Source organism: Rhamphochromis sp. 'chilingali', assembly GCF_963969265.1.
Source record: "Rhamphochromis sp. 'chilingali' genome assembly, chromosome: 1".
In the NCBI taxonomy this organism is placed as follows: domain Eukaryota; kingdom Metazoa; phylum Chordata; class Actinopteri; order Cichliformes; family Cichlidae; genus Rhamphochromis; species Rhamphochromis sp. 'chilingali'.
In genome coordinates this window covers 25,138,297-25,282,475 of record NC_137929.1, presented here as the reverse complement: position 1 = coordinate 25,282,475, position 144,179 = coordinate 25,138,297, and the positions used below count along the sequence as shown (strand labels likewise).

The 144,179-nt window shown below is 39.6% G+C and overlaps 6 protein-coding genes across 8 annotated transcripts; 3 read left to right on the top strand and 3 right to left on the bottom strand.

Annotated features, from left to right (window-relative positions):
- Positions 1 to 8,262: 8,262 nt before the first annotated feature.
- Positions 8,263 to 11,114, bottom strand: LOC308403149 (uncharacterized protein). Of its 2 annotated transcripts, none has more exons than XM_080892409.1 (7): positions 10,892 to 11,114; positions 10,244 to 10,278; positions 9,972 to 10,108; positions 9,771 to 9,818; positions 9,292 to 9,369; positions 9,097 to 9,150; positions 8,263 to 9,007 (listed from the first exon to the last, which is right to left on the bottom strand). In XM_080892409.1, the coding sequence occupies exons 3-7, from the start codon at positions 10,104 to 10,106 to the stop codon at positions 8,810 to 8,812; spliced, it is 513 nt and encodes a 170-aa protein (XP_080748535.1). In that variant the 5' UTR covers positions 10,107 to 10,108; positions 10,244 to 10,278; positions 10,892 to 11,114; the 3' UTR covers positions 8,263 to 8,809. The 2 variants fall into 2 exon arrangements, with proteins under 2 accessions (XP_080748535.1, XP_080748536.1); XM_080892410.1 differs by having other exon boundaries at positions 10,244 to 10,273.
- A 7,008-nt stretch (positions 11,115 to 18,122) lies between these two features.
- On the bottom strand, positions 18,123 to 21,147 carry LOC308407674 (uncharacterized protein; the record flags this gene model as incomplete). Its single annotated transcript, XM_080899472.1, has 4 exons — positions 21,096 to 21,147; positions 19,033 to 19,184; positions 18,553 to 18,606; positions 18,123 to 18,413 (listed from the first exon to the last, which is right to left on the bottom strand). The coding sequence occupies exons 2-4, from the start codon at positions 19,159 to 19,161 to the stop codon at positions 18,123 to 18,125; spliced, it is 474 nt and encodes a 157-aa protein (XP_080755598.1). The 5' UTR covers positions 19,162 to 19,184; positions 21,096 to 21,147.
- A 36,814-nt stretch (positions 21,148 to 57,961) lies between these two features.
- Positions 57,962 to 65,512, top strand: syt4 (synaptotagmin IV). Its single transcript, XM_080880543.1, has 5 exons — positions 57,962 to 58,258; positions 60,172 to 60,788; positions 60,886 to 61,209; positions 63,845 to 63,965; positions 64,387 to 65,512. Exons 1-5 carry the CDS (start codon positions 58,225 to 58,227, stop codon positions 64,704 to 64,706), a joined length of 1,416 nt encoding a protein of 471 aa, XP_080736669.1. The 5' UTR covers positions 57,962 to 58,224; the 3' UTR covers positions 64,707 to 65,512.
- Positions 65,513 to 76,680: 11,168 nt separating this feature from the next.
- LOC308395533 (uncharacterized protein) lies at positions 76,681 to 85,763 on the top strand. The gene is made up of 2 exons (XM_080880416.1): positions 76,681 to 77,369; positions 83,232 to 85,763. The coding sequence occupies exon 2, from the start codon at positions 83,584 to 83,586 to the stop codon at positions 85,156 to 85,158; it is 1,575 nt and encodes a 524-aa protein (XP_080736542.1). The 5' UTR covers positions 76,681 to 77,369; positions 83,232 to 83,583; the 3' UTR covers positions 85,159 to 85,763.
- Positions 85,764 to 98,502: 12,739 nt separating this feature from the next.
- Positions 98,503 to 120,994, top strand: LOC308410532 (urea transporter 2). Of its 2 annotated transcripts, none has more exons than XM_080903920.1 (8): positions 98,503 to 98,876; positions 100,195 to 100,384; positions 101,007 to 101,066; positions 104,331 to 104,520; positions 111,067 to 111,214; positions 118,216 to 118,347; positions 120,055 to 120,104; positions 120,483 to 120,994. In XM_080903920.1, exons 1-8 carry the CDS (start codon positions 98,750 to 98,752, stop codon positions 120,663 to 120,665), a joined length of 1,080 nt encoding a protein of 359 aa, XP_080760046.1. In that variant the 5' UTR covers positions 98,503 to 98,749; the 3' UTR covers positions 120,666 to 120,994. The 2 variants fall into 2 exon arrangements, with proteins under 2 accessions (XP_080760046.1, XP_080760045.1); XM_080903919.1 differs by having other exon boundaries at positions 100,938 to 101,066; positions 120,483 to 120,980.
- Positions 120,995 to 121,074: 80 nt separating this feature from the next.
- LOC308410525 (protein O-GlcNAcase) lies at positions 121,075 to 142,535 on the bottom strand. Its single transcript, XM_080903910.1, has 17 exons — positions 142,367 to 142,535; positions 139,412 to 139,463; positions 135,301 to 135,398; positions 134,696 to 134,826; positions 134,444 to 134,615; positions 134,225 to 134,323; positions 132,739 to 133,008; positions 131,769 to 131,855; positions 131,048 to 131,523; positions 130,766 to 130,940; positions 128,450 to 128,506; positions 128,041 to 128,126; positions 127,797 to 127,901; positions 127,462 to 127,553; positions 127,171 to 127,360; positions 125,325 to 125,484; positions 121,075 to 124,920 (listed from the first exon to the last, which is right to left on the bottom strand). The coding sequence occupies exons 1-17, from the start codon at positions 142,404 to 142,406 to the stop codon at positions 124,784 to 124,786; spliced, it is 2,427 nt and encodes an 808-aa protein (XP_080760036.1). The 5' UTR covers positions 142,407 to 142,535; the 3' UTR covers positions 121,075 to 124,783.
- Positions 142,536 to 144,179: the final 1,644 nt, after the last annotated feature.

Genomic DNA, 144,179 nt, shown 5'->3' with positions numbered 1-144,179 from the left:
TAACTGACAAGGCAGGGGAAACGTAAACAGAACACACTGACATAAGACAGAGCCCTTCAAAGTAAAACAGGAAACACATACACGTAATGACACAGACTCAGAGACGCGGACTAAACACAGAGACTTACTACACTAAGGGAATGCACAAGCAGGGAAGACATCAACCAGAGGGAACACCACTAAATGCTAGAAAATACAAAACTATCAAAAGTAAAAGTACATAACCAAAAACACTGGGTCACCGACCCAGGACCATGACAGTACCCCCCCTCCCCCCCTCAAGGGCTGGCTCCAGACAGCTCAACAAAATCATCCAGAAAAAACAGCAAACAACCTGACCAGGGCGGGCGGCGGGGGTCCAGGAAGGAGGGCTTGGGGCAAAACAAAAACAGGAGCACTAGATAGTCAAAACAAAAAACAAAACACGAGTCCAAAATCAGAAAGGGAAAAAAAAAAAACAAAACAAAAAAAACACACACACACACACACACCAGAACTCAAGAAAACAAAGTTCAAAACAGAACACCTCTGGGGGCCAGCCCGGGGGCCGACAACACAGGAGTCCGGACCGTTCACGGGGCCGACTGTGCGGACGGCAACGGCGGCGATGTGGAAACAGTTCAGGGGGCCGACCGTGCGGACGGCAATGGCGGCGATGAGCAGACAGTTCAGGGGGCCGACCGTGCGGACAGCAACGGCAGTGATGAGCAGGCAGTTCAGGGGGCCGACCGTGCGGACGGCAACGGCAGCGATGAGGAAGCAGTTCAGGGGGCCGACCATGCGGACGGCAACGGCGGCGATGTGGCAGTTCAAGGGGCCGACCGTGCGGACGGCAATGGCGGCGACTCAGGCGAAGTGGGTCTGGGGGCCGCCCTTGACGGCCATGGCGCCCGACCAATAGCCTGGAACGTGGCCAGTTAACTGCAGACCCAGAGGCAGAAGCTGGACCAGGCGAGGGTGAAGGCACGGAGGCTGGACCAGACGAAACTGAAGACACTGAGGCTGGACCAGACGAGACTGAAGACACTGAGGCTGGACCAGACGAGACTGAGGCTGCAGCTGGCGAGGATGATGAGGACGCTGCAGGCGAGGATGATGAGGACGCTGCAGGCGAGGATGATGAGGGCGCTGCAGGTGACGGCGCTCCAGCCGGAGACGGTGGCGCTGCAGGTGATGGCGCTCCAGCCGGAGGCGGTGGCACTGCAGGCGGCGGCGTGGAAGCCGGAGACGGTGGCGCCGGAGCGGTCCCTCGGACCCTCCAGCGGAGACAGGAGACGATGAGGGCACTGCAGGCGAGGATGATGAGGGCGCTGCAGGCGAGGATGATGAGGGCGCTCCAGCTGGAGACGGTGGCGCTACAGGCGACGGCGTGGAAGCCGGAGACGGTGGCGCCGGAGCGGTCCCTCGGACCCTCCAGCGGAGACAGGAGACGATGAGGGCACTGCAGGCGAGGATGATGAGGGCGCTGCAGGCGAGGATGATGAGGGCGCTCCAGCTGGAGACGGTGGCGCTACAGGCGACGGCGTGGAAGCCGGAGTCCCTCGGACCCTCCAGCGGAGACACGAGACGAAGGCCGGAGCAGTCCCATGGACCACCCAGCAGAAGCCATCACAAAGCCAGCAGGCATGGAGTCCACTAGCTGACATAAAGGCGACTGGCAATGCACTGAGCTCTGGCTCTGCCCAGGCAACGCTGACATGGTGCAGTTCTCAGGTGGCTGCTTAAACTTCAGGGGTCCAGAATCACCTGGGGACTGAGACCTAGCCTCTGGGGAAGCCCTGGAGTGGCAAACTGTGCCAATGGCGGCTAAACCATGAAAAACACCTTGAGTAGAAATAAGTCGTTCTCCCTGTATGGAGTGAATGAGTGAAACTGGCGATACTGGAAGCTGAACTACAGGCGACACTGGAGGTGCAGGGGCCTGGACTACAGGCGACACTGGAGGCGCAGGGGCCTGGACTACAGGCGACACTGGAGGCGCAGGGGCCTGGACTACAGGCGACACTGGAGGCGCAGGGGCCTGGACTACAGGCGACACTGGAGGTGCAGGGGCCTAAACTACAGCCGACACTGGAGGCGCAGGGGCCTGGACTACAGCCGACACTGGAGGCGCAGGGGCCTGGACTACAGCCGACACTGGAGGCGCTGGGGCCTGAACTACAGGCGACACTGGAGGCGCTGGGGCCTGAACTACAGGCGACACTGGAGGCACTGGAGCGTGAACTACAGGCGACACTGGAGGTGCTGGGGACTGAACTGAAAGTGACACTGGAGGCACTGGAGACTGAACTGAAAGTGACACTGGAGGCTCTGGAGACTGAACTGAAAGTGATACTGGAGGCTCTGGAGACTGAACTGAAAGTGACACTGGCGACTGAAATGAGGGTGACACTGGAGACTGAAATGAGGGTGACAGTGGAGACACTGGAGACTGAACTGAAAGTGGCACTGGAGACACTGGAGACTGAACTACAGGTGTCCCTGGGGGAACAGGAGACTGAGTGGAGAGCGATTGAGCTGCTGACACTGGTGACAGAGCTAAGAGTGGCTGCTGGGCAGCTAACTGAGCTGAGAGCGGCTGCAGGGCAGCTAACTGAGCTGAGAGCGGCTGCTGGGCAGCTAACTGAGCTGAGAGCGGCTGCAGGGCAGCTAACTGAGCTGAGAGCGGCTGCTGGGCAGCTAACTGAGTTGAGAGCGGCTGCTGGGCAGGCGATAAGCTGCCCCTGAATGAATAGTCACACAGTCCGAAAACGGAAAAGAGTCCTCACTCACCACAGCCGGCGAATTGGAAGTCCGAACGTCCGGCTGTGGGGTGCCGCACCGGTGGCGCGATCGACGTTTCCTCCCCGCAGACGGCTCCGACGGGCAAGATCACATCCGGTGAGTCGGGCAGCGAGGCAGGAGTGGCTGAGAGAAGGTGAGGTGTGTGCCGGAGAAAAGCCTCCATGGTCGGAGGAAGCGACTTCAGAAGCCATGGTAGGCAAGTAGCCGGCTTTCCACGGTGCGGCGAAGCTCCTCCGGAGGGTTCTCTAGCCAAAGCCCAAGGAGAATCTCCACATTATACGTAATGTTGTCCCGGAGCTCCTTGGACGGGTTTACTGCCGCTGGGTCCATGGTGGCTGGTTCGTACTGTCACGTCCGGTGTGGCAGGCATGTGGAATATATTAGGACCCAAAATGCGGCAGCTCAGGTGCAGGTGAGTATTTATTAAACAAAAGGAAATACAAACCACAATGGCACTGGGAACATAAAACTAGAACCTAAACTGGGTAAAACTAACAAAACAGAAACAAAGATGCAGGGAGGTCCGGGGAAATACATACGGAGAGTCGCAGGGAGACTGAGGGGAAACAACACAGACGAACCAGCAACGAGGACACGGTAACACACTATAAATACACACGCCAGGAATCAGGGGATGGGAAACAGGAGGGGAACACACCTGGAATACATGATAACTGACGAGGCAGGGGAAACGTAAACAGAACACACTGACATAAGACAGAGCCCTTCAAAGTAAAACAGGAAACACATACACGTAATGACACAGACTCAGAGACACGGACTAAACACAGAGACCTACTACACTAAGGGAATGCACAAGCAGGGAAGACACCAGCCAGAGGGAACACCACTAAACGCTAGAAAATACAAAACTATCAAAAGTAAAAGTACATAACCAAAAACACTGGGTCACCGACCCAGGACCATGACAGTATATGGAATTATGTAGCAAAGAACAATTCGATAAATAACTCTAAATATGCCTTATATTTTAAAATTCCTCAAAGTAGCCAGCCAAGTAGTTTTGTTGACAGCGCTGCAAACCCTTGACCTCCTCTCAATAGAGGTGGAAATCACAATACATCCCACGATACAATATTATCACAATACTTAACGCACGATACGATATTATTGCAATTTTTTAAAATATTTTGTTATATTCAGATTCTGTACATAAAGGTAAACTTTATCAATATTCATTTTATCTAATATCAAAGTCTCGCACTCAGTCTTTCTCTCATTTCAGTCAGTTTTATTGTTGACAAACTGAACGGTTTGTATTACAGTCTAGTCCAACTTAACTGAATGCAACCATCTGGTACAATTATAGCTATTCTGAACTATGCAATTTGTGAAAACTATGCAGCTCCTTCAGCAACTGAAGAATTTGAAAGTAAATTAAAACAAAATATAATTTTACATTAAATAAATTTTTTTTAAACATAATTAAAATAAAACATGTCTTAGATTAAAATAAGTAAACTGTCATGTTTATTGCTGGCAAAAAAAAGTTAAACACATTTGGACAGTGAAGGAGTGTCAGGATTCTTGCTCAGAAAAAGGATCAACATGCTCTGAAGTCAGAGCACAAAAACCTTTTTTGTAATAAAATATTGATTTCTGCTGTCCCTGTATCGATACATTATTAGAAAATACAAAATATCACGATACTACACAGTATCAATTTTTCCCCCACCCCTACCTCTCAATGCGCTGCTTGATGTAGGCACCTGAAATGTTTTTTGTGATACTCTTTGTTAGACTCGTAGAAATGATCAGGAAGGAAGGACGTGGATACGTGTTTAATTGTGAACAGCAGAACATAACAACCTTAAACTCTTTTTCCCTTACTTGCACATGTTTTGCTGTTATAGGTTGGTCAACCCTTGTCCTGGCCTCATTGCACTAGTTGCCTATGTCTTTTAGAGTTCATTTTAAAATTCTTATGTTTATTTTTAAATGTCTTCACAGACTTGCCCTCCCTTACCTCTCTGAGCTTCTTTATCCCTACACACCCAGTCGGTGTGTAGGGATGAATCCTGGAATCCTGGAAGTACCAAGATCCAGGAGGAAGCTCAGAGGTGACAGGGCCTTGTCTATTGTTGCTCCTAAATTATGGAATAACTTGCTCTTGCATGTTAGACAGGCCCCTTCACTGTCCACTTTTAAAACAAGTCTTTGTAAATTGTAAAAAGGTTGTAAATTATTTGAATCCTAGACAAAGCATATCTGTGAACTAGGGTGTAGATCTATTAGGTTATGTTGTTGTGGTTCTCGGGTTGGGGGATGTGTGTTCATACTGGAGGACAAGAAAAGTTCAAAGCCATCAGGTGCTCAGATTAGAAAAAAGAGAAAAGAAGAAGAAAAGAAATGAGCAAAAGATACTGGAAAGCAGATGTGTCATTGGATAATGGCAGGTCACGTGTCCTGAAACAATCAGAATCAGAATCCTTCATTAACCCCTAAGAAAATTATGTGGGTTACAGTTGCTCCAAGAAGAAATGGTAAAAATAGTAACAGTAACAGACTAAACTCCAAACAATACATTGTGTTACAGATTTTTCACATTTAAGAAATAGCACCAATATATATAGATCACTCAATTATAAATATCAAGGATTAACAGAGGTGATTATAAATATATATCAAGAACATTGACAAGAATATTACGGAGTAGAAAAGAGTGTGTGTAAAAAGGGTCTAACTATTGCAGTGTTTACAGTGTGTTAGATGGAGGAGTTGTAAGGGGAAATGGCCACAGGCAGGAATGATTTCCTGTGTCGTTCAGTGGTGCTTTTGGTAATCTCAGTCTCTCACTGAACGTGCTCCCGCGACTAGGCAGTCTGTCATGGAGTGGGTGGGAGGTATTTTCCATGATTTTCCTTATCTTGGACAACATCTGCCTCTCAGACACCACCCCAAGGAAGTCCAGCTCCACCCCCAACACATTACTGGCCTTGTGGATCAGTTTATTTAGTCTGTTGGCATCTGTGACCCTCAAACTGCTGCCACAGCATTCAACAGCATAGAGGATAGCACTGATCACAACAGAGAAACAACAAGATAACATTAATTAGTAGGGATAGTGAAAACGTCAGTTTACTTTTGTTAGCCACTTGGCTATGAGAATAAACAGTGGACACTGATGTAGCTTACTGAATCTTTTGGACTGTGTTCAGCACAATATTAATTAGTCATTGTCAGTTGTTGATTTGTCCTATTCTCATTGTCTGATGAATTATGATGGCTGTTTGTAAGCCGTTTGCATACTATGCATACTCTCTCTCTCTTCATATATATATCTATATATCTATGTGTGTGTGTTTATGTTTATCTGGTTAAATTCAGTATGGTTCCAACAACAGTTTTTACAGTACAATATATTTTATATGTATGTACAATGGGTGTGGGGTGGAGGGTACCGGGGGAACAGGGTGGGGGGGTGCCAGTGGGGGTGTTTGCCCAGGGCACCAAACAGGCTAAGACCGCCACTGTACACAGCTGACAGTCATATTTGACAGCTGTTAGAATTCTTATTATGGTAAGAACCAATCACATCAGTAAAAAGAATCATTACTTTAAGAACTGAAGGTCAGTCAGTCTGGAAAATTGCTAAAACTCTGAGTTAGTTCCCAAGTGCAGTCGCAAAAACTATCAAGCGCTATGACAGAACTGGCTGACATGAGGACCACCCAGGAAAGGAAGACCAAGAGTCACCTCTGCTGCTGAGGATACATTTATCATTCACCAGCCTCAGAAATCACAAGTTAACAGCAGCTCAGATTAGAGCCCAGATAAATGCCACACAGAGTTCCAGTAGCAGACACATCTCTACATCAACTGTTCAGAGGAATCAGGCCTTTGTGGTCAAATAGCTGCTAAGACACCACTACTAAGGAAAAGTAACAAGCAGAAGAGATTTGTTTGGGCCAAGAAACACAAGGAATGGACATTAGACCGGTGGAAATCTGTGCTTTAATCTAATGACTCCAAATTTGCGATTGTTGGTTCCACTCACTGTGTCTTTGTGCGATGCAGAAAAGGGGAATAGATGGTCTCTACATGCATGGTTCCCACCGTGAAGCATGGAGGAGGTGTGAAGGTGTGGTGGTGCTTTGCTGGTGACACTGTTGGAGATTTATTTAAAACTGAATGCAGACTGAACCTGCATGGCTACCACAGCATCCTGCAGCGACATGCCATCCTATCCAGTTTGCTTTTAGTTGGACCATCATTTATTTTTCAACAGGAACTGGGAACTTCTTCAAGACTGTGGGAAAACCATTTCAGGTGATGACCTCATGAAGCTCATAGAGACAATGCCAAGAGTGTGCAAAGCAGTAATCAAAGCAAAGGGATGCTATTTTGAATAATCTAAAATATAAAACATGTTTTGAGTCAAAACTATGAATAAACACATATGGAATTATGTAGTAAATAAAAAAAATTGTAATAATGCCTTAAGTGAGAATCTACAATGTAAACAGTCATGAAAATAAAGAAAAACCATTATATGAGAAGGTGTGTCTACAGTTTTGATTTGTAGTGCATATGTCTGACTACTCTTTCTGGACTTTAATTTCGCGTAATACCATCAATCCACAGACACTAGCCACTTTTATTGTTGGGACTCAGACCACTGGTGCTGGAATTCTTGACAGACAAGCCTCAGTCTGTGGAAATTCCCAGTGTCTTGTCCTCCATCATCATACTCAATATTAGCTCTCTGCATGGGTGTGTATTGAGCACACCATACTCACCACTCAAAACAATATTCACAAATGTTTAGATTGAGATTTTCATAAATATGTTTATGTATTATTCAAATTTCAACCTCTTTAATCAGTGATTACAACGGCTCAGTTCATCCATACATTAAACTTTCAATGACATAAAGCCAGAGACTTAGTCAGTACCTTCGTGTTGAACTAAATAACTTAATCCATTAATCATTCATATATTTCATGAATTATGTCATAATTATGAGATAATGACCACATTAAAAATGACCATGTTATGCTAAATTTATGGAAAAAAGGCCATTATAAACAATATAATTATATTTCTTGAATTGTAATTGTTTGATACTGATTGGACTTTCATGACAGAACTGTACCGTTCAAGTTTATAAGAACCAAGTAGCCACAACCGCTTTATTTCCCCATAAATGTCACATTTTGCGCAGTTACAAATCCTTTATTGACATAAATCACTAAGAATTTTTATTACCTAAATTAATATATGTTAATATGTAATGGTATACACTGTAGCAGTATTTTCCTAATCAGAAAAACGCTTCTAAGTAAATAAGTAAATTAAACATCAACAAACACACACACTCACACAATGTACTATTTGTGTTTATGTGTTTAATATACTTGTGTAATGTGATCAAAACATTTTTGTTTTGTTTTGATCACATTAGCTAATATGATCAAAATATTATATTATCAAAATATTATTATTACAACTTGCCAGTAGACCTGTTCATGTCTGTGATTGGTTATATGCTGCCAACACCAGATCATACATGTGGAAGCACAAGCTAGATTTGGAAACCTCAGGTTTAGCTTCAGAACAGAAAACTGATCATACACTACGAAGGTTCGCCGTTTTCTGATCTCTTTGTGAGTTAAACACAGCCTAAACAAGTGCAACACTGGAACCTAAATAACTGCAACAAACTGACAAGTTGTGCTGCCTACACAAGGATCCAGGTTTCAGTACTGCAGTCATTATTCCATCAAGACTGAAGAGCTCAACTGTGCTCTTGCTTCGGCCTCACACCAGGAGTGAAGCTTTTCACTTTATAATATCACTCAGGGAACATTATAGGACAAGATCTTACGCAGTTAAGAAGTATACAATTAGAGAAAGTCACAAAAACAATTCAGATTATGTCCTTTCACAAATACATGATATACGTTACATAGGTCAACAAATGAAAAGAGAAACAAGTTCAATTTATTGTTTCTCTTACAATTTTCTGAAGCTCATCATTTACTCCTGTCATTTACTCCTTTCTCTATTCTTGCAGCAAATCCAGCTTCTTGACTATGTAAGTTTTGGTTTTTTTTAACATGTGAAATGTAATGTCAACCATTTCCTGGAGTGGTGGAGAATCATATGATAATAGCATTGCTTCTACCAATTGAGGAAAAAGTTCCTTCATTTCTTCATTGAATTGTTTTGAGGCCATTGTCACTCTGTACTTGGATTCTTCCTAAAGGAGAAAAATAAAACTTTTCACATATAGTATTTCTACTCATATTATAGACTTTCTGGGAATAAACTTGAGACTGACTGACCCACCTTCAGTCTGTCTTCCTGTTCTATCGCTGTTTGAAGGGTTTCCTTGAATATTTCCTGAAAGGAAAGGAACAGAACATAGTGCATGTGTTACAGAATATAAACAACAGAAAAGGAACATAAATCAAACAGGAAGGTAATATTTATGTTACAATATATATATATTCAATATTAAGAAATTGGTAGATTTTAATTTACCAGTTTTTCCTTGTTATCCAGTGAACTTGCGAGATCAAATATTTTTGTGATTTCAGCTGTTCTATACACGCCATCTTCCTAATGGAAAGAAAAATAGTACAATTAAATTTACCCGACTATACTGAGTAGTGTAGTAAGTACAGAGAAATACCGTACTTGTATGACTTTTGCATAATCTGATATTACTGTGTTGTTGTCGTTGCAACATATATTTGTCCAGGACCAACATTGCAACTGACCAATGGCATTGTCTGAGCATTCAGTTAACAGTAGCCAAGAAGGTAATGGTAAGGGTAAAGGTAGGTAAAAATAAAAATTATCACAAGCAAAAAATAACCCCACAAATAACCTAAATTTGATGGCTTCATAATATGTTTATTAATAATTAATAAAGAAAATACTTTTAATAATGTTTTTTTTTCTGTCAACACACATAACAGACTTTTAAAGCCTTGTGAGAAACTTGCAAACTGACCCACCTTGTGTTTGTCAACTTCTTCGCTTACTCTTTTCAGTATTTGCTGAAACTTGAGAGAACAACAGTGGCTTTTATAACCCATTACAAAAAGGGAGCAATTCCAACATTTAATGAGCTCTTAATTACTGGAAGAATTTACATGTATGTGCAAATAATCCTGTAATTACTGCCACATCAAGAGATTGACAAAGGAGGAATTTACCACTTGGTCCTTGGCCCAGATTGCAATGAAAATAAGGCACAGAAGAGATAAGATGAACAGAATTATAAAGACAAACAAGCACTTGATGAATCTGAAGCAAGTTCGCCCTCTTGTTCTGGTAGCTGCTTCTGCCATCACTGTTAGAATTAAAAGAACCCATTAGGTTAAGACACCATGTCAATAACATTAATAAGAAACTGACACACACACATACGGCAACAAATTTTAATGTTACACTTTGCAAACATCATATTTTATGTTACTGATCTTACCTGTTTGGGAATGGACGACGATCTGATGTTCTGTGCTGGTAAATAATGAAAACACAATGAGGTGGCGTGTTTGAAAGGTTCCCTATACTCTGTTGTCCTTTCACTTTCTTTCATCTCACGTGCATTAGCTGCAGTTTTACTTTCATTTTGACTGAACTAACCTTTTTCTGGTCCACTTTATAGGAATAGAGACCCATTAGTTATTGGTCCCAGATTTTCAGCAGCTTGCAAACAATAAGTTTTATAACATTTTAGTTTTAGTAAATAATATATGTACATTAGTAGATAGTTTGTCTACTTAGATGATGAGTTTTTATAGTAGTAAAATTATTAATTTCTAAATCAAAAACAACAAAACAGCCTACAAAACAATAACTATTAAGATCATATAAAACTTTATGTATTATTACATATTTGTTCATGAATTTTGCTCATTCTATTTTCCAGGGTGTCACTGATGAGTTACAAGTCAAATAAGATCTGTTGTTTTGGTAGCTGCTTCTGCCATCACTGTTAGGATTAAAAGAATCTATTAGGTTAAGAAAACACCATGTCAATAACATAAATAAGAAACTGACACATACACACACTGGAACAAATTTTAATGTTACACTTTGCAAGCATCATATTTTATGTTACTGATCTTACCTGCTTTGCGACGATCTGATGTGTTGTACTAGTCAGAAGTGGTTAGTGGACCCAGACTCGGACCCCTCGGTACAGTAGATCAGTGCTATTGTTTACTGTGAAGAAATGAGTAAACAACAATCCACAGTGCAAATCTTGCTTCGTGGCACTCCCTTTTCCCGTGGTGTGTGGTAATGCGTCAGTGTACAATAAATTCCCCAAACTCCGTGAATCTCTCCTCCAGTCTCTCCGTCTCGCCCTTCCTCCTGAAGACAGCAAACACAAACACAGTTAGCTCAGCTCAGCTCGCTAGCAATTACCCAACAATACGCTTGTAGTGATGGGAATTCCAGCTCTTTTTAGAGAACCGGCTCTTTCGGCTCGCCTATCCAAAAAAAGAAAACCCTAACCTGGCTCTTTCGACTTTGTTGCTTTAATTTATTTATTATCAACAGCAATATAAAATTGTGCAGACAATGAATTACTAATGTAAAAAAAGTTTTTTATTTATTTATGTTTATTATATACTTTTACTCATTCACTCCACATAAAATGTATAAAATAAATTATAAAGTACAAAAAACACAAAATACACATAAAATACAAAAAACAACTATTTACATTTCTACTTTTAACTATTTTAACTAATTTAATTCAGCCTTTTCCTTTTAAACAAATTTCAAGGAAAACAACACAAAACACTTCAAACCACAACACAATAAAAATATAAATCAATATGCAAAACAAAAAAGAAGATGCACGTTCTCTGTCACATAGGCGTGGGATGATTTTTGGGAGAGTGTTTTCCTGCTTGTAATTGCATACATAGGATTCAGTGCATGAATAAACTTTCTGAATCCTTTAACACCCACAGCTGAAATAGTTTGAAATCAAGTGCAATCATCTTTGCCAGGTCTTCATCAATTGAGTTCTGTCTTGCTGGGGTCACAGACCTCTGCAAAAACTAATAAAGCTCTGGTTTGGTATAGGTGGTGGTGGTGATATAGCGCAAGATGCTGTAGATGCAGCAGCAGCAACAGTTGCAATAGGCATCTTTATTACTATCAAACTCAACTGACTGCGTTTTATCTTCCCAATGCACTGATGGGTGGACAGTTCTCAGGTGCCTGTGCAGGCTGTTTGTGGAGCCGGCTCTATATGATAACCTTTTCTTGCAGACTGTACATTCTGCCTATGTATTGTCAATAAAATTGAAATGGTTCCAGATTTTGCTTCTTTTCTTGGTGTCAATCATTTTCTTTACTATAACTTTCTAATGTGATGATGTTGTCTCTTGTTGTTGCCCCTGGCTCTCTTTCTCTCCCTCTCCCTCCTGCTCTGTTTCTGTGGTACTGCGAGTGGGCAAACATAAGGCTGTGTTTGCGACCCTCTGCTCAGCACAAACACAAGACTCACGTGCGGTGTGAAGCAAAAAAAAGTAAGAAAGAGAGAGGGTGAGAGAAAGAAAAAAAAAGAAACATGGAGCCGGCTCCCGTTGTTCACTTCAAAATCTGTCCCTAAGAGCCGTTTTGTTTGCGACAGACACATAACTATATGCTTGAGTCACTACCAGGCTTGGTGCGATACTCCAGCGCTGACCATCACTCAACCCTGGCTTAAGTAGTCTTATTAGAGTCTAATTAGAAACAGCTGAAGTGCCCGAATCAGCTGTCGGAGGGACAGCTCTCACGAGGAGGAGCTTCCGGGTCGGAGGTCACTCAGCAGAGTGTTGCTCAGAAAGAGCAACCTCTGCAAACCACAAGAGGAGACTGCTACACATGTGCGAAAGGCATCTACTTCCGCTCGAAGCATTTTACGATAGTTACGGGTCAGATTATCTGGTAAGACATTAACAGTATCTCTTAAAACGTTTGCAATAATGAAACATTTCAATATAATGTAGACAAAAAGGGGAAAAAAAAGATAGTTACGGATTAGGTCTACTCGTACTATCCGTACCGCGCATGTGCAGATGTTCTCTTCTTCTTCTGTTTTGTTTAATGGCAGTTAAACAAAACAGAAGACTCCCCAGTGTACGAGGATACCGCCACTTGCTGACTGAGCGAATTAGCCCTATTGTAAACTGAATTACAAATCGTGTTTGTATATGCGTGTTATATTTGATTAATGATAGTCGAGTGTGTTTATGCTTCTCTGTGTGGAAAGGATTGATTGGAATTGTGATGATGATGTCCACTATCCCTGTCAATTTTCAGTAAACACTTAATCTGGCTGATGAATCTTCACGTTATTTGGAGCTGTGTTTCTGATTTTTTCCAAAAGACAACATCATCACATTAGAAAGATATAGTAAAGAAAATGATTGACACCAAGAAAAGAAGCAAAATCTGGAACCATTTCAATTTTATTGACAATACATAGGCAGAATGTACAGTCTGCAAGAAAAGGTTATCATATAGAGCCGGCTCCACAAACAGCCTGCACAGGCACCTGAGAACTGTCCACCCATCAGTGCATTGGGAAGATAAAACGCAGTCAGTTGAGTGTGATAGTAATTCTGCTGCCCTCAGGTGAATGTATGGCTATTCACCCTATGCAGCGAGCTTAACATAAGAGGAGATGGTTCCAGGAACAACAAGACACATCGCTTTGTCTTTGTGTCTTTAACTGAAGACCGTTTTTTCCTCTTTTAATTTGTAAGACTGTGAACATACAGTAAAATAATACGTAAGCATAAGTATTGACATATTTTGTAACCAAAAACAAGTTAGCAACATAGCTTTTCTTATGCTTTACATTCACCATAAACATCTTTCCTTTATATGTTCAAATAACCTTTTAAGTAACATGAAAGTGACAAATCATACAGAAAATAAAGCTAGACATTGCTTACTTACAGATTATGGCTCAACAAACTCCCCAACGATGTAAACTGGGCTTAAAGTTGTGCAGCTTGTTTTCTGCTCCATGCATTTTCTCCAGTGTTGCCAACTCCTCAGTAAGGAAAATTGCTATTGGTTGTCCTAAAAGTCGCTAGAAGTCGCTAAATGACGTCATCGCCTAATTTGCATAATTGGTCATGCTAATCTAATTGTAACCTATGTTGTTGCAGAGAGAAATAACATCGTGGAAGAGACATAAAGTGAGTAAAAAACGTCCTAAATGCATTTAGAGTTTATTTAGAACTACAAATTAAATTTCTTTTAGCAATTATTGTTTTTTTTAATGTCACAATTCCAACCCTGCTCCTTTATCCGGGCTTGGACCGGCAAAAGTGACCCGAAATAGGCGCTCTGGTGGAGTTACTTTGTGTGTGTGTGTTTATAAGTAGTTTTAAACCTTGTGATCCACAAAACAGCATAAGAGTAAAAGAAGAACTGACTGCGTTACAGCACCCGCTGCTTGTTGAGAGTAAAAGCGATACGCGCTTTCACGTCTTTTTTTAAGGGGTCTGAAAACTCGCTAAATATAGCGACAAAGTCGCTGAGTTGGCAACACTGATTTTCTCACACTGCCTGCGTGAACTTTGCCTGCTGCTTACAACACATCACCAAAGGGGGTAGTGTAGTGCACACCAAATAACTAAAGAAGAAACCACAAACTGAAGGGGTAATACTGCCCACTATTGGGAAACCTGAGAAATGCGCCAGCCAAAGAAACCCAGTAAAGCAACAACAGAGGGGCAGAATAGTAATAAAGATGCCAGTGTGTCTACTACATCTCCAACTGTTGCTGCTGCTGCATCTACAGCATCATGCAGTATACTAGTGATGCGCGAATCATGAACAAATCTTTCAATACTCGAGAATCACTTTACTGACTCATGAATCATGATTCACAAGCCCAACTGACTCACTGACTCATCCCTGTTGCTGTTAGCAGCAATATACCTAGCTTATAATTAAAATTGTGGAGAAAAACACAACATCCAGTATCTTAACAAAAAAACTTCTGCTCTGAACTGGAAGAAAATACCCTGAGTAGAAGCTCACATCAAGACAATAGCTCCTTGGTTCACAGTAGCATCGCTCTGCTAACATGCTAACAGCACATTTGAGCTACTCACTCCCTCCGTTCTGTACTGAATCATAGAGCAAACGAATCACTCAATCACTCACTGGCCCTTTCGCAATTCTAAGTATGCAAGTACGTACTCGCGTTCTCGGCGAGAACGGACTTACCGAGAACACGAGCACGGACTCGCGATTTGTATAATTGGAACACCAACGTACTTGATGATGTCACAAGTCCGGAGTTTTTACTGCTGTCCCCTCTTAATTTAACTGTAAGAAATATGTTATGAAGCTTAACTTTAATCACAGCCAAACTGATTTACTCAGGAACAAATAAAACACTGAAATAAACCTAACATTAACATTTAGAAGTGACTTATAAATCATGTTTAACCTCAATAGCGAAATCTCTATTAATAAAAATAGTGTACTTGTATGTCTTAATAAAAACAAGCAGGTGAGATGTTAGAACACTTTTATTTTTATTTTAGTGGACACTCAATACAATAGACAGCTGCTGGGGTTTGGGGTTTGTTTAACCTGAGTAGTTGAAAACGATGTGCCGGGAGTCCGCTGTTCTCGTCGGCTCTAGTGATCCTCGCCCTCGCTATCTGCTGTGGAGCTGGTGGGTCACATACGTCTCCGAAAATGTCGGAGCACGTTTGGAAATATATGATATCTTGATAAATCGAGCAGATATTTGAAGCTTACACAGCTACATTCTCGCTTGAAAATAACTTAAAAGTTTATTTTGTGACCCAGAAACAGTAATATTTAAAAGTTTTTAGCCCCGCTTGTCCACCATTGCCATGTTTGAGTTTTGGACGAGTTTTGCTGCACCCCTTTTACTAGAACTTCCTTTAAAACTATGAATTATTTTTGGAGGTTTGAAAACTTGTAGTGAATACATTCATACAATTTAAATACAACTATCACAATATTTGAAAATATAAATAATGTAAATGTAAAATAAAATAATACAAAATAAAAACATTTACTTTATGTTGATATTCTGTTAGTTATGTCAACGACAGACAAAACTAATGACAGACATCTTGACCTGGCATAGGTTCAATTGTCCTGGTAAGGCATGAAAGTGAACTGCTCCCAAACAGAATATTTTTTCTGAAATCTCTACACCATAAATACATTCCTGTTTTTGTCTTTTCTATATGTCAGCTATGAAAATGGTCTATACATGAATAACTAAGTTTTGTCTTCTATATTAGATAATAGAAACTGGTATAAATTATAGGGTTTGTCTTCTTTTTAAGAAATTGTTAAGATATTCTGTACATGATTAGATAAATGCATCTATTCTGTGAATAAATGAAGGTTTCTTTAAATTGTCTTACACATCTTTGAAAGACTGAAATCCGCAACAGATTGCAAATCTAAATCTATGTTAGCTTAAGCAATCTGATCAGACCACTGAGGCTTGAGGGGAAAGCAAGAAGAAAGAAGAGAAAGAAATTAAAAGAATCAAAGAGAGTAAAAGGAGACAGAGTAGAAAGAAAAAAATAATGACATGTAAATAACAGGGTGAAGGGTTACAAATATGTAGAATTGCAATATTTTGTGTAGCAAAATTACATAAATTCAGTGACACTAGATATCAATATTTGATTAAATAACTTCAACTACCGTCAACTTCAACTACTCTGTGAAAACAACAAACAGACTCTTCTCATACACCACCATCCTGAGATAACAGATGAGAGATGATAGCAGACTGACTCAAACCTATGGCACACACAATGTGAGTGGTCCTCCAGTGCTGGCTCATCCTTACTCTCTTTTCTGTTCTGATCTTCATTCCCCCCCCCCCCCCGCGTGTGTGTTTGTTACAGTGGCAGAAATAGTTGAAATAGTTTCAACATGGAAAACAAGTGACATACAATAACTCAAAGCACAGGGTTTCACATGTGGTTTGGAAAAATAAACTTTTTAAAAAACTCTACTAGTATAAGTTAACTTTAGAATGCACTAAATGATAAATGCATTGTTTAGATATTTCAAAAGTGGACAAGCAATTTGGGTGGCACGGTGGTTAGCACTGTTGCTGCACAGCAAGAAGGTCCTGAGTTCAATTCCACCATCAGGCTCGGGTCTTTCTGTGTGGAATTTGCATGTTCTCCTTGTGTTTGTGTGGGATTACTCCAGCTTCCTCTCACTGTGCAAAGCTGTGAGGATAGGTTAATTGTTTAATCTAAATTGAAAGTGAGTGCAAATAGTTGTCTGTCTTTGTGTGTTCGACTGGTGACCTGTCCAGGGTGTACCCTGACTCTTGCCCTATGACAGCTGGGATAGGCTCCAGCAACCCTGAACAGGATAAGTGGAAGCGAATGGATGAATGGACAATTTGGATTATATGTTACATAATTTGTAAATAGATTACATGCATTTTAGTTGCTAGGGATATTACATAAAAGAAAAAGTTGTTTATTTTTGCGAGAGATACAGTGTCTCACAAATGTGACACAAGCCTTTGCATTTTTTTGAGTTTTTTTAGTCTGTTTCTTATTGCTGAATCATGAACTCTGACATGAGACGTGTGAAGTTTGTTTCTTTAGATCATGGCACGATGCGGTACTTTTTGGGATCTTTTAGCCTGCTTCACTTTATCAGAGTAGTACTGTTCAAATGATTTCTTGATTCAACTGGTCTGCCAGCAATCAGGCCTGAGTATGTTTAGTGAAACTAAACTAATTTAATCACAGTTAAATCACGATTTAACAAGACGGGCAATTACTTTTTCACACAGGACCAGGCTGGTTTGGATTACTTTTCTTCCTTAATTAAAGGAGTCATCATTTAAATCATTTGACCATTTATTCAAGTGGCATTTGTCTAATTTTTTTTTTTTTTTTGATGATCTGAAACAGCTACAGTTAAGTGTGACAAATATTCTAATGTGCTAAAACACTAGTAAATGAGGAAGGGGACAAACACTTTTTCACACCACTGTAGATATTTTGACAACAAACAATACTAAAAGTCGGTATATGTCTTTATTATGTGTCAATTTATATAAACATTGCTTCCACATCTGAAAACAAGACATGTCAGAAAAAGATAGGAGTACCACAGATGTACTCCCATAATATCCTCTGAACAGTTGTAGCTAATAGCAAAATCCTAGGTTACTTTATGTCAAACTGTAATGAAGGATGACAGAAAAAGTTAAACCATAGTTTTACAAAGTACTATATGACAGGGGAACTAAATAGATGCTATTAGAGAAAAGGAGAGAAAAAGAAAAAAGACTGACATTTAAGTTACAAATCAGCTTCCTGTTCCTCAAGAAATTCAATAAATTTCTTAGTTTTTCCCAGTTTCTTTTCACTTTCCTCAATTTTTTCGCTGAACTCCTCGTGCTTCCTGTTAACATAAGCTTCTGTTTGCTTCAAATAATTCTTAACGTTCTCCATAAATTTATCTAGTGGAGGAATATCTGCATCACGTGATGCTTGCATCGTTTTCTTCATCAGTGCGATCATCGGGTCCATAAAGCTCATGTATTCAGTCATCAGCTCTGTAGTGGAGGCCACCTCTTCCTCATGCTCAGCCTAATAGGACAACATTTAATCACTTTAATAACATTACACAAATTCAGTTTACTATTGCACATTATAATTTTTTTAATATGTACAGCTCTCTAATACACCACTACAATGTTTGGCAAGTATGTGAGAAACATGTACTGACCTTCAGTTTTTCTATTTGTTGTCGTGTTTTCTGATAGGTTTCTCTGAGTTGTTCCTGAAAATCCAAAGTGACCATTGAGATGGTTATTGTTCAATAGATGTATGGCTGAAGTTATAAAATAGTGCATAATGTAACAAATACTAATGATATTAGTGTTATTATGAAACACTGTTTTCTGTTACATTGCTGCTTTGGTGCACAAATGGCCTACACCATTTCTGTCTGAAATATAACAGTTTTGTGTTGTTGTTTTGCTTATTTTTGTACTGTTTCTTTTGTTATAATCAGATAGAAATGTCAAAAAGTCTGAATAACATATAAAGAAATGAAAAAAACCCAACACATTTCATAAGAAAACGTATTTGTGGTCACTCGCAAACTCTGTTGACTTGCAAATTACTTCAATAAAGTCACTGAAGATTAAGCAAAAACTAGTGGTCCTTAAGTGTAAAATTGCTGACTGAGCAATGTTGAATGTACCAGTTGGTCCTTGTCTATCAGGGCACTTGAAAGGCAAACCAGACACAGCAGGGTGAACATGAGAAACAGGCCTTTGGTGGTGCGGGAAACAGTCACTCCACTGCTTGAGGCTAAAGCTGCTGCTGCCATCACTGTTCTGTTTAAGTCTGTTTCTAAAAAGAAAATGTACAAGTGTTAGGAAAAAGAGGTGAATAATACGTTTCCAGACTGGAGAGCAGGGACGTGCAGAGAGGTTTAAAGGGGCGGGTGCTCAAAGTTAAAAAGGGGCACTTTGAACCAGGTTGAATAACAACAACACACATTCATCAAGAATCTAATATGGGAAGGGCAGGGCTGTGTTGATCTGAGACTGTAGACATTAAAAAGTCCATAGGAGAGATGGTAGCTGATTAAACAAGTGTCATGAGATAATAACAAAATGCAAAGATTGGTGACAGCGCTTGGAACCATAAGGCAACAAAAAACTGTGAGAAATAATTTAGGCTCTGCCTGTGAATCACTCTTTGCTTCTCTTCTTCCTTCCATCATTTCATATATCACTCTCCACTTGCTGTCTATCTGAGAACAAGGCACAACTTGTTATTGCAATAAACTATAATTTAATTATCCACACCTAACAACTCTTGCACTTAATCTATAATAAAATGATGACAGAAAAATGTTATAGCACTGCCTTTAGTAGCCTCACACAGCTCCTACTGTTTCCTCCTCATGTCCTTACCAGCCATGTCTGGACAATGTTATATCATGAGTAATAATTTAAAAAAATCTATATACATAAAACACACACATGCACACACAGTGACATTTTAGACCTTCTTCAGAATACTGTATATACTATGGGCATCACGGTGCTGATCCAGAATCCTTACATTATTATTTATTACTAGAGCTACAATAATAAAGCAATGAGGAGGGGGAAGTAATAAATATGAAATAATGTATTTATGATGATTCCATTTGTTTCACTATCCACTCTGTGCAGGGGCAAAGCTTATTACATTTTTAAACTGTAGAGATACAATCATTTTACTGCTGTAAAATCCAAATTTTGTCTTATTTAAAATATAAATCTAATATAATCTGCTTCTTAATGTATGTTCTTTAAAATACAGCGTGTGTTTTTTAATATATTATAATTATAATAATGCATAATTATGTGGACATGCATATTAGATCGTTTTTAGTGAAATATAATCCCTCCAGAAAGGCAGGAAAAGCCCGGAAACTTACTTTCAAACTAAATATGTTCCCTAAAACGGTGACAGAGCTACAGACCCATGACAGCCTTACACAGGTAGCCAGCAGCTATGACCAGCACTACTTGTGCAGTTAATAAAAGGACAGGTAATGTTTGTCGCGCTGTTGCACACACAGCACGCTCGTTTGTTTCAGTTCGTCAGTTGCAACAAGACAGCTTACCAACGTGTACGTAATAAGCCAATATTCCTGTGTGCTATACACTACAGTGTACGCTGTACACCTACTTACTGGTTGTGTCGCATCAGTCTGTGTCTCTGAGTTAACTTGTGTTTCTCCTACAGCTCCGGACCGCTAAAAATGCGCGTGCTCTTTGTGAGCTCGTTCCCGTCTCGTAACTAGCGCGTTCTGCCGTCAAGGGCGACCATTGGTTAAATGTGATCATGTGACTGATGCAAGCCAGATCCTTTTATTTAGCAAAACTGTGATTAATAGTTAAATATTATTGTTGAGGGGCACAGACAGGACTCCGCACGCACACACACATAAAAAAAAAAAAAAAAAAATTTTTTAAAAAGTTGCCTTATCAAAAGGGCACTTTGGGCACCCATCAGGAAAGGGGCGGGTGCTCAAGCCCCTCTAGCCCCCCCCCCTCTGCACGTCCCTGCTGGAGAGTTTTAAATTCTAGCTTCATTATTATTTTAAATCAAAAGATTTACAACATCAAGATGTGTAAAGAACACACAAATTACAAAGAAATGCTGAAACTACTGAACTGCAACACATTTTGTAAAATTTTCAAATCATTTTCTAAAAGTCTTAAAATAAACTATGAGATGATCAGTTTTAATTTTCAGACTTACCTGTAACGTGAAAAGAATCTGGTGAATGAATAAATGACCAGAGCTCCTTTGTCCTTTTAAATATACACTGCTGTTTCCACCTCCCATTTCCTCCATGTGTGTGGGTGTGTTAAGGTGTGTTCCAGTGTTGTTCGTATTATGTCAACTGAGGTGATAAAACTATTATTTTCGCTTGCGTTTTTATGTCAGGCTTTCACTTTTGTTTCACAGATATTTGCCTGTTTTACTTCACAGGAATTCTATGTGAAAATGCAAAACCCGAATGCTTAAAAAACACCCTAGCCCATTTACTGCTGCCACATCATCTGAAGAATCAACTTATTGTTGAAGCTGAGAAATTTATTTGACACATGATGGTGGTGAAATTGCTTTCAAAAAGTTTTTTGTTTTGTAAATGTAAGGAGTAGAACATACAGAGATTTATTTTAAAATGAGGGGAGTAAAAGTAAAAAGTTGCTAAAAAAATAACTACTCAATTACAGACAAAATATTTGTACTTTGTTACTTCCTACCTCTGCCTGTCAGTAATGAGTTATTTTAAACATACACATCACATAAGTTTTAATATAATACATATAAATAGAACTACACATACATACAAATAATTAAATAAAAAAATCAACAGCTTTTTTTGGTTTTTGTTGTAAATCACAGTATTTGTTGACTCGAATATTAGTGCAAAATCACTCAAGAAGGAAGGTAATACATTTTTAAAAAATGAAGAGGTGGCATCACAATATGCTTTAATAGATTACACTGGCACTCCAATACTGGCTCTCCTGTGTGTGTGCTTGGGTAATTTGTTTCTAGGTGTGTTGCACTGTGTTTTCTCGAAAGACTTCTTCCATATTTGCCTTTGAATCTCAGGGTTTCACATTTGGTTAACAAATAACTTTAAAAACCAATAACTAGGTGTGTGTGTAGGTGTGTGTGTCTCACAGTCAGTTTCCTAGTATGTGTGTGTAATGTTTGGGAAATAATTATTGTTCATCATTGTTTAATTCATATATCTACTAAATCATTGTGAGTGCCTCACTCACAGAAAAGGCAATCACTGGAGTTAAGTTATGTGAGTGTTTTGAAGTATATCTTATAATCAAACTCCCATTGAAAAATATTATAACACTTGAAATAAGTTACACACATGTTGGTATACCTCATATAATTCATCCCACGTTTAGGTTTGTTATGAGCATGTGTAATTAAAGCAGCATGTTTGTAAATACTTTGTAAGAAGCAGTGAAATGTCTGTCTGAATCCTTGAATTCAAAGTCAAGCGAGAGGACAACAAAGCCCTCAGAAAAATTTTAATAGAATAACAAAATCCCAGAGTTATGATAGAAGGAACATAGATGCAAGCACAGGGAACAAGGATGGTGGCAGTGAAGGACATAGTGCCCCCTAGGGGTGAACAACCTGCCAAGATCAAACACAGGCATGGGCAAAGTCATGGATGCAAGGATTAAATAATGTTAGACCAGGGGTAGGCAACTCCAGGCCTCGAGTACCGGTGTCCTGGAGGTTTTAGATGTGTCCATGAGCCATCACAGCTGATTTAAAGGGCTAAATGACTCCTCAGCATTTCTTGAAGTTCTCCAGAGGCCTGGTAATGAACTAATCATTTGATTCAGTTGTGTTAACCCAGGGTGCAATCTAAAACCTGCAGGACACCGGCACTCGAGGCCTGGAGTTGCCCACCCCTGTGTTAGACTGCTCCAGAGTAAAGGAGGGAAATGGCTCCTGTTGTTTAAGTAAGAGTTAGAATGAGTCCAGACAGTCTGAATGTGAGAGTTTGTCTTTTGTCTTTTGTTGAGTCTGTGTGCTATGACTTAACAAAGTGTGAGGCATTGTTCCTTTGGCTCCAAGTTTGACCTTGCTCTTTGCCCTTTTTGACTCCAATAGAATAAAAGTCAATAAACTAATTTTGAGATCTTTTGAAAGAGAATCAGGCCTTCCAGCCACACGTTTATGAGTACAGCAGAGTACACAAAAATACCCAAATGACACTAACAGAATTAAAAAAAAAAACTGTGAAAGAGTGCAGAAGGCACTACATTATAAAAGTAATGTTTAACAAACAAAGAAAAAAATGTTTATACCAATATTTAAATTGGTTATGTATATTCTAGCTAATCCACTTCAGTGGCTGACAACTGGTATTGAAAAACAAAGTTGTTGATTATATTAAGAGATGCAAAACACTTTCTGACACTCCTTTTTTGCTTATTAAAAAAGTTATAACTATGTTTTAAAGACTGAAAAAGAACAACAACAATGTTTTATTTACATTTTACACAGCATCTCAGCTTTTCTGGAATCGTTTTATCTCCCTTTTCGTTTCAAGATATTCCTTAGTCGCTGCTTTTGACCTGAGATTGTCTCAGACAGCCCCTGAGCAAAAGGTGTAGACACTGATGGGGCTACAGCTTGATCTGGCACTCCCCTGTGCTAACTGGAGAGAGAGCATAGCAGATACAATACAACTAAACAAGCGACCGGCAAACACACCAAAACGTAATCACTGTTCCTTCAATTTATATCCTGGACGAGCCCTCACATTGTTATGTCCCCACGAAGAGGTCCAGGGGTGTGAGTGTGGGGACCAGTAACAAATGGGTCCGGAAATAGAATGAATAGGAAAACAGATAGAGTTGTTCTATTCATTCAATCAAGTTGTAGAAATGTCTGACAGAGGACTAGTGGAAACAGCATGCACATGAGCTCAGTATTGAGTGTAATGGAAAAGGTTAAGAATACTTGTGTATATTTTACAGCATATTGTAGTTTTTTAAAAAAAAGCTTTGCAAGAATTTTAAGCAAACTTTTTCTCACTTTGTCATTATTAGGTATAACATATAGAATCCATTTTAGAATAAGACTTTAACATGACAAAATGTGGAAGTGAAAGTGAAGCGCCGTGAATGCACTGTATGTCCTCTATGTTCTGACGATCAAAAATGTTTCATCAGACCAAAATCTGCCATCACTACCATGGTGTGACAGTTACACATGGAAAGCATCTATATAGATGTTAACTGAGCAAGTCTGTACATGTACTGATTATCTCGTTGAATTACTGTTTTTCTGAAACAAAAAGTTGGTCGTGACGCTGAGAGAGCACAATCTATTTTCAAAATGATTGGACTGGTAAGTTTTCCCTTTGATTTACTTCAGACGGTAAAGTCTGCGCTTAGAAAGAAATCAAAGGAAAAAACAAGCACAAGAGTAACTACAAAAAGTGACCAGCAGGTGTCGTACTTTATCAGGCACCCTCTCAATTGTCTCAATATATATATATATATATTTAAATATGATGTTGACAGTAACAGCAAACATCAACTTCCTGGTATTGTGGTCGCCTTTAACATAACACAGATATTTAATTTTAACTGACTAATATTCACATCCATTTTTTAATACTGAATATTTTTTTCATGATTGGAACTAGATTAAGTGTTACATCTGCAGTAATTATCACTTAGATTTAATCACAAACTTGACTCTGGAAACAGACTCAGCTCTCAGGTATGCAAATATGTCCATCCAAACTTTCAAGCATTGGAAAGTTTATCAGTGTGGCATTTTATTTAAAATAAAACTCTGACTATTCATGCTTTACATCCTGGGTCTGAATTTGAATGTAAAACAAAAGTTAAAAAAACCATTTTGTTGTACGCATGTATAATTTCTAAGAGAGTGGCGCTGTGCAGGGTGATTCAGTAAAAGGACTGGATGTTACAATCCCTGATAATGCATTGCTTTAAATGGAGAAAGTCTTGAGGGACGACTGTTATGAGGAAAGGCAGCCCAGAAACTTTACCAGCGGGACACATCATTGTGTGCCTCAACTTCTCAGGGTGTTTCGGTCTTTTAACCAAGCTAATCTGCCATTTTTTTTTTACCTTCCTTGGTTAGGTTAAGGGATTAGAGATCTGATCTAGATTATCATATTATAATTTGGGACACATCGTCAGTAGTGGACCTTGGATTCATCGGGTGTTTCGGCCATTATCACTAGATACCCTCATTCAAGGAGGCCCTGCCAGGGTTGATCAGGCAGTGGGTGTCTCACTGTTTTATGTTCAATTGTTATTTCTCTACTACTTTCTTCTGTTTAGTTTTCTACAGTTTTTTTCTCATATCAATTCACTGCAACTGAGAAGTAATGCTAACCTCTTTAATATTTATGACAGGGAAAATTAAGGAAAATTATAATATTTTAGCTGAAAGTCTAAACTTTAGTCACATCTTGACTGTTTGGTTTCAAATCGTAAATACATGGAGGCAAAACAACAAAATGCAGACAAGCACAATACAAAACGTAAAGACCTCACTGTATAAAAAGTAGCTGCATGCATTCATTATATTTGTTATATCAGAGGCATTTCCAATTCACAGTCTACACATCGGGTGAATCCTCAGTTTGTTTGCCTTTTGTTTTGATTTTTGCTTTTTTTCTTGTTGTTGTTTGCTTGTTTTTAAGCTTTTGTGCTTGGGGAAATTAAATCTGCACATAATATAATCCAGATTCCAAAGCAGAGATTTCCTAACCTGGATTATTAAGCACTACTCAAGACTTGAAATAGTATTTAGGATGTAAAATGATGTGTAATATTTTAAGCACACACTTGATTTACAGTTGAAGAATCATTGGTCAAGGATGTCATAATGTAAAAAATGTGCCAAACATTAACTAAAAGAATTTAAATATGTATTATTTGAAGGAATATGTTTGATTTTACTTGGAAACAAAAAGAAAGGCCCACCACCCGCAGGAGGCGCCATAGGGGTCGGGTGCATTGTGTGCCGGGTGGCGGCCAGGAGCGGAGGCCCTGGCGGACTGACCCCCGGCTGCCAAGACTGGCAATAGGGACATGGAATGTCACCTCTCTGGTGGGGAAGGAGCCTGAGTTAGTGCGTGAGGTTGAGAGGTACCGGCTAGATATAGTCGGGCTCACCTCTACACATGGCTTGGGCTCTGGAACCAGTCTCCTGGAGAGGGGCTGGACTCTGTCTCAGTCTGGAGTTGCCCCTGGTGAGAGGCGGCGGGCTGGGGTGGGTATCCTAATATCCCCTTGGCTTGCTGCCGGTACGTTGGGGTTTTTCCCGGTGGACGAGAGGGTTTGTTCCCTGCGCCTTAGGGTCGGGGAATGGGTCCTGACTGTCATCTGCGCTTATGCGCCGAGTGGCAGTTCAGAGTACCCAGCCTTCTTAGAGTCCCTGGGGGGGGGGGTGCTGGAGGGTGGTCCACCTGGAGACTCTGTTGTCCTGCTGGGAGACTTCAATGCTCACGTGGGTAACGACAGCGAGACCTGGAGGGGCGTGATTGGGAGGAACGGCCTCCCTGATCTGAACCCGAGCGGTGCTCTGTTATTGGACTTCTGTGCTAATCACAGTTTGGCCATAACGAACACCCTGTTCGAACATAAGAGTGTCCATAAGTGCACGTGGCACCAGGACGCTCTAGGCCGTAGGTCGATGATCGATTTTGTAATCGTATCAGCAGACCTGCGACCATATGTTCTGGACACTCGGGTAAAGAGAGGGGCTGAGCTGTCAACTGATCACCACCTGGTGGTGAGTTGGATCAGGTGGCGGGGGAGGACGCTGGACAGACCTGGTGCACCTAAACGCGTAGTGAGGGTGTGCTGGGAACGTCTAGCAGAGGCCCCAGTCCGCGAGATCTTCAACGCACACCTCCGGCAGAGCTTCAACAGCATTCCGAGGGAGACTGGGGACATTGAGTCCGAATGGACCATGTTCAGCGTCTCCATTGCCGAAGCTGCTGCATTGAGCTGCGGCCGCAAGGTGGTTGGTGCCTGCCGTGGTGGTAATCCCCGAACCAAATGGTGGACACCAGAGGTGAAGGGAGCCACCAGGCTGAAGAAGGAGTCCTATCGGGCTTGGTTAGCCTGTGGGACTCCGGAGGCAGCCGACAGGTATCGACAGGCCAAGCGGAATGCGGCTCGGGCAGTGGCTGAAGCAAAAACTCGGGTGTGGGAGGAGTTCGGAGAGGCCATGGAAAAAGACTTTCGGACTGCCTCGAAGAGATTCTGGCAAACCGTCAGACGTCTCAGGAGGGGAAAGCGGTGCTCTACCTGCACTGTGTATAGTGCTGGCGGAGCGCTGCTGACGTCGACTGAGAAAATTGTCAGGCGGTGGAAGGAATACTTCGAGGACCTCCTTAATCCCACTGACACGTCTTCCGAGGAGGAAGCAGAGTCTGGGGATGAGGGGAATGACCCGCCAATTTCCGGGGGCGAGGTCACAGAGGCAGTTAAACAACTCCTTGATGGCAGAGCCCCTGGTGTTGATGAGGTCCGCCCTGAGTTCCTGAAGGCTCTGGACGTTGTAGGGCTGTCCTGGTTGACACGCCTCTGCAATGTTGCGTGGAGATCAGGGGCAGTACCTGTGGACTGGCAGACCGGGGTGGTGGTCCCCATCTTTAAGAAGGGGGACCGGAGGGTGTGTTCCAACTACAGGGGGATCACACTCCTCAGCCTCCCTGGGAAAGTCTATGCCAGGGTGCTGGAAAGGAGAGTTTGTCCGCTAGTCAAACCTCGGATACAGGAGGAACAATGCGGTTTTCGTCCTGGTCGTGGAACACTGGACCAGCTCTTTATCCTCTCCAGGATACTTGAGGGTGCATGGGAGTTTGCCCAACCAGTCTACATGTGTTTTGTGGACTTGGAGAAGGCATTCGACCGTGTCCCTCGGGGTGTCCTGTGGGAGGTGTATGGGGTGTCTGGCCCATTGCTACGGGCCATTCGATCCCTATACAACCACTGCAAGAGCTTGGTTCGCATTGCCGGCAATAAGTCGGACTCGTTCCCGGTGGGTGATGGGCTCCGCCAGGGCTGCCCTTTGTCTCCGGTTCTGTTCATAATTTTTATGGACAGGATTTCTAGGCGCAGCCAAGTGGCGGAGGGCTTTCGCTTTGGTGGCCTCAGAATCTCATCTCTGATTTTTGCAGATGATGTGGTTCTGTTGGCTTCATCGGGTGAGGGCCTCCAGCTCGCACTGGAACGGTTCGCAGCCGAGTGTGAAGCAGCGGGAATGAGGATCAGCACCTCCAAATCTGAGGCCATGGTTCTCAGCCGGAAAAGGGTGGAGTGCCCACTCCGGGTCGGGGATGAGTTCCTGCCCCAAGTGGAGGAGTTCAAGTATCTCGGGGTCTTGTTCGCGAGTGATGGGAGAAGGGAGCCGGAGATCGACAGACGGATTGGGGCTGCAGCTGCAGTAATGCAGACGCTGCACTGGTCCGTCGTGGTGAAGAGGGAGCTGAGTGTAAAAGCGAAGCTCTCAATTTACCGGTCGATCTACGTCCCTACCCTCACCTATGGCCACGAGCTGTGGGTAGTGACCGAAAGAACGACATCGCGGATACAAGCGGCAGAAATGAGCTTCCTCTGAAGGGTGGCTGGCCTCTCCCTTAGAGATAGGGTGAGAAGTTCGGCCATCCGGGAGGGGCTCAGAGTAGAGCCGCTGCTGCTCCACATCGAAAGGAGCCAGCTGAGGTGGTTCGGGCATCTGACAAGGATGCCCCCCGGGCGCCTCCTGGGTGGGGTGTTCCAGGCATGTCCCACCGGGAGGAGGCCCCGGGGCAGACCCAGGACACGCTGGAGAGATTATATCTCTCGGCTGGCCTGGGAACGCCTTGGTATTCCCCCGGATAAGCTGGAGGAGGTGGCTGGGGAGAGGGAGGTCTGGGCCTCTTTGCTTAGGCGGCTGCCCCCGCGACCCGGCCCCGGATAAAGCGGATGAAGATGGATGGATGGACAAAAAGAAAAACAAAAAAATTAAGAAAATTGAATTTCATGAAATGTAATTTCACAAAAACTGAATATGCACAACACAGATGTACAGGGATACAGATGGGAACAAAAAAAAAATCAGATTGTTGTTTGACAGTTTTATGAAGCTCATCATTCATTTCGCTGCACCCTCTAATCTTCCAGAAGAATCAGTTTCATGTCTAAGTGAGCTCTGAGATTCTTTAATAATCGCGTCCCAATTGCAATTATTTCCCGCAGTTCTGGAAAATCAGCTGATAATGTTTCCAGTAGTTCCAGTTTAGGAGTAAGGAGATCAACTTTTTCATCAAAAACTCCTGAGAGAGTTACCATGTAGGAGTAGTCTTCTGCCTGAAAAAAACAAAACAAAACATTTAGCACGAATTAAAACATGTTACATTCTCCTTTAGGTGCTGCTGTTTTCAATAGTTACATGAGTTACAGTTCAGTGTGTGGTGTAACACATTAAAGGTATGCTGATGTCAAATGCAGTGCTGTTTTTAATTTATAATTTAGAATCTACTCAAACTGCATATTTTCTCAGCAAACATGTGAGTAACACGGAGACTGACTGACTTACCTTCAGTCTCTCTTCTTCTTCTACTGCTGTCTGGAGGATTTTCCTGAATATTTTCTGAGGTTTAGCAGAAAGAAGCAGAGCATAGTGAGAATGCCAGCTGCTCAACAACACAATGGAATTAAAGGAAGCAACAAATAATAATGAAAGAAAATATTAATTTACCAGCTGGTTCTTGTTAGGAAGTGAATTTGTGAATTCAAATAGCTTTGTGATGGCTGCATTTTTATAGTTTTCTTCTGCCTAATGAAAAACAATAAAATAACATTTTTTGAAACATTTAAATTTATTACAGTATATTGTGTTGAAAAGACCGTAGTCATAATATTTGCATGACTGTCAATGTATCACAGATAGATATTTTAATCTGAAATATAGTTATTGATAGTTTATATATATATTTTTTTCTAACTGCCTACACATGACAAACTTTCAAAGTTAGCTTGTGAGCAACTTGGACCCACTTTGTGTCTGTTTCTTCTTTTGCACTCAGCATTTATATTGGAATACATAAAATAACAGCTGCTTAAGCTTCTATGAAAACCCCTTTTAAGTCCAGAAACACTTCAGCAGTTAACAATTATTTGCAGTGTTTATGTGCAAATAATCATTAAATTTACCAGTTTGTTCTTGGCCCAGCTTGCGATGCAAATGAAGCACAGTATCGAGTAGATCGCCAGTAACACGTAGAGAAACAAGCACGTGATGACACAGACTCGCCCTCTTGTTCTGGTAGCTGCTTCTGCCATCACTGTGAGAATTAACACAATATCACTAAGGACTGTGGCAGACAAATTCTAAATTTGCGCTGGTTAGATCTGGCCCAGTCTGTTCCACCGAGTGAGTCTACCTCTGGTTCATGTACACCACGGCGTGTCTCACTGAGTAACAGATTTGACAAATATCGCAATTAAATCTGCGTTATGTGCTAAATTAACGTTGTTTAGTTGAAAACTCATAGCAGACCAACTCCCCCTCATCCCTGTTTCATCACAGTCACCAAAGGAAGATTACAACTGACTGCACCCCATTTTTGAAGCAAGTGAATAATTGTAATGTAATCCTTGATTGTATTCAGTAAAAAAACATCCAAAGGTACAATGCTGAGCTTACCTGCCAGGTGAATGGAAGAAGACCTGCTGCACTGTACAGGTGACGAATGAAAACAATGAGATGACACGTTGCAAATGCTTTATGTACTCTGGTTATGAGCTGCCCTTTCACTTTTGTTTTCAAAACTTACCTTAGACTCCTTTGGTTTTAAAAATGCGTTTAGATTTAAACTCAGTAGTTCTGCTACTATGCAATAAACAGTAAATGTTGATAGGTAATTCCTCATATTTAATTTTCCAAAATGTAAACAAATACAGTGTAAATGACACATATGTTGTTGCCACAGTTCAGCTAGGTTTAACACAGTATCCTGAACTGTCCATCAAAGTGAGAAACACTCCAAAAGTCAAAAGTCAGTTGATTCAGAAGGATTCAACTTTGAGAGCAGAGAGTTGCCCACGACAGCAAAAACCTGCTGAAGCAAATGGTCGAGACCCTGCAGAGGCTGGGCAGCAGGATGATGTAGGCAAAGGTAACAGAACACCTCAGGGGGCTTGGCTGACAGTCGCTGGGAATATTGAGAATACAGAGCCCTTCAGGACACCAGGAGCAGTGAAGGTGAAGTCCCTCAGGGAGTACGAACAGAGACAGATTGGAGACTGGTGACAAAGTAGACCCGAGATGATTTGGCAGGTGATAAACAATGACAGAGGGGGGTGGAAATCCATAGGTGACAGTAGTCTTGGCTTGGATTTCACAAACAGTGTTGAACCCTCAGAATCTACTCTGCTGGATAGTGTAGTGGTAAGACCACACACCTTTGGAATGGAAGTCGCAAGTTCGATTTCCTCCCAGTATCCAGTAAGGGTCCTGGCTAGGCCCCCCATGCCAAAAAAACACCAAGCCCTGGAATGGCGCGGCTACATCTGCAGCCTTTGCGCAGCTCGGGCAAGACACATTTCACATTATGTTGTACTCTGTATGATTGTGTATGTGACCAATAAAGCTTGTTTCATTTCATTTCATTTCATTTGTTTCGTTCTACTCACAAGGCAAGAGAATCCCCAAGTTCAGGCTCTGTCAGCACAGCACTCTCAGGGGACATGGAAACTATCGGCTTGGGTCCTGTCAGTTGAGGCCGCAACACTGGATATGCAGTGACTTCAAACTGATCGCCAGCACCGGACTTCATATCAGATCACTGTCTGACACCTAACCCAGAAGCAGTCACATGAGTGATCCTGCCAACAAAGCCAAATGTTCTGGAAATCTACAACAAATAAGGACTGAGAGACTCTAATGGTGTCTTTCTATCTTATTTATTGAACATCTGCCACTGAACCACACAACCAAAGAGTGATGGTTAGTGTCTGGCAATGAGGACAGAAATATATCATTTAAGGAATACTTGTTTTTGAGTTTATTCCTTAACCTTAGGATTTTTCCCCAAGGCTGCTGTTTATCACTATGTACTAACAAAAGAATTTCATGCCTACATTAGTAGCACACCAAGCAGAAAAAGACTCCAACATAAAAGGAAATTACAAGTGGATAATTACACAACAGCGATTAACTGTATTAAATTGTCTTTTTCTTCTACACTTGTTTTTATAGGAAACAAACAACTCTTCATTTGCTGTAAGTACAAATACTACAGTACATTCCAAAAATGAAACTGAAATTGACAGACGCGTTTAGAACAACATGCAATGCTTTACTCTTTTGGGCGGACATATTTGAACAGTCACAGTATTGCCTCGGTGAATAGCCGGTCTGTCAAGTTTTGATCACAAGCCAAGGCTTTATGCAGCTCTCATAGTGATACTAATACTGGATAGATTAGTTCAGATACTGTCTGTATAAAGTGATACAATATGTACATTACCACCTCCGTCTAAAACCAAAATCAAATTTAAAAGAAAATGTGTGGTAATTAGGCTTTTTTGAATCAGATAGTGGAATGCATGACATGATCAGGAAGTATTAATCTAACATGTTTTTAGAGAGACACTGAAGCAAATCCCCAAGGCCATGTGGAGACTCCACACAGAAGACTCCTACCCAGGTTAGAACCCAAGACCCTCTTGCTGTGGGTTAACCACTGCTGCCAACAAATACAACTGTGTGTTTGTATGTTCTTTGACAATAGTTAGTGACCATACTGTATTATGAAGACCGTGTGGAGGTAAAGTATGGGGGCACATACGAAACAAACACTAATCCAATTTATGTGCTACAAAAAAGGGGTAAGAATTTTAAATGGATAGGGTTGCACTATTCATTAAACTATCTGCCTTAAAATGTTACCATTTAGATGATCTCAGCACTGCAATGAAAATGTACAAAGCACTAAATAATCTACTTTTAAGCTGCTTTCAGAAGTTGTTTGAACTGTGGGAAAAGGCATGCTTATCAAAAGTGAGTGTCAGGACTAATACTAATAAAATATGTATGTCTGACAAGGCCGTAAATTTCAGTAGTTGTGATGAAAAAGAATGAAAAAAAAAAGTTTAAACCAAAATAAAATGAAAGTATAATTATCAATGACTATAAAAATAGATGATATAAATGTAACTATATATAAAAAGTGTCCTGTCTTTTAATGACGTGAGTGTTATAAATAGTTTTTTGAATGAATGCAAACAGGCAAACTGCCCACCTGATCACTGTCAGTGTCCTCATACATGCCCGGCATCACTCTCACATTCTTCTCTGCCATTTCTGACTTCCTTGTGCAATATTACAGTTCCTCCCTATCATAAGCTTTCTCCATAATCACCAAAGACAGAGTTCAAGTCTTTCTGGCATTCTCTATACTTCTCCATCAACACTCCAAAAGCAAACATTGTATCTGCTGTGCTCTTCCTTGGCATGAAGCCATATTGTCATTTATCCAAATGCCATGGTTTTTTATATTCAGTAACTTTTTGTCAGCTGATATAGTTTTCTTAAAATCAAAAAGAAAAAACAAATTTCAGATTATTATGCAGGTGTGGAGCAATGTGACAGGCACCACTTTAAATAAACATTCAGGACTTCATAATCTGAAGGTTTTAAACAAGTCTCAGACGGCTCAGTCAGCTTATCCTCTCAGTTTGAGCTGCTTGCACCTGGCTGGAGATACAAATTGGAATAATGTGGGACTAAAGGCTTTAAGAATTCCTTCGCTACTGAATGATGTAAATGAGAGACGGTATAGATGTGTTGTTGTTGTTGTTGTTGTTGTTGTTGTTTTTCTTGTGTCTGTTTGATGTTAGGCATTGTGTGCTTGTTTGCGCTTGGCTGTAATTGCCAAGTTACCCTTGGGGAGAAAAAGCTTATCTTCACCTTAACCTTCCTACAAATATGTTCAAAGATGACTTGACATTAATCACTTCTACAATTTTAAATGCATCTCTTTTAACAGGCTATCTACCAAAGGCTGGTGGCTGTAATAAACCCCAAATTAAAAAGCCTAATATACAGTTTTACTCTCTGCAGCTTCTCTTCTCCTGTTATCCCCCAAACCCCCATCCCCTTAGAGACTGTGCCTGCTCTCAAACAGGTATAAAACAAACTACAAATCGGCAAAAAACAACTTGAACATAAGAAATCATAAAGAAAGAATAATAGAGTATCCATGTCTGCACCAAGGTGTAAAACTGTGTGATCATATGCTCCTCACATACAAGGTTTTGAATAATCAGATCAGGTTGCAGCAGAGAGCAGCGAGCACTGCAAAGTGTCAGCAAGAACTGTGAAAATGACAACACAGACATTGTGAATAAAATAATATAAAAAGCTGAAAATGAGCACTCTGAGCCTTGTGAGATCCTTCAGGGTTCCCGGTGCTATTTAGCAGATGCTCACTTTCATTACTTACCAGGACACCTGAAATTATGCCAAGTCAAAATGTGTGTCATTAGTTCTGTCTGTTGTTGACACAACTACCAGAGCATGAAGAGAATGTAAATGTTTTTATTCTGTATTATTTTGCATTGACATTGTTTTCAAACAGGTAAAACAAATATTTTCAGAGACTATTTTAGTGCAAATTAAAGGGATGCAGCACTTGTAAATAAATACTTATGTATTTACAGTTCAGTGTGCTGCTCCCCAAAGTTTTCAATCAATGTCTTTATTGTTCTCAGTTTCTTTTCCATGGATGCAATTTCCTCATCAAGCTCTTCATTTGTGCTGTCTAGTTCAGCTTTGGTTTCTTCCAAGGAAACCTTAAGGCCCTCCATATCTGTGTCAGGATCTGTTTTACCAAGCAGTGCGTCAAATTTCTTGATCACTGCTATCATTGGGTCCATGAGAGCCAGATATTCATCTACCAGCTCTGAAGCTTTCAGCATGTCTGACTTGCACTCCTAATAGGAAAAAGAAAATCTTCATGGCACAAGATCAATAAATACACAACAAAGTCATGCTTCAAAGTCATGCATGATGTTATTCTTAATGCACACAAGGGACAAACTCAGTATATTTTATATGCAGTGAGAAACTTTTACTGACCATCAGTTCATCCATTTCCTGTTGTGCTTCCTTGTAACTTTCCTTGAGCACTTCCTGGATCTTAGCAGGGAGCAGTGACATGTGGTTACAGTTTATAATGGCTGACAGAAACTTAGTTTCAGCAACAGACGTGATTGTGGTGACTCACAATCACATGCATTAGATAAAAATAAAAGATTGGACTTAAAGCAAACATCAGTTTACCAGTTGGTTCTTGTTTGTCAGTGATGCTGAAAGGCAAATCAGACACAGCAGGGTGGACATGAGGAACAGGCCTTTGGTGATACTGAAAACAGCCACCCCTCTGCTTCTGGCCAAAACTGTTACTGCCATCACTGTTTGGAGTAAATAACGTGAATTTTTTACACTGTAAGAAAACAAATAGAATAGTTACAAAAAAGAAACAACATTTGAAAATTCCAGGGAATATATATTCTAATTGAAAAATGTACAATGTTAGCAATACACAAAAAATGGTAATAGAAATACTCAGTCGAATCTGCAACCGTCTGATTAGTGAAAAGTTCTAGAATAAACTATGATGTTGTAAATATTAGTTTTCAGCTTACCTGTGATGCAAATACAAGCTGATAAATGAAATGAAGAGATGGGACTTTACACAGTGCTTTTATGCAGACCTGCAGCCACCTCCCTGATGGCGCACCTCTGATATGTGTTTACATTGAGCACTTTCTGTTGTTTCACTTTCACAGAAATCTTCATGACGTATTAAACTAATTGCATCATTGTGTTACAATACCACCAATACACAGTCTGGGTTTCCAATAAGTACAGTTTTCAGTCAGTAATTTGTAATATGGTTATTTCAAACTTTCTCTAACAGTAATAATAAACCTATTAACTATCTATGTATATAGGTGCCTTTAAAAAAGAGATGAAGTTAAGAGTATATATAAAAAGAGAAAGTCAGACTTTTTCAGACCTAATAATGTATTTTTTGTAATTTGACAATTTAGAGAACGTTACTGTTCATGCTGGTTTTAGTAGACCTAGGATAGAAATATATAGTAGTTTTATTCCTATCAGTGCCTGAAGAGCAGAATGTTTTTTTTCTTATCATCATGTAGATTAAGGTTTACACATGACCAATTTTGTGATTCAGACTGAGGCACAAATATTGTGAATGTGAGAGAATATTGCTTTAATCCAGCAGCAGACGATACCTTTATGTGATAATGCAGTAGCCTTATCACCTGGCAGTGAGGCATAAACAGACATATTTCAAAAGCCTGAGCCTTATGTTTCAGAGTGGTGAGGAATGAGTATATATTAAATTAATGATATGAGTGTATAAATTGGTTAGCCTTCATCATGTGACTAATTGACTGGTGTGCTACACTTATGATATATGATATATTTTATCAGTGAGTAAGCATTGGACAAATCGTTGATTATTAAACATGAGCTTTATTTGCAGACAGGGTTTATTCTTCCTATACATTATTATTAACTGTCAGCTTTACTGATACTACTTAAGACAACAAATTATAACAATGTTATAATAATGAGAGTGAAAAACTTCACACTGAATCTGCACATTATGGAAGAGAAGCTTTATGAATACAGTGGAATCAGCGAAAGAGACAGACAATATGCTACAGTTCATCTTTATGCCCCTCTAGTAATACTAACCACTTCATAATTCCACTTAGTTTCTCTTCATTGTCCTTGAGTTCTGCAGCTTTTAACTCAAGGTATTTGCCTTTGTACTTCTTGGTAGCATCCATGAGCTTCTTTAGGTCATCCATGAAATGCCGCAATGGCGTGAGCAGTTTAAACTCTTCCACTGTATTTCTCATTTTAAATAGGTGGTCTATTAAGCGCGTAGCATCATCATAGATTAGTGGAGTATAAATTCTATCTAGCTTGTTTTCAGCCTGACAAAAAAAACCCAAAGCAAAATCAATACATATATCCTTTTTATATCATTTATATATCAAAGATATAAAAAGATACATTGATGGATTTTATTTATAGTTATTTGTTTTTTTTTGGCTTTGCTAATTCCATAACATTAGAAAGATTTATATTAGCAGTGACAGACTCTCATCCATAACATGAACATTGACACTGACCTTCTTTCTCAGTACTTCTTCCTGTAGTTTCTCAACATTTTCTCTCAGTTCCTCCTGTATATTCAGAGGGAATGTCAACAAACATGTGAAGCATGTGATTATGCCAAAATGGAAACAAAAACAGTCATTTTGCTTGGGTGGTCTGTGACCCAATACAAAAACAATGCAATTTAAAAAAAACCAAAACTAATCAATAATTTTACCAGTTGATCCTCATCTATCAGTGAATTTGAAAGGTTAGCTGGATACAGCAGAGTGAAAATGATGAATAAGCCTTTGGTGACTGTGATCCCACTCACTTCTTTGCTTCTAGGCAAACCTGCTGCTGCCATCACTGTTCTGAAACAACAACAGAGAGCAAACTTACAAAGTAAACTTTTTCTTACTATGAGTCACGATATTAGAATACAATTTGACAACAAAATCTTTTCTTAATACAGCGTCACAGATCATACCTGGTATTGGAAGGAGAAGCGATGAATGACAAAATAATTGGATGATACACCACACATACGTTATATAAGACCTGGTGTTACCTCCTCTATGACACGGCTCACTTATGGGTGGGAAGGTCTGTGGGTGTATCCAGCTATATTTGTATTTACTTTTTTTGTGCATAATTATTTGTTCTTGTAATTTTATTAATTCAATATGAGTACAGTGAGCCAGTGAAACACAAACAAAATACTACAATAAGTTCTAAAAGTAAAAGAGAAAAAGCAGGTGGGTATCCTTTATGTTCACATACTTGAACTGTCACATTGTAACAACAAATATTGACACTGTCATAGTTAGCCACATGATGTTTTTTTTTCCGTTTGAACAGAGTTTAAATGATCAAACAGACAAAGTGTAGCTGCGTAAGGGCCACAGACGCCTACACAGAAACCTCCATAGATTTTGAAATTTTAAAGGTACAGTCAGTTTTTTTGTAAGTTATGAAAACAAAGTGTCTAATTAAGTTTTCAAAAAACAAACAAACTGGTGGATCCTTATAAACTTAAAATTAATCAATTAAAAGTACAGAAGAGCAGACATCGGGTTGTGGAAGCCGCTAATGTGCCCTGGCATCTTAAATATACTGGCTTTTTATGCATGTGGCTAGAGAACGACAACACAGGGCTGGCCCCTGGCATAAAGTGCCTTTGTGGTTGTTTAGGTTAGCCCTAGCATCGCTAACCAGAAGTTAGCCCCAGTAGTGGCTGGGCAAAATTGGAACAACTGCATCATAACGCTACATCTCAATATGGACTTTTGATTATCCTAACACTGAATAAATGGCTCCTAAAAGAATAACTAGGTGCTCAAAAGAAAAAGAAATAAAAAGAAAATCGGAGATGGAAAAAATAAAATAAATATAGGATAAAGGTAAGTATTATTTATTGACTCTACCGGAGTGAATTTGACGATTCTTATTTCAAATGGTCAACTTCTTATATCAAAGTCGTGTTTGAATATATGTAACAGTAAATAGCCACAGTACCTGACCTGCTGGCTCAACATAATAGATGAGATGATGACTCTGAAGCATTTCTTCTGAGAACATACTTATTTTATGACAGTTCGTTCGCCAACCCAAGTGGATTTGTAACGTGCGGTGGAGATGAAGCCAACTGCGGAGGTGTGCAGGTGGATGGCAAATGAGCAAAAGCTTCTAACTTTGCAAAAGTACTCATTTATTTAAAATATCAAAAATAAAAGTGCTACCTCTACTACACATTACTTTTGAGCACACTAGTCCGTGTACACACGGAAGAATCCATTACAGAGAGATGGTACGAAGAAGAGCAAAAAATCAGCTCAAGAGGACGAAGGCAAGGAAGACAGCAGGTCCGGATGGAATCTGCTCCAGACTGCTCAGGGACTGTGCAGACCAGCTCTGTCAGGTGGCCCTGTACATCTTCAACCTGAGCCTGAGCCTGGAGAGGGTTCCTGAACTGTGGAAGACTTCCTGTGTGGTTCCGGTGCCAAAAATCGCACACCACAGGGAGCCCAACCACTTCAAGCCTGTTGCCTTGACTTCTCATCTGATGAAGACCATGGAAAGGCTCATCCTGCACTACCTTCAGCCACTGGTGGGCTCAGTGATGGACCCCCTGCAGTTCGCCTACCGTTCTGTAGTCGGGGTGGATGACGCTGTCATCTACCTGTTACACCGATCCCTCTCTCACCTAGAGCAGGCGGGGAGCACTGTGAGGATCATGTTTTTTGAATTCTCCAGTGCTTTCAACACCATCCAACCTGCAGTACTGAGAAGGAAGCTGGAGGGAGCCGGAGTAGGCAAACAGCTGACTGCATGGACCATCGACTACCTTACCAACAGACCACAGTATGTGAGGCTCGATGACTGTGTGTCCTAGGTGGTAATCTGCAGCACGGGGGCACCACAGGGCACGGTTCTCTCACCTTTCCTGTTCAGCCTTTACACTTCAGACTTCTGTTATAATTCGGACGATTGCCATCTACAGAAGTTCTCAGATGATACAGCCATCATTGGATGCGTATCAGACGGCAATGATCAGGAATACAGGGGGGTCATCAGCGACTTTGTAGGCTGGTGTGAGACCAACGTACTCCAAATCAACGCCAGCAAGACAAAGGAGATGATCATAGACTTCAGGAGGAAGTCACCCCCTACAACACCGGTGAACATCCAAGGGAAAGACATTGAGATAGTGGACTCTTATAAGTACCTGGATGTTCACCTCAACAATAAACTGGACTGGACTACAAATACAGACATCCTGTATAAGAAGGGCCAGAGTCGACTCCACCTGCTGAGGACACTGAGGTCCTACGGAGTCTGCAGGACATTAATAAGGACATTCTATGACACTGTGGTAGCATCTGCCCTTTTCTATGCAGAAGCCTGCTGGGGGAGTGGATGCACGGACAGGGACAGGAGCAGGATGGACAAACTGGTGCGGAGGTCTAGCTCCGTGTTGGGATGTCCCCTGGAGTCTGTGGAGGTGATTGGCGAGAAGAGGATGTTAGTAAAGCTGACATCCATCATGAACAACCCACATCACCTACTGCATGAGTCTGTGAGTGGGCTGAGCAGCTCCTTTAGTCAGAAACTGAAACACCCTCGCTGCAGGAAGGAGCGCTTTCGCAGATCATTCATCCCAACAGCAGTTAGACTCTATAACTCCTCAATCACGATGTCATAAGTCACTGGACACTGTGAACATCCACGGTCACCACTTCATGCATAATGGACCTTCCATGTGTATGGACATGTGCAGGTATATATGTATGCATATGTATATTTAGTGTGTTCATGTGTGTGTGTACATGTCTATACACAGGAATAGTAGTGGTACAATAGTTATGTCAAGCTATATAGTTTATGTCTTGCATATTTCCAACCATATCCTTAATCACATACTGTGTATGCTACCATTGTATATAGTGTATTGTCTTACTTTTTTTTCATTGATTGTACTTATTTGTATTTTTGTATTTCCTTGTGATATCTGTACCTGCGCTGAGGTAACGCAAAAATTTCCCCGTCGTGGGATCAATAAAGTCTTATCTTATCTTATCTTATCTTAAATAAGGGGGTGACACACCAGTCATGAGACAGGAGGCGCCATTATGCAGCGATACACTGCATTACAACAGCAACTGTTACAAATTGTAGACAAAAATAATGACCAAATAACCTCGTAGTGTTTTCTTGTATATACGGCAAATCTTTTCACCTGACAAACAGCAACTAGAAAGTAATAAATTTATCATTAATTTTTGCTAATGTCTTTTTCATTAGAACAAGATATACTTGCTACTCATTTTTTATTCATATTGATTTTTCATTGCTATTTATTTGTTCTTTTCAATGTTATGTTATTTTTCATTTTCTTTACTGATATACCTTTTATACAAGTTGCTTTCTTTCTTCACCTAGCAGTGTGGTGGCTGTGCTGGAAGTGTTTGGGGGCTTCATATAAAATCTCAGTTAGGGCCATTGAAATCTTAGGGCCAGCCAGAAGGCAAAGGAGAAAAGAACTCATAAGCATTTGTGAGCTATGGGGACACTCAATGTAATTCTAGGCTAATCTAATTACTTGTAGCAATAGGAAATGAGCTGGTTGTCATACTGACACATGGATTTTGAAAAAACAAAAAAACAAAAACTAAAAGTTTGTCTTATGTGGTTATTATAGCTAGGATTATGCAGGGGTTAAGAAAAGAGAATTCAGCTGAATGATTGGAGAGTACAGTCTGCAATCTGATGACATCTAGTGGTGAGATTTTACACAATACAACAATCAATGAATTATACTTTTGTCTAATAAACTGTTATGATAACTGCTTTAAAGCCACTTCATATTTTAACAAAATCTTCACTGCTTTTTTTTTTTTCAAATTTAGTATATGTAGTGTAATAATTTAACTACCGTAGAATTGAATTCATAATAAGTTGGTTCACATTCTTTTGAACTTTCTCTTGTAATTTTATGTTTTGTTTTGTTGCCTTGATATGTCAATATATGAAATTTGTCATTTATCCAAATGCCAAGTTATTTATAATCAGAAACCTTCTGACTAGATTTGAGAAAAGCGGAAATGTGACAGTTGAATGGCGATAACAGTGACAGGAGAATAATGTAAACTTTAATAAGTCTGACCTGAATTCAGTGCCAGTTTTGGTCATTAAGCACAGCTTGGACCAAATCAAAGTAATGCTGCAGGTTTTACATGTTAAGTTGAAGAGAATCAGGAATGAAGTATTATTATATATTGTGTCACTTATATATAATTGTAAATAAGAATTAGTTAACAAAAAACACAGTGCTATCAATATAAATTGTTAAAATGAAGTAAAAAGGAGTTGGCCTAGAATCAAGTTTTCCACAGGTAATACATCCATCATATTTCAGATTTTATTTAAAGTGTATAACTGAATGAAAATGAATCACAGTTCAGGCAATAAATGATGTCCACCTCTTTCATGAAAACATAGTATATCTAAACAACATGTATTTATTTTGAAGATATTAAATAGAAACCGTTAGAGTTCATTTCGTTTCTCCTCTAGAAATTTGATGATGTTCTTTAGTTCTTCCAGTTTCTTTTCATTGTCCTTCATTCTTGCTTTATTGTGATCTTCCGCCCCATTAAACCAAACCCTGGATTTGTCAATGAAGCGACTAAATTTGTTCATCAGTTCCAGCAATGGTGGAAAATCCTCTGCCATTGATGATGTCTTTATTAGTTCATAAATAGAATAAAACTGCTCTATTTTTTCATCATATTCTCTTGAATTGGTTGCTTTACTGTACTCGTAGTCTGCCTAATGAAGAAAATAACGATGTTTAGTTTATATTCTGTTGTGGAATGTAGTTTCATGTCCACATTTGGCTGACAACATGTGATCAACATGAAACTGACAGACTAACCTTCATTCTGGCTGCTCTTTCTTCTAGTTTCCGAAGTTGTTCTTTGAGTTTCTGAAATTTGCAGAAAGAGGTTGTAAGTGTGTCAGTTGCTTCGCCGCACCACATACAAACATCTCGAACTGAATAAAAAAAAAAATCCAACCATTAATGAGCTTGTGGTGACTTGCAGTGACAGATAAACATGTATTGGTCATATGACAAAAGAAGCTAAAAGATTTACCAAAAGTTCCTTATTGCTCAGTGAATTTGCAACATAAACCAATGACAGCAGAGAGAAGATGAAAAAAATCAGTCCTCTGTTTCTGGATAAGGCTGATCCTGCCATCCCTGTTTGAAAAAAACTGGTATCAGTTTGAAAGAAAATAACTAAATATTATTGAAAAAAGAATTCAATGGATGTGTCCTGTTTATTGATATATTGTATAGAATATATTAAATGTAAACCATCTCTCTGTAGAGTGTTACTGATCTTACCTGCCTGGTGAATGGAGTAGGAGTTGCTTTACTGTACAAGTCAGGGCTGAAAACACAGTGAGACGACACGCTGCAAATGGCTTATATTCTCTGGTGTTAGTTCACTAATGTCACATCTCATGTGTGTGAGCTGCCCTTTTGCTTTTCTTTCCACAGAAATAGTGTCGGTCAGACCCACTTTACAGGAATTAAGGGTCATCAGTTACTCTTGTGACATTTAAAGAAAAAACTGACAGAAGCCACCGACAGCAAAGGCACGAGAATGTGGTTAACACATTTTAACCACAAAGACAAAAAGGAAACCAGTCATGATACAATGGTAGAACTGTCATTTTTGTTAAACAAGAGAATAGCAGAGTCTCAGTTTTTCCAATAATATCAGTGAACCAAATATGATGTAAGGTGATGTTAGGTTTGTATACTGTGTTCTACTGTTGTACTATTCATGCGTCACTAATTTTGTGCCACTTTTGTTAGTCGCTACAATCAACACAGGAAGTTAGTAATAACATATAATAAATGTAAATAGGTGGTTATCAGAATACAGTTTTTTCTTAGAGCTTCTACAAATACCAGGATCCACAGTTATTTTAACATGCACATCAATCTGATTGTCACTGATCATTTCAAATCATTTGAAATAAAAAAATATTTTACACAAAGCTTTACTGAAGCATCAAATATTATGCTGTGTATTGTTGCTTGTATCTTTCATGCGACGGGAGTATAACATAAACCTCGCTGATACTTTATTTATATAACTGAATACAATATCTAGTAGATTATAAGCTACTTTAAATAAATAATTACAATATCAGTATAATCCAGTTAATACTATGGAATAAAATTGCACAAACACACAAAAGTAAACAGGGACAGAGGTTTCATTTATTTAAATTTGAAAAATCCATTAAGGCTAGCACTCACTTACAATGTTGCTGTGCATTTAAAGCAACGAATTTTTCTTCACCTACTTCCAAGGTGCATGGAGAAGACAAAGATCTGATGACGTGGAAGACTCCAGCCACACTTATAGTATTAGGGAACAACTTTATTAAGTGACCAAACCTTTTTTGTTTAAACATTTTGTGTTTAAATAAAAACAGGAAACAGAAAAAAATCCAAGTGGACCAATCACACCTTCACAAATAAACCAGCTGACCAAATTAACATTTAACAAGGTGGCGTTGGCTAATTGGTTAATTGGTTAAGCAAAAGCCGAAATAGGTTCTGGACCGAACCACTACAGATTGAAAGGGGAGGAAGGAAAAAAATCCCTGCATATATTTAAAGCAATACAAAATATAATGCGCATAAATGATAATGGGTCCAAATGAACATTAGAGACGTTTTTGTGAAACAAGGGAATAGTCCAGGTTTCCAGTATTTTCAATTTTCAGTTTGACATTTATTATATAGCTTTGGAAACATTCTCTATTATTTAGATGGATATCTTAATGATATCTTAACAGTTTTCAAATGAGCAATATAAGCATGGGAATGTAATAAATCATTTAACCATCCATATAAACACATTTCTTTATGACATGTAGCAAAACATTGTAAGTCATTGACTACTGCCAGATTTACTGATGCAGTTCAACACACAATCTATGTGTTCAGTGGTTTTTGTTTATATTAGATCTCTAAAATGAAAATGTCTACAAGCTGATCAAGTCATCACACTTTGTAGCACACTTGTACACAAAGTCTTCTTCAGTGAAAACATTTCAAAGCCACTTTCCAAAAATTTCAAACTAAAGCTGCTTAGTATAGAAGAAGTTTTACACAGGCAGTACATACAATAGCAGAAATAGACCAATGTGTTGTGTCTGTAATGATTAATATGTTACAGTTCGCCTTTGTGCTTCTCTAGGTGTGTTATCCGCTCCATCACCACACTTAGTTTCTCTTCATAGTCCTTGATTTCTGCAGATGTAGTTTCAAGGTATTTACCTATGTACTCACTGAATGCCTCGAGGAATGTCTTTAGGTCATCAATTATCTCCAGCAGTGGTGGAAAATTCAACACTGGTGCAAAATCTTTCCTTAGCACTTCAGACAAAGACTTCATTATGTGTGGCATATCATCTAACAATTCTGGTATGTATGTTCTGTCAATCTTGTTTTCAGCCTGAAGGAAAAAATAAAGCCAGAGGAACAAAAAAAAACAAGAAAGAAAATAATTAAGTCTATTATGTTACAAAAAAGCTTTGCATGATGGAAAATGTTGATTTGCTTTGGTGGTTTATAGTTATAGACCCTCCAGATTGCTCCTCCATTTCCACAACATGGATACTGACTGACTTACCTTCCATCTCAATGCTTCTCGTTGCAGTTTCTGAACATTTTCTTTCAGTTCCTCCTGCAAATAAAGAGGAAACATCAACAAACATGCACGTGAAGCATGTGATTATGCCAGAAAACCCCCAAAACACTGTACATTTGAATGTAATGACTTAGTTGTAGAAGTCCTCAATTTAGCTGTTCGTTTGGAAAGTCAACAATCGCTTTACCAGTTGGTCCTGCTCTATTAGTGAACTTGAAAGGCGGATCAGACACAGAAGAGTTAAAATGATGTATAAGCCTTTGGTTGTTATGACACCACTCAGTCCTTTGCTTCTGGACAAATCTACTGCTGCCATCACAGTTCTAAAACAACACAACGAAGTAAAGTCTTTAAATTTCACTGGACATGATGTATTAAAAATCTGCATACACTATCTTCTCACAGTACAGTGTTGCTCTTCTTACCTGCTACTAAAAGGAGTCATGAATAATAGCATGAATGTTGAATGACAACACAACACAAAATGCTTTATAGACTCCTTGAAAAGGCTAGCCTGTGGGCGGGTAGGTGGGCGGGTGTTTAGGTGCACTGTGGTTCTGTCAAAGTATGGATTTTAACAACGCTTTATCTAATAAGGAAGTATAACTTTTGAGGTTAGAAACCTCTTTTGAACCAGAGTCTTGGACAGGCAGCTTTTAACAGGCATGTTTAATGATTCCCGTTTAATGTTAACTGAAGAAAACTCACCTGACCAGGGAGACGCATTCAAACTCAACATAAAAGGCCATGCTGCTAACTAATGCAAATGCAATGAAGAATTAAAAATAATAACAGTTTGCTTTTTAAGTTTGTGCTTTCTGTTCATTATTATTATTATTATTATTATTATTATTATTGTTGTTGTTGTTGTTGTTGTTGTTGTTGTTGTTGTTGTAATGACAGACTTTCACCTTTGGCACTGACTGTATAAAAATGGATTTATATCATATGTTGAGCCTGAAGGGTTTAAAGTTCACAGTTAGAGGAACTTGGAAATTAGGAAAAGACTGTTGCTGTAAATCTTCATTATATGTGTGTTACAGAGGATGGGACAGTCTCCAAAATCAGCGTGAGGTCCATTAGTATTTATAGACAAATAATCAGAATAAATAATTCTCTACTAGTTTGTCATTCATTTTTGGTCACACTGAAGAAAAAGTAAGTCTTGTTAATACTATGTTTCAAAAGGGAGGAATGAATTATGATATGAAACCCTGGATGATCTTCTTTTGGCTTATAACCTAATGACTTTGTGACAACATATTAGACAATGAATTTCTGGTTTTCCATCAGACCCACCCTTCAAGCCTCATATCAAGACTTGAAAATCAGACTTCAGAAACAAAAGATTTCCCATTATGACAATTATTTCAGAGATTCAAAAAAGGACGCGTAACATGATTTATTTGTTTTTTTACATAATATATTTATTAAAATTGTATTATGATGTCAAATCATTGGACAAGAGCGGCAAAACTAAAAGAAGTTCTCTGGGAATAAAGATAACTTTTATTGCATCAAACATTTACTTATTTAAAAAAGTTGCAGATAATTTCATAAGAATATGTTTGGAAAATTATATAAAAACAATATTTTTCCACTGAGACGTAGACAGAACGTAACTGTTACAACTCAGTATCTTGTTTCTCTTGTTCTTGCAGCAAAGCCAGTCTCTCGTCTAAATAAATTCTAGCAATCTTTAAGGCTTTCCTTGCAATGTTAGCCATTTCCATCAGGTCTGAAGAATATGGCAATGTCTTCACTAGTTCCAACTGAGGAAGAAATTGCTTCTTTTTTTCTTCAAATTCCTTTGAGGCAGTCAGCATGCTGTACTTGTATTGTGCCTGATGGGGAAAATACAACTTTTAGCATTTAAATTCATTGTTCAGTGTTACTTTGTGCCACATAGACTCCTGTTTCCTACACATCCATGTATTAGACTTATACTGATGTCATATCGATTTTTTTTTACTTCCTAATTTTATGAATTCATGTTGTATATTTCTAAACAAATGTAATCTGCAGACTGACTGGACCACCTTCAGTCTCTCTTCTTCTTTTACAGCTTTGCGGAGTGTTTCCTTGAATAGTTCCTACAATTTCCCAGAAAGAAGCAGAGCACAGTGTGTGGGCTAATATAATGAAAACACACATGAAAACAAGTAAATTCTTAATTTTCTCAAAATTAACAAAAGCAAAATTATTCATTTACCAGTTTTTCACTGTTAGCCAGTGAATTTGAAAGCTCGAATAATTTTGTGATTGTTGCATTTCTATGCTTGTGTTCTGCCTGAGAAAAAAAAATCACAGTTACATGTTAGTTTATTAGTTACAGTTATTAGAGATGCATGACATATAAAACTTGGAGACTGACCAACCTTCATTCTGTTTGTTTCTGCTATTGCTATCTTCATTTGTTCCTGAAATTTGAGACAATGGAAACTGCTCAGCGAAGTATAAAGCCCATTTCATTTAAAGAAAAATGCTGATAACTTGCAGTGTATGTTAACAAGTTAACAAATAAATTGCAAGGATGTTATGCAAGGATGAATTCACCACATAGTCCTTGGTTTTCAGTGAATTTATGACGCGAACGAGACACAGTAGAGAAAAGATGAAAAACAGGCACTTGTGTTCTCTGACACAAGCTTGTCCTCTGGTTGCGGATAAGGCTGCTGCCATCGGCCCTGAAGTTAAAACAGAATATCAAAAATAATGGAAAATGGAGAATTGTAGTTGAATACATATGCTGATATTTTTAAATATTTTGATCAGACAGAGCTAAATGTAGGATGTCGAGACCGGCTTCACCTTTCATGAACATGAAATCAAGTAAACATGAGGTACAGTAAGTGGTACGTGCTGTGCTGAACATAAACACACAACCAGAATGCAATCTTTTACTCACTCAATCAGACACACACACACACACACATACACTGACATGCTGTACAATGCTATCGGTCTTACCCATTTGTGACTTGAAGAAGAAGTAATCTACCGTAGGGGTAAGGAATGACAACACGGTGAGATGACTCGCTGCAAATGCTTTATGTTCTCTTTTGTCACTTCACTTATCATCATCTCACATGTGTGAGCTACCCTTTCAGTTTCATTTTCAGTGCTTTACACTTTTTGGGAATAGACAGCTGCCAGTTATTATACTATAAAAACCTTCCAAAAGCTTTCCACTCTAAGCTCTTCTTTCATTGTATAAAAAGTGACTAGGAACCATTATATAAGATTTTAGGGTAGGGTAGGTAATTAGCAATGTTTACTAACTTTTAGTAAAATTTGTTATATCCACCCATGAGAAATAGCTTTTGCACAAACCTATTTTGAAATGAATTCTCTGTAGTAATAATGTATTGTAAACTGATAAAAAATATACTAATAATAACGTATTAGTATTTGTTAAATATGAGTAAATATTATTTTCCGTTTAATAGTAAAGATATATTTGATCAGTAAGGATGTTTCCCAGTCATTCAGTCAGGAAAATAATGTGCATGGATTTATTTTAAAGCAGTTACACAAGAGAATGCACATCTAGAGCTCAGATTCAGTAACAATTGCTGGTCATTTCCAAACTGTTGCAGTTGAAGGAAGAGGTTTCTGGAACAAAACAGAGCTTGTTATAATTTCTTTAGAGTAAACAGAAACTATAACAAGCTATAACAGCATACTGTTTAACATTTAGAGATTGTTTTTGATTGAAATTTACACCTTTATGGAGAAACATAGTCCTTGTTGTCCAGTCCAAGCTTGGCTGCAAAAGGCAACCCTGACTTTTGGATTATGTCAGTGGTGTTACCATGTGTTTGGTATCATGTTTCTGAAAGCAGTTAGGAGGAACTGTGTGGCAATGTCAAAGTTGGTGCCACTTTGATATTGCTTTCAGATCTCTTTTGGTTACAGCTCTCAGGGTCTGGAGTTTCTACATGTTCCTAAAAACAATAGATGCCTCTTTTGTTTTTAGGGATTTTTGTCTCTGCAATCTGCAAGACTGGAAACACAGTATTCACATTGTTGATTGAGTACATTTATTAGTGCATCATTCAGTGATCTACATAATGTGGTAGGCTTTATCATGCACATCTGACCTAAATGTTATTGAACATAACTGGAAATTAAGGAAATAACACATGCAATGGATTTTCTTTCTTTCTTTCTTTCTTTCTTTCTTTCTTTCTTTCTTTCTTTCTTTCTTTCTTTCTTTCTTTCTTTCTTTCTTTCTTTCTTTCTTTTAATAAAACATGCCTCTTACACAGTTACGTCCAAGTTTTTGGACAATGATATATTTTTTTGTAATTTTGCCTCTGTACACCACAACGGTGGATCTTTAAAAAAAAAATACACGTGACAGACTTGTATGCTTGATTTAACCTTTTAGAGTCCAGGGATTCACCAATTCACATGACTGATTTAAGATGGCCTAGCAGTGACATGGAGTATTCGTAGAAGTGTTAAAATGAATTCTGAAGTGTAGAAGTTCAGCCAAATACTGCATAACTGAGCAGAGAGTGCTTAACAGTGCAAATGGACAATGACCCAATGACCCATTATTTCTTTACAATCAGCACCAGGGGGCAGTATTCGACTGTGTTAAATGTGTTGCTTTTCAGAAGAAGCTGTTTGCGCTTCTTAGTACAGCAATTCAGTCACATATGCAGGCATGTATGTGCGTGTATATATAGACCAGAAGTCCTTTATTTAGTTTAGCTGATGACAAATAAACACATCATGAATAGTATCATTCATCATGACTGACAGTTCATTGTTTTTAGTGTACAATGTGATTAAACTGTAGAATAAACTTCGCAATCCTGATTGATCATTAGACTGCGATTTGAAAGCTTTTGATCTCTAATCTGGAATCCAACCTGCTTCAGAGCGTCCCAGGTTCACAGCAAAAGTTAAAATACACCCTGTAAGAAATGAACAACCTTGATAGCAGCAAACACCCAGCGTTAACCCTGAAGTTTCATTTTGCTCCTCCTCATGATTTTCTTGATTGTATACACCTGTGTTTCACTCTCCCGCTCGTATGTAGTTCTCCTCAGCGCACGTGTGTGTGTGTGTGTGTGTGTGTGTGTGTGTGTGTGTGTGTGTGTGTGTGTGTGTGTGTGTGTGTCCTTGGTTCCCTTAATTCACTCCCTTGTTGTATATCTGGACTTTAAAGCAAACAAAAACATTGGAAAACATTTAACTTTTTAACATTTCAGTGTAATGTTTATTTCACAGATACATATATATCTACAACACAGATCAACAGAGATATGGATGGAAATATAAATTGTTGCAGTTCAATTAGATTTTTCCTCCTATTATTTTATGGAGTTTTTTCTGGCTTCTTACTGTTCTTGCAGCAAAGCCATCTTCTTGTCTAAATAGGTTCTGCTATTCTTCAGTGAACGCATCACAATGTTTAGCATTTCCCGTAGTGGTGGAGAATCATACGTCTTCACTAATTCCAGCTGAGGAAGAACTTGCCTCCATATTTCATCAAATTGTTTTGAGGCAGTTCGAATTTTGTGCTCGTATTCTGCCTGATGGAGAAAAATACAACTGTTATTGTTACATTGTGTTGTGTACACTCCTATTACCTACACATCCTTCAGTTGCAGTTCTGTCAGTATGCTGTGTGTAACATCACTAAAGGCTTTGCAAATGACAAACTGTCTTAGTCAACATGTGAATAACCTGGAGACTGACTGACCCACCTTCAGTCTCTCTTCTTGTTTTAGAGCTTTGCGAAGTGTTTCCTTGAACATTTCCTGAAATTTCCCAGCAGGGAACAAACCATAAGGATTATGAGCTCAGTGAAAACAACTGCAAATGTAGGAAGGTCTAGTAGTCAATGAGGTTGTCGTGATATAAAAATACTGGAGTTTATGATAGAAATACATTTGTAATTGTTTCACATCAAAATAAAAGGTTAAGAAAATATGAAATTACCATCTGGTCCTTGTTAGTTAGTGAACTTGCAAGATCAAATAGTTTTGTGATGGTTGCATTTCTGTACTTCTCTTCTGCCTATAAAAACATATATTAAATGTCACTAAGGCAGTACGATGCAAAATGCAATTGTTAATTTATATTTTTAAACATAACCTTTCTTCCTACACATATGGAAGACTTTCAAAGCCAACTTGTGAGCAACTCGGAGACTGATTGACCCACCTTCTGTCTTTCAGCCTCTTCTAATGCAGTTTTCATTTTTTCCTGAAATTTGAGAAAATAACAGCAGCTGAAGGATCTATATAATCTTTTGCAGATAAAGAAAAATTAATGAGCCCATCATTACGTGGGGTAAATCTGTAAAAATAAGTCTATAATTCGATTTATATTTTTAAAAAAAGGAAAGTATTCAAGAATTATTCACCAGTTGATCCTCGGTCTTCAGCGAACTTGTGACATAAGCAAGACACAGCAGAGAGAAGATGAGAAACAAGCCTTTGGTAGTTCTGGCTGGTTCTCTGGTTCTTGATAAGTCTGCTGTTGCCATCGCTCTGAAAATGACAAGAGCTTGAGACAAAAAGGAAACAGAAAACTGTGGGTACATAAGGTTAATTCAGTCTTACTGAACAATGTTAATGAAATTACCTGTTAGATCAACTGAGCAAGAGCTGCCGTGCGGGTGAAGAATGAAAACATAATGAGAGGACATGCTGTAAATGCTTTTATATACTCTTGATATCACCTCAATCATATTACAGGGTGTGTGTGAGCTGCCCTTTCACCTTTGTTTTCAAAGGAGTAGTATTTGTCTGAACACTTTACTGGAATATGTGGTTGTCAGTTAACATAAAACACTATAAAAACACTCCTTTAACTTCCTGCTTCATGCACTTTCTGCCCTCCTTTTACATTTACTATCTATATGGTGTACACAGCACGCTGGAGCTTTCCATTCAGCAGGGTCCACTTGTCCAAAAGAATGAACAGTCTTAAAATTTTGAATGAATCATAAATGATAATGTGTCTTGTATCAAAGCTGAAAGCGCGTTGATGATTATATTCTGAGTACAATAGGGCAGACTATATTTGTCAATGATTGGCAGACAGTAGTTGTAGTTGAATTCGAAAATCATTTGCACTGTTTTTCACTACTGAAAATGATGCAATGAATAGAAGATACAAAGACAAGATGGAAGAGTAAGACCACAGTGTGGAAGCACAAGTAATTAAGAGATTAAGATTCAGATAAAGTGACGTTCAGCAGACTTTGACAATGCAGTAAAAATAAAATAAATAAAGGGGATTTTGTGTCTCCAGTTGGAAATAAACAAGCAACCTTTCATATGTAAAACAAATGTGTAAACCACTACACTATGGAACCACATACTATATATATTGAGTATTTTCAGATAGAGAAGGAAAATCAGTTAAATCAAGCATGGACCCATGCTAAATGTTTTGTAATCATCAGTTTATGTTAATCATTCATCTTTCAGGCTGCAGTGCAAAAATTCTAGGTGGATGAAGTATAGTAACTACAAGTAAGTTTTCTATGCTTGAGTTTGGTATGACTTAAAGTACCACTGTAATATAGGAGTATTGCAAAATGGCAGCTTTCCAGAAAAAACTATAGTGATATTACTGTCATAAAATATATCAAGCTGTCCAGTAATACTGGACAGGGCAGCACGGTGGTTAGCACTGTTGCCGCACAGCAAGAAGGTCCTGAGTTCAATTCCACCATCAGGCCGGGGTCTTTCTGTGTGGAGTTTGCATGTTCTCCCCGTGTTTACGTGGGTTCCCTCCGGATACTCCGGCTTCCTCCCACCGTCCAAAGAAATGCAACTTGTGGGGATAGGTTAATTGGATAATCCAAACTGCCACTAGGTGTGAATGTGAGTGTGTGTTGGCCCTGCAACAGACTGGCGACCTGTCCAGGGTGCACCCCGCCTCTCGCCCTATGACAGCTGGGATAGGCTCCAGCGCCCCCCATGACCCTGAAAAGGATAAGCGGAAGTGGATGGATGGATGTCCAGTAATAACCCTGAGGGGTTAAAAGCAGCTTAAAAGAGGCTGATGCGTGCATAAATCTCTACAATTCAGATAAAACATGTGAAAGCTAGTGTTGCTAATTTAACTGGGTTTTATTACCATTGGGTAGTAACTTGGAGATGATTAAAGTAATTTTACAGGGTTTCATTGACAAGTTAAGTAGAATTAACGTTAAAGTACCACAATGAATCACCAACAGAGCAATTAGTTTAAAACAAGACAGTGCCATTAATGAATAACTATAATATCAACGACTAGATGTAAAAATCAAGCTGTATCAGCTCAATGAGCTCTGGTATCAGTTTTGCAGAGAATACACCCGTCACGTGTTGAGGCTGCATACATAGTTATTTCATGTAATGGACATATTAATTTAAGTTTGATCTACTTTTGTGAAATACATAAATTTCATACTTGTGAAATTTAAGTGTATAAATAAGTAAAGGTTTTATTACTTAACAGAAAACAAACAGTCAGGAACAGTAAAAGCAAAATAAAGTTAAAAAATGTTTAAAATAGAAGTTCTGACCACCTTATTAACCAGAAATATAATAATAACAACAATAATAATAATAATAATAATTACTCAGGATTCTAAACCAATGTGTAAACACAATATTTTATATTATATTTAATTCAAAGAAGTTACACGGAAACTGTTACAGTTCATCATTTTGCTCCTCTAGGAATCGTAGGACGTTCTTCAGATTTTCCAGTTCCTTTTCATTTTCAATTACTGCCGCAGCGAAGCTGTCGTCTTGCTTTTTTAACCAAACCTTGGTTTTGTCAATGAAGCGACTCAAACTGTTTGCCAACTCCACCAGTGGTGGAAAATCCTCTGACCATGACGATGTCTTCATTAGTTCCATAAAAGAATGAAGCTGCTTCATTTTTTCATCCAGTTCTTGTGAGGATGTTGCTTTTCTGTATGCCTGATGAAAAAACATTTCGGACACAGATCAGATTTACTGGTATATGTATTGTGTGCTCTCTCACTGTACGTCAACATCAACAAAGATATGACTAATATGCATTTCTTGTTTCAAATTCCACTGACATGTGATCAACATGAAACTCACTGACTTACCTTCATTTTGGCTGCATTTTCTTCTGCTTTCCGAAGTTTTTCTTTGAATTCCTGAAATTTCCAGAAAGCGGTTGTAAGTGTTTCAGTTGCTTCAGCCCTACATAAAAAAATGCCTACCTCAATGAGCTCATGGTGACTTGCAGTGACACATAAAGGTGTAACTGCTGTAGTGTAAAAGCAGCTTTAGCAAGAATTCATTTACCAAAAGTTCCTTGTTGCTCAGTGAGTTTGCAACATAAGCCAGGGACAGCAGAGAGAAGATGAATAAAATCAATCTGTTGGTGTTTCTGACGCCAGTCACTCCTCTGTTTCTGGACAAAGTTGATGGTGCCATTGCTGGAAAAAGAGATGTATCAACTTGAGAAAAAAATGACAGAGGATTATTGATGAAGGAAGAATCAAATGGATTTTTCCTGTTGTTAAATTATTGATATAATATATAAAATCTACTAAATATTAACCATCTTACTGTAGCGTGTTACTGATCTTGCCTACCTGATTAATGGAGGAAGAACTGCTGTACTGCACAAGAGAGGGCTGAAAACATAATGAGGTGACATGCTGTAAATGCGTTATATACTCGTGTTATATCTCAGGTGCGTGAGCTGCCCTTTTACTTTCATTTTCACTGATGATTTAATGATAGATGATAGTAGTGGATGACAGAAAATGCTTGAGAAAGTAGTTAAGGGCTCCAACTCAGTCTTACAGCAGAAAAAAATTAGAGCATTCTTTTGCTTCAATGTCTTCTGTATGACTTTATCAGTCTTTCACATCACTATCGAGTAATTTTGGCCCCACGTTCTTCACAGTGGTGCGTCATTGAGGCTTGGGGGTGTTAGTTTATGCACAGCGGACTGATCTGTGGACTTTGACTGGTTTTCTTTATCCACCATTCTGATGTAGATTTGCTGTTGTGCTTAGGATAACTGTATTGTTGCATGAGCCAACTTCAGCCGAGCTGTAGCTGTCAGACATATGTTCTCACATTTGACTCTGGTATGACTTGGTATAAGCAGTTCACGGTCGACTCAATGACTGCAAAGTCAAAAACAAAATGTATCACCTCTCTGCTACTGTGCTACACAGTCGGCACGAGGCTTTTGTTCTCATATGCTGTGTTTGGATTTCAACAAACATGACAATGTACATTCTGGCCGAACATCAGTAAGAGATTCTTACAGTTTCTCAAATAATTCTCAAATAAAAAAGTTCCTTTTTCAAGTGTATCCTTTGGATCACAAAGAAAAGAGGCATGGAGGCCTTCTTGCACAGTGGTTAATGAAGTGTAAACTAACTTCAGGAGAAGCTGCACAGTCATACACTACTCCTCCTCAACAATGCCACAGTGGAGGGGTTCAGCAGCACCAAGTTCCTGGGGTTGCAGATAATGGATGCTCTTGTCCTGGTCACTACACATTGGAGCTCTTGCAAATAGAATTCTGCAGTGAATGCATATTTTGAGCTGCACAAGGAAGGCTTTTGTGTTTTAATGTTCTGTAATGTGATTGGGGAATAGCAACGTACTAAACTCGCCTTTTCCTTTATTCGCAGCACTGAACATAAAACTGGGTAAATTGACAGTCACTTTAATAAATGATTGCACCACAAATGTCTATAAGATAGTGTTTAATAGAAATATGCACATACACAAAAGTACAAAAGCACATAGCAAGTACAATAGCAAAACTTACAAATGAATGGTGTTTGTTTAGTGAGCTAGTTTCACCAAGTACATAGAGTATTAAATGACTTGTTCAGCAGATAAAACTTTTTCCGTAAATGTTTATAATCAAGTTAAGAGAAGATGAAAATCCAGTAATTAGTGAACAAATGATTATAGAATGGTCTTTAGATGAGTGGATAATTTAGTGGGTTACTATGAGTGTACATTGTATTACTGGGCTCTGTGATGCAACAACCCGTTCTCGATGCAAGGGACTCGCTGTTGCCATAGTGAAGAAGTGTGTGTCTATGTGTGTAGTTTTTATGATACGACTAAAGAACAACACGTAATTCTAATACAATATATTGTGTATACTAAAGTTTATTCTTGTGTTACTCGTGCATTTTCCACCTAACATCACTAATTCATGAACTCATAGAGTCTTACAACAAAAAATTTACTGGTTATCTGGAAAGTAGTCAAGGTGTCTCTTTGTTTAAAAAGCAGCTGAACATTAAACAAGCTTAATTTTTCGGCCTTTTTGTATTGATGCACATTTCCAGAGTTTATGACCACGCTCCTGAGAGTAATCAATATTAGAGAGATTTTTATTTTTTTAAAAACAGAGCAGTCCAGGGTGCTAATAATTTTAGTGTCAGTTTGTCATTTTTATTCAGTGTGGTGATCTTTCTCTATTAATCAATAAAATATCTTACCAGTGAAATAAAAAATATATGTAGGAGTATAGAATGAGCAATTCAAGCATGGGATGTGATAAAAAAAAAATTCCTATTTATGATAAAGGTCTTTGTAATGTAATGCAATACAAATTCAAATTCACAAACAGATTTGCTCACTGAATCAAAAACATCCAAGACTACTTTAAAAGAACTTCAAAGTCAGGCTGAGACAGGTTTTAGAGATACAGTGAGTACAATATGAGAGAAAGTCAATGACTGATAACTTCATTTTGCACTTCTAGGTGTGCTATCTGCTCCATCACACCACTTAGTTTCTTTTCATAGTCGCTGATTTCAGCAGCTGAATTGTCAATGATTTTATCTATGTAGTCCTTGCCTGCTTCCATGAATGTCTTTAGGTCATCCATTAAATCCAGCAGTGGTGGAAAATCTTTCACTGGTTCCTTCACTATTTCAGACAAAGTGTCCATCATGCGTATAACATCATTGAAGATTTCGGGAATGTAGATTCTATCTAAGAAGTCAATTCCTGTCAGCTGTCTTCTCTCATGCAACTGAATTGGTTCAGCAACCATAGGTGACCCTCAGTGCAGGGCCTACATCATGCTCCTATAACCTGTCTGGTATTTTTCACGTACATTATCCTAGTGGATAAGTTTTGTTGTGGTCAAGACTTTATAAAACAATTGTTTTTCGTAGTTTCTATTATTGTGTTTTCTGTTTCCTGTTGTTTCCTATAGCGGTTGCTATAGCCCCTACAGGACTGTAATATAATCACCTTTTACTTAAAAATTATGATTTCATCAGAGTAAAGCATAACTGCATAAATACATCTCAGTTATGTTAATGAATGATATGACCACAATAACAAAACAGTATTCTTATGGACTAAGGATGCACACACACACACACACTTACAAATACACAACCACATCACATAAACACGGATGAAGAAGACGCACAAGGAGAATGTTCAATTCCTAGCAATCAATTAGGAAAATTGGCAACCCTGTTGTGCTGCTTCACCGGGGGTCCTGATTTCACAGCCAGCCTCCGTCACTACTGCGTCAGCACTGATGAGCTCAGCCTTACCGTAGGGGAGGGGGGAGGGGGAGCTGGGGAACAGTGAAGAGAAGGGAAGAGTGAGAGTGAGAGAGAGAGTGAGAGAGAGAGAAGAAACGGGGTGTTGCCGCCTCAGAGACACACTCACGCATCACGGAGTAACAGCAGCAGGCTGAGAACAGAGCATCCCCCATACTTCTCTCTGGGAAATCCTGTTTGTTTTTTAATTATTGAAGCATTACAAAGACTTTTGTATTATTAATAAAATCTGAGAAAAACCGCACGAGCATAGCATCAGAGGAGCGGCTACTACAGAAAGCAGCGCCGAAGCTGAAGCGTTGAAGCAGACGGACATTGTTCAGCACCTTGGATAGCGACCATGGCTCCAATGGTGGAGGATGGAGCTCAGCTCGGTGAGTCCAAATCCTGCTCAAAACTTCACGGATATCGTTTTCATCGAGAAAACCCCACCGTGGATGTCTAATCTGCCGCGTGACTCATCCTAAAATTGTTAGCTAGCACTGGCTGGAAGTGGCCAGAAGCTAATTTATGGATTTCAAATTTAGCTGACTTTCTAAATGTCGGCTTCTTCTTTTTTTTCTTTTTCTTCTTCGTTGTTTGCTATTTTTGTAGGGCGTGTAACTAGTGTAAAGTGAATGGCTCGCGCAGTGTGTCGTAAAACAACGTGTTTGGGTGGACTTCATTCCTCCATTTTGCAGCTGGCCAAAGGGCGACAGCTAATTATCAGGAAAGGGTGGAGCTCATTATTCAGTGCGATATTAATGGGTGCAATAATGAAGTCACTATTTTTGCATTCTAGGTGTTACTACAACGCAGGTAAAGCCAGGAAAGCACCTGTTTCTTTTCTTTATTTTCCTCTCGGTTCAGCTGCTACCTCACTGCCCTCCCGTTGCCTCATCCATCTGTCTGTTGTTGCTGCCTTGAAAGCCATCCCACCCAGGGATGCTACTGGGCTGAAATATTCATGAAAAAAGCAGAGAAAACAATATGTATAAGTGCTGTGATCTAAAAGTGAAGTGAACTGCTTACTCGTGGATAAAGTGAATTTCGTTGTATTTTCAGATTATTACACAGTTGCCAGAGCAAAATCAGCCTACAATATTAAGAAACTATATGAATGGAAATCTCTGCAATATTATTAGATGACCCCAATCCCATAGAAGAAGATTACATATTAATTATTTAGGGTTAAGTGAGAAGGGAACTATATATTCTTATTGCTTGCTGTGTGTTAACAGAACACATTTGCTATACAATAACCCCAGCACAAAGGCTGTCTTAGGAAAGTGTGAATTAGTGATACTGTACTGATTCTCAAATTATCAAAAGCAGAGCCATGATTGTGTTGACAATATGAAAAGGCAGATTTTAAAGATAAGTATCAGAGTGATTGATTACCACAACCACCACCTTGCCACTTCCACCTCTTCCTTCTTTTTATGGGCTGATCTGAGTGCTTTTCCACTATGTCGCCTGCTTAATTGCAGGAAATGGTATGCATTTTCTTCTGCGAGGCAACCCTTTTAAATCTGGTAGCATGACAAGGCAGCTTGATTGATGGTGAGTCACAGCTCAGCACTGCAAAACAAAGAACTGAAGCATTCACTTGTAAATATCTCTGTCTCCGGCAATACCATAAAAGGAAAACTGACAGGAAATAGGTCCCTAAATATGCCTTAGTAATCCCAATAGTAGTGACCATCATCCTTGATGAGTATGACTAAAGATATCTGCGTTATTAAGTACTGTTTCTAAATCAGGACCACCCAGCTGGTTGAAATAAGGATTTGCCCAAACCACATGTATTAAATTCTCACTGCAAATATTTGAATTTTCAACATTTCTGCCTGTTTCCTTGTAATAGTGTACACTGATCTTTATAATGCTTTTGTGACAATGATTGGATCTGAGTTTAGCTGTTTTTATAAAGCTGCTATGGAGAGATCGCCTTGTCACAAAAGACGTTGTGTAGTTTTCCCATAAGTTCATTATTTTTCCACCTGTTTCCTGCTCATAAAGAGTAACCATGTTTGGATTCTGAAAACAGTGATACCGAGATTTGATCAGAGTTGAACAGATTGCGTTGTTCTCCCTCTGAGTCAAGGCTGCAGCTGCATTAGTCAGAATCACAAAATGGACTCACTTGCCTCGGTGTAACAATAAAATCTGTGAGATAGAAATTGTTTTACAGTTGCTGCTTAGTTTGTTAAGTTTTTATTTTTAATTTTACTTTGCTGAATTATTTTTCTCCATCTGTCCACCCACACCCCCGCTGTCCTTCCCTTCATTCTTTCCTCCCCCACAGTGGCAGTGCCAGTAGGTGTTGCTGTGGTGAGTGTCTTCGGCCTCGTATTCACTGTGTCAGCCTTTGCGTGGATCTGTTGCCAGCGTAAAAACACCAAGTCCCAGAAGACACCTCCGTACAAGTTTGTGCACATGCTCAAAGGAGTCGACATTTACCCAGAGAGCCTCAGTGGCAAGAAAAAGTTTGCTGCGCCTCCCACCACAGCAGCTAACGACACCAGTAAAACAGATGTCAATGGAAACTGCCACACCGCGCCACCAGTGAATGCAGCTGGCACAGACAAACTGGCATCAAGCCCAAATGGCTCCAGGCCAACTCTCCATCTGGACCTGGAGAAACGGGATCTGAATGGCAACTTTACCACTAAACCATTTCATCACCACCAGAAGCTGCGGAGCTCCCCAGATCTGGAGCTGCCTTCTCCCCATGCAGGGTTCACCCAGCCTGGTGTGATGGACCGCCGTGACCTGCCTTCACCATCCAGTACTCTCTCCAGCCAAGCACCCACCCCGGCTGTGGACAGGCCCCAGGGGGAAGACAAGGAGGCTGGACTAGGGACCCTCCACTTTTCCCTTGAATACCAGGAAGAGAGGAAGGCATTCATTGTTCATATCAAGGTACTGTATATGTTTAAGATTATTTTTAAAACATTTAAAGTAATACTTATTTTTAATACATACAGTCTTAAATACTTGATTGTTTTCACTTTTCTAGGAAGCCCATGGTCTGACTCCAACTGACGAGCAGTCGCTGACCTCTGACCCTTACATCAAGCTGACCCTACTGCCGGAAAAAAAGCACAGGGTGAAGACCAGAGTCTTGCGAAAAACTCTAGACCCCACTTTTGATGAGACCTTCAGCTTCTACGGCATCTCACTTGCTCGTGTGTCAGAGTTGGCCCTTCACTTCATGGTGCTGAGCTTTGACCGGTTCTCTCGTGATGAAGTCATCGGCGAGACCCTTGTTCCCTTGTCTGGGATCGACTTGTCCGAGGGGCGTGTCCTCATGAGCCGAGAGATAATCAAGAAAAATGTCAAGGTAAGATTTGGAACAAATGTTTGAAGCCTTAGTGTTGTATTTCATGTATAAAGTCATTCAGTGAGCTCAATTTTAATTCTACAACTGCTCTGATAGTGACTCAGCTTTTTTTCATCACACCATCTCTGTCTACACCACCACTCCCTAAAAGCATTACAGCAGAACAGCTTAGTCAAATTCAGCAAAGTAAGCTGATTACTTCCACTGTTACCATATTAATCAATGAATAATCTTAAAAGTCATTTAAATACTAAAATATGATAATATGTAAATCATTCAAATGCAAGCCCACCATTTTATCGATTCCAAATTCTCTTAATAAAAATGATTAATCTCATTCCGTGTGTGTGATCTCTATCTTCGATGGAAGTTTTAAATTAACATTTCATTGGTATATACCAGAGGAATAACTATCATAACAGCCTCTAGTTGGTTTAGAAATGATATTAAATATCATGTGAAACCAGAGGAGAAAGCAGAGAGGGTATATATCTGTGGAGAGAGAGATGAGATCTGTTACAGGAATATGGATTTGCAAGTTGACACTGAGCTGCTTTGGATACAAGGATGCTTTTGGTATTTATTGTTTACGTTTTTCATCAGCTTTTTTAGGGTTCGTTATTTTCTTACGTCATTTCATCTGCTCATTGCATTTAACAGCTGGAACTGCTTTACATGACATCCTCCCTACATACCTTTCCTTTAGTGCATCACACAGTTAAAACGGTAATGGCAACCTGTGAACCAGGCTATCATGGCGACATTTCCCATTCCACGAAGGTCAGACGATAACAACACTACATCATTATAGATCTGTGGGCAGGCGGTCCAGGCTTGCTGTTCCTGGCATCTGTGAGGACCACAAACATGCAGAAGTAATGTTTATAAGTGTCATTTAATGTATTGAGTACTTTGACACCCATGAGTACATTATGTCTTCATTTCCTCTAAATGCATTAGCCTAAATGATTCCTGGTTTGGCTAAATTAAATAAAAGTAAAAGGATATCCTTGTGCTTATCATTGGTCTGTGGTATAGTATAGAGCACCACTCTATAGACTGGTATTAAATGGTATGGCCATGCATGAGCATCTCTCATTGTGTAATTATAGACGTGTGAGGTGATATTGTGCTCTTCTAAAATGGAAGCTCTTTCCCTGTGTGGTAGTTGTGGATATGTTCATGCATATTTGTAGTTTCTCAAAAGGAATATGAGCTACGTGTAATGTCTTTAATGGTCTCTGGTACCATATCGTACTCTAGGGAAGTGCTAGGAAATGGAAGTCTGTGAGGTATAAAGGGTTTATCCCATCTCCACTCGTCTCTCTTCAAGAGGATAAGATTTCTTATCTCTCTTCTCTTCACCCCATGCTGAGACAAACTGTATTTCATCAATTCCATTTCTCATCTGGGTCCCAGAGGAGAGAAATCTCGCAAAGCTTTATAGTAAGGGGGAATAAGAACCTGTGAAATCAGCTAAAAATTAGTTTTTGAATTCATGAAATTGCTTTGCAGGTTATTTCTGGCTTCTTTTGCTGAAGAAAATCCTTAATCTCTTTCATTTATTTGCTATGCCGCAGCTGAACTTGTCAGAATGAGAAACATTTCATATGCAAATAAAAGGGCGGAGAACGCAGCTTGTTGGCCTTGTAACATGGATTTACAGTGCACAAAGGGACAATAATTAAACAGAACCATTTTCTCCACATCAGCATGAGAGACGCATGCAGTTGTTTCTTAAAAGTTGCAGCCCATGCCTTACAGGGTGGTGGCTCTCTTTCTCTGTGTGACATAGATTTTGTCTCACTGCTTTGTGTAGTTTTGTGTATGTGTGACCACCCAGTAGTTTAAAGAATCAATACACCAGAAAATAAGAGACACAGGCATCACCAACATGCTTTCGCTCTGGAAGTACAGAAACAATAAATACATTAATACACAAATAAACAAACTAATTAGACTAAAAATAACAGGCAATCCTTTTGGATTTAGACCTGAACATCAGGTCATTGCTAGAAGTTGTCTGTGTGCTACTTCTCGTTGCTGTGGCAACCATGAGACTGCGAGCCTCTAAGGTGCGATCGCAACCATCTGAGGTGCCGACTCTCACGGGGCGCGGGCATGGATGTGTATGTGCATGAGCAAACTGTGACAGCAGCAACAAATTGTAGAGAAGATCGGGAGCTTCTCAGTGACACATTTTGTGTGTGTTAAATATGAAAATCTACCACATAAGCAGGTGATGATTATTTAGCCGGCAGTGTCTCAAGCTGTCAGGACTGGCACCATTTGCTGCACGGGAAGCAGCAGCAGCACCACAAACTGTTTTGTAGCTCGTAATTTTGTAGGTTATTCATTATTTAATAACTACCACGCCCTATTGTGTTAATTCTTTTAATACATACTAAGTGGATCCATTCTTCTGATTAATTTAACCTACTTAAATGTATTAACTTGAGAACCGAATAACAACTTTACAAATGTCTGCTTATTAAGTAGAATTGGAAAACATGAAAGGACAGGCTGGATTTAGGGTTTCTTTAGTGTAAGTTTCACTTACAAATGTTTGCTCTGTTTGCTCTGCCGATTTTTGCTTTTTTTTTTTAAACTTTATCCATTCTTCTCTTCTCCACAGAAATCTTCAGGTCGTGGTGAGTTATTGTTGTCCCTGTGTTACCAGTCCACCACCAACACTCTGACTGTAGTTGTTCTCAAAGCTCGCCACCTCCCCAAGACTGAAAACAATGGACCTACAGGTACACGGGCTTTTAACTGAACCAGTTTAATATGCAAACCATGTCCATATAACTGCAGGCTTGAATGTATTTTTTCTTCATAACGGTAAAGGGATGAAACCAAAATCATTTTGCTCTTCCTGCTGTGCATCCCAGACTGCTTTAGATGCTGTGATAGTTGCACTAATGGCACCGCCACCGCACCAAAGTAATCTGATCAGGATGTGATAGAGCACTTTAGTGACAAGCACACACACACACATACACACACAGTGTTTACACAGCCAGCCTCTTTTGTCCTCATCACTAACATCCATCATTTCCGCTCTATTGATTGCTGTATTGATCTGGTTTAGAAATAATGTGCCACTCTGCAGCTGCCGCAGGCATGGATAGTCGCTGTGGCTTTTCTTGCTCAACTCTTATCGTTCTTCTCCTCCAGATCCATATGTCAAGGTGAACATGTATCATGGAAAGAAACGCGTGTGCAAGAAGAAAACCCATGTGAAGAAAAGCTCGCCTAACCCGGTGTTTAATGAGCTCTTTGTCTTCGATCTACCCTCCGAAGAGGGCCTGAGGGACACCAGCGTGGAGCTACTGCTGATGGACTCAGACATGGGCAACTCACGCTGCCCCAACACCGTCATTGGGCGCCTTGTACTGGGCACATCGGCGGCAGGTACTCCCGGGGAGCACTGGAGGGAGATCTGCGACCACCCGCGTCGCCAGATCGCCAAGTGGCATGTCATGTCAGAGGATTAGAAAATTGGGGTGTTGGTGGCTCCTGTCATCCATATCTGATCTGGTTCAACCACGAGAGGGACGGAAGGAGGATGGGTGGGATCCAACATCCTGCTTGCCAGTAACCAGTGGACTTAAAATGAGGGCGGGTTGAATAAGGGGGGAGTGGACTTTGATGTGTGTAGGAGGGGTTCATTTCAAGTGATGTCATCATTCAATCGTTCATTCATTCAATCACCTATCTTTGAAGTATTTGGGGTTCAGTGGGAGGGCAGGGGCATGACAAAAGGAACCCCAAAGCTTTAAACGATTCCAAAGACTGTCACTGAAAATCACCTGGAAACATGCAGCATCATCTACATGCAAGCAACCAATTGTCACTGTAGCCGTGTGCAGTGCAGAATGTCTTTAATGTTGCTATTACTCTTCTTCTTTTCCTCTTCTTCTTCTTCTTCTCTTTCTTCAGCTCTTCCTCCTATAAATAGTAACCTATATTCCATCATATGAAAACCAGAATGAACCACATCTGACACAGCTGTAAAAAAGTGGATTATTATTAAAGTTTATTTTATAATGACAATGTTTTCATCATAAAGATGTAGACTGTTTTTATTTATCTTTTTTTTATTTGTACTCTTGGTTTGTTGAACATGTTTTGTAAGTATAAGTGGTATTTCATATATCATTTTCTTAAGTGCAAGAAAGCCTAAATTAGGTGGTTGGAGAATAGATTGGAACTGACTGTCTGCATCGGGGACAGTAATGTGGATGCATTTACACACGTGTGAGAGGGTGCGCGTCTTTCGAATAAAGTGTCCTGACACCACTGTGTGAGTTTGTGTGTGTGTTTGTGTGTTAAAGAGATGGGAGCCGCATAATATTTACGTTGTGTTTTGTCCCCTTTACTGTGAGCACAAAGACGGCTGAAATGTAAATGTATGTACTTATAAAATATGGCAAGTTCTGAGAAAGAAAACGAGTTTGATTTTTTTTTCTTTTTTATTTAACTGTCAGTGTGTTATTAAAAATACATTAACACCACTTCTATAAAGGATTTCAAGGGTTGAGTCTGATGCAAGAAACTAAGGTAACAAAGTTAAATATTCTTATTATTTTCCTGGCAACAGCCACCATCTCCACAGAAAATCTGTCTAAGCTAAAAGCTTCTTTAAAATTATACTACTACATTACACAGTCTGTGCACAGATGTGCGCATCACCTGCCCCACCTCTAGGGATGACATCATTCGGCTCAATTCCAAATCTGATGATGTAATAACTGCTGAGTGGCTAAGTGCTTGGGGATGAAGTCATCATGTCTGAATTTAATATCAGCTAAGTGGTTCAACAAGAGGACAGCTGCCTCAGCATGCTACTCCCCTCTTTTTCCCTTCCTTTCATAAAATTATAAATTCAACTGCAAATCTAAGTCTTTAAAACTGTTATTCCTCTATTTCTCCTCCCACCCTGTAGTCTGTAGTCTTGCACTGAGTTGCATCAGTGTCTGTTGGTCTGTCCCCTTGCACTTCTTCTTCAGTGCTTCTAACACTGTAGCTGGTTTCTATTGTAAACACCTGTCTGTCATTATTTAAGAACTCAAGGTTATTTTGTGCAAGATACCGAATCCATGCTATCCTCGTATTCTCAGCTTTTCTAGCTATACAGTTACAATTAAGAAGGTGATTGGCTGATGCTATATATATGTGTGTGTGTGTGTGTGTGTGTGTGTGTGTGTGTGTGTGTGTGTGTGTGTGTGTGTGTGTGTGTGTGTGAGTGTGTATTAATAATATGATTAATATTATACCTTGCTACATGGTACAACTCATCCAAGAAGTCTTGCCTCACTTTCCAGTGTTTTAGTTTTAATTAGGACTAATCAGCTACTAGCCAGTATTTTAGTATCTCAGCTAGTATGTTTATCTATGCATTGCATAGTTTGTCAATGCAGGTAGTTAGCCAAGATTGTCCACATTAGTTGCTAACTTCAGTAATTTCATATAACTAAGGTAACTTTTGGGTCCAAAAACAAACAAACATGGTGGTAGCAACACATGGACACTGAAGATTCAAAATGCGTAATCCAGTAGCAACCGTGGCTTCATAACTTTGACTTCAACCAAAGGAAGAAGCAGATAGATGGCCACAGGAGGTTGAGACAGGAGTCAGGCCACCTGACTGCTGCAGAGTGATGTGTGTAAAGTGATCACATAAGGCCATTCTGACATATGACTAAAAGAAGTGATCGGGGGAAGAGATGAGTATACGGCTAAAGTTAGTTTAGGAGTGTGTGAGATGAGTTTATGAATAGCTGACGTGTGTGGGTTTGCAGACAGCTGCCTGGGTGTGTATATTTGAGTGTCAAGAAGACAAAGTAGTGCAGTGAAGAGGCGGAAACATTGAATGACTGAGATATGATTTCTGCAGGAGAATAGACAAGAGAACTTGAACAATGACTTGAACTTGTGAAGGACAGAAAAAGCAGTTCTCAGAGAAAAAACTTTTATAATCCACTGAAGAAAGGAAGAAATTCCAACCAGATTAGTTGTCTATAAATTATAAAGTTTAAATTGTAGCATTTTTATAAAATACTGTGAAGTGATAAGAAAAAAATTAATCTTGTAAATAACTGAATTTTCAGCTTAAACAAAAACACCAATAACACACGTCTCATTTCATGTTCTTCATTTTTGTTTCATTTCCATTGTATTTCTGAAGTCAATCTTTCTTTCTTTTTTCTTTTATCATAATTACAGACAAGCAATTACATTATAAGTTGCAAAAACATTACCAACACTTTATTATTCTACATGCAGTAATCCATATTAAGCATTGTAACAAATATACCTTTCCCACCCTTGTTTTGCTCCTCCAATAAAAAAGTATCAAAATACTCTTTCATTATGTCAACAAAGCAGCTCATATAAGACATTTTAACTGTTATGATTTGTTTATTTATGTCCCAAACTATCCAGCTAGTCTGCATCAGATCAGACATTTAATCTCATGCAACATTTCACTTCAAGGTTGCTCTATTGTGATGACAGCAGAGGAGAGATGGCAGACGTGGCTGACACTGTAGAGAGGGGGCTTATTTATATAACCTGTTATCAGTGAGGTAGCTTTACCTGAGGTAGAGAGAGACGAGAGAGTACAAAACATATGATGGTGAAACTTCAAAGCAGAGACTACAGTCTTACATAACATCCTAGTCAAAGTATTTCTTGAACTAACGTAACGCTAATAATTGCTGTTGAGACATTCATTCTCACACCCAAAGAGGAAGGAGCTGTTGTTACTGCAAGAGAAAAAATGTAGATACAAGATAGCAGAATTATCACTACTGCACTTAAAAAGGTAGGATTTGATACTTTTTAAATATTCCAGCTAGGTTGCTGTAGAGACCACTGTGGTTTACACCTCATTGTTCTTATTGGTCTCTATCCATCATTCTGTTATGAGATACAATATTTCTGTGTGGCAGAAATAAATAACCCCAGAGCCACTGTGTCATCTCTACCACCCCATAATAAAAACAAGTAGAGGAACAAAAACCCAACACTCAGGTACCTCTGACAGAGGTGAATCTTTTTTCATCAGTCACGGCTTTTTCCCTCAAAAATATGATTATGAATTATTACTTCATCCCGAGTCTTTTGTTTTTCAGCTTCAGAAAGTTTGTTGCTTTTTTGTTAAGTGATCAAAAGGAAACTTTGTTCATCCTTCCATTTCGTCAGTCACAACTACATAATATAGTTAAGATGTAGATGATATCCAATAGATGGATGACTTATCATCTCCCTACACTGTGTCTCAAGCTTCATAAGAGGACAGAATAATAAATCACGTCTTGATGCATAGGGAGTCAGCATAAGCGCAACGCGTACTGTATTACATATTGTGATATCAACTGATGTTTGAGATTTTCAGCATAAACTGATGCAGAAAAGTTTCAAAGGTGCATTAAAATTGACCTAACTACAGTCAATAACCTGTCTAATCCTCAAATCCCCATTGCTTCATGTGTTCCCCGCAGAGCTAAGATGAAACCCATCCATTAGATTAAGAGCAGGGATTCTCTAAAGGAACAGTTCAGCGCAAAAGTAACTTTGTTGTCATCTTTTCATGTGTATAATAATAGCACATTATCTTTTGTGATGCTAACATTGATGCTAGACTAGACAGTGGTAATGATATTCGGTATTAGACCCATTAGAAGGAGTATCTTTATAAATATCACACTTGTTGTTGTGTTCCTAATTGTGATATCATTGTGTCTGATCAATGACCTTTTTCAAAAGGTGACTGGACAGGTTGCCTGGAGAGAGGCAATCTCCATCCACTCATCCATGATCTTCTGTTTATCCAAAGCCAGGTTCTTGCTGGCAGTAGGCTAAATAGGATATTCCAGACATCCTTTCCCAGTTACTCTTGGGGGAGGTAATCCTGTCTCCAAGCAATCACGGTCCAAATCAAACTGACTGCAATCCTTTAAGACAGATTGGTAAATATCTGCAAATAACTGTGATCTAATTCAAATGCAGGCAGTTCCATTTAATCGAAGCCTGAACACAACGTGTCTGTCATGCACCTCTTTGTAGTTGTAGACTGGAGTCAAATGATTACCAGGTTATTCGTGTTCTAGTTACATTCCTATACAAAAGCAAGGTTGCCAAGTGCCTATGTCATTTTGCAGTTGAATCGCCATCTTGCAGCAACTATGTCTCAATATCATAGTGAATGTGAATTTCTGTTTATATCCAAGGCAGCAGATTCACAATTTTCACTGATTTATCATAGTCGGTTGCTGTATATTTACAAATAGATTGCATCTAATTGTTAATTGTCTTTCAACTGCAAACTGGTGGCAGTCTGAACGCAAACAGACTGCATCTTATTTCTATTATAATCTTGATACACCAAAGTATTTCGAAGATAGCAACTGATAGAAAAGCAAATGCAAGCTCACTTCCCACCATTGCATGAGTTTTGGTTGCCTTCTCCAAACGCTGTTTTTCTCTAGTGTGACTGTAGCATAAAGGCTAACAAAGGTCAGTTGCACCACATCCCCTTCACCACAGTTACCTACAGATTTATGTTTAGGTCTTTCTCCTTATGGGCCTTTGCTTAATGCATGGTTTGGTTTGGGCTTAGGCATAGCTTTATTCTTTGCTAATCCAATTAGCTTCTGATTGATCCCAGTCTATACAAACTACATACTATTTAGTTGTGGTACTATAGGATAAAAGTTCAGCCGTGTTAACTTTAGTAATAAGGATTAACTTTTACTGTTTATCTCTGTGCTCAGCTTGTGTTAAGGTTCATGCAGTCTGAGTCATGACCGTGTTTATACTATACTCCAGAGCCTTTCTAATCTTTCAGCATGTTCCTCTTTCAAATTACCTGTCTGTGTGGAGAAATCTGTCCCTGGTGCACCGTGGGATGGAGGGGATGAGTCATTGTGCAAACGACTTTCAGTCATGCAGACATCAACAATTAAACATGTTTCACTGAGACTCTTAGGTTTGTCCTGCAGGTGCTGCTTGCATACCAGAATTTATCCCAGACAATTTTAGTGCATATTCCAGACAACCGAATCATCAACTATAGACTGATAAAAAAGAAAGCTGATCATCCACATCAGACCTGATATTTGTGTCACAACACATATAAACAAACAGACACTAATTACCTCATTAAAATGGGGAATAGAGATTGGCTATAAGTCAGGCTGTGAGAGCTAAAAGGAATGATGCCATTAGAGAGGAAAGGCTTGGCATTGGTTAATGGGAATAAACAATAACTTTCTGGGAGTAGAACATGTGGCAAACTCAGTGCCTTCCTAATTAAAGGTCAGTTTTAGACTCTTTAGACATTTTTGTTGTTGCTAGTAACATTTAATTAGTTAGTTTGATGACCCGTGAATGAAAGTGCTTCGTTTGAATGTACCAATTAATTTGTGATGGGCAGCACTATTCTTTGGAAGGCTGAAAGGCTGCAGGCTTTAATTTCAAGCAGCAGGCAGTCTCACTGATTAACAACTATGGAAGGAGGAATTAATCAGCTGATTTTGTGTTTGGTTAGAATGCATGCTGGTAACTTCAGGTCCATTGTCTTACCCAAGGACATTTTTACATGAGAAGGTGCTGGGGAACAAACTGACAACCCAGGAATTAGTAAACAAGCGTCACCTGAGCCATAACTACTGTGACCAATGGATCAAACGTATGGCTGCTGTCAGTCTTTTAGACATTTATTTGTTAGCATGCACTAATTATGCAAGTCCATATAAATCGATACAAAATGTTGAACAATCTGAGGGAAATAGCCTGGTAAGACTTCATATAAATGATGCAAAGGCAAGCCAGCAGGTACCTTTCTCTGTGGGAACATGAGCAGTGCCAAAGCCTACCATGAACTCTGTCATCACTTTCCCATAAAAATACAGACAGACATGGCACGTACAATTTCAAGACTCCCTAAAATCAGGCCCACGATGTTGGCCTAAAATAGATTACAGTACAAAATAGTCAACAGCCTCAATTCACATACATTTGTAGCGCTGTGTAAAACTTTTAAGTATTTAATTTTTTAAGTATCGTAGGTCACTATAGGAAAAGTCATAATTTAAGATGGAAGGAATGATCTTTATGTTTTATTGTTTTAAATTTCCTAAATCAACATTTACTTAGTGTCTCAGTATATGATAAATTCATGTTAGCATTAGCTCATCATTTCTGTCCTTTCTTCCAATAATGACCATGTGTATTTTCAAAAGACCAAAAGGTCAAACTCAAGCTTTACCAAAGTGTGGTGTGTTTTTTTAGCTTTATTTTTAAACAGAACTGGCAGGGAATACATTGCAGTAATGTGCTTGACCTATAGCACTCCCTCAATAAAAAAAACAATCCAGACAAAACACAGAGTGCTGAAGGTTAGAGTTTATTAACTGTAGCCTCCACCATTCGAACCAATCAAAACTACGCCAGGGGCATTACAACCAAAGAATGATCAAATAAAGGATCCATGCGCGTTACCATGGCAACAGAATGAAGGCCACACGTTCTCTCTGTGAGAAAAACAACCAGCTCCTGTTAGGTCTGAGAGACCCAGCCTGTAAAGCTAAGACCACCTGGGGGCTGGAGAACGTGTCACGGTGTCTCTGTATGATTCACAGACACAAACAAGAGGTTAAAAACTGGTTCGCTGATCTCTTGCCTTGACATTACCTTTGCTGTCATGGCAACAGAGCGCTGTAGTGCTTCCAAGGCGGAGACCATGGAGAGGATAACAAATGGGGGATGATATTTTGGAAGAGACGGAGGAGGAATTTTTAGCAGGAGGCAGGAGATTAGTGAAACTGTTGACGGTTACTTGCAGTTCAAATTTGACCCATTTTGACATTTTACAACAGTGGAAAAAACAAACAAACAAAAAAAGCCCTAAATGTCATCCTTTTTGCTGAAGTTGGAAGACTTTCTTTTCAAATGACCCAAAATACACAACTATTAAAATATTATAAGTAATTGTTGTTGAGGTGTAATGGATTTTTGTACAGTGAGACTGATCCTGATCACTTTTAAAGCTTATCTCTTAATACTGATTTTAAATCAATTAGTGTGGGTCAAGTCAAGGAAAATGAGGGATTTAAATAATCTTGAAACTTTGAAACGGTACATGTCATGTGTTTATTTTTGTAGGACAGTCGTGATAGAGTTCGAGAGGGAGATTGACAGTGCCATGACCACCTTTGCACTAGCTAGTCGCTGAATTAGTAAAAGCTTCATTTGCATTTTCATGTTTTATGTTTCAGGTGTTATATAATTAGTAAATGTACAATAAGATTATTGCGATAATTTCTTTGCTATGATGACTTTTTAAGATATAAAAGATAATGTTTGATGGTTGTTGGATATATAAAGTTCAAAATCCTAAAATGTTCTTTCCATTTTAAGTTTCAATAAAATGCAATTAAAATCATTATGGCTGTTATGTTTTTATGTCTTAGGGAAAACAGGACATGATATTGTTTGATAGTAGACATTTGTCTCTGAAAATGACTGTAAAACCTACAAAATAAAACACTGCTCCTGCTCTCATCCATTTATTAATGTCAGAGAACCTGTTTAGGCACCAAAATAGTTCAAAATAAGGAACAGATACCTAAGACGGAAGTATCGGCCAAAATTGATGCAGCTCACACTGTGAAGGTGTGGTATATGAACAGCACTAAGGGTTAAACAGAGGTGGGAAGGAAAGGCTGAGACATTACAGCTTTGCTCAGTCATGCTGGCGAGAAAGGAGAGGGAATGGAAAAGAGCCAGAGTGAGATAATGGGCATGAAAAGAAAAGGCTGGCATGACTGCACTGATAAGTGAAGGTTCACAGTTCATAAAGTCTATTCCTTGTTTTCACAGAAGAACGGAGAATATATGTTGAGGTGTGAAAGAAAGTCAAATATGTATGTCCAGTGGAACTGCAGGCAGAGTATGTGGGAGGTTTATTGAAGGAAAATAGAATGAGAAACACAAATGAAAGGATTAAACAACAACATTCCAGCATTCCCCTGGGTTCAATTTATGACCCTGCTGATCTATGACTGCAGAGACCCAGGAGACGGAGACAAAGAGAAAGAAAGGTGAGTAGTCACAACCGCGTCTTCTACTGTTCACAAAACAAAAGCTCGGGTAGCAGGAAGGTCTTTATGGCGAGGGAATTCTGATGGACCGAATGCTATAAGTGCAAGATGCAATAGCTGCAACACATGGCAGTTTAACATGTATGACTTTATATAGTTATGCAGCTCCACAGTATTCTACAAGTAGTCTAAAAAGGTGCAAAACACAGAATTTTAGCTTGAGGATGAGCAAACTCTAGATTTGTTTCAGAAATAATGATCAATTCTGTGCATCAAGTATGAATGCTTCTTTAAAACAAATAGTGTACTTTCTACACTGCACTGCACAGCTGATGTTTTTTTTCTAGACCTCTTGCCTCAGGCTACATTCTTGTTTCATTTTGGGAGTTAGGAAAGTTATCTTCATGCTTAGATCTCACAGCACTCCCCGAGTCTGGTCTGATTTTACTGTACTATCAAGGAGTTTGAGACAAGTAATAAAGATGAAATATAATTTTGGGCTAATCATTTGTCTACTCTACTGCATATGATACATTCAACATTACAACAGTAAATCCTGCTATGTAGGATCATAGCACTGCTCAGTTAGAATGGATTGTAGAAAATCCATACAATGCCTGATGATGTGTGAAGAAATGTGTGAATGCACTCAGTAGTAGCTGTTGAATTATTCAGAATAAGCTATTGTAGACATTCATCTCTGAGCAAAAATGAAAAGCCAAATTTGTTTTGTGGATTAAATCTCCAGTCTGCCACTCCATCATTTTTATCACCTTGTATTTCCACAGTCGCTGACAGAGACAGAGGAAAGGTGCGGCTGATGGTCTGCAGAGAAGCGGGCAGAGGAAGATTACAAGAGCAACCAGACAGTGAGAGTACTGGAGTGATGGGAATTTCATGTGTTGCTAACCTGGACTTCACCAATATGTCTCCTAACAGGGATCAACAGCTGAACTGTATTCTCAGATACATATTGATGCAGATGCATTATGCATGTGTCATATCGCAAATATATGTAAATTGCAATCGGCATTTGTGGAATTTATTTTCGGGTGTTCTTACTATCATTTACTTTGAGACAGTGACTCATGCATTTGAAGAAGCATGTTCATAAAGGAGGAGAATTTTCAAATGTGGTAAAATGATCATTTGCTAAATCAAACCAAGTAGATTTGGTGCCTAAAAAAAAGTCAAACAATACAAAATACAAAAAGTAGAATACAAATCCACTGACTCAAACAGAAGCCTGCTGAGTAAAAGTCTAGTGACAGCTGGCCTCCATTAATCTAAATGCCTTTTTAATTGTGTGGAATCGTGCTTGTGGAGAAAGAAAATGTGTTTCTTTGTTACTCAGTTTTTGTAAGAACCTAATTGATCCCAGAGGAAAACATCCTTTTGATTTTCCCATCCCACTTCCTACACCTCCTTCCTCTTCTTCTTTGTATTTCTCTCATTCAGCCACTTTCTGTGAAATTCCTTTTTAAAAACAGATAAAATCTCTCCACTTGCTCGTTGCTTTTTCTTTCAGATGCTACTTTTGTTATGCTCTTTTTGTACATTCCCTGTGGCCAGCAGTGGCTTGCCATGAAGAGTTATCACTCACTCAGTCCCATCTACACACAGACACACACACACCCTTGATCCCTGCTCCCTATTTCTCATGAACGTAGTCTTCTGCCATGTTGTTAAACTGCAGAGCTCAAATATCCTCACTCACTCCAACTTCCACCCTTTGTCATTTTTTTCATCATATTTTTCCGTCTGACTTGATCTGATCCACACACACTCACATCTGCACACATCATCTCAAGATAGATGAAGAAACAAGTACAACATATCTTTTTTTCTAAATTAATAATTACAATTTTTAATATGCACTAGCCGATTACACTCTTAGATGCCACAACATGAATGCAGTGCATAAAGGGGAATTTATTTTGACCTCCCTTAGCCCTTTTTCATGAGCCAGCGTTCTTCAAATGGGATGCTCCGGTCCAAACAGCCAGTGGAGCTTTTTGAGAGCACAGCCGGAGTTATGATGATCATATTCGGGACATCCACCCTCACTGACATCAAACAGGTTCAAGATTAGAAAAAAAAACCCTGTTTGAAACAAAGAGAGTAATCTGAGCTTGGATTACTTGCACATACATTAACCTCATAGTTTGAAACTTTTGCCGTGTTTAATTTGAGTAGTTTGATGAAAGACATAATAACCTTCAACTCCTCACTGACTGTACAATTACAGTGCTGCAAATAAGACGGATAATCTGCCTTCTTTCAGTTAACTAGATGGAGCGTATTTCCTTGTGATTTTCACGTTGTCTGTAATGAACTGCCTTTAGAGAACAAATTAAACTGACTGGATGAAACGATTAAATATTCTTTCTAGTTCAGCAAGTGTTAGTGTTTTGTTGATCATACAGACATTTTGGGTGGAAGTTAGACGTTTCGATGTTTTATTGCTTTGCCTAAATGTGAGCCCTATGATAGTTCAAAAGAAAACCCAAGTGCATTACATAAAGGATTTGTTTCAAGAGCAGAAAACTAGCTTTAATAACCGATACAAATCACACAGCAGGGAAAGAACTGCACAGGGAACAGACACAAAGCACAGCAGGAAGATATAAAAAACTAAACAAGACACAAACAAAAATGAAAAGGAAAGGAGATTAGACTGTACACCACATTCATGCACATATATAAAGAAACGAGCCGGAGAAAGCAAGACAAAGAAAACAGACACTGAAATAGAACATGGGGCTGATTGCATAAGAACATGCAGGTGAATGGAATTAAGGCTGAGATGAGACAAACACAAGTACAACCCCCCACCCCCACCCCCCCAAAAAAACAACCAAAAAAACCCCGAATGGATTAGGAGACACACACTGGAGACATTTACATGAATCCTAATATACACAATCTATTTGGTTTGCAAACACCAAGTGGAATATAAATAGTCCACAAAAACACCTCTGTGAGAACACAGAGGACAAAAATGTAGGGTTTCAGAGGGGTGGAATAAAGCTTTTCACAAGCCAATCAGAATAAAGGTTGCACCATGTAAATGGTCTTGGGAGCTTGAAAAGAAGGCAACTTTTTTATATTTTTGAAGTTTCTCCTCTCCTCTAATGTTGTGCTATGCATTTGTAGAGCTGCGGCTTAGTTCATCCTATGTAGAGCTCAGGGCATCCCTCACTGTACTCTGCTGTGTTGTTTAGCCTGTATCACTGCATTTAAAGGAGAAAGGGACCGTGACTTGGCTGCCTGAGAAACTACAAAGACTGTTAAGAGATTTTCTACATTATACACTACAACCAAATCTCTATAATACAATATAATCAAGTAGGCCTTATATTCTAACCAAGTATGCCTTATATTTAGTGTGTTCATATATTTTCACATAACCAAGCCTATTGTTGAAGAATCAGCTAACCAAGTTTATTGTTAAAGGAAAACTGATACATTCCTTACTTAAGTGTTTGAGATGTTTTGACAGCATGATATAATGATGCATTCTTTCCTATAATGTCTGTGATGTCAGATAAAGCATGATATACTTCTGTATTTTTAATCCCAGTGTGTGAAAGATCAGATAAGTTGATTTAATGCTTAACCTCTTCCCTGACTGTTAAAAAGAGGAAGTACTATGTAACCCATTTTTGCCTTATAAATAAAGCAGCGAGCCTGTGCTCGGTGTGTATGTCTTCTCGGAGAGACATTCACCCGTGCGCACGTTTTCTAATTACACTCTGAGTCGGTCTGCAGTTGTCTCATTTCTCTTACTTGTGTTTTAAACAATGTCAACCCCTGACATTTAATTGGTCCTTCGCTAGCCGGAGAACTGACTGTTATTTTTAACGTCTAGTTTTCCACAGCGGTCTTCATCGGATCCTGACGTCGTGACGCCTGCGCTGGAAAAGAGTCTGTGCACAGCAAAAGAAAATCCGGGAGCGTGAATTCGACCTCCGGTCAGCGTCTTACACAGGCCTTCGCGGCTGCAGGACCCGATGAGCACCGGATCCAAAAACGCAGCGCCACAGTAAGGTGAATATGAAACACTGCATTCCATCAAGCGTTACAATACGTTGATATTGAGATTTTCCTTTAAAATAGTGTAAGCCTGGTGAGCGCCGACAGATCTCATAGTCCAGAGAGGGACTTAAAGAGACAACAGGCAAGAGCGATAATCTAGAAATCGCTATTAAAAGTTCCGGTTGCTCTGGGTAGCAGCTGTAACGGAACGAGTTCCGGTCACTCTAGGAGTGGCTGCAACGGAACAGGTTGAAGGTTACATGAAATAGGCCTATGGAAAAATCTCAATAAAAATTATAAAAACGCGCTTTGTTTGTGTTGAAATAGAGGAGTGAGTTGTTTTTACGACCCAATAAGCGGTCGAACCACTTCTCAAACTGTTTTCCTGTGTACACTCACGTATTGGTTAAAGTGGAAAAAGGGTTGTGCTTCATCACGTAAAATCAATAACCGCTCACTCGAATAGCGAGTGAGTAGAAGGCTGTTATTGAAAACCCATTCTCACTTTTTCATGCCAAAGAAGGTGTCACAGTTCTGACGTGATTAGTTCAAAATGGGTAATTCTAAAACTAAAGTAAAATTAACAGCAGATGAAGAAAAGCTTGAAAGAAACTGTCAAAATGCAGGAAGAGTCAGTGCAAATAGGTGGAGAAATCCACATAAAATTTATTGTCCAGCCTGGCAAGGCAAATGCAATCAAGAGTCAATAACTGCTTTAAAAGCTGCTTTGCAAAAAGAACTATTTGAGGAAAAAAGTCAAAAGAAAAAAGCAAAACGTGTAGCTGAATGGCGACTTTTCAAAGCATGGGAGGCAGAAAATGATAAACGCAGTGCTAAACGTGCCCAAAAACAAGAAAATAAAGATAAACAGAAAGCTGCTGGAGAGGAAAAAAACCCCCCTCCTTATGCACCTTCCTCTCAGCCCACACACACAGCAGCAGCAGCAGCAGCAGCTGCACCAACTCCTGCGTCACCGCTTCCTGTGATCTCTCCTCACAACCCTTTTGCTCCAGATCCCTATGCTGAGGCAAAACATCAGCTTAATCTTATGACTAAACATAATCACTACAAAAAAGAAGGAACTGTAGGTCAGTTTCCAATGGTTGCCTTATCAAATCCTAGGTATGGGCAACCCAGTGGGCCTGTAGACGGCCAAGGAATCATACCAATAGATGGAGAACCTCTGATATACGCATTCAGACCCTGGTCCCATAAGGACAGAGAGAATGTGCTAAAAGATGTCCCACCCCTTAATGAAGGTTTTCAACAGTGGCGACATGCGGTAGAGTTGATTCGTAGAGGTTGGGGTTTGAATGGTCATGAGATGCTCCAAGTTCTTCAAGATTTATTAGGTTTACGTTTTCCTAGAGTCCGAGGAGCCTACACAGGAAATGACCAAAACGGCGACGTCCTAGGACCAGACACTCCTCAGTTAGTTCAAGAAACAAATGACTTGTACGGCAGAATAGAAGTCAATTTAGCCCCAAGGCCAGATTATGGAAAAATAGGAGAGTGCAAACAAAAGGAAGGAGAGACAGCATCAGACTATCTGGATCGCTTACGTCCTGTTTTCGGGCAAAATTCAGGACTGGATTACGATCCAAATCCACAGTCTGCTTTTCAACAACAATTAAAAAATGCCTTCCTGAATGGCCTAATGCCCAAAATAAAAACACACGTAGACAAACACTGGGTGACACAAAACACAGGCACTCTGCCTGACGCCCTGCAATATGCTGAGCATGCAGTTAAAGTGTATAAACAGAAAGAAAAAGCAGAAGGAGTTTTCATGATTGACCCAGGGACAGGCTTCATAGCTTTCTCAGGACAACAAAAACACACAGCAGGTTTTAAGCCACGTAAGGGAAAGCAGAAAGTAGGACAAAGAAGAGACAAAAGAGATATACAATGTTATAACTGTGGTAAATACGGGCACTTTGCTCGAGACTGTAGAAGTGTAAGCCAGGAACAAGAAAGTGATGATGACAGGCGCAGACGCCGTGATGAATGACTAGCACGAGAGGAAGGAAGTGAAACAAGTGAAGGGGAAGTTTACAATATTGAACAACTACTGCTGGGATCAGAAGCAAAGCCAACAGTTATAGTACACGTGAATGGTGTCCCAGTAAAATTCCTTTGTGACACAGGAGCGTGTAGATCTGTCTTAACAGTAGAAGTCCCAAATGTAACTTTCTCAAAAGACACTTTAATTGTGAAATCAGCCACAGGACATGTGACATTGCAACAGCTAACCGTTCCCCTCTTTATGTCACATAGAGAAAGTGGTCGTGGCTGCAGAAACCAGTGCATCTATGACCCATCTTGTCCGCTAAATTTGTTAGGAAGAGATGCTTTAACAAAATTAAAAATAGGAGTTATCCCTGAAGAAAGTGGCATGCAAGCCAGACTCCTACTCTCTGAAAGTCAGAACCAAACTGAAGACATTTTTGTTTGTGAAGGTTCAGGTGAGCCAAATTATTACTGGACTTTAGATTTACCAAAACTTGAACCTCTGGAAGCCAAGGCTAATGTGTACTTACCTGAACACTCACAGAGGCAGGACCCAGCAGCATACCACAACACCCTGTGGTATAAACATGTCCCAGGCCCAGACAAAATTTATGATCAGCAAGTGCACAGACTAGGACCACAAAAATTAGTCCTACAACACCTGTATGTAACACAGAGTGGCAACGCAGTATGCTCAGTGTTACAGACAGATGCAGTGCAACGCATAAATAAAATGTTGAACCCTCATGTATCTGTTGCATGCAACGACCAAACGCCTTGGTCTGAGTTAGGCACAGTGCTGAGAAATGTAGAAATGGACAGATATGACAAAACAGAGTGTGAAGGCTGGCAAAAAGGCCGTAGAACAGGGTGCATGAGACTCACGCTGTGTTGGCCGGTGACAGCCACACCGGCTACACATTTAGCCACAACAGAGCAAGACGAATGACAAGTGTTAACAGTTGAAACACATCCTGAACTAGAAAAGCTACCACAAACATTATGGTCTCAAGGACCCACAGATGTAGGCCTAATAAAAGAAGCAGATCCAGTAGTGGTGAAAACTACAACCACATATAGGCCTGTGAAACCACAATATCCTTTGAGTGCAGAGGCGAGAGAAGGAATTGGGCCAGTCATAGCAGATATGCAAAAAGCAGGTATTCTCGTGAAAACTAATGAAGCCACGTGTAATACCCCAATTTTTCCAATAAAAAAGGCTAATACAGGAAAATATCGCCTAGTTCATGATCTAAGAGCAATAAACGAGGTAACAGAGCAAATACCTCCGGTGGTTGCAAATCCACACACAATTTTAAATCAGGTAACACCGAAAGAACAGTGGTTCTCTGTAATAGACTTGTCCAATGCTTTCTTCTCTGTGCCCCTACACCCTGACTCACAGAAGCTATTCGGATTCACCTTTAACAATCAAAAGTATACTTATACAAGGTTGCCTCAGGGATTCCAGAATAGCCCCACTCTTTATGCAGAGGCTTTGAGAAAATCAATGTCATCTTGCTCCCTCCCTGCTCCAGGGCAATTCTTGCTGTATGTAGATGATATATTGATTACAGGCCATACACAGGATGAGTGCAAAACAAACACACTGACAGTTTTGCAACATCTCGCAGAGCAAGGCCATAAGGTATCACAGCATAAATTGCAGTTGTGGAGCCAGGAAGTGACATACCTTGGCCACAAACTAACAGGACAAGGCAGACAGCTGTTAGACAGCAGAAAAGTAGCTGTACAAAATGCTCCAAAGCCAATTACTAAACAACAAATGATGAGTTATCTAGGTCTGTGCAATTTCTGTAGATGCTGGATCCCAGAGTATGCACTGCTGGCCCAGCCACTACAGGACCTCATTTATGGCAAAGACCTAGCACTAAAAGACAAAATACAATGGACCCCAGAAGCAGAAAAAGCTTTTGTTGATTTAAAAATAGCATTGCAGACATGTACCGTCTTAGCTTTACCTGACTATGAAAGACAGTTTGTTCTTCATGTTGATGGTGCAGGAGGGTACATGAAAGCAGTGTTAACTCAAGCTTTTGGAGAAAAACAACGCCCATTAGCTTTCTACTCATGCAAACTTGACTCTGTAGCTGCTGGATTACCTACCTGTGTTCAGGCGTGCGCAGCAGCAGCAGAGGCAGTTAAAAAATGTGCAGACATTGTTTTGGGACACAAGTTGATCATTAAAGTCCCACATGCTGTGACCTCTATTTTGCTCCAAGCAAATCTCTCTTTCCTCACACATGCCAGACAACTTTCTTATGTGGGGATTTTACTTTCGCAATCACATATCACAATAGAGAAGTGTGGCCAGCTAAACCCAAGCACACTTTTGCCGACCCCTCTGGATGGAGAACAACATTGTTGCATTAAAAAATTAGAGGAAGACACAAAGCCTCGCAATGATATACACAGTTCCCCCCAGAGCAGTTTCAGTAATGTTTTTGTAGACGGCTCAGCGTCAAAAGATATTTACGGTAGAAATTGTGTGGGTTATGCGGTCACAACTGTTGATGCAGTGGTAGAGGCAAAAGCTCTCAGTTCCTCAAACTCTGCTCAAAGCGCAGAATTGACCGCAGTCATCAGAGCATGTACATTGTACAAAGGTCAAAGTGTCAATATACACACAGACAGCCAATATGTCTATTCAGCAGTTCATCATTTTGCAAAAATATGGCATAACAGAGGAATGACAACGTCCTCAGGCAACCCAGTTCAACATGCAAACCTTCTAAAAAAGCTGTTAGAAGTAATAACGTTGCCAAAAGAATTAGCACTATGCAAATGTGCAGCTCATCAAAAGGATGACACAGAAATAACAAGAGGAAATAACTTTGCTGACAAAGCAGCCAAAGCAGCTGCAGAAAAACACATTGATGTTTTAACAACAGAAACCATAGATTTAATACCATTAGAAATACTAGCAGATGCGCAGAAGACAGCATCGCTGAGTGAACAAAAATCTTGGTTGAAAGATGGAGCAGAATTAAAAGATAATCTCATGATGTGTAATGGCAAACCAGTCCTTCCGAGAAATTTGCATAAAACTGCTGCATTAGTGACACATGGCAGAACGCATGTGTCAGCGGGTGGAATGGTTTCTATACTCAATAAACAGTTCTATACAAAGAATTTTGAAAGTTCAGCAAAAGAGTTTATTAGAACATGCATGATTTGCCAAAAACACAATGCTCAAGGTAATTTACGACCAAAGCGAGGCCGGTTCCCTAAACCGCCACACCCATTCCATACTATCCACATGGATTTTATAGAACTAAATGAATCTCAATCCTCCAAGTATGCACTTGTGATAATAGATGTATTTTCCAAATGGCCAGAAATATACCCAGTGAAAAAAGCAGATGCAATCTCAGTAGCAAAATGTTTGTGCAACCATTTCATTCCAACATATGGCATTCCGTCTCTGATAAGATCAGACAATGGCACACATTTTGTAAATGAAGTGATAAGTAAAGTTTCTGAAGCTCTAGGCTTCAGCATAAAACATCATTGTTCTTATCATCCACAAAGTGCAGGATTAGTCGAGAGAACTAACGGCACAATTAAACAAAGATTGAGGAAATGTATGGAAGAAACAAAAAAACCATGGCCTGAATGTCTAAGCTTAGTAAAGTTATGGATGAGAATAACTCAAGGAGCAGGTGGTCTAACGCCATTTGAAGTTGTACATGGCAGACACTTCCCTCTTCCCATAACGAGCGAGCCAATTAATAAATCTATTGCAGAGACAACAATGGCAGAATGGATGACAAAACTGTTTGAAAATAAAGAAGTGATTTTAAACAATCAACTGCCGAGTGATCTATCTCCAGTCTCTTGCAGGTTGAACCCCGGTGATTGGATTCTGATTAAAGTCCTCCAGCGGAAAAACTGGAGTTCTCCGAAGTGGGAGGGTCCGTTTCAAGTGCTGCTTACTACACCAACAGCTTGTAAAATCGCTGAAAGACCTTCGTGGATCCATCAAACTCACGTGAAGAAAGTGTTTGCACCACAATAAGACGCCGGTTCCCCCGACTCTCAAGTGATCCCCTGGTGAAGGAAAGGGCTGATTGGGTATACCCCGCCCTTTACCTTCTCGCCAGTGGTCTCCTCACTTGGAGCTCAGGTGTGCCTGGTCGCCCTGAAGAACAAACACATAATAAAGAGTGACCCATCCCACCAAAGAGAGGAACCAATGACAACACCAGGGACGCCTAGAATGCAGAGAGCCAGCATGATGAATCTAGGAGAAGAAGAGCCACCAGCCCCCAAGCTGCTATGCTTAAGTGCTTGTCACTTTCAACGGAAACGGTTCATGTGCCGCCTGATCTGTCTGGTGGCCGGTGTCATCTTAGGGGTGATGCTCCTCTGGCTGATACCTGGAGGAGCCCGCAGAATAACACCAACTATTCCCCGTCTCAAGAGGTGGACCCATGACAACTCCCATCTAACTGAGATGACCCAAGATCACATTCACCCTTGGATGAACAATGCCTGGTACCGATACCTACACAACACCATAGATGAAAAAGAATGTTATGTCTGTTCTCACATGCCTTCAACTTCAGTCTACCCCACCATATATGGTCGCAAAATGGACAGTCACGTGCAAAGTGAATGTGCAGCAAGTTTCGCCAGCATTGGAAGACAATACTTTACAATTGGCAAGAAAGCTTCACTCCCAGGTGCAAAAGGCCTGAAGAAGGATGGAATCTGTGACGACAAATTCTGGGTAGATATGACAGTAAAAAACAGAAATGCTTCTGTCCCTTTCCCTGTTTTTATGACCCATACAGAGACATGGCATCCTTTGTGCTTCTACCAATCGTCAGTGCAAGGACGCCACCCTCTGGGCCATACCGACAACTGCAACACAACCTATGGAGGAGTAGGGTATGGGACAGTCAACCTAAATCAACAGGTAAATGGCACCTATTGGGTACAAGGTATGGCATGGCTGTGCGGACAGCGTGCGTACTTTATGTTGCCACCCAACTGGTCAGGATGCTGTGCACCTATCTTCATTTCAGATCACACTTTTAAGATATCTGTGTACAACAAGACCAGAGTTAGGCGTCATATAGAAATCAAGCCTCATGATTCAATCCTTGGAACAGACGTGCCAGAGGAATTCAAACTCTGGAGTACCGCCGACAAGGTAATGCACTCTCTGTTTCCCTGGACCGGAGTAGGAAAACACGCACTACGCATTGAGACTTTAGACTATCGCTTTGGACTGTTTTTGAACGCTTCCACCCGCATTGACAAATCACAGAATGAAGAAATTGATGCAATCCGCATCACTGTCATGCAACACCGAGTAGCTTTGGACCTTATTCTTGCAGAGAAAGGAGGTCTTTGTGTACTGTTCAACAAGACATGTTGTACTTACATACCTGACAACATACACTCATTAAACATGACAAATGCTTTGAATGTTTTGAGACAACTAAGAGACGCTCAGCAACAGGACTACGTAACCGATGAGCATGGCTGGTGGGACTGGTTGCTGAGCGGCTCCTGGAAATCTTTGCTGATTAAAGGCCTGTTGGCCCTATGTACTGTGATGTTCCTATTTTGCATTTTTGCTGCTTGTATTATCCCTTGTCTGAGACGCATGGTGATGAGTATGCTTAATCGTACTTTAGGAAATTTTGTTTTGATCCAGAGAGATATGGAGGATCCCTTTCGCCAGTATGATATGCTAAATAGAGAGACCAGAGAAGAGAATGTCTATGATAATCTTAATCTTAACAGAGCTGATGTTTAGATACTTCACTGAATGATATGCAAGTTGAAAATGTGATTTAACAAGTGACTATGCATTGATATTAAACATGTGAAATATATTAACAACAGGAGGGAAATGTTAAGAGATTTTCTACATTATACACTACAACCAAATCTCTATAATACAATATAATCAAGTAGGCCTTATATTCTAACCAAGTATGCCTTATATTTAGTGTGTTCATATATTTTCACATAACCAAGCCTATTGTTGAAGAATCAGCTAACCAAGTTTATTGTTAAAGGAAAACTGATACATTCCTTACTTAAGTGTTTGAGATGTTTTGACAGCATGATATAATGATGCATTCTTTCCTATAATGTCTGTGATGTCAGATAAAGCATGATATACTTCTGTATTTTTAATCCCAGTGTGTGAAAGATCAGATAAGTTGATTTAATGCTTAACCTCTTCCCTGACTGTTAAAAAGAGGAAGTACTATGTAACCCATTTTTGCCTTATAAATAAAGCAGCGAGCCTGTGCTCGGTGTGTATGTCTTCTCGGAGAGACATTCACCCGTGCGCACGTTTTCTAATTACACTCTGAGTCGGTCTGCAGTTGTCTCATTTCTCTTACTTGTGTTTTAAACAATGTCAACCCCTGACAAAGACATACTATGCAAACGATTCAACCACATTACTTCTTGGCTGCATGTTTTGGTGTTCCTATTTTTAATCAAATCAAATGGATGTAAGCTTCTGCCCTCTTACATCAGAGAGTTAATCACAAAACCTTTTAAACCACGTATTTACGTATGTCACGCTTTTCAGATTAACTGCTTCCGTATCTGTGGATGTAAACAACAGATATGAGGAACGCTTTTGTTTTAAAAATAAAACAGAATACAAAAGTCAATGATGCAGTAAGTCCTTGACACAAACCCACACCATAATAGACCCTATTGTTAAATTACAATATGATCAGGGTTTTTAGCATCCATATCCACAGAATACATTTGAAGATATATACATATTATTAAATGTAATTACATTAATTTGACTACATGGAGAAAAATTTTGTATCAGTGCTACACCACTGATAATAGGCGTAATATCTTTTTGGATGGTCTTTGAACCTCACTTTTGCTCGATATATCTTGGAACTCACATGTTAGCATGTTCCAGAAAAATCCAGGAAAAACAGGATTTATTTTGTTCTCAGGTAGAGCCATTCAGTTATCACTAGCAATCATACAGAAAAAGACTTTAAGCTCAGTTCCACCATCTTGAACAGCTAACTCGGGGTTTGTTGGTCTGCTAGAACATTCCAAGTGGTAAATCTGAATTAAAGTGACATTCCATAAAAAAACAATTTACCTTGATTTAAAAGTTCCATTTTTACACATTACTATAACTTAACTTAATGAAATTATTTGCCTCAGTGTCATAGAGTTGAGTTTTCTTTCCTGTGTTGAGATGAAAGGCTCTTTGGAGTTCATGGCTGCCAGGCTCAGTGGATTAGCAGCTGAAGCATGCAGTCATTGCAGTTGGTACTGAAGAGGCTGTTTGCATGCACATAGCTGCTGGGGCCACAGCTTTATTTGCATATCAAAGATTCAAAGTGAACACAACTGTTCACTTTTAGACTTTTATCTCTAACAGCTGAGGCCAGAGTAAAACAAATATTACACTTCTAACAAATTGTTTGTGTGGCTGGATGGTTCAGCCTATTTACAGTTAACTATTACTCCAAAACAAAATCCTCTATGGGTAGACGTCAAGCCTGCAAACTGAAGCCAATTTACTTCTTTTCAGATTCTATTAACTCTCACTCTGACACTACTAATCCATCCTCCTCTGCTTCTTGTTCTCTCTATTTAGAAGTGTCGACCTGGATTTGAGAGGGTAAGTGTGGGCTAAGAACTGCAGCAACAGCAGAGACAGGCAGCTGCTGTGGGCATAGCAGAGGGTCAGTGCTGGTTTGTCTGAAACACAGATGACATTGACAGCAAAGACAATGTGACCGGCTGGTCATACAAAAACACTGACAGTTCAGCAGACCGAGGATGTGTGAATGTGCTGATGCTGCATCAGAAATGATAAAACACTATCGTCTATTTTGAAGGGTCTGATAGAGAACTGAGTTATTAGTCCCAGGTGCTGTCCTCTGCCTTCTAGCATTCTCAGTATGCTGTCATCATCCATTGTAATCAGTAGTAGAACACAACACAGATGTAGTGGTCATCTAGCAGATTTGTTAAGAAATATGCAAAAGGCTAACTTTGTTTTTGACCCAAGCCATATTTTCATAGTCCTAAGAAAGTCCTGTTGTTGCCTAGCTACATTCAGCTGCTCCCTTGTCACCTCTCATGGTAAGAGAGCAGCTGAGTTTTTCTGCAATGCCAAAGGGGACTTGTATCTCCATCTGGGATTGAACAAACAACCTTTCACTTGCCATGCAAAAGTGTTGAACTCTACATCATTACACTGTGCAAAGTGATGTCAGACTGACGTATTTCATAAATCATTTTTAAACATACAATTTTGGCCCACTGAAGGGGTTGTTTTGTAACGTCAGGTTACTTTTTTGTACTTTTTCGACCTCCGTGTGCGGGCTATTTAGTGGTAGTTGTTGACGTCTTTTCAATGTCAAACTTAGACTCATTTTGGATGTTGTTTTTATAATGCTTTTACATGTATAGGCTCTTTAGTCACATGTTTCCAGAGGATGGAGGGAATGTTTTCTATACAGAAACAGTTTTGCATGAAGGAATGCATAGTGATCAGCGGAAATCTCCAAAATGACGCTGGGGTCTTGAACTAAAACAAAAGCAAGCAGCTGGTGGATTTTGAGCAGAAATGTCCCCAGCTTCTTACAGGTAAAGACAAGGACTGATGAGCAGATGGTCCAGTTCCTACATACACACTTGAAAAAACTTCTCGTATTTTCCATCACAACTTATCTTAGTCCTGCTACCGATCACAAACACACTCACTTCCTCTTACAAAGCTCTTCACAATAAGACAGGATACCAGCTTCACTAAAATAAAAAGGAATCATATATAATGCAAATGCTCTTTTAAACTTGTTAAAAACATTGTGCTCCTTTTAAAATTAATTCCAAAATGTTTCTAAATACTTTAACCATTATTATTTTACATTGTAACATGTAAAAGTAGCAGGATTTCAGTGTTTTTAATAGTTAAATGAAAGTTTTAACCTGGTTACAAAAAGATAAGTTGATTAATTTAAATAAATAAACCAGTTAAAGAAAAAGTTTAAAATTAAAAACAACAATCCCCCCCCCCCCCCCCCCCCCCACACACACACACACACACACACACACTTGTACTGAATAAATCAATAGGTAAACATAACCAAAAAGAAAAATGAGTCCAAAGTTCAATGTTGAATGTCATGTTGACGTCCAGGTTTGGTCATGTTGGACGTCCAAATTGTGGACCTGGTTTGGATGTCGTATAGATGTCCAGAATTGATCAAGAACTGATGGACTAGATATAGACGCGATCAGCACATCTATCCGATGTCCAATGTTTAGTGGGCTAGTCTTAACCAAACCTAAAAAGACCTCTATAAAGGACACTGTATAACCTGTATATTGAATGTAGCAGGTTCATCTCTAACTGGGAACTCAGTGCTTTTTACTACAAGGCACATTCAGCCATCTAGTATGGAAATTTAAAGTTAAGCACTTTAAATGCTTTAGTTTAATTTCATTTTTGGATGGACCTTGGATCAGATTTATTGTATCTGTAGAGTGCAGAGTGAAAAGTATAAGACCCAAGGAATGGCCAAGCACACACCCATTCATGCATACACACACAGAGAGAAGAGCTGTAATGTGCTCTAATTATCTAGTTTCTTCACCTACAGCTGCTTCTTAATTGCTCTCCCCTGGAGAGCATGGAGGCTATCGACCGTTGGACACAATAATGGAACTCATCTCAGTCTTACAAATATGTAAGGAAACGAAAGGTGGAAACATTGAGATTAAAACATCTCATCAAGGCCTCCTGAAGAAATTATCATGTCTACAGTAACACTTTTTTGACACGTGTTCATGTATTTACACATCTGATAAGATCAAAGAGCACTAAGAACAGAAGGCTATGAAATCAAATATCAAGTTGATTTTAACATCATGTTGCTTCTATTGATATTTGCAAAATCCAAGTTTGGACAAATTGATTTTTGGTTAGTTTTTTAATGTAATATTCATTGTATCACTTTTGCCTCAAAAGAAATATTTTTTGCTGATGTTGCCTGACAGAAAAAAGACTTCTGTGCATAGTTTGAAGTTCTCTCTATGTCTAGATGGGTTTCCTGTGGGTGTTCTGGTTCCCACCCACAGTCCATACATCCATACATCTAAATGGTGATTTTTAAATTGACCGTAAATATGGATGCAAGCATGAACATCCTTCTCTCTGTGTTGGTCTTGTGATGAACTGGTGACCTGTCCTGGTGAAACACACACACCTCTTCCCCAATTTCAGCAGCTACAGGCTGCAAATTTCCTGTTTTTAAATTCAAATTCAAATGCATTCATATAATTTTACTTATATAGCACCAAGTCACAACAACAGTAGCCACTTCATATTGTAGGGTAAAGACCTACAATATGAAAAAACTTCTTTAAAACATTAAAGTTTTGAATGGACAGAGTGGGGTGAGATCAGAAATATTTTTCTTTAGCCGGCTAAAAAAATGTGAAATATTTCAGAATGTGTGCCATCAACAAAATCCCTTGCAAATAAACAGAAAATAGGTTTAATATTTGGGGCAAGCTGATGCAGCAGAGAAACAGTTTCTAATTATTGTATGACTCAGTTATATTATTCTTAATATCTTTTTTATTATTATTATTATTTAATAAGGAACGTAAGATAAAAACAACCTATGAGAACACAAATAAACCGAAAGAAACAAGTAATGAAAAATAAACAAACGGGTGTACCATCTAGTCATATATACATATATACACACATATACACATGCATATACATATACATATACATACATATACATACACACATATACATACCTACATGCATACATATACGCCTATACATACTTACATACATACAGACATACACATATATACACATAGCAGTTCGAAAATATAGCATACAGAATTACAGAGATTCAAACAAAATCGGGTCTCCTTGACGAAATGTAATGTTTCCATTTATCCCAAATCTCAATGAATATGTCATATTGAAATCTGTTAAAGAAGGTAATTCTTTCCATTTTAAACAACCCATAAACAGTCTCGTGCCAGTCATTTAGTGATGGAATTTTCACACTTAGCCATTTCTTAGTAATAGTCTTTCGGGCAGCCAGACTCAGAATACCATATAACAGCTTGGACATTTTATCTACATTCACTGAATATAAATATCCAGATAAAAGTTCATCCCAATTAAAGGGCAGTTGCATACTAAAAATGATCTGTAACTCAGAATGAATCGATACCCAAAAAGTGTTGATCAATGGGCAAGATCAAAACAAGTGGAAGTGTTTTATTCCTTAGGCCCCACAGTTTCTTCAGCAGCTAGAGTGATTAGAATAGTGTTTACTTTGTGCAGGTGTAATAAAAAACCTACAGAGACTCTTCCAACCAAAACATCTCCATATATTAGAACTAGAAATTTTCCACTGAAAGGCACATTGCTGATACCAGATATCATTTGAAATTGCTATATTTGTTTTCCTTTCCCATTTTTGTTTAATGTAGATAGTGTTCAACTTCTTAACCTCTTGTAAACCCTTGTACAATCTAGAAATCTATATTATTCTTAATATCAATGATTAAATCCCTGATTTAAATCCCCCATTCTGCGTATTCTATTGATGCTCATAAATTAAATTTTTTGACTAAATTGTGCCTAGCCTTTAAGATTAAGAAACAGACATGGCTATTTTTGTATGATGCAACTTATTAAACAACCCAATGTGTCAATTAAATGCTCAGAGAAGTGCTAAATGGGATCACAACCTGGTAGAGTTGTGGTTTTCACCAATCATCAAGCACCAGTTGGGTTTTTCCTGCTCTTTGACATCAGGGAGCTATAATGAACTCAGTTTGATTCTACATATTTGTAGATGCAACACAAATAGTGAGATTGGAGTTGTTCAGTAGTGTTTTCAGACAGTATTTCACAGTTTTGCCATAGAACAGACTTTGGTTTTGTGTGAAACAAGTTGTTGTGGGTTAGATCTTAATGCTGCAAGAGTTTTTGTGCTTTTCAGCTTTGGCTCTGGGTTGAAAAGTGATTGTGGTCTGACATCCCGTCTTCCACTGGCAGAACATTTCAGTCATGAAAATATCTCCAGCTTTTGTTTATTTCCCAGATGGATTTTGCAAGAAATAAAAAAAGCAGTTCTCAAGTCAGGAGCATTCAACTCAGTTCACCCCTCAGGATTTGATATGCTTGCAAGATGAACAAAGAGGTTTAAGATGAGGAATATGTGAAGTCAAAATCAGAATTAGAGTTGATAGTTTACTCTCCATCCAGGCTTCAAAGTATTTCTGCATTTCCATTCATATTTATTTGCAGCAGTAGCTCTGAGAAAAGAAGATAAAATGCTGCTCTAACACGTGGCCTTTGGGAAAAGGCATCCCAAAAGCCCCTGTCAAGCTTTCACTGAAAGCTGCTGTTTTCCCAGCCAGAGATCAAACAGCTGACGCAAACTCAATACAAACTATTTTAAGATCAAGGACTTTATATGAAGGCTTTGAGTTTTAACAGGGTAACTAAAATTGCTTAATATTTTAACAGAGCATGGCCACTTTACACTGAGCAAAAATCTAACAGCTCACAGAACACATTTTAAATAAACACTTAAATTAAAATTGCATTCATCTCATAAACTAGTACTTTTATGAGACATAAAAGTGAAAGAAAATATCTGCAGTATGACTATCGAATTATCCCCAAGTTGACCTGCCTGCAGAAGCAGAATTGAACAAGTAATCTAAGACAGATGGTCTCTTACTGCTGTACCAACAAATGAAATGATCTAGTCAGTTCTACAGAGAATTGAACATTCATGACTTTCACAGGGGAGGTCAGAGTTCCTTTCATTGGTTTTGTGTTCAAGGGCATGTTATGTGAGATGGAAACTGAATCCACCATTGGGATTCCAAAATAAAAGACCACAGTAAGAACCACCAGGAAATACTACTTACTGTCCTTTAAATGCCAGTATGTCACTGTTAGCCAGTTTGGAGTGCAAACTTTAGGCTATCTCATTGAAATTATTGTTGGAGCTTTTGAGGCGAGTCTGGTTTGTTTTAGTTGCTTTATTTTAATCTGATGATGTGTACTGGATCATAATTTTTCTGTATACGCTGAATTTTACTGCTGGGTGAAACCCAAAAAGGTTTGATTTCTTTTAAGGACAACAGTAGTTTTGTGTTTGGCACGATTCTCTCATGAAACTAAAGCACTTAAACCTTGCAGTGTTAACCTTGTAAACATCAAGTGTATCATATTTGATGCATATGGTTTGGGGAGTTTTTGAGACTTCTGCATAATCAGTGTGAAAAACCAAAATATATTGCACAAAATATGCAAATTAAAATAGATTTTGTTTGGTTTTTCAGTTATCAGAAGGTTCAATAAAGACTCCAATTTCAGGCCTTATTGCTGTTGGTTTGTATTTCATGTTTACTGTGGTGGCACATTTCTTTTCTGATGTATTAATCACATATTTTAATCCTATCACATTAGTAATAGTAATATCACTTTCTCACTTTAGTATAGCAAGATCACTCTTGTCACCAGCTGTATGCATAGATGTAGAATGTTATCATAAATGGGCTCCAAGTTTTATTGCACCTTCACAGTGGACTCTTGGAGGATAGCTCAAGTCTCTTGGAGTGTACTCTGCATAGTTCATTTGGTTTTTGTCATTCTCTTGTAGCTCAGGAGGTAGAGCAAGCCATTTATTAATCAATCATTAATAAATGAATCAATAATAAATATTAATCAATCATTAATAAAGTGTAAATAGGCGAATGAGACATGTTGTATAAAGTGCTTTGAGTGCTCTGGGAGAATAGAAAAGTGCTACATAAGAATCAGTCCATTTACCTCTGGCATTGTGAACAATAAAAGAAAATAAATAAAAGTAAATACATTGACTAGCAACCTTGAAAGAAAATGTTTTGGCACCACAGGGCAGTCACATCATCATGATTCTGCTTGCTAAAACTACTGGAAAGGAGAAATTTAAAAAAATATATGTTCATGTGGACATAAATCACCCAGCCAGTCCCTGCAGTCATTTGGATAACACACAGCTGGTGTACTTCATTCTGCTGAGGAGCTCGTAGTTTTAAGGCAGTGAGTCAGAAAAACTCAGCAGTCACTCTTCGCCTGCATGATCTCTTTTGCTTGTGTATTTATTTGATTGGATTTATTTTAGCTGTCCTCATTCCTGTGGGAGCCGAGCAAAGTAGCAGGCATGACGATAGGAACACAAAGAGAAGGCTATATTTAAAATCCTACTCATAGCTTCCAAACTGGAGTATATTTAGAGCAGCTGCACAATCAGTGACCATTTACCAGCCTGTTTCTGCGCTTACACACATCAACTGCACCCAGCCAAAGGGTTATGCATTAATTAGGGTTAGCATTTATTTTGAGAATGAAATGTATGTGCATTTTAAGCATATAAACAAAGACAGTAACCACAGGTCTTAGTTTACTGGCTTCCAGCTCTTAGGTATTACATATGAACATTTTCCTGATGTTATTATGTTTGTCCAAACAGGCTGCAAATGATTTCTTCTTTCCAAAATGCAGCACATTTTGTTCTCATACATTGCACAAATAACTTCTGTTAAACCAGCTATGATAAAAATACAAGTGAGAAAAAAGGCAGCAGAGTTATGACATTACAGACAATTATTGTGTGAATCCAATCTCTGAATCCAACTATGCAGCAGCTGCTCAGCACCGAGATTAAAATGCGAGTACATAGTGGAGAGCATACGCTTTAGCCAATCAGCTTCATCACAAGTAATATTAAGATCCACATAGAAAGAAAAGGGAAAGTAAAAAGGAGCTCCACTCATTATCCAGAGGGCTCTCCACTGGATCGGTCTATCATTCATTCACCAACCTTCTCTAATGTTTTACTTTTCAGTGCTTTTCTTAATAGAATGCAAGGAAGACGAGTCTATTGCAATGATACTCAAGCCCGAGAAGTCAGTGTAATTAAAATGCTGATGTGCATGTGTACTCTGATAAAGCTATATAGGAAAAATCTTCACCCGATTGATTAGCTACTTTAGGGTGATAAGCAAAGAAAAAAAACATCAGTACATTCTCAGGTCTGCTTTTTTTTGTGTAAAGTCAGGATTATAGTGTGTGACAGTGCAAGCACTTGAAGAGCTGACCTGGTTTTCACTCTGTTAAAATATAAAATATGTATTTGATTTCAAAATAAGTATAAGGTGACAACAGGATCCCAGATCAATAAAATCTGATCAGATAAATTTTAATTTGCACCAACAAGCTAAAATGTTTCCTTTGTTTTGGTTTTAAAGATGCATCAAATCTTTAAAAACCACATTTAAAACCTTCGAATACATTGGATTTAAAGTTTGAAACATTATATTACAATATAATTTTGGTACAGTATAGTTTCCAGTGTGCAATATTGCAATAATATTTTTAGTAGTGTAAGTCTTTGAGCGCTGAATTCATAAACAGGAAGAGTGTTTCTCTGATATTGAGTGAGGGGACACACGTAAGCCATAAATGTTCACTTCGTGATTCATGGCATGCTTCTTTCTGCAGGGCTTGTATTAGAGCCATCTTCACTTTGTACTTGAATCTTTGCCTTTTTTTAGTCTTTAGAGAATGAGGCTGGGTGAGTGAATAGTCAGCATGTTCACGTTCCTCTTATGCAACCATAATTTAAATGTTCTGCCTTTCTTTTAAAATGAATTGTGAAATTGTTTGTAGATCCCCACAGTGGCTCAGACGGTGGTTTTAAAATCCAGTCTTTGCCATTTCAGTGTTTTACAGTCAAGTCAGGATGTTTTTCAGCAGCTCACCTTGACTCTGATGCATTCTGGGAAGCCGATTAAATTATCTAGCATCAGTTTAAGCTAAAGTGACAAAACAAAGTCTGTGTATGTCAGTGTGTTTCACACGCATCCAAGAACATCGAAAGAGAAGATGATAAAGAACGATGAGGGAAAAAGACAATCACCATAGTAACAAGGAGAAAAAATGCCCATTTTCCTCTGCTCTCCTCTCTAATCTTCCAGATAACACAATCGCAATTACTTAACAGTGTGTTTTTTGTGTGTCCTGCCCTCACACCCCAACTGTCTTATGTGGACATTTAGTAATTTATTGTTTACAAACCTGGGAAATGTTGGAATATTCTAAGACAATTAGCCCTTCAGTGAACGCGTCTGGGAAAACTTCGAGGCTAAGCACCATGATGAACAGTATGAACACTGCATCTTGAAGTCCAGATGGGCTGTTATTTCTGCACCTCATTTGTGATGTTATCAGGGCCTCATGCTCCATTTGCTTTGAAGATTGGATTCTTTGAGCCACTTCAGTAATTAGATACTTAAGCGGCTGTAGGGCATTTCTGGAAACTGATTCGAACACTTGCATTAGTTCTGATTGGTAGCTTGTTCTTTCTTTATCTGAAACCACAGATTAATACCCTAATACTTGCAAAACATAATGTGTCCATTCGATATGTATAGCAGCTGCTGGTACTTCTGTTTTGCTCTGTTCTTGGTGGATGTTGATGTGACATTAATGTTTCTTAGTAATGTCCTGAGACCATCCAGTTTATCACTTTTAGTCTGAGGAGACATTAAACTGCTGAGATGTATTGGGCTAGCCCATATGTTATGAATCTAACTGAGTGAGGACACTGCTGGAGATAGCTCTCATTAACTGTATATAAAAGATGGGCACAGGTTGGTAGCCTCAGTTTTAGCTTTTTGATGTTTTTTGTTTGTTCTTATGTAGAAATGATCATAACTAGTGTAACAATTACTGTTAGTACAATTATCTCCACACCATGCTACATTAGAACAATAAGGAAGTTATTAAAGTCAGTCATGGTAGTTGCCATGAAAGAATAAATTAGCCCTGGACCAAAACTGTTTGTTTGTTTGTTTGTTTGTTTGTTTGTTTGTTTGTTTGTTTGTTTGTTTGTTTGTTTGTTTGTTTGTTTGTTTGTTTGTTTGTTTGTTTGTTTGTTTGTTTTGTCCAAAGCTGTAAAATTCTTTATTTCTACTGTAAAAGTATGCATTTTAACAGAGAAGTGTATGGGGGCTGAATACTCCTGCAGTCAAGGAACTACAGTTTTTAACACTTTTTTCCCTCCTTTTTGAATCATAAAAAAATGGTAGTACAAATCCAGCTGTGTTCATGTAGAATGTAGGACACAGACTCTGGGATAAATATTAGGGATTATGATGAGAACATTTTTAGAATTTTGTCTTTTAAACTGTTACATTTCAGTATACTCAAATAGAGTCCGGCAGGATACGTACTTACTGACAGCCAGAATAGCTACACAAAACTGGCAATACAAACCCAAGTCGAAAAATAATACAAAGAAGTAAACAGGGCACAAAGAACCTCAGGAACACAGGAGGAGAATAAAACAGGTAACAGGTGGGTGAACAGATGATCTTAAAGAAGACAGAAGGACATGAGAATAGCTAACTGGTAAAAAAGTTAGTTAAAGACCTAGGTGGAAACAATTAAAGAAAACAGGGAATAAAAACAGCTGCAGGAAGTAAATATAACAGTAAGGCAACAACGTCAAAGTCAAACCTGAAGTAACCAAACTATAAAACTAACTAACACAAGAAAACATGTACGGTGGCAGGGAAAATAAAACCACAGAAACACAAAAGAGTACAACAAAACCGACACAATGATGTTATGCGCAGATTTTCTGTCTGTCACACATGTTGCACAGTGTTTTTCTACAGACTTCACACACTTCTCTGTGTCACTGTACAAGTTACTTAACAAAACCCATCTGGTGGAACTGTATTTTTCTTCAGAGCAAAGGTCTTTTGGTTGATTCCTCCCACATTTGATCAGTTTTCTGTTACAAGTAACACATTAATGCAGATAAGTCCATACTTTATACTTCACTGTAAGGCTCCACCCTCTGAGTGTGATGTGTTTATGCTCTCTGTGACCTTCACCCTCTGTTAAATTGAGTCTGTAGTAAAGTAAACAGAAAAACCTAACAAGAAGAATAAGAATATGCATATCAGTGCACGAGTGGCTTGTCCTCATGTGCTGTAGACCTGTGGCTGCGTGTGTCTTTATAAAACCACCACATTTGCAGGTCCAGCATTTTCCTTCCTCCTATTACAGTCCACTCGGTTGTGTGTCCATCTGTAGCTCTCTTCCATCGTCTGTGATTGATGAAATGAGCCAAGGAGGAGCAGCGACAAGCAGAGGGAAGTAGATGTATTTATTGAAGCAAATAAAAGATGGATAGAGCGTGGGAGATAGAGGAAGCAAGAAAGAGAGAGAGAGAGAGATGAGCTGTCAGGGGTGCTTGAATGGCACAGCAATTGCCACCTTGCTTTTCTGCTTCAGTTGAAGTGAAAAGATTCACTTTTGGAGATGATATGTGCCATTCTGCTATTGCTTTCACCTGCTCCACTTTGGGCCTGCTAATGGATGTGCAACAACTGCCGTGCATGCACACACACAAGCGCACAACTTGTAATGCAGTCACCACAGAGTCGTGTTCTTTTGTTTCTCAAGCTTAGATGTCAAATCAAAGCATTTTTCCAATATTTAGGTCATTCTGTGAGTTGTAAGCCACTACAAACCTGGAAGTTTTACAGGTATACACACACTTAAAACAGCAATACAAACCTTTCTCTTAACTCAGAGTGGGGGGGGAAAGACTTTTCAAGGCAGCAGTAGTGTCTTGTTATGGCTCTGGTATGGATCTACTTTAAAATGATGTCAACAGGAAGTCAAAAGCAAAGCAAGTGCTGCTCAGAACTTCCAGAACTTGGTGTCAATAACATTTCCTCTCCTATATCTTTCTCAGAGAGGACACAGCAGCACAGAGATCTGGATTATATGTTACACCTTTTGGAAAAGCATCAGATAACATGAGGTCCACAAATGGCTTTACAAATAAGGAAAGGCAAACATTCACACACATGCTGTAATAAAAAGTGGATGAGTAGCTTAAATGAACAAACAATAGGTAATGAGATGTCAGAGTGGGGCTGGCTGAAGAGAGGAGAAAGAGAGGACAAGGTCTTCTTCCTCTGATTTTGTTGGACTTTGTTCGTCTCTGGCACTGTGCTCGAAAGCTGTGTGAATACGTTACCCCCCTGGTTTATAAGTTACCCCCTTAAACCGCACTGGAAAGGGAAGGGGGAGCGAAAGGGAGGCGAAGGAGAGTGGAGATGAACCAGAGGGAGCAGAAGGAAAGAACCAACAGAGGAACAAACACAGACGAGAACAGAACAAAAAGAGTCGCAAATAAGAAGAACCTTGAAGAGTTGCAGCATAATTATTATCCATTTGCCACGTTTTGTATTGGTGTGGCCCAGCAGCTGCAGGGATGTGGATAGAAACCAAAACAGAGATGGAGGAGGCCAGCAGGACGCGTGCCAGCTTCAGTCGGCGTGTGTTGAATGGCCTGCTATTGTGCAGTGGAGACATGGAGCACTTGGATAAGTACATGAAGGGTAGGAAAAAACTCACAATACATGTCATCCAGAAGCCTTTTCTTACAATACTAATCTTAACCCTTTAAAGCCGGTCAGAGCGGGCACGCTCCGTTTTGCGTAATTATTTTTAAATCCCTGTAGAACCAGAACCTCGTAAGCTAGCGCAATAAGTTTTTTGCATATGAAACCGGAGGAGTTGTACTTACATCTGATGCCATCAGCTTGTCCTCGGTCACGGTTTCCTTCCACATATAGCTTTGCAAAAATTGCATAAAAAGCGCTTGCAGGAACAAAAGCACAATATTTGCCGATCCAATCAGCTGTTCGTAACACTTCCCACATTGAAACAGATGTCAGCACGAACGATCGCATGTCTGCCATTTCCTGCCTGAAACCGGAAGTGACGTCATTTCCGCGGAAAATGTAGTTTTTACTTGTAGGCCTTAAAAGCCTATATTGGTGTTTTTAAAAGTCATGTTTGACTTTATGCTTTTCTGAATAGTTTCTCAGATGCTTAGAACTCGAATTGCACTGCTTTAAATAGTTTATTTTGATGCACCTGCTGTTTTCTTTGCAAATTTGCATCATAGGATTGTTTTTCGTTTTTCCTGCAGTGTATATAAAAATTGCTGTATCTCAAAAATAAAACTATAAAGACACTCAAAATAAATTTCCTGTTGTTGTAAACAATTTTTTGCAACTTTTTTGTATTTAAAGTTTTGAGGGATAAGCCTCTTAAATTTCTCCAAGTAGAAATATATGTAAAAAAAAAAAAAAAAAAAAAAAAAAGATTTTAAATTTTTTTGTAGTTTATTGCACTTTTTTGCAATTAATGTAGTTACTATGGACTTAATGCATACATATTATTAAAATATGGGCTATAACAGTTGTATTGATATATAGCACCTTAAAATGCTCCCAAAAATGACACTACAGCATGTAAAAACATAAAGTAAGCTCTGGCAGACTTGGTTCTATGGTAGGTCTTAAAGGGTTAATGTAATTAATCGCAAAACTTTGCCACTAGAGGAAGTGCTAAATTACCATAATTATAAATAAATGATTCAAAAAAGCTTACATCACCATTAAAACACTCAGATGCGACTCCCACAGAGAATACTGTCGCACTTTCTCTCCAACTTGGAACGAAATTATCATTAAAATCCAATTTTGATTCTGCTATAAAACCCTGACTTAGCAACAAGAAATCCAACTGCGGCTGAAATTTTGTAAAAGTTGCACTCGCCTCTTTCAGTCCACTTTTACATCTGCAAGCATCTTGCTGTGAAGTGCTGTTTATTTATAGGGACCCTTTTTTTTCCTCATGTGTCCTCAGACAAGTCATTTGTGCTGCAGCTGGCAGTCTGTGGCCTGAGAGGGGTGACCAGGGTAATTCTGGCCAACAACCCGCTGAGTGGTGGTCTCATCCTGGCTGCCCTGTACTGGGCTTCCCCCTGGCAGGGCCTGCTGGGAACTCTGGGAGTGTTGGCCTCGACGCTAACAGCTGTCATCACAGGACAAGACAGGTGGGATGATATAGAAATGCACAAACACAGGCAACACTACAGAGGCTGAAAGCAGTGAACATTTATGTGTCCATATTTAATGCTTTGGTCATTCTAAAAGCACATAAATAAAACATATCCTCTTTAACCTTTGACCTTGTAATCTACTCAGGTTCGCTATTGATTGGGGCTTCTACTTAAAATTCACAACTATAAGCCCTGCATACACACCACCCTGCATTTATTTTTGAAGCCTTCTCCCTGTATTTATACCATACAAAGTGAAATGTGTTTTTAAGGTTTATAAAACAATTCCAGCTGAACAGGAGATCCTCAAATTTTTAACTTTGACTTGCAGAGAAAATTTAATGTCACCCATGGGCCTCAGCTCATTAACTCAACTGAACATTTTATTTTTCTTGAGAACCCATTAAAATCTATTTAAAGCTTTGTGTTGCATTACAGAAAAAACAGTACAGATTTATTACCTTTCAGGGTTTTTTTTATTTATGTATTTATTTGCAAAATGTAATCGTCATATGTAAATATTCCTGTTCTGTGTCTGCGTGTATAGTGTTGAGGTGGCGGGAGGTCATCATGGTTTTAATGGCATGTTGGTGTCTCTGCTTATGGGAGTGTATAGCTCAGCTGGAGACTGGTACTGGTGGCTCCTGCTGCCTGTCTTCCTGGGGTCGGCAACATGGTAAGAAACACATACACGGACGCATGTGTTTTATATTCCCTTCTTGTGTGTCCATTTTATTATAGTATAGTAGTAGTATTTCCTCAGAGTGCTTTCTCAACTCTCAAGGTTTCTCAAGGTTAATGGTTCAGGTAAGGGAATGGCTGTCATTCATGTTGTCCTTTCAGTCAGATTCTCCAAATTCAAAAGAAGATTTTTCCTTCTGTCTGCAGTCGTTCATATCTTTAATATCTGACTCTGTTTGCAAACTTCCCCATCTTTCTATATGTACTGTACATGTGAAAATCGCGGTCAACAAATATGACACTGATTAATCCAAATATAGCATGAAAGGAGGAGCTGACGTGGAGATGGGTTGCAAAGCAGCTTGGACATGCAAAGCAACCAGAGGCAAGCTATGGCATGTTGCCTAAATAGCATGCTGTAAATGTGAGGTGCCGGTTGAATGCATAGAAAGTGTATCAGCTGAGCCAGCAGTGATGCAGGCTGGCACTTAGATCAGCTGATCTACAGAGATTATATATTCTTTAAAATACATCTTGTTATTTATTGATACATTAGCTACTTGATTCTTTTTAGGGAGTAATTTTCAAGTACCCACCACCTCAGGCGTTTTCCAGACTTTAACAAATGTTAAGGTTGGTGTCATTCAGAAAAAAAAGTAGTTCATCATTATCATTATCATTATTTTCTTATCAAAAATGAACAAAGATGAATTTGTTAAATTTCTCAGTGCAGTAATGTATATTTTAAACAAAGCACATTGGAATAAAGCTTCCCCATCATGAGTTGTCTCTGCTGAGATCTACAGTAGTCAGTCAACAGGATATTCAAGAAAAAGAAGTGACTGCCTCAGTGACAAAACGTGCCTCCCACTGAAAAGTCCAGATAAACATTACAGTGGGGCAAAAAAGTATTTAGTCAGCCACCGATTGTGCAAGTTCCCCCACTTAAAATGATGACAGAGGTCAGTAATTTGCACCAGAGGTACACTTCAACTGTGAGAGACAGAATGTGAAAAAAAATCCATGAATCCACATGGTAGGATTTGTAAGGAATTTATTTGTAAATCAGGGTGGAAAATAAGTATTTGGTCAATGATGGGTTTAGATTTTGTTATTGTCATTTGTATTAAGAAATATTTAACCATGTATGCTTAGAGGTGTATAATCATTTGTAGGTTGAAAGAATGTCTCATCCTAGAAGGTCTGTAACAGCTCTGTGTAGCATGAAGGGGGAGTGCGTTCACTCCCTCTACAGAGTGTTCCGGCATGGATTACACACCTCCTAGGAAAGGCCGTATCTTCTCTTGCTGATATATGGTATAGCAAACACACGTATATCTGTTTAAGTATAAGAGCCTTTTGTTCAGATGGACCGCTAGACTCCTGGCACCAGCTTTGGGGAGTCTTCACAGGGTCACATCTGGACCACACACACACACACACACACACACGCACACACACACACACACACACACACACAGTATTCTTTGTTCACATGTATACCTATGTAAGATGTCATATGTTAATGACCCTATGCATATTCATGTAACCACAATAAAAAGGAGTGCTATGGGGAGCCTGGCTGAGAGTCTGACAGTGGTCAAGTGGTGGAACGACACTTGGCTCCAGGCAGGTCTCCCTCATGCATGGGTAAACCAGAGAACTTTGGTGCCTTGTGTCTTGCTTTTTGCTGCGTAGCAGATTGTCCTTAACGTTCCAGCGAGTAGGTTTATGCTACAAACCTATCAGTCAATAACAAAAATACAACTCAATACTTTGTAACATAACCTTTGTTGGCAATAACAGAGGTCAAACGTTTACTATAGGTCTTTACCAGGTTTGCACACACAGTAGCTGGTATTTTGGCCCATTCCTCCATGCAGATCTTCTCGAGAGCAGTGATGTTTTGGGGCTGTCGCCGAGCAACACGGACTTTCAACTCCCGCCACAGATTTTCTATGGGGTTGAGGTCTGGAGACTGGCTAGGCCACTCCAGGACTTTCAAATGCTTCTTACGGAGCCACTCCTTTGTTGCCCGGGCGGTGTGTTTTGGATCATTGTCATGTTGGAAGACCCAGCCTCGTTTCATCTTCAAAGTTCTCACTGATGGAAGGAGGTTTTGGCTCAAAATCTCACGATACATGGCCCCATTCATTCTGTCCTTAACACGGATCAGTCGTCCTGTCCCCTTGGCAGAAAAACAGCCCCATAGCATGATGTTTCCACCCCCATGCTTCACAGTAGGTATGGTGTTCTTGGGATGCAACTCAGTATTCTTCTTCCTCCAAACACGACGAGTTGAGTTTATACCAAAAAGTTCTACTTTGGTTTCATCTGACCACATGACATTCTCCCAATCCTCTGCTGTATCATCCATGTGCTCTCTGGCAAACTTCAGACGGGCCTGGACATGCACTGGCTTCAGCAGCGGAACACGTCTGGCACTGCGGGATTTGATTCCCTGCCGTTGTAGTGTGTTACTGATGGTGACCTTTGTTACTTTGGTCCCAGCTCTCTGCAGGTCATTCACCAGGTCCCCCCGTGTGGTTCTGGGATCTTTGCTCACCGTTCTCATGATCATTTTGACCCCACGGGATGAGATCTTGCGTGGAGCCCCAGATCGAGGGAGATTATCAGTGGTCTTGTATGTCTTCCATTTTCTGATGATTGCTCCCACAGTTGATTTTTTCACACCAAGCTGCTTGCCTATTGTAGATTCACTCTTCCCAGTCTGGTGCAGGTCTACAATACTTTTCCTGGTGTCCTTCGAAAGCTCTTTGGTCTTGGCCATGGCGGAGTTTGGAGTCTGACTGTTTGAGGCTGTGGACAGGTGTCTTTTATACAGATGATGAGTTCAAACAGGTGCCATTCATACAGGTAACGAGTGGGGGACGGAAAAGCTTCTTACAGAAGACGTTACAGGTCTGTGAGAGCCAGAGATTTTCCTTGTTTGAGGTGACCAAATACTTATTTTCCACCCTAATTTACGAATAAATTCTTTACAAATCCTACCATGTGAATTCATGGATTTTTTTTCACATTCTGTCTCTCACAGTTGAACTGTACCTCTGGTGCAAATTACTGACCTCTGTCATCATTTTAAGTGGGGGAACTTGCACAATCGGTGGCTGACTAAATACTTTTTTGCCCCACTGTATACACTTTCTGGGTTTTCCTTTTGTCTATTTCATTTCTAAATGAAATAGACAAAATAGTAATATTTCTAATTACTTCTTCCTTACTCTTTTCATTTTTTCAGTGTCTTTCTGTTTAGTGGACTCTCATCGTTTTTAGACCGCTGGGACTTGCCTGCTGCCGTGTTTCCCTTCAACATTATTATCATCCTCTACCTCCTGTGTACTGGCCCAGAACACCCCTATTTTCCACACCACTCAATAAAACCACCAGGGGCCCTGGAGCCCAATGCTACAGAGCTCATAGCATTACAGGTAAAGAATATGTAAAACCTCTGAACTGGGATTCTGTCTGATAAATACTGTAGAAGTAATTACGTGAAGGTACAGAGAGGCAACTATAATCTGGAATCAACAACTAAAACCTTGAGATATGGAATAAGAATGACCAAAATACTGAAGGCTACATTGTAACTAGGGATGGGTATTGATAAGATTTTCACAATTCCGATTCCATTTTCTGTTTAACGAATCGATTCTTTATCGATTTTTTTTTTTAAATAAAGAGAACACTAAGGTCGATTAGCTTACAACTTTGTTTTATATCTTCTCTTTGAACAAGATAGAAATTTAGGAGTAACATGGCCTTACAAACCCAGCAGTGAGATCTTAAGAGATCCACAGCCAACGGCTTTTCAATGGGGTGTCACAGGGTCCCCAGGAAAAAAAATAGTAAATGAAAAATTATAAAATAAATATTCTTCTGTAGCAATAACAAAGTATAACATAAAGTATTCAGTAGCAATTACACAAGAATATCCAGTAATGTCCCTGCCTACAATTAAACACGTTCACTTACCGAAAATCGGGGGTATCTCCTGTGGCAAATGGGTGCAAGCCTTTGACCACAAACTTAGACGAATGTCACCGAGCAGTGACTATCCTGGCCTGAAAGGAGACGCTACCGGTAGACTGCAGCGAGAACTGCCAGCATCTGAGCCAGACTCTGTCTGTCTCTCTCATCATGGTCGCCTAAATGCACAGCAATGGCAGGTTTTGTAATAAGGCAGATCGCGCTAACATAATATGCACTGTTAGTTGATTATTTACCTGCCGCATTAACGGGAGAGGACGTGCAAACGTTACCGCTGCTGCTGGGTTGAGATTCACGAGTCCGGAGCGGAATTAAAAACTTCATTTAAGGTCATCGTGTGTTTTGTGAGCAAATGCTTTTGCATATTCGTAGTGTTTCCTCCCTTAAATGAAATATCTACTTTGCAAGTATTGCAAGTTGCCCTGTTGTCATCCGTTCTCGTAAAGTATAACCAAACTTTTGAGCGTTTGAGCCGCCATGTTTCCTGCCAGGTAAATGACGCTCCGCAACGTGGTGACGTCATTCGGGGCGACTGGAATCGATAAGGGAATCGATTGCAAAAATGGCAAACAATTCCAAGGAATTGAAACAGTGGGAACCGGTTCTCAACAAGAACCGGTTTTCGATACCCATCCCTAATTGTGACAGATTTTTATACCTGTCACTCTTTTGATTTTTGATTTACTTTCATACTGGGACAGAAAGTCTAACACAATGAAAATGAATTGTTCATTTGTCTCATATCATCTAGCCATGTCCAGGTGCATTATTTGCCTCAGGCCTTAGCTCCCTGAAGTTGTCCAAATGTTTTCTGTGAAACTGTGAAAATTATTGAGACTGATTTCTGCATATTCAAGTTTATGTTAGAGTTGACATCTTGGTTTTCAGTCTGACTGTGTTGGCTCAGTCCTACTGGCACAATCACCCATTATATCCTGTCTATTCACTCAGGTGCCATTTCCTAGAGTATGAAGTACTGTTTATTGCTATTTCATTACAAAAAGAGACATTTCTGTTTTCTGGCTGTCCTCACTGATATAATTAGAACTATTGAAACTATTAAAACGGATTATGAAATAAATGTGTTAAGTGTCATATAAGCTATAAACAGTACATAAAAAAAAAAATCTAAATCTCTAACATCTTGCATAACCAAATAACTGTCTTTCGTGCGAGCCTAATTTCACTGGCACTAGTGATACTGTTAACTTCAGTGATAATTATCACACAGGAGAGTCAGATTTACAGTAACATTACTTTGAGACGAGGATCATTTAATGATCCAGAACACAGGTGGGCTGTGCTCAATGCATTAGGAGAACTTTATTACAGCACTATATCTCATTGATGCCATTAGGAGTTTATTAGTATCCCACACATATAAAAGCAAGTCACACTTTCTTAAAATGTGTCTCTCTGCTGAGAGTTAATGGTGCTGTGAGACTAGTAGAGAGGAAACTAATATTCTTATCCAGGATGTGCCAGAGGGGTAAATATTAAATAGTGAAAATATGCTGGCAAAGACGATTTTTAAAGATTTGGAGTCCAGCAGTGAATGCATTCGAAGTGCACCATGGGAAAAGTTTTAATTAATTTTAGTATGATCCCATTTTCTTCTAGATAGACAAATGCATATATATGAAAAAATTATAAGTGCAATTACTGGACAAGGTTGTACAGTTTGTACAATTTTAACCCACACTTGGAAACAACATGAATGCAGGATGGAGCCATGCCTTCATTTTTTTTTTCCCACCAAATGTTGATCTTACCATCCAAATGTTGCAGCATTAATCAAGGCTCATCAAAACAGGCAATGTTTTTCCACTTTTCTCTTGCCTCTCTACATTGTTCAAGGTTTTCAGAGTTACCTTGGCTGTAAAGAGTGGACGCTGTTACTGTTTCCTTCCTATCGGTTTGCAGCTTTGTGGCCATTCTCCGCTGACATCTGGCGTTAACAAAACATTTTCCCTTCAGTGATCTAATAGGTAAAGTCGCTTTCTTGGACCATTCTCTGTAAACCCTAAAGGTGGTTTTCCAGGAAAATCCCAGCAGATCAGCATTTTCTGAGATCCTAAGACCAGTGCATCTGGTGCAAACAATGATGGAACATTAAAAGTCACTTAAATCAGCTTTCCTCTCTCTGATATTTCTTCTTTCTTCTCTCTCATGTCTAAATATACTGAGAGCTTTTAATGAGATTGGCTAATTAGATATTTATTTTACTAAGCAGCAGAACAGGTGTACCTAACAAAGGAGACAGGGAGTGCCTAATCACTCCACTTTAAGTCCCACCAGCACATTAGCCACTTGATTGGTTTTATGAAATTCTGCCTGAGAAGTATCAAACTACGTGATGGTTAAATGGATTTCTGTTACTGATGAGCTGACATCATGAGGACTTCCACTAGAGATGCTGCTCATTTGCAGTCACAAACGGAAATATTAGAAGTTGGTAGGATATATAATGAAGAAAAAAAAGAGACAGAAACTAAGCTTAACTAAGGCCAGGGTTATCCTAAGAGTGCGCATCATGTTGCAGCCTGGTCTCCAGAGTGAACAAGTAACTGGGAGCACTATATGCATAAGAGCAGCCAGCTATGACTCACCAGTTACTTAGCAACAGTCAGTGGTGGCGCTCCTGTTTGGAAATTATAATGAGTCAAAACTGTTTCAACGGATGATTTTTGCTGGGAGAATGTGATTGCACAGGTTAAGCTCTTTATAAAGGTTACGGTTTTAATTGTATTCTTTTCCGTTTCTATGGAGAGAAAGGGCTTGGACTTGTGATGAATGGTTTAAATATCAGGTTCCCAGTAAGTTTGGGAGTAGGTGGGTGGGCTGAGGTGGGGGTTCATGGGGATTTGGGAACTTGGGGCTCAGCAGTCAGGGACAAAAAGACAAAACAAAGTGAGAACTTACTCCTGAATTTGAAGCTGAAAGTATAGTAGACTGTCTACAAGTTGCTGAACAGTGTACCTTTGTAAGGAATTTATTTCCTTTCATCTCTTGAATTCAAATGAAAGGCACTTACCTTGAGCTGCTTCTCACAAGACAGGAATCCAGACTCTCACCAGCTGCTGTGTTCGGCTTTTGATCTCAGTGAGCCAGCTGGCATCTCAGCACTTACACAGCGACTGAATTTAAATTCGATCTTTGGCAGACCCAATCAGGTGACCCAAATCAGAAAAGCTTTGTGGTCATGTGGATATTATAATGTCTTAACAGCTAGGTTTATGCTCTAATGACAATTTGGCAGTTTAAAAATATACAGTCTATACAAAAATATTTTGTATAGACTCACACAGAGAAACACCAAATACGCTGGCATGACATCAGGTCACTGACTTGATCATGGAAGAATATCCAGTTTCTTTGTGTTGAGAAACTCCTGTGTTGTCATTGCAGTATGCTTTGTGTCATTACCATTGTACTGTGAAACTCTGTCAGATTAATTTTGCAGCATTTGGCTGAAACTGAGCAGAAAGTAAAGCCCTGCACACTTGAGAACTCATCCAGTTATTTCTGTCATCATCAGCAAACACATAATTTCCACTTGCAGCCATTCATGAGGACATCTCATGATTGTGGATTCTGACAGTGATGTGACTGCTTTCTCAAGAGTGTCCTTGACTGGTGGAAGGGGGGTTTTATATCAAAGGAAGTAATTTACAGTCATCAAGGTTGAGGGCCAAATTATCAGCTAACTTGCATTATTTTTAATTTTTATTTCTCATGTTACCAAAGCACACTCGTAGTCAGCACAGACTGCTTTCTCAACGAAACTGGAGCTCCAGATTCTCTCCTGGGCTGTTAGTACAATTAACCTCACAGCAATTCATGCTGTTTGTCAGATAACCAGCACCACAAACATGGTCAAAAGGTGCAGGTTAGTGACTCCAATTAGCCGAGGTTATGTCTAGAAGATAACCGAGAGCATAGTTTGAACCCACTTGTCAAACAAAGAGGACAAAAAGGAGTTATGCATTAACAAGCCCAATAACCCATGCATGACCTCAAGCCTTAATTCGGTTTATGTAAATATTTTATCCCATGTTGGGCAACATGCTGGTGTGATGGCACTCTTGCCTCGCAGCAAGAAATTTCGGGAAATGAATCCACCATCAGGCCGAGGGTCTTTCTGTGTGGAGTTTGCATCTTCTCCCCGTGTCTGCATGGGTTCTCTTTGGGTACTCTGGCTTCCCCCCCACAGGCCTGAGACATGTAGTTAGGTTAATTGGTGACTGTAAATTATCCATAGGTGAATATGTGAATGCAAATAGTTGTCTGTCTCTCGCCTTATGGCAAATGGGATAGGCCACTCATGACCCAGATAATCAGAAGAAAAGGGATTGATTTTATCCCATGTGTTGTTGCCACAAAAGAGAAAATGACATATAGATACCAAATGCATTAGGCAGTAGTCAGGTGAGGCACAGCTGCAGGAGAAGCCAACGCACCGGAGCTGCATCGGCTCACCACGCCGTCCTGCGTAAATAGCACTGGGTCCTGAGTGTGTGTTGTGGTTGGTGAAGTATTTGGCGGTGATCTGGAAAACTGCACCCGAGTATTGTTAAAACAGCAACCGTGAATAAAGTATGCTGGAAAGCATGAACGTGTGGTCGGGTCTGCCGTGGATTTATTACACCAGCTTAACGCATATGCAAATTTGTTTCAGTTTTTGTGCATGACTTTGCTTCATTATTTCTTTAAGAAAATAACAAAACACTGATGGCAGGGACATGACCTTAGAAGACCTGTAAGCAGGCTTCCTGGTATGAAGCTATCTGACAGAGACTACAGACTGAAGTTGTTTCTTCTTTTTTGTAGCACATTGCCTAAAGTGCATTTCTGTACACGACGATATGCAAAGTAACTGCAAAGTTGTATAAACTAGATTAGCCATGCTGCCAGCCGTCAGCCCTGTAAGGTGTCCTGAATATGGAGTCAAGATTTACACACGATTCCATGAACAAGCATCACATCCCGTGGCACAGTTTGTCCCTCACACTAAATAATTACTTTCCACAACTTTCAGCTCCATCACCTCAGATTCTTTTTTTCAGTTTTTTCCCCCACATATCAAAGTTTCTCCATCTTTCCCTCCTTCAGACATATTTCATTGTTTCCTTTCTGATTCACTCCATCTGTCTGTCTTTCATCGCATAAAAAGCTGTTCCTTTAACTTAATAGATTCCCTTTTTGTTTGTTACTTATGAGATTTACACCCTCTAAACCGTTCTTTTCATCTCTGTGCCTCTCTTCCTTCCAGTCTGTTTCCCTGCTCTGCTGTGCAAATCTCCTTCCTCCTTTCTTCCTTCTTTATCTCTCTCCTTCCCTTTAGTTTACAACGAACAAGGTCACTGTGACCCTGTCCCATCCTCATATTCCTTGCTACTTCTTCTTTCCTCTTCCTAATTTCCCCATTTTTATCCAGTATTTATTTTCTGTTGCTCTCTGTTTTACTTTTCTTCCATCAGTCTTCCTCCTCCATTCTTTCTTTCACTCATGTTTCCTCTGGTTCTCTCCAGAGATGGTGATGACGTCGATCCTATTTATATTTGATGTCTTCGGCTTCAGTCAGTCTGCTGAGGATGGTGCTCTGGCTGCACTTCACTGACAGTGTATTTAATCTTGCACAAACACACACGCATACACAGGCACGCATGCAAGAGTTACAGCAATATAATGAAAGACCGTTTATGACTTCTAAATATCCGCGACAGGCAGGTGCACCAGCACATCACCATGGAAACTCTTCATTTAACTGGTTTGGATGCAGCACGGGTGTGTGTGAATGTTGGTAAAAAAAAAAATGCTGATTTAAGCTGCAAGAAAGTCACTGAGGTTATTTCAACCATTGTGTTATTATGTTTTTGTGAGAGTGTTTCTGCTCTTGCAACTTATATAAATTCTGTGTAATGCTCTTCAGTATGCTAGGTAATAAAAGCAAAGCAAATAATCCCCTAAGTCCTCTCTTTGTCCAGGTAATACGTGGCATCCCTCTTGGAGTGGGTCAGATCTTTGCCTGTGGGGACCTGGGACCGTCCCTTCTCATCTTGGGAGCAGTTTTCCTCTACTCCCCCTTGCTCGCTGTCCATGCTCTGCTGGGATCCGCAGTAGGAACGCTGACCGGTTGGTTTCAATCTGTGTGCTCATGTGGCTGCGTGGGAGGAGTGGGAGAGAGAAAAGTGTTATTGCATTTGTTTGTGCATCATACAAATGCACCACTCACAATAAATCCCAATTTAACACAGTCTTCAGTGATACTGGGATCAACTTGTCAGCATTTCATTGTATGATACATCACCTTAGAGCTCACCACTTACAGGGAACTCCTAAACTTCACAGTAAAATGTGAGGAGGTGAGTATTACTGTGTGAAAATAGTTGTGTAACAATGTCCTCAGTGGCTCTGGGGTACCATTTCCAAGCATGAGACAATATTTATGATAGAAAGCCAGCAGTACAAACTATTTATGCTTACTGAGGGGAGAAGTAAACATCACAAGGTAGTTTTGTTTGTGTTATGGGGGGGTAGAAGGATCCAATTTACCTTCACAAAGGACTTAAAGTCTGCCTTTTTTGAGCCTATTAGGCCTTTCTTGAAAACATTGTAAATATAAGACACAAAACACAAAGAGAAATACAGCCTCAGTCAGACTGAAAATTGGAGTAGCTCATGGTTCCCTACAGAGCTGCTCTAGGTCTGTTTCATGCTCTGACGTCTGTGATTTTACAAATTGTGAATCCATTGTTTATCCATATGAACCTGCTTTAGTTTACTTTAGGAAAAATGCACACATTGGACAGGTTGCAAATCAATTACAAGGCTGGAAGACACAGATTATTCATATTCTTATTCACACAATTATCCTACAGTAATTTACATGCCTTGAGATTGATACCCAGGTGGAAGCATGATGATAATCCCAACTGAGTCATTAACATTTACACATAATATACTGGAAAACTCTGTTTATATTAACAATATTAACAGATTTGGCCTAAAAGCTATGCTTTATCGTGCTTTACTGGTTTGTGAAACAGTGTGTCAAAGTTGGTGTTACGCATGTAGTCACACCTGTGCCCAAAAGCAAAATGCAATACCTCTGCCAGGACCTGAAGACGTAAATGTCTGCATGCGAAGTGTCAAATGAAAGTGTGTTGTAATGAGTTCAGTTTCAGGTTATGTTCATGCATCTCTCTGAAATTAAGACATGTCAGCAGCAGATATATAAATAAGAAACTGTTAGCAGCAGCAGCTTGTGCGCACGAAGCTAAATAAAACACAAAGCAATTAGCCATGCAGAGCACTAATACTGCTGGCTTATATACACACCCACGGGGCTGTGGCACAGTGTTCTTCTGATATCTGCTTCACTCTGACTCTGTTTACACAAAAGAATGAGAAACGCTGGACGTTCAGCACTGATTCCAGCCACATCTATGTAACTTTAGTAAAGTGTCCTAAAATACTGTGTGTGTGTGTGTGTGTGTGTGTGTGTGTGTGTGTGTGTGTGTGTGTGTGTGTGTGTGTGTGTGTGTGTGTGTGTGTGTGTGTCTACATCATGTGTGTTTGTAGCTATGAGTCATACAGAATAAAAAAAAGAAGAGTGGGAGTGAGCTGGTACAGCTACACACTCACACAAACCTGTGGACACATGCTAACAGTGGCAGGGACATACACACAGGAGTGCAGAAACACACAAACACAAACAACCACACAGACTGCTGCAATAAAAACAACGGTGTGATGGGAAAGTAATCAAAGGGATGTGACTATAATGAGATTGTGTAGGAGACAGAGCCAAGAGGAAGCAGCCTGATGTAGCGTAGCAGCTAAATGCAGACAGACAAAATGCCAAAGTCTCTCTCACTGCTATTTGTGCATTCTCTCTTTTTTCTGTGATCCATTCTTCTTTCCTTCATTTCTTTGTAATGCGGCTTTTGCTCTTAGTGATTTTAGAATTTTAGTCATATTTTAGCCATATTAAGCTATTTGAAGTATTTTATTAACATGAAAGTCACTCACTTTTGTCTCTGTCATTTAGACACCTGTAATTTCGGGCTCCATCAGAAAGATTTTAGCTGCTGCAAAACCCAAAATTTAGCCGCTAGCCTAAAATATGCTCTTATCCAGCAAACAATCCTGTTCCTAATTTTAAATGCTGTTGTTACTGCAATTGGCTTACTATACATCTGCCAGGTGACAAATCTCTCAAAAAAGAATAAAACTAAACTTAATTTATTATTTTTGTACTTTTTGTCTACAAAAGTCTGATGTATCAGATTCCTCTGCATCACAGATCTCCACAGTTGTTCTTAACTACTAAACTATACTGTATATACAGTCATGAGAAAAGTTCATAACATTTACTGTGTAATTATAAGCATCATTTAACCTCTTGGTATTGTTTGGTGAACCAGAAGCTCTGAATAAATGTAAAATGGACACCCACACCGAAAGAAAAGAAGCCACAGCGGCAACAATTGAGACAGTTGAGAGTGTGAATAAGTGCTACAAGGTTAAACTTACAACTGAATCCTGTTCAGCAGAGAATTAGAACAAGAATAGAAGGATCAGTGTCAGGAGACAAAACATGGAGATGGAGAATTGAGAAAGGGTATAATAAGTTTTGAAGGGAAAGTAAGGATAAGGCGTGACCTGAGTAAATGAAATAAAAAAGTGACAGGGAGAGAAACAACAAAAGACCTTGTATCATTATTTGGACAAGATAAGTAAACCGATAATCTTTTGTGATATACAAAAAAACCTGTATAATTCATCTATGGACTAAATGTCACCATTTTATTTCTTTGTTTGTTTGTTTAGGTTTTGTTTTGTACTTACAAAGTATGAAATCAGTGACAAAAACATAAATAAAAACAAAAAAAATGACTGTAGTGCTAAATGTGTAAAGACCAAATGGCAGGCAGGTGGCAGATGTTCAGAAATGTGTAATTTATTGACAGGCCGATGAAATCATTGAGGCTGTCTCAGCTTAACAGCTTCATCGCCTTTTAATGTCTTCAGAAGGAGGCAGAAAGATACAGAAGCATGGGTCAGACTTGGAGAGGAGAGAGTGTGAGGACATTTTTAGAGCTGTCATTCAAAGGATTGTGCTGTAAACTAGTCCCATGAGGGATTTCAGGAGGAGGAGATCAGGGGCTGTATGTAGGCCATAGCCTGTCTACCTTCTGCTGCATTCATATTGTGTATCAGGTACAGGAGGAAAGAAAAAGTGAGGCATCAGAGAAGTCAACTACGGTTCACTCTTAACTCTGGGTTCTTTCATCAAAAGATTTTTCATCAAATCTCACATCTGCATTTGTGATTTTGCATAGCGTAGCATCAGGAGAACAAAAGAAAGGAGGAAGAAGGATGTTTATTTGTGACATGAAGTATAATGTTGTAATGCATAGGGATGTTTAAAATATATCAAATTAGAGTGTAAAGTAAACGGCAACACCTGCTTTTGTGATTTTATTTAGGCTCTTGGCAGAATTATGGTCAAACTGTACACCAGTGGTCTTGAGTAAGACCTTCGGGTATTACATAAGAAGCTTAACGACATACATGAAGTATTTTCTGTGAATGGCTGAGCTGAACAGTCGGAAATTTCTGTTTATAAAGTCAAAGCATGTTTCTATTAAATTTCATAGTAATAATAGAATAATGGAAATTTCCAAAGGTATGATGATTTCCAGCAAATAACTGTAGCAATAATCATGAATCAGGCCAGCAAAAAGAAAAACTGCCCATTTCTACTATATTTCATAGTAATATTGTTTTCACATTTTTATTCCATTATTACCATGTTATTACCAAGCTGTAATATAAAGTACTACTAAAGCTAAGATAAATAATTCCATCTGATGCTTAGACTGTTGAACCCTAGAGAGTATTAACATTTGAGTCCACAATTTTCCCCCTTAAAAACATCAAAGGATGCGTCACTAGTTGCATGAAGCCCAGAGGATCAGCGCCTCCAGAATTACTTTCATGGGTATAGCCACTAAAAATATTGGGGTGGCACACCTGAAACAGAATTTCCAGCTTTATTATGCTGTTCCTGCCTCTCACCCTACGGTACCTAGGATAGCGCAGAATTATTACCAACATAGGACGGTCTTGTCAGGAGGGCCCACTGGGTGGGAAAGGAAATTTAGGAGGCAAATACCAAAATACCAAGTTAGACATTATGCAAAGTTCGTATGAGTTCATTGCGATAAATTTCTCCACCATTTAGTCTTTTTGCAAGTCACTGTTAATGGAGGAATGTGAAAAAGAAATGGGAGGAGAGGAGAAAAAAAGAGAGGGGACATACTGGATTTAATATGATATGAATACTCATTCTGACTCATTCTGATAGCACAGATGACATCAGAAAGAGAGTTTCACATCCAGAAACACACAAGAATAAAGACGTAAAAACAGTAAAAAAAAAAATTTAGTATCCGCCAGGGACTTTCTCCATCAAAGCTATTAGTCTTTAATGGTGTAGAAAGAGACCAAGTGGGAAAAGGAGGAGTGATCAAACAATGAAGGGAACAAGAAAAGTACTGCGTGTGAGAAACAAAAGAAAATGGTTGGAATAAAAGATGGAGAGTGTGAAAGGAAGCAGAGACAAGAGGGGAGTGAAGCGTTTAACGAGCAGCTGCTGAAGGAGGTGGCCGTAAAAACAGAAAAAGCAAACGGGAGTGGAAGCCAATAGTCTAGCAGACACAGAGTAAGGAAGCACCACAGGGGTGTGGTCAGTCTGCTTCAGGTCCAGACTGCCAAACTGCTGCTGCCAATGCCTTGTAATAAGGAAATCAATCACAGCACTGCCTGAGGGTCATTAATCTACAGACGAGCCACCAAAATTGATAGTTCCTTATAAAATACAGTCTGTAAAACCAGCATCAAAGCGACCACGCACAGTCGCCATGCATTTACACTGTGTATTATCTTTCATTTTCAGGCATTAAAATGAAAATGGCTGAAAGATAAAAAATAAAAATGTACTTAGCAAAGTGGAGCTCATCCAACTTAGTGCACATGTGTGTAAATGATTTATAAGAAGAGCAAATGGAGGATTAAAGGGTCACTCCTCACAACCAGACCGTGTTCAGTTATTTATTTTATAATATTCGACATATCCAGACAGTTAAAAATCCATCACTCCTACTACAGGGCTCGTGCAATATGCACTCTTTTTATCCAGTTTATATAGTCACTTGCATTAGATCTGAGGGAAGGCACTGGGGATTAGACACAATATTGGTGTGGCTCTTGGAATGGAAATATTTCAGAAGCTGGTGGATTATCACGCTATTTTTCACATTGATGAACAGAATTTGGGCATAATGTGTCCTAATGACTTACAGGTTAAGCTTGTTGTTAACGAGTACACGATAGATTGCCATGAAAGCTGATATTGGTATGTCCTTGAAATGAATATTAATTATTTCGATTGTGTCCTAACTATTAATCTGCAATCTACAACAGGTCAACATTTGAATATGTCCAATACTGTAATTAGATTATCTCCTGACATACTAATTAGCAATTGCTGGCATTCTGCTGATGGATTGGGATGCATTACATTAAAAGGTGTTTATCTACATGAGGGAAGTGAACATGCAGCCATTGCAAATTAGGTATATGACAATGGAGCAAAGTTTAAATAATCAATCAGGAAACAATCTAACACAAAAACTTTTCCAAAAGGTCAGATCTGCTCCAAATGTAAGGTTGAAGATGCATCCATCCAGCTCCATCTGTTGCCTTCCTCTTATCTGATTCAGGGTTACAGGTGGGCTGAGGTTATTCTGGGTCGAGAGGTGGGGTACACCGTGTACAGGTGACCAAGCTATTGCAGAACTAACACAAACAGACAACTGTTCACACTCATATTCCGGGGTACACGAAGAGAACCCACATAGACAGAGAGGAAACAATCAAACTCCACATAGAAAAGCCTCAACCAGTCAGTGGATTGTGCGCCACAACACTGTGTTGCAATACTTTTTTCTTTTTTTTTACATTTCAACAAAGGTTAAATATTTCAGAGAAATGTTAACTGTCATGCTCACTGATTCTGGAAAAAAAAACTTGTTGGCCTTTGCAGACGAACTCAGTGGCTCTACGTGTTCTTACTTCATTGTATTGAAATTGTTATTCTCCCTCAAGAAGGTTAGGAGACATTGTGCAGCTGGTGCCGGAGGCCAGGGAGAAAAAATGTCAGTGCTTTTGGCCCTGCAGAGATTTATCTGGGCCAGCATGCCCCCTGTGTTTGCTTTTAGTTTCAGCGTCACACTGTTGTGGATATCGCGTGTGCACGTGAGTCAGAGGCAAGGCATTGACCTTGTCTTAATCCACCTGCCTTCTTGACATCAAACTCAGAATGAATTAATCTCTCGTGATGAAGATTTGAATGTTATTCTCTGTTTCAAATCTAAAACTGCATGTCACTGATATGTTAAGTGTTAAGAAAATGTAATAGGCAGATTCCCTTTGGTGTGGCCCCATTCGACATACAGTGGCTCAATTCAACCTGCAATATTCTGGAATACAATAGACAAAGCAGGCAAACTGGCAGCGGTTACCTTAGTGATGCATCATATTCTGTAAACCCAGTTACACAAGACTTTAAAATACTAACTGCTCTTCTAGGAGCTTCAGTGAAATGTTGATATTTAGTGACATTTGTTCTCTAATCTGTGCTTTTCTCTTATTTTTGTATCTTGATTGTATATATATTCTCCTGTTTGCTATTTATTCTTGCTGTCCACTATTTATATTTTATTGCTGTGGAGCACCCACAATTTCATTATACATGTACAATGACAATAAAGGCCGATTCTATTCTATTCTACTCTGGACCAGTTTTTGTCTCTTCCTGTGTGTTGATTTGAAGTAGCAGCCAGGAAACATTAAAATGTCCTTATTAGGTTACACGCAAATTACACGTTGCACTGAGAGCAGCCACACAATAGTGTGCATGTAGCACCACCACATGGACAGTTATTTAGTACTTCAGCTTGTCAGTGATGGATACAGTAATTAATTGTTATTTGTGTATTTCCACTTGTGTTATTACCATATTTGTGAACAAGTGTGACTCATTCATTGGCTCTTGTGTGTGGCAGGTTTGTCCATGGCAGTGCGTCATGAATCTCTGTACTCAGGTCTGTCAGGGTTTAATGGAGCTCTGGGCTGCATGGCTGTTGGAGGATTCTTCATCTTCAGCTTGTGGACGCACCTCTTTGCTATCGCCAGTGGTAACACAGACACACAGACACACACAGGCACAGTTATTATCTGTTGTCTCAAGTATCTAATGGCAGTTAAATGACGCTGTAGTTACATAACAAATGATGTAAGATGGCATTTAAGTACAAATTTATTCTGGGGGATGCTCTTCTCTTGCCATTGTGTATACTCTAATATGCACAATAGCTTTCGCCTTAGAAAAAGCGCCCTACCAAACAAGTACCTTGGGTATCAGGAATGTGGTGGGAAATCTGACAAATGGAATATGTGGAGTTACCTGCTGTGGTGACGCCTTTTAAATAAGAGAACAGCTTAAAATGGCTTTCAACAGCAATACAACAATATTGTTTCCCATTTTTAAAATAATATGTTCTTGAAATGAAGTGGCCTTCCTTGTATTTGTCTTACAGAATTAATAAAACAGCAAAACAATATTTTTGCTTGTGTAATTGTGAGTCTCAGTACTTAAATATGCCACTGGAGGGCATCAAAGGTTTTATTACTGGTCCAAATGTAAGATTCCCATTGCCTCTGTCCATGGTGCTGAAGCATTAAAGCAGGCTGTCACTTAGCTTTAACCCTTTAAACCAGATGTGGACAACTCCAGGCCTCAAGGGCCGGTGTCCTGTAGGTTTTAGATGTATCCTTGACCCAACACAGCTGATTTAAATGGCTAAATGACCTCCTCAACATGTCTTGATGTTCTCCAGAGGCCTGGTAATGAAATAATCATTTGATTCAGGTGTGTTCACCCAGGGTGATATCTAAAACCTGCAGGACACCGGCCCTTGAGGCATGGAGTTGCCCACCCCTGGGTTAAAGCAGTCAAATGTATTTATTTTTTTTAAATTAATCTTGATAATGTGGGTAAAAAGTTTTCATGTGTCGAAAACCTGATAGTAATAAAGAAATACTCACAGCAACCAACTTACTTTGAGAGGAAATTGAGGTCAAACAAACAAGACCCATTTACATGGGTCTCTGAGATAGTCACCCGTTTGAATGAAAGGCCTCTTTTTTGTGCATTTATGTAATTTGCTCAATGTGCTGATATCCTTTGACTCATCAAAATGTCACTTACTCCATCACAGCTCTTCTCAGTGAATCATCACTAAATGAATTCTTTTGTTGATCATTCTGATGTTGAATCATCCCTCCTTAAGAAGAATATGGCATGTCTCCATTAATGACCACATACGTATGAAATAAACAGCTTATTTAACCCGCAGTCACTCCATTTATGTACATACACTACTTCCACTTTCCTGTCATTAATTCAGTTTATTTCCCCCTTTTCTACATTATCCCTCTACTTATTACTGCTCCTCTCCTTTTTTCCTCTCCTTCATGCTGAATAGCTGTAATTACACTGAACAATTATTTCTAATTGTGTCAGTTATAAGCTGGAAAGGCATTCTGAATAGACAGATTATCTTTCTATTCAGAATGTGTTTCCTTTTCAAACCTTTAACACATAAATACAGAATAAAATTGCAGCTCAGGCAAAAAGCGGTACTGACCCCTCTGAAAAGGGACCTAATCTGCTCACATTAGGTAAATTGGCCTTACGTGGAGCTGGTACTGTGTCTACTGTCAGGAGAAAGTGCGACTAAATACCACAGAGCAGTATGTGAGACAGAAACCTGGAGAGTGATAGGGAGTGAACATGTGGAGCATATATTTGACCTAATCTTTTATTTTTCTCCCGTCCGCAGCCTTCTTCTCTGCATATGCTGACATTGCTTTGAGCAATTTGATGGGAACTGTGAGTACACACAGAGGCCTTTCACAACCCTTTTCACATTTTTGATCCCACGCTTGCAAGCTTGGCTTCTTATGTGTTATACTCTGTAGAACTTCCAATTCTTCCAAAGTAGGATATAACTTTCAAATTGATTGGAACTCGATTGTGAAATTTAAATCACTTTCTTTAGCCTTAAATGTGTTTACAGGAGCCACCAAATGTAACTAAAATAACTATAACTTTCAAATAAGTAGTTACAATCTAAAAACATTATGGATTCAGTGTCCTAAAAGCTTGCATATATATAGAAGGAGAATTTCCAAAAGCAGTGGACATGAAATTTTGTCTCACTTCAGTCTTATTCATTATTAAAGATCCTCTCTCTTTTTTTCTGCCAAGGTTGGTCTGCCAGCATGCAGCTGGGCAGCTACTCTGGTGGCCACACTGATGTTGCTGTTGACCGGCAGTTTAGCAGCGTACCGCATCCCGACTGGTCAAGTGAGAGCTCCTGAACGCAACCTGCAGTTGCAAAGCCAATGGGAAGCTGGAAACACCGAAGAAAGGGAGAGCGCAGATGTGTAGCGTGAGGATAGACATGCACCTGTGTACGCAGCACTGTATCTGGACTGTCATGTTGTTAGCTGGATGGAGTAGACCATAAAAGTTTTAGGTAAACATTCTCATGTCAGCATAGGCTTGTTAAAGATGGTGAACACTTTACTGAACACTTTAAGGAGGAGTTCATTCTATATTTTGCCCACAGTGTGGCAATTAAGGCACAGTAGTGAATTGATCAGTTGTCTTTACATAAATGTATGTATTCAAACCTGACCATTTCTATTAAATATGTCAAATATTCCACTCTGATTAGCCCCCTGTATTATTTTCCTCAAATGACACACAAAGCCGACAGAAACAGGCACTTTAAAGGGAAAGAAAACCTCTTTTAATAAGCATGAAAATCAACAAGTCAATAAAATCATGTTTTTTGGGGGGGGTTTTTTAAATGACAGTCTTACTGTTATTGTCAATAAAAACACAGACTGAATTCTAGTTTGTTTTTTGTTTTTTTTGGTAGGTTTTTTTTTTTCCAACTCGTTCATTACCCTGCATAGACATACAACAGCACTCCACTGGAACTCACTGTAAACACAGACCATACATGTTGCTCAATGCAGGCAGGAAACTGGATAATGAGACGCTGAATTTAACTGTGGTCAGCTGCGTAGGCCTGGAATTTAAAGGCAACTGCTTTTATTATTATTACTTTTATCATTATTATTATTACTATTATTCTTATGACACTTGTTAAAAAATTCTCCCAAATCAAAAACATTGTAGTTCACTACGCTTTCTTTTTGTCACAGTGCTCCATGTTGCCTGTGTAGATTGTTCACGTACATATATTTCCCATCATCACCCTAAACACGCACGCCTACATTCACACACGCACTTTTAAATTAGAAAAAAATAATAATAACACTGAATTTCCATAAAGGTGAAACAACAGCGTTCTGCAACAAACAATGTGACATCTTCTCTAAAGATTTCCTCTACATCATGCATATTTTGCTGCCTTTTTTTTACTCTTCTACACAATTATCAGATCTGGGACTACATGAAGTACTTAACAGACAATGCTGATGAAGCTGGTAAGAAGAAGAAACTTACAAAAGTGCCTTTCAGTCTGTGATTGATCGAGCATAATAGTTAAAAAAAAGTAGAAATATAAATACCTGCACAAACAGTAGTTGCGTCTTCTTAAGCTGCATTACAAAAAAAGAACATTCATAGTTCTACATACTTTAAGTTGAAGATTTGATTGTGAGTGTCATTGTGCTTGTTTAGAATGAGTGTGTGTGTTTGTGTTTGTATGTGCACACGGGCGCAAGTGTGTGTGTGTGTGTGTGTGTTAATCGCAAAGCTGGAAATCACCAACTGTACTTGGAACATTATACATGACGATGCTTCAGGCCCACCACTGCTGACCAATCACAATCTTGTGGTGTCATGAAGTGACACCTTCAGGGCTTCTTGAAAGGCTTTCCAACATCTGGTTAATGTTTTGATAACTCCAACATTTTCTCAAACTGTTTAATTGCATAATTCTAACTTAACTTTAAAAAATGAAGAGGGTGGGCCGCTTAGTCAAACGATGATGATTTATCAATGGCTTTTGGTTTCATGTGCAACATAAACCCCAGAGTCCTGGGTGAAAGTCCTGTGGTTAACACAGTGAAGCACCATAACGTGCCCTTTATCTTTCTCCTTTTTCTGGCTCTCTGCGCTTTTGTCTGACTTCCTAACTGCCTTTTCATAAATCTTTAAGCTATGACATCACAACAACATGATTGGCCAGTTGCAGTAACAGTCCTGGAAAAGCAATAATTGTATTTTACTAATAGTCATAGAAAGTTGTAGAAACAACATCTATGTAATGATGAGACAGACCTGTGTTCACTGCTGTTTAGAATAGAGGCAGAACCACAAAGTTGTCTTGGTTTGTATTTTTTTGGCACTCACTCACACATGCATACATCTCATACAAAATACACACGTGTACCACCACCTAGGCCAGTGTGTAGCAGTTTTTACACACTGACAATGTCTGTAAGATCTGACAGCTGTATAAATTTTGTCAAATGAGGGAGCGGTATCAGTTATATCTAACTCAAATATGTGTAAACTTTAGATTGTGTATGTGTCTGAGTGTGTGTTACTGTGTTTCTCATGAATTTTAGCACGCATGCGTTTGCATTTTCTTGTTTTGTTCCTACGTCATAACAGCTACAATGGCTGTCCACAAAAAATCATGTATGTTCAAGCATGCCAGTACAATGGTATTTGTTTGTGTCCCTATTCTCTGAACAGCCACACAGTTTTTTGTTCTTCATGCACGTAAACATTCATCTAATCTAAGCGAGTGTAAACAGTGATGCCAGCCTAGTTCTGATTTGATGTTAGCATACTTTTTAAACCAGCAGGACAGGCACTGGAAAACATCCTAAATTTAAACAGGAAAAAGAAAACGACCATTTATAAACAAAGCGAAGAGAGGAGGACGCTAGGTTAGCCACAGAAGCTTTTCCCTGGGCAGGTTTTGTAAAGGATTATTTCATCTTGACTTAGAAGTAGTTTGAAGATTGACAACACGCTCCGTGAGTGGTTAATATGAAGCTACGGCTAGTTTAGCACGCTGGAAGCAGGGAGACAGGCACGTCTACCTCAGTCCAAAGCTGACAACATCTGCCTACCAGCACCAAGCTCGGTCATTACATTAAATATCACCTCAGTCGGGACCACTTTGTACAAAAGAACACAGTTATTTCCATCTGCAGTAACTTCTGTTGGGCAGCATGGCTTGTTTCTGGGACTTTCTTGCCTTTTTCGGGTGTACACATGGAAAATTTAAGGCAGGAAAAGCATCACCAAGACCACAGATATGGTACTAATTATGCCAGACACAAGCTGAAAGGAGGAGCTAGGGTGGAGGTAGTGTGCAAAGTGTTTTGTATGCACAGCAACTCTGGGCAAGCTATAGAAGCTTAAATAGGATCCTCTGTAGCTAATTACATGTGTAGAAGAGTCTGGCAATGAAATCAGCACTCAGTCGGGACCACTTTGTACAAAACCACTTTGTACAAAAGAACACAGTTATTTCCATCTGCAGTAACTTCTGTTGGGCAGCATGGCTTGTTTCTGGGACTTTCTTGCCTTTTTCGGGTGTACACATGGAAAATTTAAGGCAGGAAAAGCATCACCAAGACCACAGATATGGTACTAATTATGCCAGACACAAGCTGAAAGGAGGAGCTAGGGTGGAGGTAGTGTGCAAAGTGTTTTGTATGCACAGCAACTCTGGGCAAGCTATAGAAGCTTAAATAGGATCCTCTGTAGCTAATTACATGTGTAGAAGAGTCTGGCAATGAAATCAGCACTCCTAAGCCCAAGACTCCCAAAACATTACTATGGCTATATTTAAGAAATAATTGGACGCGTTAGTCTTTGGACAGAGAGCAGGTAGAGTACAAAGAGGTTTCTTTTTTTGTCAACAATGCATGGCTGCAATTTCAGAAAATTAACCTGATGAAAGCGGTGCAAATAAATCAAACTAGTAGTGTTGTCAGCTTAAAACTCCGCAAAAATAAGCAAATAAGAAAAAGTACTAAAAAACTCAATAACACTGATTATTCCAGCTTTAAAAAAAATGTGCATACATGTATGATGAAAAGACCTACGGCCCACAGAGCTGCTTGGATCGAGCACTCCGCTACAATCTCAAACTCTTCTGTTGCTCACTTTCTTTGAGAAATCTTCTAATCCTCAGTCGTGGACGGAATCTGAGAGAGATTAGCACAGCCCTGCTGAAGGTTTAAACTCTAAGCTTATTTTATATTTTGTAAATCCCTCCAAAAGCTCTGGGTTGATCCCCATTACTGCCACACAGACTCAAAGGAATCCAGAATTGTCACTCAAAATAAGGTTTCTTCTCTTGATGGAGAAAAATATGGACCTCACTTCTTGGCAAAGCACAGTTGTTTATGTCTGTGCCGTGCACACTGCATTTCTAACACCTCTCTGTGCATAAGTGCCTGTGTATCTACCACATCAGTGCAAATGTCTTTGTTGTTTGTCGTGGTGTGTGTGTGTTTGTGTGCCTGTGTGTGTGAGATCATGTGAGTGTTTTGTGTGTTCTATGTTCACAGCAGCCGTCCCAGCACCACCCCCTCCCTGCTTCTGGCTTCTCCCCTGAGGATCTCCAGGAAGCCCAGTTTAGTCAAGAACTCCAGCCTCTGACGGTCTGTTGGCTGCACCTCACAGAACACACCCTGAGAACCTAGACACACACACACCGTGCAAAAATGGCAAAGCAAAGAGGCAGTCATTGACAGATCAGTTTTTCTCCAAGAATAAATCATACAAATATACAAGCAACATATAAATAACAGACTTACATAACAAAATCCCTTTACACAGTCTAAAGAAGCAACATAATCAGCAATTACAACTAATAACTCATATTTAATGGTGTGAAAACAACTACAGGTAGCTTTTCCCTTAAACCCTTCTTGCATTATTGGAGTATTCTTCCACCCTCCACATGTCTTTTCTGCTCTTTTCTCATCCTCTAATCCTTTTACTTATCCTTGAGGGTATAAGCGCATACGGATTCATGCTAATATATGCAGCAGAATTTTATTTAACAAAAGACACACTCGCAAACACACACGTGGAGCTTACCATTGGCCTTTAGCGCAGTGAGGAGGGCGGTGAGCAGGGTGCGGCTGATGCTGATGTCCACCAGCTCAGGCAGGGCGTCCAGTCGCAACTGCGAGGGAAAGTGGTAGAGCAGCGAGTCTGGGTACTCGCCCTGATCCTCCTCCATCAGCTGAATCAGGTCCTGCACAAAGGAGAGCAGAGGCACAGATGCACTTTCACATGTTGCAGAAGATTGTTCTTCCTCCAGCTGCCACTAGATGTTACCAATTAGGCACGTTTGGTACCAGACTCGTTTCCAGTTACCCAGCAACCTTAAAACCTTAAAATGAATACAAACACACAGTAAAACACTAATTATCATTACAAATTAGGATTTGCTGACGCTACATTTTAAGTGTACAAGTACTGCCTGGTGGCCCCAGCAGACACTCCTTAATCAGCAGCTTTTATATTTATATGCAAAGACTTCTGGGATGAGTCTAATGTACTTCCTGTCTCAGAAGCTGATGAGCATTTTTCTTGGAACTGAGTTAGCTAACAGCAACTAGATTTCAAGTGAGGTAATGTAATAAGCAGCTATTTGTATAACATACCAGTAATATGTAACTATGTGACACAAAACAGGGGGAAAATAATTAAATGTTCTCTATAAACAGATAAATGCTTATGAATATGTAGCATCGGTCGATGAGGGAGGCCATTTTTGGTAGATTCTTTAACCCATTTGTAACCCACTTGTATTCCTGACCAATCAAATTTGAGCATACTATGGCTGAATGTTAGTAAACAGTCCCTGTGGAGAGAAAAATGCAAGCTCAATCCAAGATTTTGACAATCGTTTTTTCTTTGTTTTCATTTTGCTGCATTTGTAAACACTGACCAGTAGATGGAACTGGAGGCGCTGGCGTGGATATCTACTGGCTACACTGGAAGCCTCTTAAGGTGCCAGCCCTCCCAACTGAGCGGACTAACCGATGGATTCCTAGATCGAACATTCTTGTTCCCTAGCCAGTTTGCATGTGACGAAAGCTTTCAGCTGGTAAACTTTAAATTTGTCTGCACCTGTGGCTGCCTGCTGACGTGTGAATGATCCACAGCATAGCTGTCAGTTTGCTCTGTGATGCACAGAGCGGCTAAATGAATCCTCCACACATGTCAGAGTTTGACTCTGTCTGCTGCTCACCACCATTTATGCTTGGCTCTTTGCCAGAGATCACTGAATAGTGATGATGGGCAAAAACAACATCAGCCGTGTGCGTTACTGTACTTGAGTTCTCAATAACCATTCTGTATTTTAAAGCACTTAAATCCTTACCTTCCCCATATTTGCCATATTTCTGCATTTCTCTTTTTATTAACAATTAGTCACATTCACATGACAGCTGGTAAATCTGAATGCACCGTTCGCAAGTTTACACACTAACCCGCTGATACAGAAAACAGGCCCACTAAAGACAGAAGGAATACTGCAGGTGGCCCTTAGACACATACTAAATTAAATCATTAAATCCGGTCTGTGTGTGTGTGTGTGTGTGTGTGTGTGTGTGTGTGTGTGTGTGTGGGTGTGTGTGTGTGTGTGTGTGTGTGTGTGTGTGTGTGTGTGTGTGTGTGTGTGTGTGTTATTGTCTTTGTCTACCTATGTGTTCCACCTAACTCCCAGCGACTTATTGCCCTGCACAGAGGAATCCAGATGGTGTGACAGCAGGTACTCATAAGTCTTAAGTTAATGTGCGTAATGTAAAACTGGTCTGTCGGGTATGTTTATAGCTTTGTGTACTCTGTGAGCATTTATGTTTCAGCATAGGGTGTCAACCAAAAAGAGAGGTTTAACTGACTTCTTGTGAGAGGGTAAAACCCACGTATTCACCTGGGTGTTTGGATGTGTGCCGTTCATTTTTGGTGGGTATTTGTCCCTCATGGCGGGTATCCAGCTGGCCTGGCACCGCTTGGCAAAGGAGCGAACATCCAAGATGCCTAACACACAGCCGCAAACGCCCAGCTCATCCTCCAAGATGAAGCTGTACTCGGGGCACAAAGCTAGGCATGGTCCAAGACATCTAAGAGAGTGAAATCAAGTGTTATTGATTTGATACAGTATTTGACAAATCGTTGCACATTTCCTGATTGAGTTTCTTTTCTCTCTCACACGCAGACACACCTGTCTCCTATGACATCTGGATGAGCAGCACTAGACTCTGGCCCACCCTGTGTCCTCAGGTGAAGTTGGCGGACCATTCGATACAGCTCCACCTAAGTACACAACCATTAAACCATGTGTCTTCCCACACCAATGTTTAAATGTTGAACTAAAAATCTACGACTTTTAACAATTTAAATTTCCACCTGAAAGTTCCACCTACATGATCTACTGGTTTGCTCCCTGATTGTTTAATGCAACTGTAAAAGCTAACACATGACTTTCCAATTCCCCTTTTGTTTAACCTCTTTGCCAGTTGTGCTATGTCAAGAGTTTCTGTGTGTGGGTGAGACTACCTTGTCTTTGCTGTGGTAGGGCCTGATGTTGTAGAGGCGAGTGGTAGGGAAGAGAGGAGGAGGATGAGTAAAAAGTTCACTGCTGCTCCCTACTGGGAGAAGCATCTGCACACAACATGGGGAAAAAAACATGCACACACATTAGGCAGTTTTAGGGGGCTTGACTTGATAGAGCAGAGTAAAATATTGTCAAGAATTTAAGAAGAGATACATCACGAATGGCATCTGAAATATAACACACTACCTGCACCTCCCCTGACACACCCCCTTTGAACGCCCATGGCTCAGACTCTACTCCCAATTGGTCCGCTCCCGTGGTCTTCCCACACCCTAACACAGAAAAAAACAATCATATGTGACAGGCTACATCACATGTTCAGGGCCAGTGAAATACCAGAAAAGTTACCAGTGCACATGGAGAATGATCGCGCAGCTTGAAAATTTTATGTCGAGCAAAAAACTGTAGAGCTTTACAGCATTACAGCACCACAAGAGACGCTCGCTGAAATAAACTTGTCATAAAAAATTCAGTCCTCCCTATCAGCTGGGCTCCACTGAGCTCGAGCTGAGAAGTAATGACTGAGTTTTGTAGTAATTTATTTCAGGCGCAGATACAAAAAGTTTAAAGACCATCAGAGATCAGGCTTACTCACATTGGAAGCAGTTCCTCCAGGAGCCGAGGGCAGAGCTGTCACTCAACACTCGTCCATCTGAGTGAGTAAATGGGCACGTTAGAGCATAAGAGAAAAATGAGCCACAGACAATGACTGGCAATAATCTACAAAACCGCTGATTCCACCAGTGTCCTCTCTTAACATAAGTACTGAATAGAGTACAGTATATAGTATGTGCTACATTATATAATGCTATAAATAATAGAGCAGAGACTATAGGGCATACTACTAAAATAGTAATCATACAACCGGACAGTAGATAAATTATTATTGGATACACAAAACAATAGTAATCTGTTACATGCAATATTATACAATACTATAGTATACTATTATTGTATTCTACAGCAGAATATTATGTTGAGCTCTTACACTATAGCACTATAATACTACACAGTTTCTCAATATAACATCAGTTCAATAGCATGGTAAACTATATACTGCAGCGTGCTTCTAGTATACTAGGACCAAGTGGTATACTTCTACTATGCTGTTATGCTCTGTTCTGCTACTGTAGGGTAGCACTGTAATATTTATTTATCTAGTATTCTTTAATTAACTTAACCTAATTATCACATCCAGACAAAGCGCTTTGCAAGCAGTTAAGTGGGCACATCTGTACTTTCTCAAGTTCAAGTGAAATACATTGTGTAACAACTGTACCTCACATGTGGCACAATTGCTGTGGGATAGCTGTAACAGCACAGAATTTCAGTGGAAACTTGTTTGAATGTGAGCGACAAATAACTTCCTCCTTTAATACCTTAAAGCAAGAAACAGGAGTGAACATTCTGCCGTTCTACATCTATATCTATCTATAGCTATCTATCCGGTCGTTAAGTCTGACGTCACTAGCCATGTCTGGGCCTAAACTCCGCTGCAGGTCCATATATCAAACGATCACTATGGCATTACTGAGAGTTGAAAAACTGTCTAAAGTCTTTCATCTTTAATAAAATGATAAGCGTTAAGCTCTACCAGGTGTAACAATTGAGTTTAACATCCAGGCATCCATGAAAACGGAATTTATGACATTTAACGGAGTTAGAAGTTAGCAGGAAGTTAGCTCGCTAGCTTCTATCTAAATACAATATAGCATGTCCTGACTGCAGGGTTTTGGAAACAAATTAAAACGTACAGCTCTGTTATCACTTCCAACATAAATGAAAACAGAAAACTAAACTGCAGTGACGTTTGTAGGGTTACTGAAGTTTGGCTAGCTGGTATATAATGATGTGCTACGTGACCGCTAGCGACACAGCTATGTTAGCATAATATAAACAAGCTAACTTTTTTTTCCACTCGATAAAAGTTAACGTGAGTGTTCTCGGTGGTCAGGAACAAATGTAATCGGATGGCAGGATGCTGTAAAAGGACCAAACTTCAGCCAGGAGAACAACTGAGATAATCCATCCACAATACGAGGTTAGTCATTCATATACTGCTGCATGGGCTGGGCTGTAGTTACATCCTAAGGTTTTAAAAACTGAGCTTAAATAAATGATTAGCGGTAATAAAAGCCGAGGGAGGTCAACAGTGATCACTGACTGTTTTAGGAGCTTTTTGAGATTAAATAGAAGAAAATACAAAACATTAAACGTGTTAACAACACAAAAGCCATATTAAACGCAGACTACTTTAGGCCCGGAAGTAGGATTCGTCACGTCATCACTTAAAGACCGGATAGCGATCTATTTATCTGTCTATATATAGATAACTCCCTGTCCACTTCCTTCAGCTAAGCTTGTCTCAGTTCATTAACACAAATATCTGATCAGCTCACAAATTTAAGTTTAAGTGATTTTAAGTGATTTACGTGCCATACCTTGAAGCGCTCCTGTCTGCTTAGAACAGGAAAGTACAGCTACAGTTCAAACTTGGACAAATAAAAGATTGTTAAACTATTGCCTGGTCTGATGAGTTGATTTCTCCTACAATATTCCAATGTTACAGTCAGAATTTGGTGTAAACAAAATGAAAGGAAGGATCCTGCATTATCTGGTAGCCTTAGTGTAAGAGTGTGGGGAAGTTTTTCCTATTTAAATGGCACAGCCTGCCTGAGTATTGTTATTAACCATGTCCATCCATTTATGGCCACAGTGATACGTCTTCTGACAGCTGCTTCCAGCAGGACAACGCACCATTTTGGTGTTTCTTGAATGTGATAATATGAGTTCAATGTAGTTAAATGGCCTCATTCTCATGGCACATTCTCGTACAGCAGGGAAGATCAAACCAGTGCAGAGTCCAGTGCGTCACACTGATAGTATAGCAGTATATTGCTTCTGTCCTTACCAAGCCAGCATATAAATGCCTTTGCCACCAGAGCTGTGTTCCTCAAGTCCCACACATAAGGGTAAAGGTCATAGAGCACAGCCCTGTTGTTCCCACCCACGACACTGCAGTGGAGCTGCGCTATGTCTTCACACAGAGAAAGAAACCTGGAGGCCCGCCCACGCCATTCATCAACCTGAGGACATAATAAAAAAAAAAACATTATGTTGTTTTTTCTCACGTGTAACGTACACAACCAATCCAAGTACCTCAACAAAAACTCCCCTCATAATCCTCACCGACCTTTTGAGGTGCTGCCTTCTTGCTGTTAGTACTGACCAGCTGGCAGTTTGTTTTCAGCCAGGTCAGATCCTGCAGTAGCTTCTGGGCTGATGGGCCGTGCTCGTGAGGGAGATAATGAAGACCAACCAGCAGCCGCACCTGCGACTCACTTAGCAGACCTTTCCCACCGCAGAGCCCACGAACCTGGGCTTTCTGTCCCCGACCTCCAGCTGCAGGTGCTCCAGGCTTAGTTCCTGGAGGTGGCTGGATCGGTTGGCAAGACTGGTATGACTTCCTTTTTTCCCACTCTCGTCCTTCCCTCTCCCCACTGACTTTAGTGGGTGAGGACGGAGGGGAGCTGGAATTCAGGGGGAAGACTGGGAGTTTGGCCACAGTAGAGGTTCCTCTGAAGGTGGAAGGACAGTCAGATCTGTCAGGAGTTTTACAGTGAGATGTTGGGACAGAGGCACGCTGGTCTGTCCTTGTGTTCTGCCGGCCTACAATTATCATGAAAATAAAAAACACGCACAGGTTGTGTGTTTGAGTAACAACACTACACTGCAATAATTCATCAGTGTTTAGATAGATAGATAGATAGATAGATAGATAGATAGATAGATAGATAGATAGATAGATAGATAGATAGATAGATAGATAGATAGATAGATAGATAGATAGATAGATAGATAGATAGATAGATAGATAGATAGATAGATAGATAGATAGATAAGATAGATTTTACCAGCTTGTAAAGGTTGGTTGAGTTCTTCCATCCAGTCTTTCAGTGCAGCAGACAGAGCTCTATCAGGACAGTACTCACACTCCTCATCTGGGGGACACACAGCAATGCATTGACAACCAAAAACAGCCACACCTTGCATACTCGTTCTGTAATGGTTATTAGCTATGAGGAAATTATTACAGGTCTGCACAACAAAACCTGCCGTAACAATTAAAATTTTTCTCATCTCCTCTTCTGAAAGCCTCTTTTGTCCTCCAGCCTACCGCTCAGTTCTTCCTCCGCAGAGGGACCGGGCTCTCTCCTCATTTCCTCCTCCATCACACCGTGCAATTATTCCTCAATCATCACCTCTCCCCCACCCAGTCTTCAGAACATCACACGCTACACTGCTTCTCTGTTTCGACAATTATCCATCCAATTCCCTGCCCCTCCCCCCGCGACAAACAAAAAAAAACTGTGTGCCTGTGCTCTAATGCATTTTACTGTCATGGTAAATGAGATGCAATGAATATGAACAACATATCAAATTCATGTGATGCTGAGCCCCACTTTTGCAGATGCGTGACAGGAATTCTTACATTACACTTCGAACATAACTTATTATACACCGTGTGAGAAAGACTAATGAAATGACTTAAAGTCACAATGTTTTAACAGCTTTTACAATAAAGGCAGATTGAGGCTGGTGAAACTGTGTAGGCTGAAAGCTTAACAAGTGACTTTAGAACAACAGATGGAGCTTTAACTTTGCTTATTTGGTAGGTAATATCAGACACAATGGCTGTCTGGTGGTCAAAATGATGCTAGTTGCCAAGCAACACGGGCTTATTAAACATTTCTCCTGAAGCGATGGGACTAACTGTACATGGATGTGGTCTGGCAGAGACAATATTAGTTTATTAACTCAGGACATCTCCTGTCTCATCATACTCCCTCACTCCATCTGCCTTCCCTCAGTTGGATCCCTCACCTTTCGTATCCTCTTTCCCAGCTCTGTGCCAGCTTCCCAGCGTGTGCAGTGGGATGTAGTTGGCTTCAAACTCACAGTTGGGGTTAAGCAGCAGGCCCCTGAGATGGTTCTTAAGCTGAGGCTCTCGACCCTTAAAGGGCCCCAAAAACAGGCGTCTGGAGTCATAGTCATTTGCGTGCAGATTGTCCCAGATAAGTGGGGGGCGTTGGAGGACTGACTCCACCTCAGCCAGGGATTCCAGTGAGAGTTTCCTGGAAATGACCTTACTGCCTGTGGAAAGAGAAAGCCCAGTGCTCAAAAATCTGTTAACCATTTTCCACTTAAGAGGTTTACGTTAGGACAGCTAAATAAATAAACCTACAGTCAGATAACAATGTTACTGTGAAATACTGGAGTTACAAGGTGCTTACAGTACGTTTTAATGACACGCACCTAAAATATTTCTAAAAGCTTTGATGCATATTTGGCATGCAGAGCAATGTCCCTGTTCTGGTCCTCCTGGAGGGACTGGTTGTTTCTCATTCAAACTAGAAGGGCTGCTGGCTCTGCTCCAAATCACATTAAACCATTGGAATACAAACTTGTGTCTGTTCCAGTTAACGTTATGGGCTTTGTAATGAGCTACAGATTCTATTATGAATCTTAAACTTTTCGGTGCTTTTGTGTTTTTGAAGGTTTTTCTCTGTGTTCCTTCTGTTCCTTCTGCTTCAGCCCCTCTTTTTTGGTGAGGTCTGAGTTCATTCTGTCTCTCTTTCGATTTACTCCCTCCTTCACTTTGAAGGTTAGTTTCTCATGTGAGTTTTTGCATTTTTTCTTTCCCGTTTTTCTTCTCCCACCTTCCTAAATGCATGACTTCACCTGCAGGTTACAGGCCTTCCCTCTCTAGTGTCAATCTATCAGGCTCTTGCTGCAACTCCCTTGTGTTTCTAATCACTTATGTTTTGAGCCTTTCATCTGAGTTTGGTTTCTTTGTGCCCTATTTGGTCTTTTGATTTTCATTTTTGAACTACAGTACGGACTTCCTGCCCCATATTTCCAGCACCGCCTGTTTAGAAGGATTTTGTAGTAGTAAATTGTGACAGTTTTCAGCAGAATCAAGTCCAATAACAGATAAGCAATTAAGGAAACGCACAGAAAAAAAACAGGTACACCACATGCATATACTGTCCATATAAAACAATGTCAGAGCACCATATAAGTTAGCTAACCAGCGAATTCTATTCTTTTAAATTGGACAAGTGCCATTGCCAACATGACCTAAGGCCTATAGACCTGCTGCAGGTCTCACTAGTGAAACAAAAGTCACTGTTCTGAGCAATGAAGATTATATCTGCAATATGCAAGTGGCACAGATTGAGTAAAACTTGTCATGGCTGAACACAGACAGTGCTTCAAGTACTATAAATATAAAATAATATGAAATCAGCACTAAAATTGTAGTTCACAGGGTCACAATAAAAAAATATATAACAAATATACATCTTACCTGTCCATATTACTGTTATGTTAGGCAGCAGGTCCTCTCCCACAGTTTGCAGGTAGGGAGACTTGGATACACTGGGAGAACAGAGAGAACCACAGTACTCTACACAGAGAGGGAGAAAAGCAGTGATATTTAATGAAGAGGCAAATATAAAAAGTGCTCATGTTACATTTTTTTGTATAATTTTCAGTCCTGTAACAAGTCCTCAATCTACAAGCCTACCTGTAGGGCAGAACAGGAAGACAGGCGGTTCCCCCAGGAACCGATAAATCTCATTAGTTACTGTGACCTGAGCGTGGGCAAATGAAGTGAAGGCCTCGCTGTCGGCTTGACACATGGAGTGATCAATGTCATCGAACAGAATGGCAAATGCCTGGCAACCCAGGTCTGATACCTGGACAGAGTGATGAGGTTGAGTTTAAAGAGTACAGAAATCAATGAAACTTCTGTAGTAGATGACCTTGTGTAGCCTACCTGTCTTAGCTTGCGTTTAAGTAGAGTCAAGTCACAGGAAGAAGAGAAGACTATGTCCTGACCAGGAGACAGCGCATAAACAAACCTGAGGCCTCTTGACTGGGCCTCTACAATGAGAGTACGCAGCTGACCTGAGAGGATGAGAAAAGTGGAAAAATACTAAACATGAATTTTAAAACAGGCCAAAAATGTTTTTAAACACTGATTAAAGATGTCTGAATATTTTGTTTTCACTTTTTTTATATGACAAGATTACATACTAAATCCTGAGCTGCGTTATAATGTGTACTGACATTTCCCTTCCCCTCTTTTTATGTATCTTTGTGGAAATCAGCTTGACTCTCGCAGTAAAAGGTGCAATAAAAAATATAATGGACATCATAAAAACTGTAGACGCTTTATGATCACAATGAAACATACATTTAATGCCAAAAGGGAAATTTCAGAATGTGTCAGAGACGTTCTGCTATACTAGTGTACAATGAATCAATAGTCTGATTGTGCGCTTGTGGTTCCCCTTTAAATAGATTAAATTGGTTTTACAGCTTTCAGGAAACCATGGATGCCCACATGAGTGAAAATTTGCTATGGTTAGAGGTCCTTACCCTCCTCTTCAGGAGAATAGACTTCTCTCCACAACAGTCTATGTTTCAGGTCATCTTTCGGACCGTACAGGTAGGTGTTCAACCCCCAGTGCTGCATCCTGATGGAGAAAGACATGACCAGATGGGTCACATGTTGTCACAATGCTCACACTCAGAGTTTTTATTTATTAACCTTTATTTAACCAGGAAGATCCCATTGAGATTAAAAACCTCTTTTTCAAGGGAGACCTGGCCAAGATAGGCAGCAGCAGATGTCTCACAGTTACAGAAATTACTCAAACACAGGCAGCAACAACACACATGCAATAATAAGTGAAAGAATACAAATAAAATAAAAAATAAAATTCAAATAAAAATAAAAAAGTCAGTTAAAATGACAATCAATCTAATTGAAACAGTTACATGTTATGGACTTGGCCTCAAGGATTCGTAGTTTAGATTTAAAAGCACTTAATGAAATGAATTCAGTCATTTTCCATTCCTTCTGCAGTTTGTTCCAGGCCAAGGGTGCTAAATGGACAAAAGCTCTTTTACCAAGTTCAGAGCCAGGAAACAAAAAAGCTGCTGAAAAATCACAGCTGCTGTGACTCACCACAGGATGGTAATGTAATGTACTTGCATTTATGTAGTGTTTTCCCACTCAAGTCACATTTTTAACCACACACTTATATAGACTCAAAGCACTTTATGGTCAGTGTAGAATAATCAGTTAATCTAACATGCATGTGTCTGGACTACAGGAGGAAACTGGAATACTCAAAGGAAACCTGCATAGTTATTCAATTGGTTGAATAGCTTTTAGTTTCAGGAAGCCATGGAGTGAAAAAAAGCTTAACAAATTAAAAGATGGCTCGAGTGACAAGTAGAGTAAATTCCAAAAAGGCCAGAATTGGGACTCATATCAGGAACCTTCTTGCTGTGAGTTGCCAATTCTAACCAGTGCAGCATCATGCAGCCTGGTGGGCTGCAGTAGTTGAATTTTTGGTTGTTTTTTTAATAATAATACTCCTTAGAGTTAAGTTACAGTTACTCTCCCATATACCACATTTGTATTTGGGAGTAGCTCACACTTAGGTATGAATTAGAGTCACTGCTTTCTGGTGCAGTTCATGAATCCATACTTCTAAATGGCTGAATATGGATTAAACCACCATAAATATTTTGTATATTTAACTGTTAGTCACTTGACTCATCTTATATATTTTGAAGCTAGAGGTTGAGCTCAGGCAGAAGTTTCAGGGGTGAGGCAGGACTTGGGTTTCTGTGCATGATTTTAGGTATTGCATACAATTTAAACAATTCAAGAAAAGTAGCAGCAATCTAGTAATTTGTGACTTGAATGTTTGCACTGGGCACAGAAAAGACAACCTCAAACAAAAACATCCTAGCAAAGTTTATGACAAGTTACCGGATAAATGGTTCAGAATATATCAATGGCCCAAACTAATAATAGTGAAATAATCTGAATCAAGGCCCCAGCAAAGACATGCTAGAGGACAAAGAAAGAAGTGACGGTATCGTGTAGAAAAAAGAAAAGGAAGCAGGGGGACAATGACAAAACAATGAGGCAAGAACAGACCAATGTGGAATTTGTAGCTATCTTCACAAATTGTGCAGATTACCGTAGGCAGGTGTGTCTGCCAGCAGAAAAGAATGGATGACGTCATTAGGAAATCACACTCTGCAAAATCAGCTGCTTTGGTGTATTTCTGCATTATTTCTTCACTTCAACATATCGTGCTGGACTTGCTCTGTGTAAGCGTACATATCATTCAACATCCAACCCATGGAGCGAGACAGAGTGATAGAGACAGAATTGGCGCTAAGAGCGAAGACAGGAGGGGAAAAAAACAAACAAAAAAAGTGGATCTGGCTGCAAGAAAATAGATCCACAATATCGATCGAGAGTCTCCAAGGCTGTCTCAGTTACAGGAAATGACCTCCTGAATTATAAATAGAGCATAGTACTAAGAGGGAAACAATACCAACATCATTCATACACGCACAAATATACAAACATGAACACTGCTTTGTCTCTGTACATGGACCGGCTCTTGTCTTTCTTGTCATTTTGTAGGTTTGCTGTGCTCTCGATCTCTCTCTCTCTCTGCTTCACTTCCTGCACAGATGGTAAGTCGCCTCCACAAAGCTGCATCCTACCTCCCTCAAACACACAGTCACACACACACAATTACATACTGTACACGCATCCACGGCCAATCTTACGCAACATTCAGCGTATGATTTTTGCCTGCACCCCACACTGGAGTCTAAAAAAGCTTGTCTATAAATAAACCTGGAGCCCACACACTCAGCTGCAGCTACGCAGAAGTTTTGGAAAATAAATTAATTCTCTTTATAAAGCATCCACTGCCTCGTTACCCAGTTTTCTGCATCCTCCCAATGCAGTGCAAGTTTATAGATAGATTTGAGCAACTTACAAAACTGCTGATCATGTCTTTTCTTTCTTTTTCACAATCCAAAACCTTCTAAATCACAATAACAAGCACAAACAACGAGCCTTAAAAAAACTGGAAATATATCATGCGCATATATCATTCAATGGCAGTGGAAAGAAGAGAAGCAGGGGGACCTACCCTCTCTGGGGATGCAGACGGCGGTGACTATTGGCTGCTGAGCAACACAACTGTGTCACAGCTCCCAACAGGGATTTATGCTGCTCCGCTTGTACTTAACATCAAGATTTAATCAGTCTTATGAGGTGGGCAAATGTGAACATACATAAAAAGGGATTGCCTCATTGTTAATTAGTGCAGTCGTTTGTATTTAACTCGCTGTTGTTGCTTTATTGTTGTGTTCCTGATGGCTACTTCCTGAATGGACAAGAAAATGCCGCTTTGAATGTGTGCTGAAAAATAGTCTATTAGTATTCTGCCTCTGCTGTCATGAAAATCACTGGGAGGTGATTCATGCTGAAAGAGCTTGTCTCTCTTTGTGAGCTGATCAAACTGTTAATGAAAAGTGCTGTGGCCCACTCAATAAGGAGCTATTTTTGCCTTCGTTTAGTCAAGATTTGAACCCCAACAGTGTTGCCTTTAAATTAGATTCCTGCCTCTGATAGCAGCCTTACTCTTAAGAACATTTGATTACCCAGAACGTTGATTTTATCTGGCTTAAACAGCATTTGTCTTCCGTTTTTAAGTTGTTGTCATGCTGGGACTGCACTGTATCACTCCAACCACCTGAAGAGTGTGATGGTCCTTGAAAGCTTCTTCATTGCAGAGCTTCATGCTCAGCAGATAATAGTTTATGTGCAGACACTTAAAGGGGAGCTAACCTGCTCATTTCAAGCTTGAATTTCTAATTCTTAGACTAAATTTAACCTTTATTTAACTTATGCTGGGCCTTGGTGCAACCCATCAGCTCATCCATTTTCCATTTAGCTCATCTTGTAATAATATCCGTCCCCTCTCTCAGCAAACCTTCTTCTGATTGGCTGCCTCTTTCAAAGAAAAGGTTTGAATAAAAGGTAGGTGGGGCTTCTGTGCTTCTGTGGATTACTAGACATACACTGATGTGTATGACAGGAAATAAAGAGGAGCATAAAAGGTATCCCTTGAATAATGGGGCACTTTAATTATATGATATTATCATTTTAATAACTTGACCTTTGATAAATTTCCCACTGCAGCGTTGGAAATGCATTGCACCAGAGTAAAAACTTCGCAAAATAAGTTTTAACATCAAAGATGGTAAAAGAAGATGTTTTGAACCTCTTTCTTAATCCTTTCACTATAACAAGATGTAGTGTCTGCCTCTCCTTTCCCCTCCTGTCACCCATAGCTGAGCACTGAGGATGAAGCTGTCCTTTGCTATGGAATCATTCTGCCTCAGTAATTTCTCTCTGAAGCTGTGCTTGGCACTGAAATAGAGGTTTGGATCTGGTTTCAGCCTAAAGGCATCAAGTCAGCAGCTCCTGAGCCCACACTGTTTTGGGGAAAAGAAGATCAGCGACACAGAAACATCCCGTCTGACCAGGGTTAGAAGACATATGCATGCTCACCTGTGCTCACAGACTGTGCATACAAAAGAGGGAAAGCAGGGATGCAGAAAAAGCACGAATATCTTGATGAAGTGTTGGGAGACTTACCACTGGAAGAGTACTTTCCTCTGATCCATAGACCAAGGCCTCCCATAAAAACCTGATGAGGAAAAATACAGAACTGAGTGCACGCAGATAACTGAATCACTTGGATGAAAAGATGATTGTGTTAATGCACACTCAAATGAGATCGTCAATGACTTCCTCACTTGCTATCACATGATTCAACAGTAAACATGAAATTTACACTGCAGTCTCACATTTATACACAAAAGGAAAAGGTCTTTGACTATAACCTTTCAGCGCATGCAATTGCAATTTAAAACAATGTGCTTGTTGGTTAACAATATTGTTTGATACACATATATGTATGGCATTTAACTCCTAATTAATGCAGCGTTTATTCACAAATCAGAGAATTACTGGACACTGTTAGCAGCTGCATTTCTGTAAAGTACAGCTACACAAAATGTTTCTTCCCATGCTTATGTGGTCACATGCCTGCTGCGTTTGGCACAGCCATAATTCATTTCCAACTACACTCTCCATCACAGCTTCTATTCTTAGAAATGGGAGCATCTCCAGTGTCCCTCTTCCTCCTTTGTGTTTTGAATAAGTCTGCAATGTGTGTGTATGTGCGAGTGTCTGTGTACAGTAAATGAGTCAGAGTAAAAATTAAATCAGATACACTTACAATTTTGACTGCTTTCTCCTGCTAAATACCTTTGGGGAATTGGTTTTATATTGGTGTGCATGGGTATGGCATGTCTGCATATGTGTCCTGTGTAAAGCTGCCCACCAAGCCAAACCCAATTACTACCTCTGCTGGATGCCACCACAGGGATGAGCATGTACAGGAATAAGTAATGTGTGTGCAGCACCACTTTGGTAGAAATTCATAGAGTTATAAAGCTGAGACGGTGGACAGACCAAAAAGTACACAAACAATGAATCAACTCACATAAAATGAATCTGCAACAATTTTAAATTTTAATCAGTGACCATTTAAAAAAATCCCCTAAGCAAAAACATGAAAGCAGTTCAGCTCCCTGTTTTATATTCCTGTGAACTGTATATTTTTGGAGTTAACTCAAATCACTCATTACAGCCAAGGTGTGCAGAAGCGCATCTCTGAACACACAGCAAACATTCAAGCAGATATGCTACAGCAGCAGAAGACCACACCAGGTGCTACACCTGACAACTGAAACAGGAAACTGAGTCTACAGTTTCCACAGGGTCACCAAATTCCAAAGAAAATTGGAAAAATGTTTCCTGGTCTGATGAGTCTGTTATATTCATCTGGTAGAGTCAGAATTTGGTATAGAAAACATGAGCACATGGATCCACAGTTCAAGCTACTTGTGGGGTGTAATGGAGTGGAGGATATTTTTCTGGCACATTTTGGGCCACCTCTTACCAATTGAGCATCATTTAAATATCACAGATTGTCTGAGAGTTGTTGATGACCATGTCCATCCCTTTATGACCACAGTGTACCCATCTGCTGATGACTGCTTCCAGCAGGATAACACGCCATGTCAAAAAGCTCAAATCATCTCTAACTGGCTTCTTGGAAACAACAATGAGTTCATTGTACTCAAACAGCCTCCACAGCCATCAGATCTCAATCTGCCAACAAATCCACAGCCACCGTACGATTCTGTCATGTCAATATGGACCAAAATCTCTGGGGATTGTTTCCAGCACTTTGTTGAATCCATGCCATGAACAATTAATTCAGTTCAACCCAGTACTAGCAAGACGTAGCTAATAAAGTGACTGGTGAGTGGTGATACTATAAAAGACAAAATAAACTGTTGAAGCGTGATATCAAAGCTACTGCATGAAAAGTGACACAGAAAAAACAAAATAAATTAATGCCGTTTTGCAGGGAATAATTAAAAAGAAACACTTGAGACAACTTTTTATTATAGGTTGTCCATTTCTTTTCAGTAATTACACCCTGATGATTAAAAATAATCACATAAATGTCTGTCAGTACACATTGTTTGTCATTGGCTTCTATGTTGAACACGAACGTTTCCTCTTCACACAATGCTGTAGAAATGATACTTGGTATCATTTAGAAATAGTATCTGCGTTGTCTGCACATGTACTAGAGGAGCATTACCGTGCAGATAATGCATGTAGTCAAGTAGTATCTTCAAAGCAAGCTGCTAACTAGGTTTTTGAAATATTTGTTGTCATGTACCAATGACCCTATAATGTTGAACGTCTGCTTGTCTACCAACAGACTGGGAGTTTCTTCTGGGCAGTCACTTTGCCGTTTGTGAGGACTGCACTCTTATTCTTAATGTGACTGGAACCACTGTGAACTTCACCTTTCACAGCTGTTCTTCTTTCTGGCTCTGGTTCTACTCATTTCATACCATGTCATAATTTGCTGGCTCTGTGTGAGTGTGGTGGTTATGGAATATAATGATGGGACAGGTGTGTCACCATTCCCAATATGTCCTTTTGCAGTATCCTCGTAGCTTGTGTCATTCCAGTTCTTCTCTTCTTTGGTGATTTCTTTCATTGTCCTGTCAACACTACCATCATTATACATATATATATATATATATATATATATATATATATATATATATATATATATATATATATATATATATATATATCATCATCATCATCATCATCTTCTTCTTCTTCTTCTTCTTCTTCTTCTTTTTCTTTTTCATTGTGTTTCCTTAGGTTGGAGCCTAAGGAAACACAATGAAGACTGTATTGAACGTTTTTCATTGCTTGCTTTTTCATCCCCACTTCAAGCCTGACTGATCACCACTAGATCTTTTTAAAAACCCTTTTCATCCCACCAAGGCCCGTTTTCTTAAACACACGCCCCTCACACACGTCTCGAGTAGGTAAAGAAAAATGTTCGGTTGTGGATATAGGTCAAATGGTGGTCTGTTTAAAAGCAGCCCCCCGAGGAAAAAAAATCACATGATCTGACAGGTCGATCTGGAAGTCGAGCGCTCTTACCTTCCACCACCCCACAAAGGAACTGCTTCTTCTCCTCCATTCTGGCCTCCCTCCGCTTCCAGTCGGCCCCTAAGGAGCGAGGGCAGACAAGATGCTCTGCCTATCCTGTCAGCTTAGATCCCGGGGATAGTCTTCATGCCTCTTCTCGATCTGCTTCCACCTCCTCCTCTTTTCCTTTTCTACACAGCGCTGATGCTCCCGTGCTGCGTTCAGGTGCTCAAGCGAACCTCGTACTTTTTTTTACCAGCAAAGTGCCGAGTAATTTCAGAAAAATGTTAACACAACATACAACCCACTAACAATTTAAATGATCCCGTTAAAGAGGTGGGTATAGGTTAAAAAACAAAAAACAAAAAAAAACCACGATATTTTACTGACAATACAAGAGAATGAAGATGATGGAAATCAGCCAGGACAAGTCATTAAATATCTGTTAAATGTAGGTGTGTAAATCCACAAAGAACTGTGAACCTCAGCAGCAGTAGTATCACAGGTCATCTGCTCACAGCCTGTACACTAAGAAAATCTACTGGAGCACTCAATAGAAATAATTGTGAGACGTGATTATGTTTAGAGGCAAAGGTCACCATTTACAATGTAGGCAACGTAAAATAGAGATATATTTTTAATCATTCTTCCTTTTCTGTTCTACTACCCAGTTCAAGCTGAGTGCATTCATTGGAATTAAAATTCAGACTAAGATAAAGTTAGTATTTTCAATCTATTATTTTATTATTACATTAATGTATCAGAAGGTTCAGTTAACTTTGCATAAAAAAGATGGCAGGAATTTTCTTAAAGGAGCTACCTTTACTTTCTTACTTTGAGTTCATTTCGGAACCTGAGTATTTTTTTAACACAAGTACCTGTACTTCTACTTAAGTTCAGAATTTCTGTACTTCTGCTCCCTCTGGATAAATAGGTGTACAAATTTCCCGAAACACTGAAGGCAGCATCTCCCAGCCGTCTCTTCCAGTCTCCGGGCGCACAGGCGCAATGGCCCCTTGATAAGAAAGGGGAATGAGGTGTGTGTGTGTGTGTGTGTGTGTGTGTGTGTGTGTGTGTGTGTGTGTGTGTGTGTGTGTGTGTGTGTGTGTGTGTGTTTGTGTGTGTTTGTGGATAACTTAATGACCAACCTAATAGTCATCCACAGTCATCGTCGCATGTGGTATTTTTCTCATGCACAATACTTCCTGGATTACTGACTTACTAAGCTTGTGGGTGTGGTGGCATATTCGATGTTTAACTGCTCTACAGATACTTGAAAAGTGTGGAAATTGCTGTGAAAACTATCGTGATATTGGTACTGCAGTATGTTTCTAAATTGTTTTGTATGATGCTTATACTGTGAATAAATGGGCTAATATATACATTTGACTTAGAGCACCTCTTGCTGGAAATACATTTAATTACACCAGTGCTGCTCCCATAGTAGGAGTAAGAATAGAGAAGTACTATGGAGTTACTGTATATGCAAAGTTAATGACTTTTTCTCAGTGTTATTATTATTATTCCTTATTTTTATGGCAGGTGCACGTGTACTTACTACTTGGCAGTTTGAACATCTTCATTGCATTCTTTGCTGCTAAATAGATGAAGCATATGCCCCTTTACCAGGTTAATTTTGCATGCATCATAAGGAAATGAATTCCCTGTTTGGCCTGAATGCCTCCTGGCTCATCTTCAAACCCTGCACTGTACCAGTAAGCATAATGTTAACATCTGATTAAAAAAAAAAACTGTCAAGGTATGAATACACTAAGATAACCATAATTTGTCAGGACAGCTACTTTTTATGCTAAAGAATGTTGTT

Excerpts from the sequence above, each read along its gene's own strand:
- LOC308403149 (XM_080892409.1), bottom strand. The coding sequence starts at position 10,106 with ATGGCAGAAGCAGCTACCAGAACAAGAGGGCGAACTTGCTTCAGATTC. Across the intron at positions 9,819-9,971 it reads TCTGGGCCAAGGACCAAGTG|TTTCAGCAAATACTGAAAAG; the intron begins GTAAATTCCTCC and ends TGTTCTCTCAAG. Across the intron at positions 9,370-9,770 it reads AAGAAGTTGACAAACACAAG|GAAGATGGCGTGTATAGAAC; the intron begins GTGGGTCAGTTT and ends TCTTTCCATTAG.
- syt4 (XM_080880543.1), top strand. The coding sequence starts at position 58,225 with ATGGCTCCAATGGTGGAGGATGGAGCTCAGCTCG. Across the intron at positions 58,259-60,171 it reads GGAGGATGGAGCTCAGCTCG|TGGCAGTGCCAGTAGGTGTT; the intron begins GTGAGTCCAAAT and ends CCTCCCCCACAG. Across the intron at positions 63,966-64,386 it reads TGAAAACAATGGACCTACAG|ATCCATATGTCAAGGTGAAC; the intron begins GTACACGGGCTT and ends CTTCTCCTCCAG.
- LOC308395533 (XM_080880416.1), top strand. The coding sequence starts at position 83,584 with ATGACAACACCAGGGACGCCTAGAATGCAGAGAGCCAGCATGATGAAT.
- LOC308410532 (XM_080903919.1), top strand. The coding sequence starts at position 98,750 with ATGTGGATAGAAACCAAAACAGAGATGGAGGAGGCCAGCAGGACGCGT. Across the intron at positions 100,385-100,937 it reads GTCATCACAGGACAAGACAG|TGTTGAGGTGGCGGGAGGTC; the intron begins GTGGGATGATAT and ends CTGCGTGTATAG. Across the intron at positions 111,215-118,215 it reads CGCAGTAGGAACGCTGACCG|GTTTGTCCATGGCAGTGCGT; the intron begins GTTGGTTTCAAT and ends TGTGTGTGGCAG.
- LOC308410525 (XM_080903910.1), bottom strand. The coding sequence starts at position 142,406 with ATGGAGGAGAAGAAGCAGTTCCTTTGTGGGGTGGTGGAAG. Across the intron at positions 131,524-131,768 it reads CAACCAACCTTTACAAGCTG|GCCGGCAGAACACAAGGACA; the intron begins GTAAAATCTATC and ends TGATAATTGTAG. Across the intron at positions 127,554-127,796 it reads CCTACCACAGCAAAGACAAG|GTGGAGCTGTATCGAATGGT; the intron begins GTAGTCTCACCC and ends TTGTGTACTTAG.